This window comes from Podarcis gaigeae (assembly GCF_964106915.1).
Source record: "Podarcis gaigeae genome assembly, chromosome: 3".
NCBI lineage: Eukaryota > Metazoa > Chordata > Lepidosauria > Squamata > Lacertidae > Podarcis > Podarcis gaigeae.
The window spans coordinates 55,200,137-55,344,315 of NC_139680.1; positions in this window are offsets into that span (position 1 = coordinate 55,200,137).

The window sequence follows — 144,179 nt, forward strand, 5'->3', positions numbered from 1 at the left end:
CCGAGCTTCCCCCTCCCCCAGAACGGGACCCAGAGCTCTGGGAGCTTGCGGGGCTGGGGGAGGAGGAAGCCCTCCGCCAGCCTCCAAACCATGTCGGGATACAGCGGGTGGGCGCGCTACGCCTCTCCTGCTGTCTCCTGAGTTTGCGGGGCTGGCGACGGGAGGAGCAGGCTTCTCCCCCCGCCAGCCTTCTAACCAAGTCGGGGGACAGCGGGATGGCGGCGTTCCTTCGGAGGACGCCCCGTGCTCCGCGCTGGTGTTGGCCAGCCTTGCGCACCCAGGGGATCTCCCCCCAGGAGCGCAAGGCTTGCGGGCGGCGCAGAGCACGGGGCGCCCTTCGGAGGACGCCCCGTGCTCCGCGCTCGTGTTGGCAAGCCTTGCGCACGGGGGGGGGCGCGTGGGGCGCCCTGAAACAGAGGGTTCCCCATGCTGCGGACTGTAGCCTGCCGCCCGATGCGTGGGGCGCCCTGAAGCAGAGCGCCCCTCGCGCCAGGCAGACATGGGCCAGCCCCACAAGCTCGGGGGACAGCGGGGAGGCACAGCACCGCCATCCTACTGTTCCCCGACCTGGTTTTTTGGGGGGAAATAAAGGAAAAAAATTTTTCCTTTATTTCCCCCCCCCAAAAAAAGTAGGTGCGTCCTATGGGACGGAGCGTCCTAAAAATACGGTACTTACTATTTCATAATAAAGTAATTATAAAATACCGGTACTTTCTTTGTGTTTATTTGATGCCTATTAAAGAGAGTTACTTTATATATAGTCAATATAGGCACAGAGTTAATTTTTTAAACATTTTCTAATGGTGGTGTGCCTCGAGATTTTTTTCATGAAACAAGTGTGCCTTTGCCCAAAAAAGGTTGGGAAACACTGGTGTAAATGACATTGGCTTCTTATATTTAGGATTGCTCTGTTCCTCCCAGGTAAGTATGTCTAGGATTGTATGCTTATATGATTACTATTTTTTGCTTCCTTGCTTGCTTGTTTAGGCTTTCACTATCAAGGTGAGCTAGTAAAAGACATCAGCCACAAACAATGTAGCTCCTGAAATTGAAGCAATCTATGTTGGACTGGGTCACAATCCATATTTAAGCCTCTCATTTTGTGGAAAATTACAGCATAGTAACAACTCATTGAAATAAGTGTGCTTGTTCCTCTGACTCCGACTTACCAAAGTCGAGTACATGAAGAAATAGAGCACATCCAATCACTGTGAAAGACATTCTAGATTTTGGCTTCTTCTTTTGATACTGACCTTTGAAAGATACCACATAATTTTGTATGTCCTTATCTAATTATAGTGCTAGTCCTTTAATTATATTCAAAAGTTAGCAAAGTTGAAAGATTGTACTGTAATATCTATTTACCCAACTAAGGCAACTGAACTGGGAATTGCATGGTAAAAAGGGCAGCATGTCACAGAAATGGATTGGCCAGCTCTGACCTAGAAATCTCTAGAGTAAATCATTTTACTGTTGCCCAGAAAATTCCAGGAAGATGAAAAATGGAGGGCATATTGTGGAATCCATTTCCACGATATCAATAAATAGGAAGGGCTCTGGAGGTTCAATATGCTGTGGTTAGCTACTCATATCACTTTATTTAGAACCCAAACAAAATACATGCCTACTCCGCAAGAAAGTAATTACTTTGCTGCGCATTTTGTCGTTCCATCGAAAAGAAGAAATGATTGTTAGTTTAGGAATACTGAATAAAGTAGTCTGCCATTGGCCCTCTTCATTCTCTTCTGCCTTTCCTGTCTCAATAAACTCTGCCAGTTTTCTCCCTAATTTACCTCCTGATCACTTTCTGGACCAGGACACATCTACAGATAAATCGGTGCTGTGTGTGCAGTTCCCATATTGTCCCATTTAAAACATTCAGCACAGACTGGAGAAAGTGGATAAAGAGACTTTGCCGTGCAGGACTTCCATGAAGCTTAGAATTGTAGAGTTGGAAGAAACCCTAAGGGCCATATAGTCCAACCCCCTGCAGTGCAGGAATCTCAACTAAAGCATCCATGGCAGATGACCATCTGCTTAAAAACCTCAAAGAAGTGTCCATAACTTCCTGAGGGACTAGGGAGTCCGTTCTACTATTGAACAGCTTTTACTGTCATAAAATTCTTCCTGATATTTAGTCAGAATCTAAACGAAGCCATTGGTTTGGGTCCTGCCCTCCAGAGCAGGAGAAAACAAGCTTGCTCCATCTTCCATGAGACAGCCCTGTAGATATTTGAAGATGGCTATCACATCTCCTCTCAGTCTCCTCATTTCCAGGCTAAACATACCCAGATCCTTCCATCATTCCTCATAGGGGCTTGGGAGGGATTGTAGGCTTTGTACATGGGAAAATATATACCTACACAGGAAGGTGCCTTATGGCAGGTCAGAATATCTGTCTGCCCATCCAACACTGAGCTATGGTGCTGTGTGGTCATGTTAAATACCCATTAAAAACATAGTCTAGAATAGGAACCCTTGGTCCTCCAGATGTTGTTGGACTCCAACTCCAATTAGCATTGCCAATGGTGAAGGATGAGGGTTGTAGTCCAAAAACATCTGGAGGGCCCCTGCTCTAGAATATAAGTCCTCTGGGGAGGGCCCATGTGACTTCTCTGTTACCACATCACTGCCCCAGGATTGTCATCAAATGAATGCTTGCTTCTAATGCTAGATAGCACCCTAAACTTTATTATGCCTGGTTTACTCTGGAGTCACACATGTGGCAAGTGTTTACCACAAGGAAATGAGGATTTAACAATATTTATAAAACAATAAAACCCTTAACAACTTGGGAGCAGTTTACTTATAAGATCACCTTACCCTACACATTCCACTTGACCACTTTGATCAGCGGAACTGGTGCTCTTATAGGCACCCGTTCCACATTTATAAGTGCCTGCAGTTTAAAACTACCTGCCTGTTGAAATCAAATAGACACCTTCACAAGTCTACCCAGACAGGTCTACCCAGATGCTTAGAAAATTGAGGTAATTTTAATCTGCTTTAGCATTTTCGCTTTTGTATGTTTTAAACTGTGGCTGTAATTCTTTCTTGATCTTCTTGTTTTATATTTTTGCAAAATGCTTTGAGGATTTCTTTAACAATTAAGTGGTATATAAATTTTATGAAATCAATAAATAAAATATCAATAAATAAAATTTTAAAAATCCTCAGTATCCTGGCATGAAGCAGAGTGGAAAAACAATTACATTTGCTACATTACATAAAAGACTAAAATATGCTTTAATGTTACTAATTCTCACAGTGATACTAAGAAGTGTTGCATTACTTATTTGCAGATAAAGCAATTTCCTGTTGAGGATCTCAAAATACTACACAGGTGACCATTTACAATGTCTCAAATTATCCATGCTTAAAGCGCTGATAGTATACTGTGACCTTAATTGTTTCATAGATAAGTAAATGTGGTTTATGGCTTTATGGATTATGTCTTCAAGTGCTGTCAATAAAACTGAGAAAGTACAACACAAACAACCTGTAGCATAACTGGAAAGAGAACACAGGTACTCTGGCTTCCTGGGCCCATGTATAAGTTATAAGAGTATCACATCTCCTGAAAATGTTTTCATTGGTAAATAATCTATTTAGGTGTCACTTCTTGTGCCAGAGAAAATATTTTCAGGAACACAAAAAAGATATAAGAAGAAATGAAAACAGTTATTTAACTGCACTCCCCAGATTTAGACCTTCTCAAGTAACCGATACAGTGCAATGTTCTTCAGAATGAACAAAGCATTCACTACATGGCTAAGGAATTATAAATAAAACCCTTTCATGATGGACAATAAATTAGCATTGCATCTTTCTGGGAACACAAACACATTAGCCTCACAAGCGTAACAGTGCCAGGATACATGAACTCTCCATTGGTGGATGACCAAGGAATGTAATTGCACAACTGGATATCAACACATGCTTATGCCAGTCCTTGGCACCAAAAAAAGATGGAGACAAAACAATGTCTTTGGAGTGTACAACTGATGTAGCCTCTGCAGTCTAGTTTAGGAATCATTCACATTTTCAAAGCTGTGAGATAGTTATGGATGAAAAAAAAATGGGTCCCTGAAATGTCTAAGGTGGTTGTTGTTTTGAAGCATATTGTTGTTGCTGTTTAGTCGTTTAGTCGTGTCCGACTCTTTGTGACCCCATGGACCAGAGCACACGAGGCACTCCTGTCTTCCACTGCCTCCCGCAGTTTGGTCAAACTCATGCTGGTAGCTTCGAGAACACTATCCAACCATCTCGTCCTCTGTCGTCCCCTTCTCCTTGTGCCCTTCTCCTTGTGCCCTCCATCTTTCCCAACATCAGGGTCTTTTCCAGGGAGTCTTCTCTTCTCAGGAGGTGGCCAAAGTATTGGAGTCTCAGCTTCAGGATCTGTCCTTCCAGTGAGCACTCAGGGCTGATTTCCTTAAGAATGGATAGGTTTGATCTTCTTGCAGTCCATGGGACTCTCACGAGTTTCCTCCAGCACCATAGTCTTCCAATATTTCAGGACAAAACTAAGGTCAGCAACTCTCTAGTTACACAGAAAGTTCTGCAAAGCAGAGAATCATTCATCTGAAATTAGCTAACCCACAATGTATACACCTTGCCAAATATGTAAAAAAAAAAAAGACTAAGTCCATCCAATGTGAAACGAGGCTCTTGGGCCAAGGTCTTCATCATCTTCTTAAAGTCCTGTTGTTACACATTCTCAGTCTGCCATTGTCTGTTTGCCAGGCCAGAAAAATCACAGGCCAAAAGGAACGTTATAATCTGTGGTTGATCTTCTAGGAAGATAAAGATATATCTGGTGAAAAGTGCTCTGTTTCGAAGAGTTATTCATAACTTGGGGAAACTGCAGTATTTCAAAACTACACAAACTCTTTAAGAGCATCACTTAAGAAAATGACAAAAATAACATCCTACAAACAATCATGAAATTACAGCCGTGCATAATAGTGTTGATTACGCTGAACTTTCACAACAGGTTCTTTGAAAAATTGGCACGTTCCGAAGGTTGCGATGGACTCTTTCATCTACAACCCCACCTACTTTGCAAATGACAGTATACTCTTGGGAAGGTTCATCTAGATTTTGAAAGTATGGCAAGTGGGACACATCTACATTTCCTGGCTTCCCAGCAGAGAAGTTAAGAACAACAATTTATGATATTGCACCATGAGGGAATGGCTCAGTGTAGTCTCCTTTACCAGAACAGTGCTGTCAGAAGTGATCATCTTCTTGGCAAATAGAGACAGACAGGTAGACGCATGCACCAGCAGGAAGGCAGCCCATTTCATTTTCATGCAATGCGGCGAGAGTCAAAGCAACAAGAACAATGGATTATGCAGCCTAACCAATTTCTCAAGGCAGGACACCCTGTATCTAAATTACTCATTGAAGACATTTGGCCAACTTTTATGCTGTAGTAGCCAAAGGGACACAGGTGGCGCTGTGGGTTAAAGCCTCAGCGCCTAGGACTTGCCGATTGAAAGGTCGGTGGTTCGAATCCCTGCGGCAGGGTGCGCTCCCGCTGCTCGGTCCCAGCGCCTGCCAACCTAGCAGTTCGAAAGCACCTCCGGGTGCAAGTAGATAAATAGGGACCGCTTACCAGCGGGAAGGTAAACAGCGTTTCCGTGTGCAGCTCTGGCTCGCCAGATGCAGCTTTGTCACGCTGGCCACGTGACCCGGAAGTGTCTCCGGACAGCGCTGGCCCCTGGCCTCTTAAGTGAGATGGGCGCACAACCCCAGAGTCTGTCAAGACTGGCCCGTACGGGCAGGGGTACCTTTACCTTTACCTTTAGCCAAGGGCCAAACCAGAGGAGACATAAATCACTTGAATGCCTCAGGAGCATGGTAGGTGGAGAGGAAGAAGTTTAACTCTTCCTTTCCCTGATGCTGCTATTTATTGAGAGGCCCCCACACATCTTCCTTACTTAAGGCCACCTCAATAAATGTGCCCATGCGGGCCCCTCTTTAAATAGGGCATCATTTATTGAGGTGGCCTTAACTAAGGGAGATGTGAGGTGCCAGGAATATTGCAGCTGAAATGTTCCTGTTGCTTCAGCCATGAGCTCACTGGAATGATGCAAAAGCTCCCATCTCTCAGCCGCCTGCCCCATCTAAAAAGTGAGGTTTAAAATATTGGCTCATTTTACAGGGATGTTGTATGGATTACTGACATGAAGGACACATAGCTGTCAACTTTTCCCTTTTCTTGCGAGGAATCCTATTTGGAATAAAGGAATTTCCCTTAAAAAAAGGGAAACGTTGACAGCTTTGGAAGGAAATATGAAGCTCTTAATACATATGAAACCTAACCACAATGATTTCTTCTATATCTCTCTTTAAAGGTAAAGGTAAAGGGGTAAAGGGACCCCTGACAGTTAAGTCCAGTCACGGACAACTCTGGGGTTGCAGTGCTCATCTTGCTTTACAGGCCGAGGGAGATGGCGTTTGTCTGCTTCCGCAGACAGTTTTTCTGGGTCATGTGGCCAGCATAACCAAGCCGCTTCTGGCGAAGCCAGAGCAGCGCACGGAAACGCTGTTTACCTTCCCGCCAGAGCGGTACCTATTTATCTACTTGCACTGAGTGCTTTCAAACTGTTGGTTGGCAAGAGCAGGGACCAAACAACGGGAGCTCACCCTGTCACAGGGCCTCGAACCTTCCAATTGGCAAGTCCAAGCGGCACAGTGGTTTAAACCACAGCGCCACCCGCATCCCATATAGCTGTCTTTAGAGTTCACTTATTAAAGTTCATTGTAGCAATTTCTGAAAGTGGCAGGAAACACTGAACAATCATGTTGCCTTCTATTACTCTGGTGAATGCATTTAAGGCAGATGGAGGTCTGATTCAAATGTTACCTTTGTGGCATGGAAGCTATTTCAGTGCAATCCGGTCTCATGTGGCAGTGTTAGCACAAGCACCAGATAACATCAGTTGCTTCTCAAGTCACCATGCCTTTGTCTGAGGGGTTAAACTTTCTATCATATTCTTGTTCATGCACATCACTGGAGAAGGGTGAGACCAGCCCAGGTTAAAGTGACCTTCACACAACAGAGCAAAGATGCAGAACCTGTGGCCTCCTGGTGTTAGACTACAACTCCCATACTTCCAAACCCGTGCTGGCTAGGACTGATGGGTGTTGGAGTCCAACAACAACTGCAGGGCCACATGTTACCCATCCCTGCCCCAGAGGTACTGTTTACACAGGGTCTGGGTGCAACTCTGATCTGGCAAACTGGACTCCTGAACTCTGCCTGGATCAAGTAGCCCCTGTGGAAAACAATGGGAGAACTGGAGAACCATGTCATAAGAACATCAGAGGCCCACTGGATGAGGCCAATGGCCCAACTAGTCCACCATCCTGTTCTCAAAATGGCCAACCAGATGCCTACAGGAAGCTCAAAAGTACCTGGTGCAATAGGACTGTACTGAGCAGCTAATACTCAGGGGCATACTGCTAGTAGCCACAGATATTTCCATGAACGCCATTACATTGTTTTTTATGTGCCGGCAGGGCATGGCAGCAGAAACAAAGGCATCAAGAAATGTGAGAGAACATATGGGAAAGCTATATCTGGATGCATACCATGAGGACACTTTTCTGTAGCGATTTTAGAGCATGTGTGAAGGGGGTCATTTAGGTTAGTCCTAACCCTGCTGCCATGTCCTCCCCCAGCTATGCATTCAGCCAGCATAATCCATTCTGCCATATGCACATACTGTAAAAGAATTCTAATTCTAATTTAGAATTCAGAACATACTGAAAAAGAATCTGATCTCTCGTGGAGAAGCTCTACATGTGTAACATCAGTACATATGTATAGCCTCGTCTAATGCTAGCGGAATGCAGAGTCATGACCTTGGTGGGGGTAATAAGGCTAGCTCACATAGTCTCCCCCCCCCCCCCGCAAGCTTTTAACATCTGTGGGAGGGGGCTGCCTGTAGTTCCCTTACAGGACACACATTAAGGAATATCCTTTGTCATCTTACCAGGAGATCTGTGTTTATATCCAAAGGTGTACTTTAAACACTATTGATTAGCGCAATGCTGTGGTCCAATCTGGAAGAAGGTAAGATTATTAAACAAAAATAAAAACAAACAAAAACCCTCTGTAATGAATGAATGCTTAAGAAAGGTCCAGTAGATCAGAAGCAAGAATCTTTGGACCTTATACTCAAATCCAGAGAAGAAATACATTTCCATTTTACAAGCCAGGTAGGAGTCTTCACCTGAACTCTTCTGGGGTTCATTTGGTGATGATAAGCATAGCAGCTAACAGACATATCAGTGGTAACCGACTTACTCATCTATACCTATTTATCAGTATTTGAAAAAGAATCTGAATAGATTTGTCACCCCATCCATGTTCAAGTTTATTTTAATTACAAAGTTAGAAGCAAGCAGCCTGACCAGTTAGTGCTGAAACTTCCTGAATGTGTTTATACATGCATGCCATAATGTCAGCTTCAGTCTCTGTTTTTTGTATTGTCCAGAGAAAGGTATGACAGCTTTTTGTTAAATAAAGGGGTGGGGGGGGGAGGGAATTGTCCAGTTTCCACAGCAGTTCTAAGCAGATTTGCTTGGAAATAAGTTTCATCAAACACAATTTAGACTCCCAAATAAACACATTTTGGATTACAGGCTTCCAGGCAAAAATATCTTCAGGGGTTTGGGCTTTGTTTTTTAGTGTTTAGCTGACCCAGTTTTTAAAAATATACAGACAACAGAAACAACCTCAGTGAATGGGAAGAAGCATGCTGGTGTAAGAGTAACTGAGATATATCATTACATGCTGGTGAAAATGAGGACTGAAATTTCTACAGGGCAGAAAGAAGAAATTCTACAGGCCAAATACTTTGTTCAGCTAGCATTAATTTTTAAAAGACGTGAGAAGAGAGGACTGGTCCTGATGGGCAAATTTTAATGCATTTTATTGTACTTAGTTTGATGTACCTTTTGTTTGTAACTGTAAGCATAAAAAAACCTGTGCTAAATCCAGAGCTTTATTTTAGTAGGCCTGTTCACCCAGGTCAAAAACATAGGAGGAGCACTCATCTGAAATGTCTGCAGGCCAAAAAGACATAGTGCATAAAAGCATATCTTGAATTACCCCCATAGTTGGTGCCTTAACCTATCTGTATTCAGGAAGGGTGGGGAACTTGTGGCTCCAAAGTTCCATATATCTCATGCCTGTTCATACACATCTCTGGAGAAGGGTGAGACTAGGCCAGGTGTTAAAGTGACTTTCACAACACAGAGCAAAGATGAAGAACATGTTGTTGGACTTCAATTCCCATCAAACCTGACCATTGGCCCTGCTTCCTGGGCCTGATGGGAGTTGGAGACCCCAAAACTATCTAGAGATCATGTGCCTCACAACACACTATGGGTAGTCTCAATCTCTGTGTCCAGCACACCTTTGGCTACCCTTCTGAGTTTTTGTTTAGGTCTTGGACATTAGAAGATGGCATGCGTGACAGGACAGGACAGTTTTAATGCTCCAGGGGACTGTACAGTTTGTCTAAGCATAATAAAACTAGAAATAGCCAAGCTGAACCTTAGGCAGAGCCTGAAAGCCCTACCTGCACTTCCCCACAGTTCCACCTTAGCCTTGCCTCTGTAATAGGAAGGATGTAACATAGACACTATAAATGGACTCTGCCTGAGCTTTGCCTCATTCAGATTAAGGAGCGTGTCCAAACTTGATCAGACCAGCTCAGATACATCTCCTTTGTTCCCAAGCTGAAGCTTCCCTAGCTATGTCCAGTGGGCTAGATGAAAGAGATGGGATATCTGTAAAGCATGAGGTTTGGGGGGCAACTCTGAGTTGTGATTAATGTCTGGGACTGGAGATGAAAAAGTGGAGAATCACTCTTCAATATTTTCTCAGCTTTCCATTTAAAGGTCCCTTTTCATTAAGCATGTGCATTTTGAAGCAGACATGTAAACTTTGTCTTTGTCAGCTATTATGGGGAAGAAAAGCATGGCACCTCAAGGAAAACCAGCACCTCATTTGACTGGACCTACAGATGATAGGCTATCTTAGTAGGCACAGCTTACATGAGTATGTCTTAAAATGGCAACCACATGCGAAGTCGTTGTCTGTCCTTTCCACATACCAGCTAAGGCAGATTAAGTGAGGCTCACTAACTACAATAGCTTTGTGTTATCTCTGGGTACCATGCCTTTGAACATCAGTCACTGGAGAACAACAGCAGGAGAGAGCTATTGCACTCATGTCTTCCTGAAGTCTTCTGGTTGGGCCACAGTGGGAAATAGGATGCTGAGCTACAGTAGATAGGGCTTTGGCCTGGTCTAGCAGGGTTCTTCTTTTGCAGTCATGACTATAAGTCAGTAATAGAAAGGGTCCTTGTAAGCAAACACACACCTTTTTGTTTTTAAAGACAAAACACTGCATTTTCTTCCAAAGCAACATTTCTTTCCATTCAGTGTTAGCAAAAGGCAGCTCTAAAAAGGAGAGTGGTCTCTATGGTTTGCACACTAGCAAAGGAAGAAGAACTACAGTCCACGTTAAGCAAAAGATGTTTGCCAAAATGCTTGCATAAGCTTTGAGGTTAAAAGAGAGAAAGGCCACATGTTCACACTTGTCAAATAAACATTGCTGACTGGAAGTTTATTTTACATAAAATTCCTACCTCTTACTTTTCTAAACCTAGAAATAGTTCATTTACATTCTTGCATATGGTTAGTGGAACTTTGTGTTTCCTGCTCAGCAGTTCAGCTGCTTTCAGCCTTTGAGAAGAGCAATATCTGACTGGGAGAAGACTGTGGTTACTATTTTATATCTCTGTCATAACCAATTTATCATATAATAGCCAGTGGTTATTGTGTAAATTAAATGGCTGGGAATATTCCCAGTATCTCAGTTTATTCCCACATCCTGCTGTTGTTTGATCCCACTGCTGAAGATGAGGACAATGGCTAGGCAAAAAAGACCTTTCCCCTGATCCTTTTATGCTCACTCTTCACTCCCTAACCATACTTGCTCAACTGACTCAACCTGGTGTCCTCTGGATGTTCTGGACCAATGAGCCCCATATCAAATATTACATGGGGCTGATGCTGTAATCCAAAACAGCTGGAGAGCAGCAAGTTGGCAATTACCTAATTTCCCATAATTTATAATGTAATCATTATTATTATTACTTTTTAAAAAAATAGTTATTGCAATTGCTCACCATCTATTTTGCATTGAGTTGAAATAGGGAGAACCTCTATCTTTGAAAAGAATCACGATAACTACTGGTGATAGAAAAGAAAAGAAAAACTTCAGAAGACATATGATTATGATGGGGAACCCTTTGAAATATAATGCACACCAGATGGATCAAATCTTTGGGCTCCATAAACAATTTTATTTAGCAATGGCAAGCCTTAAAAAACAATAACCCCAGGGGAGGGGTGTTTGCTTAGCTCTATCTAAGCAGGAATTTGTGTCCAGGACCTGAACTAAAATGTACTTAAACTGGCATCAGAACTCAATTTAAAATGTAATTATTTGACTCCCTAGTCAGAGGGGAAAGGAGTTGAAAGCAATTAAACACAGGTCCTACTGACCAGCTCTGCTCTGGGCCAGCCAAAGACAACCTTGTAGTGGCCAGAAGCAACATGGATCAGTTGAAGTTCATTACCTGAAATGGGCCAATTTGGCATCTATTTCTATGCTCACACCCAACACTGTCTGTTGTGCTGTGACCCAAGATCAGTTGGATTTGGGTCATGGGCGGTGCTCTTATTGGATGCTTGAAAACACCCCAAGAAGTTCTGAAAATACAGATTTTGAAGCTCATACTATTCCGCCCAGCTGAAGCAAATCTCTGGACTGTAACAAGACTTGACTACGCAGTGCCAACAAATGCAAATCTATGGCTACTCCCGTATATTGAAAATTACAGCTCTGTAAACTATCACTGTAACACAGGCTTAGACTGGATGATCTGAGTGCAACAATAATAATGCTGAAAGCACATGGTGCCTCTTGAAGGCTCCAGCCCTCCTAATGCCAGTGCTTCCCCAGTGGCGCCATGAATCAGTCCCCGCTAGTGAAATGATCTGTACATCAATACATCTCTTCTTTTGTCGGGGGGAAAGAAGGTAAAAATATAGATCGTTCTTGTTCCAAAGGCTTTCACTCTTAATCTTCAGAAGAGCTGATTCCTGTGAGAACATTCTTGCCACATTTATTCATAGTATTGGATTTTATTAGACGCTCAGACTTATATGTAATACAGTTACACTTTCAAGGGAGGTGAATTTAAGGGTTTGGATGCGAATCTTGGGACAGCTTCTAAATTACATTTAAGCTGTTTTTGCTCCAGCCTTCATGTTTGTCTGGCTCTTCATATTTGTCAGATGTAGAAAGATACTGTGCGGTTCAATTGCTTACTATGGAACCTCATCTAACAAAGTGAGCTGCAGTGCCCAGAGATTACATAGAAATGCAAAAGGTTCAGGATGCCCCTAATCAAACATATTTGTAACTTAGGAAGGCTCCTTTCTACTTATTTACATTCTAGATCTGGGGTGGGGAACCTGTGGCCCTCCGGATGTTGTTGGATCGCAACTCCCATCAGCCCTACTCAGTGTTCAGGGATGGTGGGAAGTGAAATTCAGCAATATCTGGAGTCACAGCTTTCCCATTCCTTCCCACATAATGCCATAGACAGACAGACAGACAGACAGACAGACAGACAGACAGACAGACAGACAAATATCTGATTACACACATTTGCACATGCAAGCACAAATCTATCTGTACTGAAGCCTATGAATATTGTTGATGGACTTCAGAATGGCTTACTCTGTGCAGCTTTTAGCATTTAAAACGGTTGAGTTCTCCTCTGAACTGAAGGGTTGTCTCCAGTGCTGGTCCTACCTTGTTGCCTACAGCCCCAAATACTTAACACATATCAAAGTTCAAGTAACTAAAGATACATTTTGACTGAACATTATGGCTCTTGGAACCATTTATGCAAGCAACAGAGTGCCTGGTGTTCATCTTGCATCTGTCTCTTTCCCTGGAGAGTAGGGTGCCCACTTATACATCATCAACAACATAAAGAGATAACAGTTTTCCCTAAAGCAGGCATGGCCAAACTTGGCCCTCCAGCCATTTTGGGACTACAGTTCCCATCACCCCATCCACTGGTCCTCTTAGCTAGGGGTGATGGGAGTTGTAGTCCCAAAAAAGCGTTCAAATGCTAATTTATAGCTACACATTGCATTGCAAATTCAGAAATAATTGTTGAAATTTAAATAAGATCATTGTGATGGGGGATGGGTGGCCAGGTGCCTTGTGTGGCTGGTCCATCTGCGAGGTATTAAATGCTGATTTGTAAAATTGGGGAGGAGGCAGCACTTATCTTTCTCCAGCTTGCAACAATTATAAGGTCACAAGTCTGCTACTCAGATGACACCCTCACCACCACCCCCAGAGCCACTGTGGGGGACCAGCTGGCATTTTCCATGTACCTGATGACAACTGATGATGTGAGGTGATGTCAAAAGTCCACAGGTCTCATGAATGGAGATGAAGGCAAGTCCGGCACCTGTTTATAAATCCTTTCCCTGCCCTTCCTGCCTTTGATCAGAAACAACCTAAGTCATTTTGGTGCCTGAGGCAAAATAGTGACCTGATCTCCACACCACCACAGTTGTAAAACATCTTTGAATAATTTTCCACTTCCTGCCCTTTAATGAAGGGTCCAAAACATGTTGGATCAACTGACATCTCTTTACTACCCCATTGCTTCTAGAAAGATCCTACTTCCAGTTCCTTTAATGCAGTCTTTGCCAACCTGCACATGCTGGCTGGGGCTGATGGCCCAGGAACAACCGGAGGGCAAGAGGTTGGCAAAGCCTGCTTTAATGGCACATCCATTTTTCTCATCTGTGGAAGACTGCTGCACCCACTACCACTGTCTCTGTTCTGTGGTTTCCACTACCAGGATATGGAATAGCTTGTTGGCCTGTGAAGTCTTCTGCAGAAAGCTTTGAAAAAGAAAAGAAAAGAAAAGAAAAGAAAAGAGAAGAGGGAAGTGTTCTGTTGCTCTGAGCATCTGGTAAATTGAAGGTCTGTAACTTTGTAATGTATTATATAATAAATGTGTGTTTTATTAAATGTGCATGCCCAGGCAAACTTTGCCATTTGTGCTTTTTTATGGCTACGCACTTCGTACCCCTGCACAATTACTGACTCGCTGCTGTTACATTTATGACCATTTTTGTTTAAAAAGGGCTTCTTGTGGTTGTTTAATAGCTGTACAAGTGGCTCTCTGTTCTGAGTGTTTCTGACTCAGTTTTGATGCCGGTAGGGTAGGTGGGAATGGTTTACTTGATGGCCCCTGCCCATGTGGCTGTGGCTTTCATGAATGCTCCTGGATGGTGAGGTTCCTACAAGTTACACAAGTCGGTTGGGGGGTGCTGTTTGGGAGGGGGTGCATGTGAGCCATGCTGTTGGGGGGGGTGTGTGTGAGCCTGGCCCAAAGTCCTTCTCTTGCAGCCTCCACTCCACTATGTTTCACATCACATTCATTACAAATGCCAATAAGTGAGGGTGGTTCTTCTTCCAACCTAAGTGCACTTAAATAGACAAAGGATGGAGGAGGAGGACTGATGAGGACACTGTTAATAAACACTTGTCTAAATGTTCTTTTCCCTGTGTGAATAAAAATAAGAATTAATCACATAAATAGGAGTTCCATTTTGCTTAAGCACAGGATAACTTTGTGCAGCAGGACTTGATTTTCTTATTGAGCCACTTAATGTAAAAAAAAAATGATGTTAAACTGGAACATTTCTAATCTGATCGCAGCCTAATTGTAGTAATATCAGGGGTTCATCATTGCTTTAATTAGCTAATGCCTTCGCAGTGGTTAAGCGCAGCTGTTTTGAAGAATACCATTTTATTAAATTCCCAAAGAGTTATTATTTGAACCACAGCTAAGACACTTTCATTAATTACGGAGCAAGGGCATGAAAGGCAAGAATTCTGCTCTGCCCATTATTACGGCAGGAAGAGGCAAAGCAGCAGCACTCGTGAGCCTGCTTTTCCTGCATCTTCGTAATGTTTTGAAACAGCTTGGCTTTGACTTCCAGCCAGATCCTGCAGTCATGTGAACCCTGTTGGCATCTCCCTTGGCACAAGCAAGATGAAGCATGAGATCACAGATTTCACTTGCCATAACTTGCATGGTCAAGTGCAATCACCAGGAGTTTTTCCCATGGGTGCAAAAGTCATCACGTATCTAGGTCAGACTAAGGTGATGGGTTGGGGGGCCAGGGCTGCTTCCAAAATACAATCCCCATTCCCCCCAAAAGGATGCATAAAATAAGGTACACTCACGTGGCATCTTGAAGTTTTACAAGTGTATTGTAGGGTTAGGTTTCGTATAGTGCAAAAATTAATCTGAGCATGTGCATTTCTGCAACTAAGCAAAACGCACACAAATTTTGTAAACCTTGATATACAAATAGAAAGTACTCTTGCATATGTGCAGTTTAACTTTTTAAACTCACTTACCTCATTTGATTTGTTCACTTCCTGCCTTGGGCCTAACATACCTCTCTCATAACTCTCAGCCTAACATACCTCACATGATTTTTGTAAAGATAAAGAAGATATAAATGGTTGCAAAGGAGAACTTAGTGTTTGCGTTATAGATATCAAACTGTGGTTCCTTTAACCAGAGTTATACAACACTGTAGTTTAAAGGGTCATGTGTTTTTTTCTGAGCCTGCTGCAAATTAGTACAATGGTACCTTGGGTTACAGACGCTTCAGGTTACATACGCTTCAGGTTACAGACTCCGCTAACCCAGAAATAGTATCTCGGGTTAAGAACTTTGCTTCAGGATAAGAACAGAAATTGTGTGGCAGCAGCGCGGCTGCAGCTGGAGGCCCCATTGGCTAAAGTGGTGCTTCAGGTTAAGAACAGTTTCAGGTCAAGAACGGACCTCCAGAACGAATTAAGTACTTAACCCGAGGTACCACTGTACAGCTCTAATCTGTACCTGATTAGCAGCAGGAAAGAAAGTGACACTAAAGGACAGCAGCTCTTTTGGACCCCAGGGATTCCTATAGCCTGGTAACCTCACTTATCAATCACAACTCTGACTTCATTATTGGCTGAAACTATGAAAGTGGGGAGCGGCCAGTCTGGGTCATCTGAGAGAAATTGCTCCTTCTAGGAGGGCTAGATGCTTCCTTATTTTAAAAATGAAAGCTCCAAGTCTATTCTCCCTGGTACGTATGGGCCCTGATGCACAATTATAACCCAGACTTGCCGAATCAGTCAAATAATCTTATATATTTGTGGCTTTTCAGCCTCATAGGCCTGGGAAGGACAGGCAGCTCTCAATCGTCACCACTCTCTTCCTCTCCCTTTTTAGTTGGTGTTCTCCATTTTAACTTGAGTTCTTTTAAGTCAACAAATAGCAAAAGAGAGAAATTGCAACAAGAGGGTGAAAAGAAAGGCACATAAGCTAGGCAAGAACTGCAAAGTGATCAGGGCTGTGTGGATTTTATCATAAGTCAATACGGCCATGTCACACAACCCTACATAAGGGCTGGACTATGGGTAGAGAAGAGGCACTCGGTGCTTGGCCCGTATGGCATTCGTACTCAAAATTCTCAAAACAAAAAAAATTCCTTCCAGTAGCACCTTAAAGACCAACTAAGTCAGTTCTTGGTATGAGCTTTCGTGTGCATGCACACTTCTTCAGATACACCTGCATGCACACGAAAGCTCATACCAAGAACTGACTTAGTTGGTCTTTAAGGTGTACTGGAAGGAATTTTATTTGTTTTGACTATGGCAGACCAACACGGCTACCTATCTGTAACTCAAAATTCTCAGTCTGTGCTGATATTTCAGTGGATCAAAAAAAGACTGCCAAGGCTTACAGTAGTGTGAACTAATACATTGGCATGCCACCCATTGAAAAATTGGAAGTCATGCCACCAGTTCCTAAGCAGATGCCCACAATCCACTATGCACGGTTTGGCATACCTTCAAGGTCATGTGAATCATCTGCCCTCTAACTCATTGTGGCTAGTATAGGCAGGCCCAGCGCCTTTATGCTTCAGAAGGCACTGAATTGGGAAACGCCAATAGCAAGCATCCCTAAGGCCTATACCTACACAGAATGCTCTCAGTTAGGATGCGTGAATGCTTCCAGCTCTTTATAATTCTCTTCTCCCCTCTGCTTTTAGCATACCCCACATTTAAAGCCAAGCATAGGTACCCAGCATATTTAAACCATGAATGATACACCTAACATGCAATGCAGGCTAAAAACCACTCTCTTCAAATACCACAAAAAACCAGGAAAGGACATGCAGTGCATTTGAAAAATACCTGGAAGTGTTGTAGCTTTGGTAGGAACAGGCTTTTAATGATTTAAAATATTGTTTTACCACTGGCATAGCAATGCTTCCAAGGAAGACCCCCCCCCCAAATGTCCATGATAAAATACAAGACTCAAAATAACATATAATCAAAGATGCACAGATTTAAATTAGCAATACATTAGAATAATCTTTTTTAACCTTTTGCTCACTTTTACCATGTTGCAATGGTGTGGAACCTTTGTTCTGGTACTGAAAACCAATCAAAGGTACCCTGTTCCTTAATTCTAAGCATCTGTCTTTTGCAGTAGGACCTGGTGGGTCGATGTTGGTGTTCAGGTTGACAAGTCTGAAGTCCAACAGTACTTCTGTTGTAGAGCATCAGCATTAAGGAAATGGATAGGGGATAAGTGGAGACATTGTTTCTAAAGACCCCAGTTGATCCTGAAAGCATCTTCTAGTCCTCTTCCGGCTATTTTAGACATTCATAGCTCTTTCACATTGAAACTAAGGAGATACAAGTTCTTTTAACATAGGCTGTATCAAGCCCTTGGCTTTTACCCAAAGCACATGCGCAGCTCATCTCAACACCTTCCCACTCTGTGCTTTAGGAACAGGATATGAAACTGCTTCTTAGACAGAGGATGCATATTTCTGAGGTCATGTTTCAGCTGAGCATCTGCATAACATCTCATCATCAAGCCCTTTATTTCATCTCTTTGCTTACCGTTTCTAAAATTATATTATTTTGGCTGGCATTCAGGTGGATTCCCCCCCTCCTCATTAGAAAACTAACAAATGACAGACAAAAAATACCTAGGGTGGTTAAACTTACATTTTTTCCCCTTGTGAAACTGTCTACAAAGATAAACTGAGGATCTTGGATGAATGCCTGCTGTCAAAGAAGGCACTGACGCACATCTCGTTTGCTGCAAGGAGGGCTTTACAGTATTTCAGAATTGTTGCTTCTGCAGCATGTTTACACCCACATCCCAGGTTACTTTCACCAGTGAGAAAAGTCCTTCGATGGGCCTCCTTTCCTGGAGTACCTGCTGCCACACTGCTGGCCTTGGCAAGCTTAAATCCAGGACTTATATTCCCCTGAGGAGGAAGGAGGCTTAGTAAACCATGGATGCAAGGCTCCTTTGACCCTGGTCAGTGAGATGACAGCCTGAAGATAACCTCTGGCTGGGGGGGGGGCATGAAGGCCAGGCCTCCTTTCTCTATGTAGAGGTCCTATTGAGGTCTAGCTATTCCAGCTTGCTCCCTGTGTATCCACTGACCCAAATGCTCTTCTTCTTCTTCCTCCTCCTCCCCCACCCTCCATTTATATTATCCAGATTTCCACACCCTTCCTTCTGCCTGAGGCCCTGCAGCTGGGCTCCTTCCCTTCCACCATACAGATGTCTGAGAGTACCACACCCTGCTCCATCTCCCCCAGGTGTAGCCTTCAGGCAATGACAACATATGATGGCCTCAAGAGCCATTGCCTGGTTGGTGCGTGGTGGTGTGGATCAGGGCATACTTAAAAGGCAAGGCGTCAGCAAAGGATTGGCAAGCACTGGCAGCCTATCACATTTATGGACACTTAATTTTGGGCCAATGTAAACAAATCTGGGGTATCTGACAGCTTTGTTTCAGATTTCTTAATTTTCCTGCATTCTAAAAGGACTAGGCCAGTCTTTCTCAATCTGGTTGGGCCTGATGGGAATCGTAGTCTAAACCATTGGGGAAGGCTGAATGAGACTCTTGTGTTTGCTTTCATTTAAAAATTAAATTCAGCACAAATATAAATGACTTGCTTTACCTAGGGTGTTTAACCAGCACAAAAATGGCCACAGTTGAACAAACGCAGCCAGGTTAAAGTGAATCTCTTGAACATGTCTGTAAATCACTTTAGATCTCTCCTCTGTTTCTTTTTGCCATGGGAATGATACTACACAGAGTAACTGCCATCAAAATGGCTTAAAATAATAAGGATAAAGTATTCTGTTCCGAAATGTCAAGTTAGTTCTACTCTGTGTTGTTCTGTCAGCTGATGATGAAACTGTGGCTCCAAAAATAGGCAGTGTAAACCAAAGACATGACGTTCTTTCCATATTTGCCAAATAAGGGCACTTTCTTTTCTTTCTTTTTTTACGTTAAGTGAAAAAGAGATGGGGCAAAAACCACGAATAAGCTAGTTTCAGTTGACGGCTAGAGAAGTCTCAGTTTGATGGACAACTTGGGAAGTCTTACGGCTTGCAGAATTAAGACCCACTGGGAAATTGAATGGGAATTGTTTGATTTATTGATTGATTTACAGAATTTTAGGGTTCACTTTATTAAAATTTCCAAAGCAGCTTACACCACATAAATACTAATAGCAAAAAATCTGTTAGTAGCAAATGGGATGGTGAGTTGCCACCATTCACCTGATATGTGGTTAGTCACCAGATTATAATAATTCTCAGTGGCTTGATATCAATGACCATCAAAGGTGAACAAATAAGTTTTTGAGAGACTAAAAAATCTAACAGTTGGCAGCTACTTTATTTCAGATGTGTGATGGCTCCACAAGCTAGGCATCACAACAGGAAAGGCTTTCCTGGTCACAGCCAGACGTAGTTCTGCAGGCTGCAGCACAACCAGCAAGCCCTCAATTATTATAGAAAAATGGAACACAAACCAAATGTTTTGAACATTCTTTGAAAAATGTAAAATCTTTTCCATTCACTTCTCCTGCTTTACACTCAATGGGCAATAGTGACTGGCTCTATTGGCTGAATTCAGGCATTATACCAAACAGCAGCTTGTACTAACCACAATTAAGAAACCATACCATGGGTTGAGATTCCAAACGTAAAACAGGCAAAACATAATATAGAGATGCTGGTCTGCTTCCATTTTCCAACTGCTCTTCTACTTAGCTTCTTAGGTTCATTCCTAGATCTGTGGTGCAGCAGCCTGTGGTGGCAGAGAAACAGCTGGAACAGGTTTGTGAACTCAAGGCTGTTGCTATACTCTTGCTAGATAAAATCTGAAAAGTGGAATGAACCAAGAGGTGGTGAGAAACTGGTGGTTGATGCATATCCCTGATATGCCAGGGCATCCTGTTTACTGTTTGCCATGTTTACTGTTTCACCACTTTTCTACCATCTCAAAAGGATCATTCATCCAGCATGTGTCTGTAGCACCTGTAAGTCTTACACGTGTAAAAAAAGCCACCAGAAATAAAGCAATTCAAATTCAGCTATGAGTTATTGGGTACACAGATATAAACCAATTCTGACCTAGCCACTGTGATCCATGCGACGGTCACCTCCAGACTGGATTATTGTAACTCGCTCTACGTGGGGCTGCCCTTGAGACTGACCCAGAAACTCCAGCGGGTGCAGAATGCCGCGGCGAGACTCCTTATGGGGTCTTCACTGCGAGATCACATTCACCCAGTACTATACCAGCTGCACTGGCTCCCGGTGGAGTACAGGATCAGGTTTAAGGTGCTGGTTTTAACCTTTAAAGCCCTATACGGCCTAGGACCCTCGTACCTACAGGACCGCCTCTCCTGGTATGCCCCACAGAGAAACCTACGGTCTGCAAATAATAACATCCTCAAGGTCCCAAGCCTCAGAGAAGTTAGGCTGGCCTCAACTAGAGCCAGGGCCTTCTCGGCTGCGGCTCCAATCTGGTGGAACGCTCTGTCACAAGAGACTAGGGCCCTGCGGGACCTGACATCTTTCCGCAGGGCCTGCAAGACAGAGTTGTTCCACCAGGCCTTTGGTCAGGGCGCAGCCTGACTCCCTCCTCTGGCAACCTGCATAGAATATTGCTTAATTGGTTGCCATTAATTTGATTTTAATTAATTTTTATAATGAATATTTTGAATGTGTGATTATTTGATTGTTTGATTATTTTATTATTGTTAGCCGCCCTGAGCCCGGCTTCGGCTGGGGAGGGCGGGATATAAATAAAATTTATTATTATTATTATTATTATTATTATTATTATTATTATTATTATTATTATTAAAAAATCCACCCCAAGTAATATTGAATTACCGTATATGTAATATAATTATTGGATTGCATGCAGTATAAGCACATATCACAGCTTCTAACCAGAGAAATTGGAAGGATCTGCCAATTTCAATTCCTTCTGTTTCTCATTTTTCCAATTTAAATTCAGTTCTCCAAATTTTGCAGCGATTTGTATCATCATCATCGTTATAAAATGCTTGTGAAAATTTATCAGCATTTTAGTGAAAATTTCTCCAAATAAACACATTTTTGCAAGACACTTTCCAAAACGTAATGCATTTTATATGTTATTTTCAGTAATAACTTCCTTTTTATGCAGACTTTCTCCTATCATGTGCAGATTTGTAAGCAGGGTTTGGGTAGACAACAGCCACAAAATTCAGGTAAGTGCGAATATTCTTCATTGGAAGTCTTAAAACGTTCACGAATAAATTTTTTATAACTAAATAACAACCAAAGTACTCACTCAATATTGAAGAAAATATTTTGTCTCTTAGCAAGCTCATTTGGGGATGAAGTAATTCCCTGGAGAACAGGATTCAGAATGCAAACCTGCTTCCCTTTTTGAAAAAGCAACCCTTCGTGCCTTTCAATCATTTTGTCAGGTTTGTCTCAACCTTTCTATTAAAATCCTTGGCAGAATATCATGCTTATAAAATTTTAGGCATGTTAGGTTAGTTTTGGAAGAAAATTAGGCTGGGTAAAAATAAAGCTTGAATTGGAAAGCTAGTTTTCCAGCCTAAACTGTGGAGAGAAAATGAATGGGAAAGTCTTCCAAGGTAAACAGCGAATATCTGGCTGTGAAAATCTTGTTTATTTTCAGACCAGTACCTCTGGTGCCGTCATGATTGACTTTCCAGTCATAAACCCCAAACCTCTTTTCAATGCATTTTTGGTATATTTAACTACTGGATACTTTGATGCCCTTCAGTAAGTGAAATACTTCAGTTCTGTCCATTTACAATGCTTTCCTATATGGGCCCTACTCAGAGTTCAGTGGGTAAGCGTGTCTACGATTTCATCCTTAATGGTTTTGGACTGATAGGCAATGAAAACAAATCCTTCAATGAACACTCAGGAAAATGACCATTAGAAGAGTCCTGAAAGACCAAGCCAAAGCCCATCTAGTTAAGCATCCTGTTCTCACAGTCGCCATCCAGATGCCCATGGGAAGCCTGCAAGTATTCTTCTCACTTGTGATAGCCAGCAATTGGAACTCAGAAGTATACTATGTCAGCGGGTGGCACTGTGGTCTAAACCACCGAGCCTCTTGGACTTGCTGATCAGAAGGTCAGCGGTGTGAGCTCCTATTGCTCTGTTCCAGCTCCTGCCAACCTAGCAGTTCAAAAGCACACCAGTGCAAGTAAATAAATAAGTACCGCTGTGGAGGGGAGGTAAACACCATTTCCATGAGCTCTGGCTTCCGTTGCACCAGAAGCGGTTTAGTCATGCTGGACACATGACCAGGAAAGCTGTCTGTGGACACAAACGCTGGCTCCCTCGGCCTGGAAGCAAGATGAGTGCCGCAACCCCAGAGTCACCTTTGACTGGACTTAACCGTCCAGGGGTCCTTTACCTATTCAGAAGCATACTACGTCCCACAGTTGTCACAGAACATAGCCATAGTGGCTATTATTAGTAATTTGATTGTCTTCTGTGAATTTGTTTGAGCCTCTTCTAAAGTCATCCAAGGCTATCACCACCTCGAATTCATGGTTTTACTGTATACTTTCTGTTTAACTCTACTTCTTTTGGATCTATCCTACATTTTTCAGCATTCAACTTCATTGGATGTCCCCAGGTTCTATTGCTGTGTGTGTCTGTGTGAGAGAGAGAGAGAGAGAAAGAAAGGAAGAGGGGGAGAGAGAGAGGGAGGGAAGGAGAGAGGTTTCTCCCTATCCATTTTCTCTTCCATTACTCATCTTTTCTTACAAAGGCTGTATGCTTATGAATGCTAGTTGCTGGAAAAGGCAGAAGGGGAAAGTTCTGTTGCACTCAAGCCCTGCCTACAGCCTTCCCATTAAGCATGAGGCCGGCCACAGAGAGAACAGGCTGTTGGACCAGGTGAGCCACTAACCTGATCCAGCAGGCTTCTTCTCAGGTCCTTAAAAAGCCACAAATGTTGTCACTATTTTTCATAGGGGAGTCGCCCCAACCCTTGATCCCTTTAGTTGCCTTTTCCTGAACCCTTTCCTGCTCTACAGTCTCCTTTTTGAGGTCATGTGCCCAGAATTGCAAGTGTAGAGTCACATTGTAGATTTGTGTGTTAACAACTTTGCGATACTGGCAGTTTTCTTTTCAATCATTTTCCTAATGTTTCTTAGCATGGAATTTGCTAGTACAGTATGCAATATCTTGCACTGATTTTTTTAAAAAGTGGGTAGGAATCTGCCACGCAGGGGGTGAGGATGGCCTTGCCGTTAGTTGTCTGTCAGTGGCAATATATTGAGTCTATTTCTTAGCAAATGGAGGAATTTCTTAGCAAATAGAGGAATAAAAGCTAAAGGGAAGTGGACAGGGTTAAATGACTTCATGGCATGAAGGATAATGTTCCTAGGAAAATGTGGTTCTTGAGGTTTATCCACAGACAGTGCTGGGCTGTCTGCATATATAGAAGGCATATTGGGCAGCTTGCCCTTCCTTTAACTTCCTGTTTGAAAGTTCCTAGTGTTTTTATTCAGGGCTAAATTAAATTTGGTTATGAGTATTCTAGCCATCATTAACCAATGATGTTTCACTTCCCAGCACCTACTGGCGAAATGTCTCCCTGAGTCTCTCTCTCCCTCTTTACCCCTGCAAAACAAAGGTTTCAAAAGCAAATCCTCTCCCTACCAGTATATCACCATCCACATTTGTTGTGCAAAATATTGGAAGGCATTTTAGATGTGATATATTTTTACCTCCACAGTTAGGCAGCTCACTTTGGATTTGGTGATGTGGCATTCTCCACTTACTGGTTTTGGAGGACTTGCTGACAAGGCACTTCCATCCAAACCACACTGCAATCAGTTGGCTTCTTTTGCCCCCTCCCCCCCCGATTTCAGTGGGCTTTGGATTAAACAGGATGTGCATTTAACCCCAGAGATTGCTAAAATGTGCAGCAATTTTCATATCTTCCATTGTAAGATTGTAAGCTGCCTACAAATACAAGATATGGAGGGGAGGGCAAAGGAGGCCTGAGACATATTAAAGGTCAATAATTATGGTGTAAGCTTTTATGGACTGCAGTTTAATTCATTATGGACAATAAAAGGTGTGTGGAGGGACTTCTTCCAATGCTTTTTCTCCACAATATGCATAATTTTATATATCTCTACCATTTCCATGTTCAGACCCACAGACCTCCCCCTTAAATAAATTCACACATGACTCAAATTTTAGTTTTGTTTTTTGGCAGAATTTAGGCCACAACTTTATTGATTACGGAGAGTGATATGCATAGGCTCTGGTTTGACTAGCTCCCTACACCCTTTCAGGCAGCGCTGACCCAGGGCACCAGCATAGGTCAGCCAAAGGTAAACACCTGGGAAGGTGAAAAGCCAGGGACAGACTATGTTCACCACCCAGATGCCCCCCTGGACTCAGGCACGGGCAGAAACCAGTTGAGTACCTGGATTCCTTTAACGGAATACCCTTCACATAGGGATGGCGAGACCGCTCTCCCATCCCATCACCTAAACCAGTGCCTATCCACAACCTTACAAGTTGTGACGATTTGCTACACAGCAGGCGAAACCCAAATGGCAACAGCCAATCAGCCAAGTGGGGAAATTCCTGCCGTGCCCGTCCCAATGACCGATGACACAGACGGCATAGCAAGGTCAATAGCACAAAGCCCTAAAAGCCCTAAAAGTAGGGAGAGGTGGGTGGGTGTTCCAAATGCACAAGCCAAAAGAGGAAGCTCTGGGTCACATGCATGGGTATATATAGGTCCCTCAATCCATTTAGACTGCGCCCCATTGGCCAAATTGAACCCAAATTGAGGGACCTACCAATCAGGTGTTGTGGCTAACCAATCAACCCACCCACAACACAGGGAGTCAGTCTCCAGGTCTCACTGCAACATGTGCCCTCTTTTAGGGAGGACACAATTTCCCCATACCTACCTTTTACCTAAACTAAACTTCCCCCCACCTACTGCTACTGAATTCCAAAGGCGAACCAGCAACTCCCTGCCAGCACGATGCCCTACACACTTTATAATGGAAGCCTCAGCCTTGATATTGTCCAAAATAGAGGTCTCTCTGGGGTGAAAGAGGACACCTTATTTTTCTAGCTTGCATAAACAAAAACAAACCTGGAAGTGCTAAGTTCATTCCTCAGGCAGATTCTGGTACCTATTCACGTCCCTTTTTGTATATTCCAAGAGAGAAATGGGTGTATTTCATAAAAGTACCGCAGTCTTTTAAAATATGTAATAAATGCTTTTGTATTAGCAGTATGTGTTGGCAGAGTTCTTGAAAAAAAAACCTATTTTAAAGCATAAAGGCTTTGGCATTAAGGAATACAGTGTTGAGAATATTATGGTTTTGGCCTGGAAGATTTTTTTATGTCATTGGCTTCTCTCATCTTCTATTCACAAGCCAAGAGTGTTCAAGGAAGTATACTTGTTTACATTAATATATGTTTTTAATTATCTCTGGTAGTCGGTAAAAAATGTCATGTTCCCACATAAATTCATTACAGATACTTCACTAGTACATGTTAAAACAGGACACGGAAGTTGCCATTATTGCTCAGCACTGTGGGTCTTGGTTCAGCACATTTCTTTCTAATTTATTGCCATCCGTCTTCACGGTATATAAATTATGAAATGGACTCCCTTGAGAGGTTGTGGACTCTCCTTCCTCGGAGGTTTTTAAGCAGAGGTTGGATGGTCACCTTGATTCAAAATGGTGCCCAATTATTGCCATAGACCCACTCCTCAATTTCAGGAACCATCATGCCCAAGTATATAGTAGTCTCATTCTGATTTGTTTGCTGGGAGGTTATACCACAATAAGCATTCTTCCTGATTTGCTACTGTGGTATTTGTATGTCCATTCATTAAGCAGTTGTTCATCCCACACTTTTCAGTGCATTTCCCTATCACTTTCCTAACTGCAAATGTGTCAGGTTTGGTGTTTTGTTTTGTTTTGTTTTTAAGTGTGTTTGTTGTGCCAGCCCTACAGAGTGTTTTCATCCACTTTGATTGCGGAAATTTCTTTGTTCAGTATGCGCTTGAATTGCTTCTGCAATATATTGTCAGCCTGGAGACAACCTTTGCCGCGTTTATGCTTTCCTAGTTTCTTCCTTTGAAGCTTCCCATATTATTATAGCTTCACCGTCAGCTTGCCATCTGAACATAACAACCCATTTTTGGCAACTACTAATCATTGTCCCTCCCTGGACATGTCCCAGCTTGCATAGTTGTGTTCAGAGTTTGATTCATATGTGCTTTGGTTTCTGGATCTGTCTTGAATCTACGTCATATTTTTTCCTTACCAAGCAAACTCTGCCACTTGCATACATCAAATTCTACACCAAACAATGCACATGAGGCCAGGGCTGTGCAGAACTTGTCTGAGGCCCAAGGCGGGAGTCTTGTTAGAATAAAGTTATGAACCCTCCCCATTGTGCTAAGTTAGCAGCAGGAGGGGACTGGAATCATCAGAGCTGTCTCTTTGCCAAGTAATCTTGGCTAAGTTGACCTCTGGCCAGTTCTGGGATACCCATCATCAGGAACCAGCAGGAAACCAGAAAGTTGCATTTTAAGACCAATGCAGGATCCATTGGATTCTGAGCCAGACTCACTGCTGTTGTGAAATGGCATCAGAGCCTAATCACTGTGCTCAGACTAGAGCTGTCTTTACAGATCATCCTGCCCACCCCTTCCATAGCAGCTACCAATAGAGGCAGGACATTGAATGTCACAGTGACCACTGTGGAAAGCCCCAGTGGCAGAGTGGAAGTTTGATTACACCCTAAATCAAACTGAGAATAGACCTATTGAAATCAGTGAACTTGTGTTAGTCATATCCATTATTTTCAGTGGGCTTTCTCTCAGTACAACTTAGATCATGGGTAGGCAAATTAAGGCCTGGGGGCCAGATCCAGCCCAATTGCCTTCTAAATCCAGCCCACGGACGGTCTGGGAATCAGTGTGTTTTTATATGAGTAGAATGTGTCCTTTTATTTAAAATGTATCTCTAGGTTATTTGTGGGGCCTGCCTGGTGTTTTTACATGACTAGAATGTGTGCTTTATTTAAAATGCATCTCTGGGTTATTTGTGGGGCATAGGAATTTGTTCATTAAACCCCCCCCCCCCAAAAAAAAATATAGTCCGGCCCCCTGGGACTAGGTCTGAGGGACAGTGGACCGGCCTCCTGCTGAAAAAGTTTGCTGACTCCTGACTTAGATGGTGACGACACTTTTGCATATATGTAACTAGCTCTGTAATCCTATAGTGTTATGATTGTTTCACACCATCCAGTCTTCTTCACACCATCAGTTTGTGAAATAATTCATAACTGTGCTGTGTCACCCGGCAAGGTGTCCGCAGACAGTCTTAATGTCTGCCTTTGGAAGTGTAGCTTACCCTTCGCAGAACTATAATTCCCAGCATCCATAATGAACTACAGCTCCCAGTTTGGGACAGGCATAGTGTGTGTGTGTGTGTGTGTGTGTCCCTAGTTCCAAATAGGATCATCTTATTTTATCTTGCCCTTGATGGCCCTACGAAACTTGAGCGAAGATGTGGTTAATAAATTGGCCACAATTTCCATTGTACAAAAGAAAAATAAGTCTCCATGTGTATTTCCTATCATTTTTTTTTTTTTTTTACTGCAATACTATCTCATAGACGCGTACTGGAAAAGCAGAATGTCACTGCCAACCTTCCTCTGCTCATGAACCAAGTTTCTTCTTTCTTTTCCTTCCTGCTATTTTGTATATATTTACTGTTATACATACAATACATACAATAGTATTAAAGTAAAAAGAGAAAAGAAATTTAGTTTCTGTCTGGGTATGCCACAAAGAGAGGACCATACACTGTGTCGTATTTTGTTGTTGCTGCTGGAGTCTGTCTGTTTCTTTCCGTGATTTCACGTGCTAATGTGAATCGCCTGGATGTCATTAGTCATTGAAGAAGGCAAAAAGAATTAGAGCTGCCGGAAAAGTAGAAAGAACAAGTTCTTTTTGTTGGCTGATGTTAAAGACTTCTTGGCTGAATTTCTTATACTGAAATTTCCCACCTGTCATTTCTTTCTAAAAGACTTCTTGGTTTCAAAACTTTCTTAGACACTATAGCATTACATGCCCCATTAATGGCAAATGAACAATTCAGACAGGACACAGCATGCGTTTAACAAGTATGGTATTAATTCAGGGAGCCAGGAGCAATAAAGGGAATAAAATATACTTGTGAATCTTATTTTTTTTACATGAAATTTATAGGAGAATACAATGTTTGGAGTCAAGTACTAAAAAAAGTGGTAAAGAGTTCTATACATAAATCTATAGAGTGATAATTAAAGTATATATACTTTTAAGCTCTCCCCCACCCTGCCGCCAATAACATTTCAGTTCACAGAGCATGTCTCATTGCAATCCATGAAGCTAACGCTACAGAGATAAATGTTTTGTATTTTATCAGCAGGTTAGATACTCAACTTTTGTTCAAATAACAAGAACAGTGGATTTAATATGCAGCACATGGGGCTGAAGATTTGTCAGGATTAAGGGATTTTCACTCAATCAGATTTTGAACATTGTTAATGAATAGGTAAAAACAAAACAGAATCACGGGAAGCTAAATTTAAATCCATCAGTAAAAGCAACTTGCATTTTGGGTTGAAAAGCTCCTTTTGGGGAAAGAGAGTAAAGGTCCTTTCCCTTGAAATGTCAGTTAACGTTATTGGCACAGAACAGTTTTCGTAAATGTTGTAATTGGGTGCATTGGGATTTGAGTGTTTTGAACAGGAAGTGTAATGCAGGTAAAAGATACAGTATTTCTTGCAATTTGCTTTGAGAAAAGATCTGATCACAACTTGAATGCCTGTTAGGCTGGTCTGTAAAAATAAAAAGTGCCTTTAACAAAATACCCATGGCCAGATGAGTTACATATCCCATGATCCACTGCAAAGTCATGAAGAACATTTCTCTTTTCAGAGTGTCAGATGCAGAATATTGTTTTACTTGAAAATTCCAAAAGTCGTAATTGACACCACCAGTGTTAAAGCACATTTCAAAGCAATTACTACCCAAGACATCACTATCAACTCATACAGAGACACAACTGCCTCTTATTCTTTAAAATATAGTGGCACAAACATATAGGAAGCCTTGGAGGCTGGTTCATAAGGGAGAATAGCTTCCTTACAACAAGCCTGGTGTGTGGCCCTGAATGTCAATTTCGGAGGGGGGGGGGCAATACTAGAATTACTGGAATTTGCATGCCATTGGCTTTGGCTCCCTCTACAGTTGCTCTCCCTGTCTTCTGCCCTACCAGTCCCAATAGGCAGTAAGTCTCCACTGGTAGGAAGTATATGGAGGAGTTAGGGATTAAGCTGTATTAAGCTGTCCAGAGTTTATAGTGTAGATAATTATTCCCAACTATGCTTGATTTCCACAGTAACATTACGTGAAGACCAGAAGCCCCTTCCTCCTAACATCAAGGCAGCTTAAACAGCATTCTCTTCTAGACTAAACAAGTTCTGTCCCAGGTATACACACAGATACAACCTCAGGCTCATTGAGGTCAGGTATGGTAGAGTGGCACCAGCAGCCACAGTCCTAATTTTACATACACACAGTTACTTCTCTACATGTATTATGGATGGGAAAGAAATTTTTAAAAAGATGAATTGGGGGGGGGAGAGAGATGAATGAGAAACTATATAATTTGTCTTTCTAATACAAGAACCAAAGCACAGCTATCCTTTGAAATCAACATTTCTCTGCTTCTTGTGATGCACGTCTTCAAACATTGTTTACAAAAATGCATATAAAGAAAAGTGTGTATAAAAATGCAGATGAGAATAACATACAAAATGCATCATATTAGGGAGAAATGCTTGCAAAGATTAGTCAAACATGCAAAGTGTATTAGTCAAACATGCAAACAAAAATGTGTTGATTAGGAGAACGTTGCACTAACTTGCTGCCAAATTTTCATAGAGATTTTTATAAAAATACAAATTGCTGAAGAAATATGGGGGAATGAATTTAAGATTGGAAAAATGAGGAACTGAGAGTAACCAAAATGGACAGATGAATCCATCCTTAACACATGTACAGCGTCAGTACAAAGTTGCTGGCATCCAACAATCAGCCTCACTGTCAGAGTTAGAGAAGCAGCTGGTTTTTTCTTCTATCTGATTGCTTTAAAGGATATTCTTTCTTGCTCTTCCAGTGTAGAAATGAAATGCCTAAAGCTGCAGCATACTTATGATGCACACAGGAAAATAGGTCAGCTTAGGGCTGGGGACAACTCTGGCTGCACCTTTATAAGCTGTTCGTTTTTTGTAAGAGCAGAGCATCATGCTCTGAATAAATGATCTCTCGCTCTCACCACATCCCTGCTCCTTGTGCGAGAATATCCCTAGACCACAAGAGAGCTGGTGGGAATGCTGGTAAGCCACCTTCATTTTACTGCAGTGAATGAAATATAATGTACACATACATGGAAATGTTCATCAGGATGTGAAAATAAGATTCCCATCTTCTCAATAACTTGTTTAATCCATCATGTGTATGTTGCATATACATTGAGATCATCTGAGGGTGCATACCAGTAGCCATGAACGTAGTTTTATTATTTTGTGCACTCTTAGATCCTTGAATCATTCTTTCATTCATTGAAATATATAGAGCGTCAAATAGTGGGCCGGGTACAGTGAAAGTTTGTTTTATTTTATTCTTATACCACCTTTCAAGAATAAAATTCTTCCTGAGGCAGTTCACATGAAATACCACAATAAAATACAATAAAATGTCAATAAAACAAATCCTACATTATTAAAAGTAGCAACCCAGCATCAAAAAGAATTCAGCATAGCACAGTCACCAAGGCCAGACTACACAATGAGATTCCCAGCCACAGTTAGTTTCTGAAGTACGAATATGATTTTTCCTTACAGCAGGCCTGGGGAAGAAGAAGAAGAAGAAGAAGAAGAAGAAGAAGAAGAAGAAGAGGAGGAGGAGGAGGAGGAGGAGGAGGAGGAGGGGGAGTTTGGATTTGATATCTCGCCTTTCACTCCCTTTAAGGAGTCTCAAAGCGGCTAACATTCTCCTTTCCCCTCCTCCCCCACAACAAACACTCTGTGAGGTGAGTGGGGCAGAGAGACTTCAAAGAAGTGTGACTGGCCCAAGGTCACCCAGCAGCTGCATATGGAGTAGCGGAGACACGAACCCGGTTCCCCAGATTACGAGACTACCGCTCTTAACCACTACACCACACTGGGGAATATTTGACCCTCCAGATGTTGCTGAACTACAGCTCCCATCAGTCCCCAAAAGCATGGCCTTTCCCCGGGGATGATGGGAGTTGTCATTCAGTAACATCTGGATGGCCAAAGGTTCCCCACACCTGTCCTAGAGCATCTGAGGTTACATTCCTAGTCTGCTCTCTCTGTGTGTTCTTGATCAGATTTTCCACAGAAACATCAAACCTGGATTAAATGGCAGGGGGCACAAGTTAGCATCTTGATATCAATGATGTGATGCAGATCCTGTGAAAAGCCTGAATGTGTGAGGAGGCACAACCCCACAATAAACACTGTTCTGTATCCAACCTTACGTGTTGGATACACGTGGGACGTGCGCCAAAACATTGCTCTTCTTCAGGGTGCCAGCTAACCATGACCATTCCCAGGATATTCTCCAGAGTAGCATGCAAAACAAAAACACAAAAAAGTAGTTGACTTGCTGACCAATAAATATAGGATTTCAGGTAATTAAGAAGAAAACCCAGATTCTGCCAGGCTCTGGCAATGACTCACCATATGTTGTCAAAGCTCATCCTATCAATAACCTGTTACGTTCTGCACTGCAGGGGGGGGGTGTCATAAGGTCCAAGCTATTTTTCCGCCTGAACCACAACAGTAAAGTCACCACCCCATGCCAAGGTTCATCATGCTGAAGGCTGGCCAAGTTATTTTGGCAATGAGGCCGAAAATTCCAACAAACATTTCTCTCCCTGGGAGCAGAAATTTGCTGCCCTTTCCTAACAGTCCAAAGCATCTCCCTGAGGCATCTGTCTCACTCTGCTTATTGGCAGCAGAGCATGGGCTTCGCATGTAGAGATTCAATCCTTGGATTCTCTCTGTGACCCCAGGTGAGACACAGCAAGTCACATTAGACAGCATTAGGCTAGTAGGATCAATGGTCCTGTAATGGTTCTAGGGGTTGCTCGTGCGTAAGTTGTCGCCACAGCTGGCTGGGTTACCTGGGTGAACCCTTTCTGTCCAGACAGCCACCCATCCGTGGCTGTCTCAATCGCTGACAGAATCCGTCAGTGGGCCTTTCTTGAACTTCTTCCAGCAAAGAAGTTCTTTGACGCCTAGTCTCCTCCTACTCTCCCTGCGCGGAAGTCTTCTGTGCAGGGAGGGTGTGGGCAGCGAAGGACCCGTGCTCTCCCCGCTGGTCTCCGGCGAGGAGTCCTGGAGCCCCCTCGCCGATTCCCCCATCTGTCCCCCTTCTCCACTGGTGCTACGCTGATTTCCTTCCCCAGCAGATGGGCTGCCTCTCTCCCTACTGGGACCCTCTCCGGCATCCCTCTGGAGCCTTCCCTCCGCCTCTGGCTCCGATGGCAGTTCCCTGACAGGTCCCATAGCAGATAATGGTTCAGTATGCATATATGGTTCTACCTCTGCCTGATTGTGACTGTTGTTCTTCCAACCCTTAGACATGCCTAGGGAGACAATGTTGCTGAAGCCCAAAGCTGGGAACTTTGAAAGCAGCTATTTCACCACATGTGTATTACATAAAATGACCAAATGCATATTACAAAACGATGCAGGACAAGCCAGGGCTTGGGGATTGTGTGTGGCCCCCCCAGATGTCATTCTACAATTTGCATCCTCTCTGGCCGCTGGCCATGCTGGCTGGGGAAGATGAGGGTAGGAGTCCAACAACATCTGGAAGCCACAGGTTCTCCATCCATGGTGGGCCATTTTAGGCTCTAAGACGTCCAAAAAGGAAACAAACATATTCCACCCTTCAGACAAATATTTACCATTCATTGTTATGAATCTCAAACTCGCATATTTGTTGTTGCTCTTGTTATTTCCTGTTATTGTTTCTTGTGCTTTTAAAGGGGTTCTGTTTGTTGAGTTCTGTTGAACGCTGTTGCATAGCTACTAAATTTTAAGATGCTTTGAACTGACTGCCCTTTTATCTGTTATCAGATTAAATCTCCAAGTTTAATGAGAGGCAAGATTTATGAGCAGGTAATCCTTTCCCGAACAGCAAGCAAGTTTCCCAATGCATTAAGAATTAGATCAAAGTGCACTCATTACTACAGACTTCTCAGTGCAACTGCACAAGAACCAACTGATTTCAAGGCATGTGTTAGCTTTATTGGGAGTTTACCTCTAAAAAATGGGCTGGTGTTCTTCAAGTAGACGTTAACATTTCTTGACATCCTTCTGCTTTTGCTGAAACATTGTATCCATGGCCTCCTAATCTTCCAGCCTTCTAATCTTCTCTACGTGATCAGTGACCCATTATATGCTGTCAAATCCCATCTTCTCAATAACCTGTTTAATCATCATGTGTATGTTGGATACACATTGAGATCATCTGAGGGTACACTTTTTGGTTTCCATCATGAACCAGAAGAGCAGCATACAAATGTCACAAAAAAACAAAGGACGTGGAAGCTGTGGGGCTGTGCATGCCAGCTCTGCCCAAAATGTTCTGTACATGTCCCAGCACTGCATGCTCCATCAATATCATGATATTAATCAGGAAAGTCCGAAAGGGGCTTCTAAGTGCATTTAGCAGAACGTGGTGAGGTGTCCTCATGACTGGGGACCCTGATAATGCAGGAGTGGATGGGAACACTGGTGGAGGAAGCAAAACTGCCATTCCCTGTTAAGGCCTAACACCTGCAGAGGCCTTCAGTTTTCTCTGGCCAGAGAGCGTATCCGCAGGGTTCAATAGAAAAGGCTAAACATGTTTAACCGAGTTAGCATTTCAGTTAGCTAAACATTTTAGCGCATATCTTTAATTATATGGTACTGTGCTATGAAACAATATAATTGTCTCCAGAAGTGTGTGGCAACTTTTAAGAATAATTAAATGCTTAAGTCATAGAGAGTGAGAGTTATAATTTCAGTGGCATCAGCTTCAGATTGCAACCAAAGCGTGGCTTAAATGTGATTTAAGGACAAACTCTAATAACTAAAATAACTTGTTTTGGGAGATTTGCAAGCAAGCATGTCCCCAGTTCTGGGTGGCATTACTTCCTTCCCACCCACCACACAAATACGCACACTACGCAAGTGTGCAGAAAATGTCTTCCTGGGAATAAATTTACAGAGGGGTCATGGTTTTGATCTGTTGCAGCAAACACAACACATGGCATCTTATGGCATCTTGTGGCCTGAAGGCTACAATTTGCTCATGTAATGAACCATAAGTCTTCATTGTTCATCTTCTCTGCTGTTCTACCTCCAGTACACTTCCTTTGAAGTAGCTTTTGCGATGCAGAATCCCCTTAGAAACACTCCCCTTCCCTTTCCACCCAGAACAGAGAGAGTTCACCATTCTGGCACTCCAACCTGTTTTCAGATTCTCTTCTGAAGAGGGCCAATATTTAGAGGACACTTTTGTTTCTCTCCTTGGCACACTGAAGGTGGGGTGAGGAAAGGAATGCTATTCTCTGAAAAAGTTCAAGTGGGTCTTCTCTTCCCCAGAAGGGAAGAAATGTAAAAAAAGGAAAGCAAACTACAATTGAATTACCACCCAGTGGGTGGCAAAACAAGCACAAGCTCTCTGGTTTGGGATTCCTTCACACTTCCCTGCTCCGAAAGTAGCACAAGCAGAGACAGGGAAGGCAACAAGTTATAGCTGAGCATTTATTCCCATTCTGATTCATGCTCCAGTTTGACTTCTTAGGCTTGTATATTGCCTGCTAAGGAGCTGAAAAAGCTTAGGTCAATTCGTTTGTGTGTGTGTGTGTGTGTGTGTGTGTGTTTTCAGGAGTTGACCCACTTATCTGTACACTGGGTGGTGATGGAAAACGTGAGAGTCAGAAATAGACAGATCTCCTATGCAGACAGATCTATGTGCTGAACTAAATTGGTTCTGGAGTCCATAAATCCGATTGGTCCAATTCCTTACATGTTATATCCCCCCCCCCAAATATGAAAAGTGCTGGGACACAAAAAGGGGGATGTGTAAATGACCCTTTGATACTGCCTTTGATTTTCCATAAACTCATCACTGTTCATCACAGCTGACCATTTCGGCTGCTGATTCAATGCATTAGTATTACAGCATTGTGAGCCTGACCAGCATGAGGACATGTTGCTAATTCCTAGTTTTTATGTTTTGCAATTCTCCTTGAGGAACATCAACACGCCAAGGCAGGACATGCTGTATTGCAATCAAAGCATGTGGAGACAATGAGTCCAGTGCACCAGCAACTGTGGGTGGCCAGACAACTTGTTTATGAGCTTCTTAAAAAGGCAATAGATTTCTGAAGAACCAGGCATGGTAGCCATCAAACCATTGACTGGTTCAATGCTATGGAACGCTCTTCCAGTAGAGATTCAGCAAGTATCTTTGCTATTAATTTTCAGGCATCTCTTGAAGATTTTTTGTTTGTTGGTGCTTGAAGGCCTGTGCAGTTGTTTACAACTTTTACTGAGAAACAATACAGTGGTACCTCGCAAGACGAAATTAATTCGTTCTGCGAGTTTCTTCGTCTTGCGGATTTTCCGTCTTGCGAAGCACGGATGCACCCTGGTACTGTATTATGAACATTATTACTTCTTTTATAATGGGATAGCGGGCAAAGCACAAAGCGGGTCACTCCCCAGCAGGAGGAGTTTCCCCAGCCTGGAGGATCTGTTGCCGGGAAGAGGCAAAGACACCCCCTCCCACCTCCCCATGAAAACAGCCCCCCTTCCTCTATCGCCAAGCCTTGCCGCGTCTTCGCTCCACCAAACCGCGTCCCACATCAAAGCCCCAGCCCGCTCCTCTCCCTCTCTCTCCACGAGGTGCCAAAGGAAGTTCGAGCCCAGGAACCGAGGGCAGACGCACGAAGCACCCGGCGCGGACTCTCCCTTGCTCCCCACATTACCTTGTGCCATGCTGCCGGGTTCCCCACAGTCTCGGCAGCTGCTCCCGGCTTCTTCCCAACCCCGCAAAGGCGCCTTCGCGGCGGCCCAAGGGCAGTGGATGCCTCCTCCTCCTTGGTCCCCCTCCTCCTGCCTTTGCGCAGTTAGGGCAAAATGGAGCAGCCACGTGGGTAGGGGGAGAGAGAGAGGCAGAGGCAGAGGCGGCGCAGAGACCCAGCCAGATCCGCTGGATCCCAGCCCATCTGCCTTCTCTGTGCCCTCTCCAGAAGAGGATCCCTCTGCGTCGTTCTGCTAGATCCCGCTTCTGTTGCGCCCAAGTCCGTTATTTGTTCTTTGGCTCCTTCTGCAGTCTTTCTTTCATGTGCTTTTACGCACACGCTCTGTCTCCGGAGTCTCTCTCTCTCTCTCATATCGGGTTACTCTGCTCGGAACTCAGGACTAATTGTTGTGCTCGCAATCGCGCTTGGAAGAGATTTGCTCCCACTCTTTTCTTGCCTTGCGTTCATTCGCGGAGCGAGACGCTCTCCTTCCCCAAGGCTGAAACTGGAAAAGGTAGGTTGCTCCCTTGCTCGCTCCCTGCCAGCCCAGTTCCCGCTTCAAACTTGGTACAGTATTAACGGTTTTAAGAAAAAGGAAACAAACTCGCAAGACGTTTCGTCATGCGAAGCAAGCCCATAGGGAAATTCGTCTTGCGAAGCAACTCAAAAAACGAAAAACTCTTTCATCTTGCGAGTTTTCCGTCTTCCGAGGCATTCGTCTTGCGAGGTACCACTGTATTTGTTAGTCAGCAATTACTGAGTGCAGACGTTTGCAATTTTTATTGAGTAGTCAGCTATTTTAATGATGGTTCTGCATTGCTTTTAAAAGTTTTTATGTTGTGGTATGCCACCCCAGTGTTTAGTGAGAGGGTGGTATAGTAACGTGTTTATAAATAAGTCTAACTGCCTCTTTTGTGCTTGCTTGCTTTTTTTCTAAATGTGTTCTATGTGTTTCCCTTTAAAAATGCACAAAAATGTAACTGGATGAACTCAATGCTTTCCCCATGAGGAACTGAGAGAGATCAGACTTCAATTAGCAAATAAAGCAAATTATTTTAAGCAACTTGTCTCCAGTGTTCTCCATCACCATAAGGAAACTAAGCCCTGTATTATTCCTCCTGAATCATCTCACCAGTCAGGGCAGTGGGGAGCATACAACATGACTATGTGCATTGGTGCGCATGGTGACTCTTAATCAGAATAACTAGATCCTCAAATGTTGCTTATAACAATGCCCTTCTAGAATAAGAACAGTATGCATAACAGACATCCATCAAATTTCCTCATATTCATACATTTAGTCAACCTGCTGGTGTTTGGCTTTGGATGAAAATATGGCAGAGAGAACAAAATGAGCAGTGAGGCTATTTCAATTCCCACTGCCCCAACAACGCTGACACAGATTCTGAAGCTATGTGAGTCGCTAGTGCATATCCAGGCTTAAGTATGCCTAAGGACCTTTTCTGATTTATATTGAACTGCTGGTAGGAAAGTCATATCTCAAATAAATTTTGAAAAAAAGAAGAAGCTCTTATTCCCCTTCACCCTCATTTTGAAATTCAGATCTAAAAGCCACTTTTGAGAATCACGGCGAGCAAGACTAAATGTTATGTCTTGCAGATAAGAATTATGGCACTCATTTTATATACTAACTTGACAAATTAGATAACTTTTGCCCTGTTCAAGGTTATGAAAGCTTTACATTCAGTATCAGCCATTCTTGGGAATGCAAAAGGAATTTAAAAGTAGGGATAATGAAAGATCTATTTTGTAAGCAGACTGAATTGGAAAACTATGTTTTAATATTGCCCCCTCACACATTCCTACCGCTTTACATTTGAGTCCTTTCAACCAGGCTTTATGCCTCAATACAGATCACTTCCTGGTGCAACTGGACTTCTCTGCGACCCATCCCCTCTGCAGGGTGGTGGGACCAATTCGGATGGTCCACCCCCGCCACTTAATGGATCCAAATGGTTTCCAGAAAGTGGTAGGGAATGCTTTATCCCATGTTGACGGCCTTTCAGCTGATTCCCTGGTGGCCCGCTGGAATGTGGAGTTAACCAGGGCTATTGACTGTTTGGCTCCGAAGCACCCTCTCCAGTTGCATGGAGTCCGGACAGCCCCGTGGTTTTCCATGGATCTGAGGGCAATGAAACAATCATTGAGACGGCTAGAGCACCAGTGGCGGATAACTCATTCCGAATCTGGCCGGACACAGGTTAGAGCTCAACATTGAGCCTACCAAGTGGCGATAGCGACGGCGAAGAAGAATTTCTTCACCGCCTCTATTGCATCTGCAGAAAACAGCAGCAGGAGACTTTTTCAGGTGGTTCACAATTTAGCGGAACCACCTGCAACAACGGGGCCCAGTACGGGCCACATGTTCTCCTGCAATGATTTTGCAAAGTTTTTTGCAGATAAAATTGCTCAGATTCGGGAAGAAGTAGACTCCACCATGGGAGCAGGGCCGGGGTGGGAGAGTGCTAGAGTCCTGTCTAGTCAAGTTGCGTGGGATCAATTCCAATCTGTTACCTCCGAGGATGTGGACAGGCTGCTTGGACGAGTGAAGCCAACCACCTGTCTCCTGGATCCTTGCGCATCCTGGCTTATAAAAGCTAGCCGGGAAGGACTGGGCAATGGGCTTCGTGGGGTGGTGAATGCTTCCCTCCGTGAGGGAGCCTTCCCAGACCTGCTGAAAGAGGCAGTTATTAAACCGCTTCTTAAAAAAACATCTTTAGATGCGGCCACGATGGCCAACTATCGCCCAGTATCAAATCTTCCATTCTTGGGCAAGGTGATTGAACGAGTGGTTGCTGAACAACTCCAGGCACGCCTGGAAGAAGCGGACCATTTGGATCCCTTCCAGTCGGGATTCAGGCCTCATCATGGGACTGAAACTGCCTTGGTCGCACTGGTTGATGATCTCCGGTGGGCTAGGGACAAAGGTGAGTGCTGTTTCCTAGTTCTGCTGGATCTCTCAGTGGCTTTTGATACCATCGACCATAACATCCTTCTGGACCGTCTTGAGGGGATGGGAGCTGGGGGCACTGTCATACAGTGGTTCCGCTCCTTCCTCCTGGGCCGTGTTCAGAAAGTGGTGGTGGGGGATGAGTGTTCAGACCCCTGGGCTCTCACTTGTGGGGTGCCTTAGGGTTCTGTCCTCTCCCCCATGCTTTTCAACATTTACATGCAGCTGCTGGGAGAGATCATCAGGAGGTTCGGGCTGGGTGTTCATCAGTATGCAGATGATACCCAGCTCTACCTCTCTTTTAAATCAGAACCAGTGAAGGCGGTGAAGGTCCTGTGTGAGTGTCTGGAGGCAGTTGGAGGATGGATGGTGGCTAACAGATTGAGGTTGAATCCTGACAAGACAGAAGTACTGTTTTTGGGGGACAGGAGTCGGGCAGGTGTGGAGGATTCCCTGGTCCTGAATGGGGTAACTGTGCCCCTAAAGGACCAGGTGCGCAGCCTGGGAGTCATTTTGGACTCACAGCTGTCCATGGAGGAACAGGTCAAATCTGTGTCCAGGGCAGCTGTTTACCAGCTCCATCTGGTACGTAGGCTGAGACCCTATCTGCCTGCAGACTGTCTCGCCAGAGTGGTGCATGCTCTGGTTATCTCCCGCTTGGACTACTGCAATGCGCTCTACGTGGGGCTACCTTTGAAGGTGACTTGGAAACTACAATTAATCCAGAATGCGGCAGCTAGACTGGTGACTGGGGGCGGCCGCCGAGACCATATAACACCGATCTTGAAAGACCTACATTGGCTCCCAGTACGTTTCCGAGCACAATTCAAAGTGTTGGTGCTGACCTTTAAAGCCCTAAATGGCCTCGGTCCAGTATACCTGAAGGAGCGTCTCCACCCCCATCATTCTGCCCGGACGCTGAGGTCCAGCGCCGAGGGCCTTCTGGTGGTTCCCTCATTGCGAGAAGCAAAGCTACAGGGAACCAGGCAGAGGGCCTTCTCGGTGTGGCGCCCGCCCTGTGGAACGCCCTTCCAGCAGCTGTCAAAGCGATAAACAACTACCTGACATTCAGAAGACATATTAAGGTAGCCCTGTTCAGGGAAGTTTTTAAAGTGTGATATTTTAGTGTATTTTTGGTTTCTATGGAAGCCACCCAGAGTGGCTGGGGAGGCCCAGCCAGATGGGCAGGGTATAAATAAATTATTATTATTATTATTATTATTATTATTATTATTATTATTATTATTTGTAAACACCAGAAAATCCAGAGGCCTGTTTTTTTTTTCATAGATGAAAGAGCTTCAAGTAGTTTACATCCACTTCTAGAGCCCACATTCATTATAATAATAAAGCCATGCAGCCAAATGAGAAGACACGAGAAATCCTGTGGTCTGAAGTATGCAACTTGTCAGCAACCTAGATTATGGATCCTATGGACCTTGTTTAAAGCTATAATCCTAATTTACACTAGGACACTCACCTGGAGGCCATTTCTCCAGGAAACTGTCATCCTATCCTATTTAGGGTTTTCTGCATTTGGCCTCCTGAGACAGCAGCCTTTCCACTTTATTAAAAACCCAGAATGTCCTTAAAGCACTCAGTATACTCTTCTGTACAGATTAAAATCCTCAGAAGGGTGGAGTACCTTCTATATTTAGCAAAACAAGTACCTACAAATGACTGATACTGGCAAATATAGACCCTTGTCAACTGTCATTGAGCAAATGCCAATGGAGAATGTGTATATAATTTTCTGTGTGGGTTTAACAGCTGTGCATATTGGTATGTATACTACAAGCCTCTGCATGGCTATTCTGGGGATAGCCAATGACAGATTACACTTTTACGATGCAGAAGAGCCAAGAATAAACATAAACTGAAGAACTAGGTCATATTTAAGCTTACCAAGTCAACAATTATTTTCTGTAAGAGAGAGAACAGCGAAAATCTACTATATCAAATCTTATTTTTAAAAATGCATGCAGTTAACCAAATGGTCTCCTCACAAACATGGGAGGGTGTATCTGTCAATTTCAGTTTCTCTCTGATTCTCATTATTCCAGTCTTAAATTCAGTTCTCTATATTTCCACACCAGTTTTTTAAAAGTCCTTGTGAAAATTCACCAGCATTTTAGTGCAAATTTCTCCTTATGTGCACATTTTTGTATGCAACATCCCCTTATATAAATCTTCTTTGCATGTCATTTTCAGTAATATATGCATTTTTATGCACACTTTACCCCAGCATATACATTTGTATACACATTACGTGGCTGGAGAAATGCATTGCAAAATTTGGAGACGTGAAAATTTCAAAGGACGGCTGGGCCTGGGTTCACGTATTGTTGCCAAATGCACAAATTAGGCAAGTCCCCCTTTAAATGCAAACTGGATTGAATTTCTGTCTCAACTTTATTCTCAAGTGCCCCTTCTACCACTGAAAACAGTATGTGGTAGGTTCCATATTTGGTGCATGGCCAGGGTGTGTGGATACAGCTCAGACCTATTTTGGGCTGCCCTTGGATAAGTTGCCTTCAGTGTCTAAGGGCAATTCATTTCAGGTTGGGGTGGGGGAGTCAATAGAGGCCAAACTGGCCACTTAGTTGTAGGAAACCTTTTCTACTTCAGATAATAAAACCCTGCCTTCAGGCAGTAGAAGATCCTTTTCCTTCAGTTGAAGGTCCCTATGATGAAAAGCTAAATTCAGTACAGTAGTACCTTGGGTTAAGTACTTAATTCGTTCCGGAGGTCCGTTCTTAACCTGAAACTGTTCTTAACCTGAAGCACCACTTTAGCTAATGGGGCCTCCTGCTGCCGCCGCGCCGCCAGAGCATGATTTCTGTTCTCAGCCTGAAGCAAAGTTTTTAACCCGAGGTAATATTTCTGGGTTAGCGGAGTCTGTAACCTGAAGCGTATGTAACCTGAAGTGTATGTAACCCGAGGTACCACTGTATGTCCATAGTCACACAACAAGTAAAGGTTGGCTCATAAGAAATAATCCAAAATCCATTTTAAGATTGTATCTGGCAGTTCACCTAAAATTAATTCCCACCTCTATTTATCTTTATTCCTGCATTCAGTCTACCAGGGAACCTGTGTCTTTCACCTAATGATAGAGGCCAACCTGGGTCACAACTGGTTTTGTATTTCCTGAAATGGAGATTTGGCTATTGCTATATTTTATCTTCCCTGTGGACCTTGGTGCAACCTGATACCTTCATAGCACCTCATTCAACTGTCATCTCCTTCTCCACTCAGCCTTAACATTCTTACAAGATTCAGACTGGGGGCATTACCAACAGTAATCTCTCTCTCTCTGATTACCATCTAACCTGAGTTCTGGATAACTTGAATGCTTGTACATTATTTTTAATTTTTTGGGTGCCTTAAATGAATTACCTTAATATTGTGCTTAATGAGTCATCCATCACCGAACAATAGGATAACAAAAGCTGTTTGTCAAAGTGTTTCCTTTACTTTCACATAACAGCAAGTTGTATGTGTGGAGCTGGAATCACCATGTTTACATCCACTGCTGCCAATAAGATGCCATAACTTTTCAGTTAAAGGAAAGGATTTTCTTTCCCAGCAGGTTCACATAATTCAAAGGACTCATTTTGTCGTATTGTTGTTTGTCAGATATTTTCTTAGGAGTCACACAGGGTCAAGCTCTTATATAATGCTCCCCCCACCATCCCATACTTTCTCAAAATAATGCTAGTTGATTCTTGGTAAATTAAGCAAGATAATGCAGATGGCTTATGCTAAATGTGCCGGTATTTAGCATATTGATTGAGTTTGGTTTTCTAGTGAAAAGTTTTACATTTCTTCTCTGACAGCTTCAGTGGCTAAATGGGCTTTTAACTATAGCGAAAATGTGACTTTGTGCATTAAGGAACCTACTTTTCTTTTCTTGGTTTTCCCCCCGCAACTGAAACTGTATTGCCAGAGGAATGGAGCAAATAAAGAAATTGATCACAGTAATGGATTTCGGCAAGAGCTCTCCTGAGTCTCATTTCCCTTGGCTTCTCTACTGCCATTTTTTTTGAAATGCTATTGTGGTTTGATTTCCTTACTAAATAAGAGATTTTCTTGATGGAAAGTTGCCTTTATGCAACAATACGGTTCATCACAAATGTATTTTGATGCTGTAAATTGAGAAAAGGGTTCTTTTGGATTAAAAATTCAGCAGTTGTGGTGGATAAAAAAAAAATTGTGGCTGGGGTTTCTCGAAGGTTAGGAAGAAACTATTGTTTTTTTTCAGAAAGTTGAGCACTGTTACTGTCCATGATGCACCCACATTGTTGTTTCAGGTCAGAGACTTTGACCAGACATAGAATTTAGTACATGTAGCAATTCTCAATTCTATTTTACTGATATGCAAAACAAAAAACAAAACCAGAACCTGCTATGGTAAGCTCCTTTTAAATCCCTCCCAAAAGCACTGACTGAAAGGAAAAGGATAGCCTTTGTGTGGTCATTGGAAGCTAGAGATGTCTGTCATGCCGCCACCCCTCCTACGCCTCAGACTCTTTCCTCCTGGTGTTTTATATTTGTGAGTGGTTTCAAAATATGTATCAAAGTGGCCAGAAAAAAAAGTAAAAACACCCTTCTGGGGTGGTTCTGAAGCAATAAGATTTTTCCTTCCTTGGTTTGAACTGCTTCAGAGTGACCTAAGTCAGTTTGGTTTGTGCTTCATTTGAACTGAATGCACAACCGTATACTTTCTGCTCTCTTAAAATCTATTGTCTATCTCCAGCAAAACTATTTCACCTTGCTTCCCCTGAAATATAAATAGCTGCCTAACATTGCAAACAACTAGAACCTCAGTGTGTATTTGTTTGTCACTTTTGGATTTGTAAAACATCCAGGAAGACATATGTGGCTTTATTCTGAGCTGCATGGCATGTTAAGCTGGGAAAGGGTGAAATAATGCATGAAGTGGAAAATCTGTGGTTGGATCCCCCAGTATATTTTTCTTTCCTTAGAAGCAGCGCTCGGGGCCACAGAAGAGTCCTCAGGTATCCCTTTCCTCATGACCCCTCTTCCAAGCTACTATTAATCATGAAGGAGGAGGGGGGAATACACGGCCTTAGTGCCTATCTTTAATCCATTCAATTGAAAAATTAATTCTTCTTACCACTATGGCCAGAATCTGACCTGGGTCCCTTACAGCTCTTGTTGGGTGAAGATTAGCAAACTGGGATATCTGATCATAGGTTAGGGTTAGGTAGGATTGAGTGTTAGCTGCTGTTGTTGTTTATTCTGGGAAGTAAACAAGATCTACTATGACTATTTGCCATTGGTGTTAAAAATTAATTATGGTTTGATGGAGGAACTAAAGAACTAGCCCTTCCCACAATTCTGCACTTCCCCCACTGTTTAGAGCTGCAGAGTTAAGAGCTGAGGACCACATAACACCAGTCCTGAAAGACCTGCATTGGCTCCCAGTACATTTCTGGGCACAATTCAAAGTGTTGGTGCTGACCTTTAAAGCCCTAAATGGCCTTGGCCCAGTATACCTGAAGGAGCATCTCCACCCCCATTGTTCAGTCCAGACACTGAGGACCAGTGCTGAGGGCCTTCTGGTGGTTTCCTTACTGCAAGAAATGAAGTTACAGGGAATCATGCAGAGGGTCTTCTTGGTAGTGGCGTCTGCTCTGTGGAATGCTCTCCCATCAAAGAGATAAACAACTATCTGGAAACCCAGCCAGATGAGCGGTGTATAAATAATTTATTATTGTTATTGTTATTGTTATCTTTTCCATTGTGGAAAACCTCCACTTTTCCTCAGTGTCAGCTGGAAGGGAGTGTGGAACAGGAGTAACCATTTCTCCTGGCTCCATATCAGCAAGTCAGTCACTGTTGCTGCTAAAACTAATTGATGGTAGGGGTGGACAGAAACCAGGTTTTCTTCAAAGATTTGCTGAATAGGTAAAAGGCCAATGAACTTGTATGTCCTGTTCCAAAATCAGCCTTAAGAATGCTAGGGGGAGGTGTGGGCGATGGAGTCATGATGCGTAGTGAGAATTGTTTGTGCTTAAGTACTAACATGAAGAACAAACCTATCCATTCTTAAGGAAATCAGCCCTGAGTGCTCACTGGAAGGACGGATGCTGAAGCTGAGGCTCCAATACTTTGGCCACCTCAAGAGAAGAGAATACTCCCTGGAAAAGACCCTGAAGTTGGGAAAGATGGAGGGCACAAGAGGAAGGGGACGACAGAGGATGAGATGGTTAGGCAGTGTTCTCGAAGCTACCAGCATGAGTCTGACCAAACTGCAGGAGGCAGTGGAAGACAGGATGGCCTGGCGTGCTCTGGTCCATGGGGTCACGAAGAGTCGGACACGACTAAACGACTAAACAACAACAAGTACTAACACATAGTTGACAGAACAGAGGCATTCAAAGGGAAGAGGTTATTGTCTATAGTGTTTGCTTGCAAAGTAACAAGGTTTAATGCTTGGGATACTTTCATGTCCAAGATACATTACAAAAAAAGGGGGGAGGGATGGCAAATTGTTAACAATCCTGTGAGAAAATTCTCCCAGCAGTTCACAGGACAAATGCGCTTGAGTGACAGGAAAGCAAAACAGAACCCCACACAGGAAGTCAAGGGATCTATGTATGGCCTTGGGGATGTAAGAAGCACAGCGTGCTCTGGTCAAGAGGATGCCCGCGTGTAAACAGGAAGTTTTTGCAGGCACGGCTAAGCCCTTCAATGTGCTCTACGATGCACTGAAACAAGTAATGGGCTGCTGGTGGTGATGATCACTTGCACAAACACACTAATAGGATATAGTTTTGACCTGTTTTGGTACAGGTGATATAACTAGAGCTTAATTTTGGATACCAACATGGCCCAGCAGTATACGGGTGCAGATGTGGAAGTGGTAACGCAGTCCTCAAGACTACATGGGGTTTTTTTCTGACTTGGTTTCTTGTCAAACTGGTTTTTTTGTTTGTTTTGTTTGTCTTGTTTTGTTTCTGCAGCAATTCAAGCAGTGTGGAGAGAAAGCTGAAACTAGTTCTCTGGCCAAAATGTACGCCACATCTTCTCTCAACCATTTGCCATAAATTAATAAGAAAAGGAGGTGCATTATCAAGGGGAGGGCGGTAAAATTCTTGTGGGTCAAGTGCAGCTGGGCTTTTACTGTGCTGACTTTAATAGAAACAGACCAGAAATGGACTGATGGGTGATCCCATGTCCATTTCGAATAGTAATACTAGCTTGCCTGATGTAACCATCAGCAAGAAAATTATGTGAAACATTTCTGAACACTTGAAGTGTGCTCACTATCGCGTGGGCAGGCAGAGACCGTCTCCCGTGTGGAATAAAGACACACCATATTGTGCTATGGGATTAAAATTGGCCACAACTTAAAATTGGCCACATCCCTCCCAGTCCCCAGCCAGGGATCTGGGGAACATCAGGGTTATCCAGATTGAGCGGGGATTGGACTGGCTCTGGAGAACGTCTGTTCAAGCAGAGAGCCCCCCCTCCCCAATTCACTGCAACCCGGGGGAGACCAATGACAGCCTCTCGGCGTATGGCCAATGACTCCCCTCAGAACAACCCCTTTAACGGGGAACCCTGGGATTGCCGCCACAGGGGTGACATGGGTCACCACTTAATGCCCCCCCCCCATTTTAGGGAAGAAAGACTAAAGAATTCCACTGAAGGCCTGAAACCACCAAAGTTGTGACATTTTGCTACAGGGAAGGCAAAACCTGCCAATTCAGGAAAATTCCTTTCCGGCCCTTTAACAGCGACCAATACGTAGCAGCGCCAGTATACCTGTGAAGAAGAAGTTAACCTGCAAAAGAAAGCTTAACTGAGGGAGGGTGGGATGGGAGAAGCTCTGGAGCTGACTGTGATCCCCCAGGTAAGTCCCGCCCCTACCTGTCCAACTCCCCTGGCCACACCTCCCCCATTGGGATTGGTTGACTGTCTGAGGTTGGAGATGGGATTGGTTGACTGTCCGAGGTTGGGCGGGAACCTCCAGGTATCTAGCCTGGGGGGGGGGCAATGCCAGGCAATACTGCTAGGAGCAGTGTAGGATCAGGAGTGCTGCACGCATCTGCGCAAAGTACGCCCCCCGTTTGATGTGGGGAGCAGTCATTCTTTGGCGACCACTCATAGCCGAGTAAGATTGTCTTCCATCAACACGGTTTTAACCATGAGTCTATAAGTGACTGTGGAGGCCAATTCTGGACCCACATGTCCTTCCATAGTGGGGACATTGGTTCCCGGGTGGGAGTTGATCACGGTGTGGATTTGCCAAGCGTGCCTTCCTCTTAGCACGTTTCTCCCTATTACGGCTCCATCACTTCCATTTATCTGATATTGCTCAACAAATTACCACTTCTTCAGCCTTCTAGGGGGACAGTGGACATGATTTTCACTGCTCAACAGTTTCAGGAAAAATGCAGAGAGTAAAACCAACCCCTGTATATGGTGTTTATCATGGAGCGTATTAGTTGGTGGACGCAGGCCTCGGCGCTCGTCATAGCTCTGGTAAGGAGCACATCACAGCAATCTTTAGTACGGACACTATTACTGGTTGCTGGATACAGAGAACAGGGAAGCTCAGCAGCTTTCACAGAACTTTTTGATGCAGCCTTCTCTACCCCTGGTCACAAGATCAGTAAAAAGTGGTAATTTGTTGAGCAATATCAGATAAATGGAAGTGATGGAGCCGTAATAAGCTCATATAATAGCAGCAGGACTTCAGGTTTTTCAGTGATGCTGGCAGCCAAAATTTAGTGAATTGGACATGAAATTCCTAGGTTTGATGTTTGCTGGAAAAAGCCATGCCTGTGAAATTGTAGGTTTTTAATTGGATGTTATGAAAGTTCATGCCACACTGAGTTGTTTTCAACCTGTTGGTAAGTACTTATCAGGCAACCCTTTAATCTGTGCAGGGCAGCTAGAGGTCAGCTCACCCTTCTTACAACAGTATTAAAGGGAAAGTATTTCAAGGGGAAAGGGAGCTGTAACTTGCCGGACACTTTCAAGCCGAAGCATCTTTTTAAGCGCTGTTGCTCAGCATGTTGGGGGGGAAAATCTGTTTTTTAAAATTGTGTGATGTGGCACAGGACATCTCATTCCAGACATCTGCGCTGATTTATTAGCTGGCATTCATTTTACTGACATTTTGCTGTAACAGCCAGAGAGCACTTAAATGCTTGAATTTAATGAAGCCTAATTTCTTTCTGATGGCTGATGATGCACAAGCGTCATTCAAAGGATTCAACCCTACCCACATTTTCTTGGGAGGCGGACTCGACAAGGTTTATTTTTGAGGATGCCTGCCAGACAAGACACAAGAGAAGGGCAAGAAGAATTAAATAATACAAAGCAAAAATGGGAAAGGAAGGGGGCTTCACTAAAAACACTTGTACACATAATAGTTCCCTGATTTCAGTTGGAACTAATTATCATTTAGACTTGAACAGCACAATCCTATTATGCATATTCAGTCAAAAGGCATAGAGACTTCGAAGTTGCCTTTTTCTTTTTATATAAAATAGCTTGCTAGCTTTGTTTGTTTGTTTGAAATGAGAAGTATTCCAAATTAAGAAAGCATCCAGCATCTCGTGAAGTAATAGATAGATACACTATTGTCTCTCTTTTGGCACAGGCATCATTGATACCGTTCACTGTTGTTCTAGGTGAGTCCTTGCTAAGTCCTGGTCAAGAGCCTCTGCTGTCTAGGATAAAGTGATGTGGATCTGGCCAGACTAGATCCTGGTTCATATTAGTATTTCTAAGATAAAGAGACAGAGATATCTTAGTGCTGTCTGGTTTTACATTTGTCATTTAATAAGAGAGCTTCAAACTCCTGCACTGCCTTAAATGTAGTATGGTTTCATGGTTACCCCCTCAAAGCATCACTGAAACACTTGATGCTCATCCTGGAACATCTGTGACAATAAAATTTACCACATTGTCTACTCTATAACATGTCTCAAACACTTCCTCCCTGCTTGTGTTTTATAGAAATCCAACCGTCTTCTTTACTACTCTAAGTAAAGTGCTCATAAAACACTCTATAGTCCTCTTAATGTGATCCTGGGTTGCTTTGTCCTCTGCTATTGATGTTGGACGTGTGTGTGTGTGTGTGTGTGTGTGAGAGAGAGAGAGAGAGAGAGAGAGAGAGAGAGAGAGAGAGAGAGAGAGAGATGAAGTGAATTTCATGCAATTACCTTACAGGAAAAGAACTGTGCATTTTTATTAGAACAAAATTAAAATCGGACATAGTGTTTAGTTCTTAGAAGTAACAGCTATCCCAAACCCAAAGAATCTGGGCTGTAATAAATAATGACAGCTTATTTCATTCCTGGCTGCCCATTAAAGCAATCTTTACTAATTTTGATAAATAACAGTAATCCGCTACAGTTGACTAATGAGTAGCTATTTATTTACCATTAAGATATGCTGCCTAATGCACTTTCTTGTACCTTCAAGTCAGTTTGAGCTATTCCCATTTTTAAAAAACTGACATTGGGGAGGGGATGACAACTTTGAAATACTGATTCTAAGGGGAGCTTATCAAATAACCAGGTCCTTTTCTTTTTTTTAACATGGTTCTTCCACTTTTCTACTGTATGGCATCTCTACCACTCAAATATCCGCAGGTTTCTTTGTCAAACATATCTAGATTGCAATAGGCATGCTGACACTTAAAACTGTGTGTTGCTTTGCAGCAGGGATGTGTGTCTTTTTAGTGAAAATATGATTTCACCTGTATGGACTTCTACCCAGATATGTTAAGAAGTGAAAACAGCGACCTAATTCATCTGCAAGGAAAAGAAAATCAAAATCTTCAGAATTTTTAAAATTATTGTTTTGTGTCCCATTTGTCTTTCCTCTCCAGTCTTAAAGCACTTTTTGTACAGCATGAGTCGGTGCCCAGAATTTGACTGTGTATGTTTTTGAAGAAAAGCTTGGATTCCTCAGAACAATTGGGAGCTTATCCTCCACAAATGGATTTAAACCATTTCCACTGGATTTCACACCAGCAACCTTTCAGTTTCAGTGACAATGGAGAATGGAGAACTTGAAGAACAGACACACCTCATTAGTTCATCCAGACAGGGAGAGCTGTGTTTTCCTTCACTAAAATTCTTTTTATAGGACTTTCACTTACACTTCGTACAACTATTTAACCGGATAGTTGTGTGTGTGTTTTCCCCACACAGTTTTCATATTTTGTCCCTTGGCTCCAAAGCAATCAAGCAAAATCATGGATATATATTTAAAAAGATGGTCACAGTCAAGCCAAAGCTAAGCATTTGTAGCTTGTGCCACATTAATACTATCTTCAGGTAATGCTGGACACCTTAAAATATTTCATTTTATTATGCAACATATAACATTGATGTTATTACTACTCCAGCTTTTGAAACCAGATGCATCTCTTTATGGAATCCCATGCCCTGCTTCTCACGTAGAATATTCTATTTCCTAACCATGCACATACAAGACCTCTGCATGTCGATTTCTTGTGTTTGGAATCTTGCCCACGAACTGTACTGTGTGCACAGCTTTTCCTGAAATTCGGAAATGATTTACAAGGATGGGGATAAAAAGGAAGGAACCTGTGCTTTTATGTATGTAATTTTCTCAGAAAATGAAAGAACATTGTAACTACATAAAATAGCAGCTCATTCAAAATTATAACAATTGCTATGAACAACACTTCAGTTTCCTCCCATTGTAACACCAACTTCCTGAGTGTGTGTATGTCCTTCTAATCATAATAACTTGGCACATGACTGTTATGGCCACTGACAAAAATTGATCTATTCCTTGGGGTTGGGTTGTTTTTTTTGTGTACCGTGGGTACCATTCCCATTCCCCTCCCCCACACAAATGCATACACATAGGATGCATGTAGTGGATATCCTGGTTTGGGCCACAGGCTGAGAATCCCCTGCAGATCTGTTTCCCATAAGTAGCAGCATCTATTGTTATGAGCACAATGAGCCCATGAGAATCATGTGAACTGTATTTGGTGAGCAATTGTAGATATGGCAGCTGTGACGTTTGCTGCAGGGAAAACCTGTCACATCTTGCTCCTTCCTGTGGGAACTTTACTTCCTAAAGTTTATAAATACTTTCAGGTGTGACATAGGATGGTCTTAATTTTAGCAAGAAAAGGAAAGCCATTAAACAGGAAAGACATTGACACACAAATGCCGTCTGCGATTCACGAGTATTCCATACTCAGGAAAAAAACACTGAAGATTTCAGCTGCTCTTCTTTTGAACTGTGCAGTTCATTAAAAGCAGGTAAACCATCCATTTAATATACATTTTAATGGAATGTATATGAAACCAGATTTAGGTCAAACTTTAGGAAGAATGTCCTAAGAAACAATGGGCTATATTCAACTAAAGCCTTTTCAGTGTTGACCCACTTAAATTAATAACATTAGTCATATATATTAAATTCAATAGGTCTACTCTGAGAAGGACTAGCATTGAATACCACCTTATGAACTGTCCAAGTATGGAACAGACTTGCCTAAAAGGTGCTGGACTACCTTTGAGGTATTTTAAGCAGAAACCAGGTGGCCGTTTAACAGGGATGCCATAAGAATGATTTCCCTGTGTTGGCAAGGAGTTGGACTGCATACCTTTGACATCCCTTCTTAGCTCTATGGGTAATATCCAACTAGGCCAAACCCAGGGTAGACCCATTAAAGCTATCTGAGTTAGGTAAATACACTGGTTTCAAATATCGTACCAGCATTGGATATCACCCGATGATCTTATGATCTTCCAAGAGCAATGGAAAAAGAGATAAAGAAAGATCTAGAAATATGGTCAAACCTGAAGCTTTCCTTGTTAGGTCGAATTGCAGTGATTAAAATGAATGTATTGCCTAGAATGTTATTTTTGTTTCAGACATTACAAATTGTGGATAAACTAGACTGTTTCAAGAAGTGGCAGAAAGATATATCCAAATTTGTCTGGCAGGGCAAAAAGCCCAGAATAAATTTTAAGATACTTACTGACTCTAAAGAACGAGTGGGGTTTGCCCTGCCGGACTTGAAACTGTACTATGAAGCGGCAGCTTTCTGCTAGTTGAAAGACTGGCTACTTCTTGAAAATGCAGACATTCTAGATTTGGAAGGATTTGATAATAGGTTCGGTTGGCATGCATATATTTGGTATGACAAGGTCAAAGCGCACAAGGGTTTTAAAAATCATATTGTCAGGAAAGCACTGTTTAATGTTTGGATTCGGTATAAGGACTTATTGGAAAATAAAACTCCCAGGTGGCTCTCACCAATGGAGGCTAAGGAGGTGAAGAAACTTAATATGAAAACTAATTGGCCAAAATATTGGGAAATTTTAGAACAAGAAAGTGGTGAACTTAAATTACAAAGTTTTGAGAAAATAAAGTCCAAGGTACGAGATTGGCTCCATTATTTTCAAATAATGGAGGTTTATAAACAAGACAGGAAAATTGGTTTCCAGGTGGAAAAATCGAAATTAGAAACAGAATGGTTAGAACCCAATACTAAGAATTTATCAAGGATGTATAACTTGCTGCTGAAGTGGAGCACAATAGATGAGACAGTGAAATCAGCCATGATTAGATGGGCACAGGACATAGGTCATGACATTATGTTTGCTGACTGGGAGCAGTTATGGACCACAGATATTAAATTCACGGCATGTAATGCCTTAAGAGAAAACATTATGAAAATGATTTATAGGTGGTACATGACCCCAGTCAAGCTTGCGAAGATTTATCATCTGCCCAATAATAAATGTTGGAAATGTAAAGAGACTGAAGGCACCTTCTTCCACCTTTGGTGGACCTGCCCAAAGATTAAGGCCTTCTGGGAAATGATTTATAATGAGATTAAGAAAGTACTTAGATGCACCTTTCATAAAAAACCAGAGGCTTTTCTCTTGGGTATGGTCGGCCAATTGGTGCCGAGGAAGGACAAGAATTTATTTTTGTATGCTACTACGGCAGCAAGGATTCTTCTAGCAAAGTATTGGAAGACACAAGAGCTACCCACGCTGGAGGAGTGGCAGGCGAAAGTGATTGACTTCATGGGACTGGCAGAAATGACCGGCAGAATCCGCGACCAAGAGAAAGACTGTGGAGGAAGATTGGAAGAAGTTTAAAATATATCTTAAGAACTGTTATAAAATTTAAGAGTGCTAAAATGTTAAGGGAAAGGAAGAGGTATAATTGCAGCGAAATTTTTTTTTTTATGATTTAGGGTGAAATTGAAAAGGAGAACAAATTTAAAATTTAATTGATTAAAAGGGTTGCTGAATAATTGTAAAATAAGGATGCAAAAAGGGGAAGGTATGGGGAAGTCCGAGAAAAGAGGCTTATGAAAATGAGGTTACGAAAATATGATTTTATGTGTTTGTTTGTCTGTTGTTGTTGTTTTGTCTTTTAAAGATGGAAAATTTAATAAAAAAATTATAAAAAAAAGGAAAAAGAGAGGACTAAGTTCCTTCTCAAGCCTAATAGCCTCAGGTAGGCTCATACATGCACACCCATTGCTTAAATGCAGATGTTTCTGCATATGAGCTCACAATATGACTCTCACAATTGTCTTCTGTGCTCTGCAAAGTAGACTTTACATCTCATCCACGTTATCAGCCTTTGCCTTCACCTACAAGCATACCATCACCTTGAGTCTGGGCTTTTTCTGTATGCAGAAGGGGGAACAGAGAAAAGATTAAAACAAAAAGCAAAAAAAACAAAACCCTTGTGTTGAAAATGTAAGTGTCCACTGAATTGTCATAGAGCTGTACCAAGCAGAGCAGCAAAAACTGATCTGACAAGATCAAATTTTGTATCGACTGTCTTGTGAGATTTTTTTTTTTAAAAAAAAACATCGGAAATGTGCACAACTATTGTTATGCTTCTGTCTGCTTCTCACTTGAGACAGGAAGCGGGAATGTCACTATAAAAATAGACCTTCTTGAGCTATGTTGAGTATGCCTCAGCCTGCTTTCTCATTACTTCCTCCTCAGTTTCTCTGCCAGAAAGTAGGAGCGGTAAATGAAGCTAACTGGAAGTGATGCTTACATTTTGCACTACCATCGCATAATTGCCTCTGTCCAGAGACAGGATAACCAAACATGTGTGGCTGAAGTTGCCACCGCGTGAAACTTGGGGCTGTGAGGTAAAAGATACAGCAGTGCATAAGAGGCTGAGCTCAAATTTCACTTCAGCCTATTTACATGCCTAATGGGGCAGAAAAACGAGACTGGATTTCTCGAGGTTTGAGTATGTTTTAAACAGCCATAAGGAGCCTTGGTTTTGATGAGAGTGGTGGCACTTCGGTGGGGTTCCCATATGTCCGGAATTTTCCAGACATAGCGGGTATTCAGCCCTCATAAACAGCGTCTGGGTGGAAATCACTGACATGTTCAGTACTCAAGCTCTAGTCAAAGCTCCTTTAAATTTAAGTGAGGGTATCTCCCTCATCTGTTACAGCCCTAATTATCCTTTGTCATATTTATTTTGAACATCTCAAATGTGTTGGATAAATAGTAAGTGGTACTAAGTTTTGCTCATTCTGTACATGTAATATTTTGCTCAAGGAACATTTAACATTTAACATGTTGCTCAAGGGACTACTACTGCAGCTTAAAGCATGATTCCAAATACTGGTGCACTAAATTTTGGCAAGGGAAATAATACGACATTTTAAAAGCCACCCAAAGAACTGGCTGTATCATTCATTACAGCACACCTGGCCTATAGTGTGCTGAATCACAAGTTCTCACACTTCAGCATTCTGCCCCAAAATGGTGAAGCTCCTGTGAAGACACATTCTTGTGGTTAATGCTTCACATCTGTGCAGATAAAACAGATCGAGTGGCTTCATATTTCAGTTATTGCTTCAGGACACAGTTTTAAACATAAGAACGTAGAAAGGTGGCTTCTAATATAAAAGGGTTTTGTGTCCCAGTTTTTTGGCTTTTGTGTCCCAGTTTTTTCGTAAAGTAGAAATCGGTGATAAAGCCTTTCCTGAACTACACCAGTTCAGACTGCAGATAAAGGCTGGAATGTATGGATGCATCTCTCCCCATGCAAAAGATCCTTTGCATGTAGAAATCTAGCATGTCAAGAAGAATTCTCTCAGACTTACTTATTTTCTTCGTGCACACAGTATTTTTGGACCAGGAATAGATAGATAGATGATTGATAGAGATAGATGTTGATAGATAGATAGATAGATAGATAGATAGATAGATAGATGATAGATAGATAGATAGATAGATAGATAGATAGATAGATAGATAGATGATAGATAGATGATAGATAGATAGATGATAGATAGATAGATAGATAGATAGATAGATAGATAGATAGATTAGTTGATAGATAGATAGATAGATAGATAGATAGATAGATGATAGATAGATGATAGATAGATAGATGATAGATAGATGATAGATAGATGATAGATAGATAGATAGATAGATGATAGATAGATAGATAGATAGATAGATAGATAGATATAGATAGATATAGATAGATAGATAGATTAGATAGATAGATAGATGATAGATAGATAGATAGATAGATAGATAGATAGATGATAGATGATAGATAGATGATGATAGATGATAGATAGATAGATAGATAGATAGATGATAGATAGATAGATAGATAGATAGATAGATAGATAGATAGATAGATGATAGATATAGATAGATAGATGATAGATAGATAGATAGATAGATAGATAGATAGATAGATAGATAGATAGATGATAGATAGATGATAGATGATAGATAGATAGATAGATAGATAGATAGATAGATGATAGATAGATAGAGATAGATAGATAGATAGATAGATATAGATAGATGATGATAGATAGATAGATAGATAGATAGATAGATAGATAGATAGATATAGATAGATGATAGATAGATAGATGATAGAGATAGATAGAGAGTCTGATTGCCAACCCTTCCCAGCTAGGCAACACAATGGAGACAAAAAGACAACATGGAAGTATGGGGGACAAAATGGAGATCAGCATGCAACAGTAGCACAATTCCCTTAATTTTGATTAGTTCACTTTATTACTGCCACTCATTACTGCCGCTTAAAATCTTTCTCAGCAGTCTTTCTGGCTGCTGAGATTTTGCCAGGCTTTGCTCACACAATTGTGAGCATAACAACGCCACACTCCTAAGGACTAGGAACTTGCATTTCGTGCAAAAAATAAATGAAGGCTGCAATCCCGTACACACTTATGTGGCAGTAAACCTAGTTAGACTTATCTCTGAGCAGGCATGCATAGGATTACAGTTCAAAACTGAAATTCTCAGGGAGCTTAAAACAGGTGGCGCTTTATCATTACTTGTGAGAACTCACGGCATCTACAGCCCTGTTTATAGTAATTGTTTCATGCCCAGAGAGCCAAAGAACAGGCCCAGATGTCTTAATAGAACCAATTTGTATTCCTTTTATTCACAGCGCCTGAGGGGGGCTAAAAAACTAACTGTCTAAAATGAAATCTCTTGGCAGGCAGACTTTATGCGGCATTTATTTTGTGCAGCTTTCATGCTCAGCTATGCGTAAGTAGTCACTGGAGTGACTTTGGAGGATTAAAGTCTTAAAAACCCATGGATTAGCATGTTCAAACATATCTTTCAGCTGTCAATAACTGGAAATTTTGAAAGCGTAGTTTTGTGAGTAGTAGATATATTGTGCTTTTTTCCATATTGTAAGAGACCCAAGAGAGAGTTTTGATTTGCATGTACTATCCAGCCATTACTCTCTTTAGAATCTTCACAATCTCAGCTCAGAGATTCTCCAACAGAGAAGCAGAGAGAGAGCAGGGCAACCTAAACACACAGCTAGCATTTTGAGATATCTAGGCTGCAGAGTGAAGATCTGAGCCCTTTATACCAGTGGATCTTTAGTCAGACAGGAGGAGAATTTTCGAAAATGAACACATATATAATATAGGGATAATATCAGCCATTTGTTATAACTATCACAGAATTGGAGAATTGGAAGGGATCCCAAGGGTTATCTCGTCCCACCCCCTGCAATCCAGGAATCACAGCTAAAGCATCTCTGACAGATGGCCATTACACCTCTGCTTTGAAACCTCCAATGAAGGAGAGTCCTTCCAAAGGAAGTCCATACCTTGCTCTTTTATTACATAACTGAGAAGTCATATCTGTCCTCTTTGTGTTACAGTGGTACCTCTGGTTACCAACTTCATTCGTTCCAGACGTCCATTCTTAAGCTGAAACCATTCTTATCCTGAGGTGGGCTTTCGCTCATGGGGCCTCCAGTGCGTGATTTCCGTTTGCATCCTAGGGCAAAGTTCGCAACCAGGAGCAAAGTTCGCAACCAGGAGCATCTACTTCCGGGTTAACGGAGCTCGTAACCTGAAGCGTTTGTAACCAGAAGCGTTTGTAACCAGAGGTACCACTGTACTAGTAAAAGGCAGTTGACATGAGTTTTTTTCTGCCTGGACTTTCCCAGTATTTTCAGAATTGTGTTTTAGAGTTTGGTTCAGCTTGTGGTTGCTGCTTTTAAACCATGAGTGTGCATTACACAATGTAACTGCTTCAAATACAATATGTAGCACTGCATTTAAGGTGTTACTCTGCAGCTTTGATTGCATCACTTTCTGCAACTTGCGATGTGACTTTTAAACTATTTGTGGTTTCAACCACCTCTACTTATAGATAACCATTATACCTTACTCAATCCTGTTGGATCTTTCAGCGTCACGTTCAGTTCACTGATTATTAGGCCATGATACTCATTTGAGAACAGTATCCACAGAATAAGTACAGTGGTACCTCAGGTTACATATGCTTCAGGTTACAGACTCCGCTAACCCAGAAATAGTACCTTAGGTTAAGGACTTTACTTCAGGATGCGGCAGCGGGAAACCCCATTAGCTAAAGTGGTACTTCAGGTTAAGAACAGTTTCAGGTTAAGAACGGACCTCTGGAACGAATTAAGTACTTAACCCGAGGTACCACTGTACTGCAAAAGCATCAGAGCTCAGTTCCACACACATACCCCCAAATGATCCTTTGGAACCTTGTTATTTGAATTGACTGATGGGCAAGTCACTAAAGTTATGCTAGAAATGTGTGGCGAAATGCTGGTACACCTTAATCTTTGATTGTCTGGTCATTAGTAGCAAGGTGCGTGCAGTGCAAACCTGTGCATGTTTACTCAGAAATAAATCCTGTTATATTCCATCTCTATAATTCTATGACTCTATTTTCTAGTCCCATCATTCCCAACCAGCATAGCGAAAGGTCAGGGATGATGGGAGTCCCATAACATCTGAGGGGCCACAATTTCCTCTGCTTTAGAGATATCAGCGATGAAGAATGCCCTTGCTTCCAAGCCTTTTTCAGAATTCTTCTAATAATTGTTTCCAGAAGCACTGTGTGCTTCTATCCTGTTATCCATTAGCACACATTCTTAAGGGGGGGACCCGCATTCCTAAACACCATAAAGTCACACTTCTCTCTCCCACCAAGAAAGATTTGGGCTTCTTAGACATCATCTCCCCTGGCATAAAATTTACCCATGGCAGGTACATTTAATATTCAACCAACAGTATCCTGAAAGCCAGAGAAGGGGGGGGGGGCTAATGAGTTGAAATGAAATCTTTTGGTGGGCAGTTTTTGACAGTATGTGGTCCTTGATGCAATTTTCTTCTTCAGTCAATTCTACCAAGTCTCCATACTCTGTAAACAACAGAGCCAAAGTTAAATGACTCAGGTGAACACAATAAGAAACCGTAGTATTTACTCACTTAAAATAATCATAATCATCTGCCCTTTTTTTGAAAAAAGCAGTTCAGCTGAGGCAACCTGGGTGAAAGCCAAATACTTCCCAATCTAGGATCATCTGGACAACAGGAGGAAAGGAATTAGAAACTTGCACAAATAGCCAGATGTGGGTGGTGCTACTCTGAGTAGCAAGTGGGGACATCACTAGGAACAGCTTTTGGTCTCTTATAAACACCATCCAGATTGGCTCCCCAGTTGCCCAGTGTTGAGCTTGTTATTTGATGACTTTGGTTCCTGATTGTGTAAAAATGCCAATTTGGTTCTCCTGCCTGCATGAAGATCTTCTTTGGAGGCCCTTCTTCCTAGCTATCTGAGGTGAGGTGTGTGGCAAGAAGAGACAGGTGCGCAAAAAATAATAATTACCACTTTGAAAAGGAATGGACTTTGTTTGGTTAGGAAAGTGACAGGAAAATGGACAGAAAAGTGTGAAATGGGTGAATGGTTATATAAATCTCCTGTAAGCAAATCAGGATGAATGTTCACTGTGTAACATCCCCACAAACAAATTAGAACAAATGCTCCATCAAGACCAGATATAATCTTACCTCAGCATAAGCTTTGCACGAGTAAATCAGGATGAATGCTCAATAAACAGGTTATCTGGAGAAGCCTTTAGAATTGCCCATTTATAACTGTGTGATGGATGCATTTTTGGGGAAGGGAACCTTTTCAGCAAAGGGCTTTTGGTCATATATGTGATGACTACACATTTCCAATAATTTAGAAGCTGTAAAGGTTTCATAGCTTTTCCTGTAGACATTATTAATTAGCCGACTGCCAGAATCTGCCAGAATAATCAAGGATTCCAGGAGTTAGCCATCATACCTAAACATTATTTGTGTAAATCCATGGAAGTGATGCCCTACGTGAAATGCAACAGAGAGAGAGCAGCAGACTTTTAATTCTAGTAGGACAAAGTATAGTCTCCGAGTGTCCTGTGCAGCTTATCTGAACCAACAAAATGCTGGGGGAGGAGAGGGGAAAACCCTGCCTCTCAGAGCTTCTCTGCAGATGGCCACGCTTAGCATGGACGACCTTGCGCTCCCTATCATCAGTTGCTGCAAAACTGCCAAAAAGGAAACAAATTGGTCCGGCCTTATCTGTATACCAAGGACCTTGAAACCTTTCAGCATTGTATTGTTTGAACTGGCAAGCACAGCGATAACACCTTGAAGCTACTGTCCTTTCCCCAAGGGTACGCGCGCAGAGCAGCAGTGCCACAAAATTACAAACAGTTCGGTTCAGTTCCTACAAGTAACACAAACATGTACTGTATAACTAGCAACAGATTAGGCATTTCTCTCTCTCCCCGGAGGGAACCCTATGTCAGGGAATGAAAGTAATAGTGAGTTATGCCCACACCAAACCCACAAGCGGCGGGAAATTTCAGGGGTGCCAGTGCACCCCTCGAGTGCAGTTTCCTCTGAAGGAAGGTCTCTGTGGTGTCTTTGTGATATATGATTTTATATGCAGGATAAGCATAACATGAGAAGGGCTCACAGCACTAACACTCCAACAGATCTTGATCCTCCATTAGGTTTTGGGGTGGGTTCTCTGAGAGAACAAAATCAGGCCTCTGTGCAGGGTAAGCCTGGCTTTTCTTCTTTCACACTCATCCATAGCCAGGGGAGAGGAAGGGGGACTTGAGCCCTGATTTCTCAATGGCTCTCCTTCAAGAATTGCCTGTTCATTGAGAGATATCTCCTTCACAAAGGAAGGTCCCTGAGATTGTGCCAAGGGCATCAAGGTAACCTTTAGCAGTTGTGTTTGTTACATTGGCTCTCTCCTGACCAAACCTCATAAATCCTTGGTTGAGCATCCAAGACAAATAATCTGTCTGGGTCAATGCTCTCTCATTAACTGGATTCAGGCTTTTAACCTCACTCAGATCTTGTTTTCTTCTAAGCTGGTGCCACCTGTTCTATCTATCTAGCTTGCAAAGCTTGAAGCCTTGCCTGCCTTCTGCTTCTTATCTCTGTTATTTTTCTTTCTTCCTCTGTTCACAAGACACAAATTAGGGAAATGGCTGGAGATGCACAGCTTTGCAATATGCAGAGATGCCATTCAAGTGATATCCAACAAAACCTGGCATGTCTCAGACTTAATTTAGTTACCCTTTCCCATGCGGGAGGGCAGGGGCTTTTCCCACACACCTTAAAAAGCAAGAGTAGCAAAAAAGAATTTCAGAGAGGCTATGACCTTTATTGGAAAGCTAGAGGAACAATCTGAAAGTGCTGAGAATTGGGGTGGGGGTAGGGAGAGGGCTACACAGTTGTCATTGGTTCTGTTTAAATGATGCTTACTTTGGCATGTCACTTCCAGCCTTGAGGATGGATCCCTCTTGGCCACCTGTTGCTCACTATACAGAGTCAGACCCTTCCATGCCAGGAGGAAAGCAGGGCTGGCAAGAACCCATTCAGAGTCTTTGAATGGTTACCTAAGGCAAGAATTTTAATCTTTAACAAAGACCTGGTCAGAATCTGGATTTCCTAAGGAGGTATTTCATCCCATACTGTGCAAGAATTAGGTGGATGCTGACAGCTGTCTTGTGAGCTTCTTCTGCTTGAATGTATACGGTTGTGTCCTGGTGTGCATAGGTACCAAGGCGGGTACCAGGTGTGAGGGGGACCCTGGCAACAGGCATTCAGTGGACCTACCCAGTGTTGCCCCCACTCCACTGGTAGTGGCAGCTGCACTACAATCTGCAGCAAGCACCTGCGAGCCACTTGCCATTTTGAAATTCCCACAATGCCCTGATGCAGCCTCACTCCAGGGCATTATGGGCAGGGCTTTTCTTCAGGGGGAACTCACAGGAACTCAGTTCCAGCACATCTCAGGTGGGCACCATTGCCCTTATAAGAGAATGAGGGAGGTGGTTGTGGTGAGTTCCAGCACCTCTAGAAAAATAGCACTGGTTATGGGGGTGCCAAAATAGTGGTTGCCGTGCCTCCATACCAGAGATGCCACAGCAAAGGCAGGTGGGAGAGCCCTCTGCAGTGCCAGACAGTGCTGATGGAAAATGAGCCAACTGGATGCCTCTCTTGTTTTTCATGCAGAAAAGCAACAAGAACAGAAAAAGCAGGAAATGTTCGTGGGTTTAAAAGTTTTGAAAGACTAGTGCTGGGGGTCTTTTTCTAAAGTAGATTTGGGACTCTATCTGCCTGTCTTCATATCACCCACAAAACACAAAGAGAGAATATCTGGGCTTCAGAGTGAGAAATAGCAGCTAGGAGTCCAGGACTGAAGTGTTCTTCTGCATTATTCATACAAGGACTCTCTGAGTAGCTTTTGGTAATTCATTGTCTCAGCCTCAGCTTTCCCAGTCTGACAAATGGGAGTAACAAGGAACCAACATCTCAGTGAAATCATTGTTAACCTTAAGGCTAAGTTAGGTTGCAAACCTAAAGTCCAGCACATTCCTCTGCTGTAATTTACTTTCAGAGAAATCTCTTAATATATTCTTGGACTCCTGCTGCTTTGTTCCTGTGTTAAATATTTTAAAGGGTTTCAGTGTGGCCAAAGGGTATGGGTCTGTTGACTTAAATAGGAGTTGTTTGCACAAATCTTCAGTCTGAATTTGTGCCTCAAGTTGATTTATTGCATACAGTTTGCCTAAGGCCATAAAACATTTCCCCCCTGATAAACTAGCTGTCTGTAGAGAAATACAGGCATAGGCTCATTACTGCTGGAGAGATTAACAGTCACTTGTCATTTCCTATCTTCTTTTACTATGTTATTTTGGCTTTGAAATGATAGGGATATTTACTGCAGGAAAAGAAAGAAGGCAAGGGAGAAGATTGAGTATGATTTTTTAAAACATCTATGGCTACAGTTCTCAAAACCGCAGTAATATTTAGCATGAATCAAGAGATGTACGGATGGCAAGATGCACTTAAGATCCAGTAACCAGATGGTGCAGAACAGTGCTTGTAAATTAGAGCCAGGCACCTGCTTGAAATCTCCCCTCCTCCCCGGTGAGCTCACTGAGACTGTAATCTAGTTCTTCTTGGCATCCGTCTGTCTTGAGAGACAATGGAGTGCACCTCCAGGGGTGAAGTCAAACTGCTGTGTTAGCAGCACCCAAGTGACCTCTCTGTGGTGCAAGCCAGGGCAGTGTATACAGAGGCCTTGGGCTGCCCAGATAACAAGACCCGCCTCTTGGCATCACTGATGTGGTCCAAAGAAAAGCAGAGGAAGACATCTGGCACCAACTTGACTACAGGAGTTGCTGGAAGGAGGTATGCAAGGTGCCATCCAAATGTCTTAGGGACTCCACTCTAGATTTGTGTAGGGTTTGCTCCTTAGCCTTTTCTTCCCCCAAAGATATTCTGCAGCACAGGAGCCAATTCCTGGGGGCCGTAGGGACTTCAGCTCTCTCAATAAAATATTTGAGGGGGCCGGGCCCCTACAGAGTTGATGGGCATTCCCATTCAATGATGTGTGTGCACTGTATCATGTGATCAGTTATGTGAGGCAGGGCTTACCTGGGCCCCCACAATATTTTATTCAAGTTTGCACACTTGCCCTGCAGAGTTTTCCTTTTCCTAGATGGTCTACTTTCCCAGGCTGACAAGCCCCATTTGCTCCATCTACAGCACATGCCGAAACTGCCTTCTTGACTGTTGGACCCACTATTGATATTGTTCACTCAATCTGCCAGAGCCTGTATTTGCATGCAGGGGAAGTCCCTAACTCACTGAGCATTTGAGAACCATCGGCTACCCTCGTCTGACTTATCTGGCAAGTCAAAGCTAAATTTGTGAAGATTCTGGGGGGAGCTTATTTTTTTCCATTACCTGCTCATGTTTTTATAAAGTGAGTCAGATAATCATATCCTTGGAAGAGGCTGTGAAGCAACCACTTGAAAATGCTTCAAATTGCATCCGTTAGGCTGCAGATGTAGCAGATGTCCCGCTGAGAGAAATTGTGGCATTCTTTCCTGTGACTCCACAGCAAGAATGAAACCTCTCTTTATGCTAGTAAATAACAACATTCTCTGGCCATTTGTCTAAAGCCAATCATGTGTGAAATGAGGCTAAATGTTAAAAGTTACTGGCAACAAAAGATTTTTGGACTCAAACATCTGCACAATGCATTGCAGTGTTTTCTAGGTGGCTGATGGTAGAGTGGTGGCTTCCAATAAAACCAAAGAGCAGAGAGAGAGATAATATTCAGAGAAGAATTTTTTTTCTAAAAAAAGCACTAGTCCCAGACAGCCATTGCATATTTATATTCTTTTAATGTTCAATAGCCACAAATTGGCATGGGTTTAGTTATAGGAAATGAAGTGTCTCCTTACGGTAGAGTTGCTCAGATAATATAATCAATAAATACACAAGTATTTTTGCAAATAAAGTGCTTGCTTTTGGCTTGCTGTGATTCGTGTGGTCATATTATCTGTTACTCATTAACATTTGGACTACCGCTGGGAATTTGTGAAGTTATTAATGAGTCCCAGATCCACCACAAGTTTAAGACTGCATGTGTATTCTTTAAAGTCAAACCAGACATGTTCTTTTATTTAGGCAACCCTTTGCTTCTTGCCCTGGAACAATCAAAATACATTTATGAAAGCCTGCTAATAAAGTGGGCACAATCGACTGGGGACATTACATGAAAAAATGAGTGCTTTTAATTGAGTCTTGTTTAGGGCACATCAGGTATGCCCAATATCATTAAAGGGCAGGAGAAAATAAGAAGAATATGAATAACTTAAGTGTTGTTTTGGAGGAGCAATCCATAAAGCAAATAAAAATATATGCTAAATAATGAATTCCAATATATCAGCCACTTGCATGAATTCAGATACCTGAAGTCTGATTTTATGATTATCTGGTCCAATTTCTATCTAGCTTCAGAAACATAGGAAGCTACCTTATACCGAGTCCAACTGTTGGCCCATCCAACTCAATATTTTAGCCCTGACTAAGTTGCCTGGCAATAGATTTCTGACATGTCTGGAAAATCTCTAGGTTTTAGACTAGGAATATGACAGAGGCCAAACCTGGGATAATCTGCAAGCAAAGCAGATGTTCTATGACTGAGATATTCCTCTTCCATTTGGAGTTTGACACCAAAATGAGTTTGGTCACCCTGGTTGATGACCTTTAGTTGGAGAGGAACAGAGGAAGTACCACCACATTCAGTCTCCTTGAATTCTTGGTGATTACATTTTTTAGGTGCCAGTGAAAAGCATATCTATTTATTGCTTTGGGTTGCCTTGACCAACAAATTTAATAAATAATAATAATTTAAATCCAGGTCTTTGGTAGGAAGGGGTCATAAGAAGGTGTACTAGGTGGAGGTGTATTGACGAAGAAATTCATTATTATATGCTGTGAACTTAATTTTTGTTGTTACTGTTATTTAATGGTTCTTACTGTATGTTCTGGTTTTATTGAAACCCACCCTGAGATCACCGTGTGATGAAGGATGGAATATAAATTCAACAAACAAATAAATATTGTTCAGTCAGTAGTTCATTGTATTGGATTCAAGTAAATAATTGTGCAGGTAGAATGAGGTCCACTAGTACAAGGGGACTTTCCTTCTCCCCCCCCAACCCTGTTCATGCCCCAAATTTGCTCTGGATGGCTAAGGAAAAGCCCAGAACAGATTGGAGGAGGTAGAAGGAGAGGGGGAGAACATTCCATTGTGCATGGAGAAAACCTTGTGCTGAAGAAATATTCCACTTAGCGTTTTTTTGAATGCAAACCTGATCTGTCTAAATGAAGAGTAGAATATTGTGATATTGATGCCTGCAGAAAGCAACATTTAGCTCTATCGCCCATCACCTGATGAGTGGTATGGTTGATGTCTCAGGTACTTTAAAGCACGACACAAGGCTCACTCTTTGCAAGTACTATGTGGTGCTTTGAACTCCCAACTTCAGGACTTAAAAGCACATTCCTACCTATCAAATTTCTCCTGCAAGGCTAGGATCTGAAAAAGCTCTGGTCCACGGAGCCAAAAAGCTTCTCCACCCTTCTCTAGCACCTTACCTTCCATGGCCCAAGTGCCTAATTTATGAGCCTAGCAACACAATTAACTTTGAGGATGCCACCTAGGCTGCAGGATCTGTCTGCCTGAACACTCTTTGTATTCCTGGCACTGTGAAGCTGAGGAACGTGTCTCATGAATGAACATACTGCCTGACTAAGCATCTGTGTCCATTCCTTGGTTGCTCCTCTGGAACTTGACCTGTATCTGGCTTTGATGAGGCACCTGCTTTTGGTCCTCTTGATTGTCATTTGGTGTCTTGAAACTTGACATCTGCCTGTTTGACACCAGGCAACTACTTTGGTCAGAATTGAACTAATGATGTGGAACCCAGTCACTGTACCTTGCTCTTTGCTGAAGCATGTCATATATAAATAGAAGGAATGAATGGAATTGTGAAGTCTTAGCAGGAGTACATCATCACCGGTACCCTTGTTCTGCTGCTAGAACCTGACCTGCACTGCCATTGATGCGAAAATAGTCATTGGTGCTCCTGCATTAGTAGTGGCTCCCCTTGGACATTTCCATGGGAGAACAATGCTGGGCAATCAGAAAGAGGGGAGCACACCGTTATGCGGTCTCTCCTATTGGTCTTTTCAGTCTCTACAAGCTATGGTTAGGGAAGGGTTGGCATTTCTTTTAAAGTAGGACAGAGCCAATTCTTACATCACCAGTGTGTTTATAAGCATTCTTTATTCATTTTGCAGCAGAGAAAGCAATGTGCAGATTTATAATCTTCCAGCAGCTGAGAACTGTCAGAAGAATTCATATTCAAAGCACCTAAGGGAAAATCCAGACAGAATCTATCAACAAATTCCCAAAGACATTGGACTCTTTGAAAGAATAATCAACATACTCTTTTGCTATCCTGCTTAGTCAGAGCTACTCTGAAACCTTAAGTTTAAATTCAGGGTTGTTTGGGTCTATGCTATGGGTTGTATAACTCTAAATCTCTGCAGGCCTCAGAGTGCAAGGCGTGGGGACTCTGAGAGCTAGTGTTTATTCCTACTTTGAAAGCTTACTGAATGTTTACAACATTCTAAAAGTTTATGTAGCATTTCCCTTAGTTTTCAAAGCACTTCACATTCATTATCTCAGTAATCCTTATAGCAACATCTCAATATAGTAGGGCAGAACTGGTATACAGTCTTTCAAAATTAATTTGAGTGTATTTCCCTGCTCCCCTCCTCGTTCCACTCAAAAAGCAGCAAGCCATTTAATCTCCACATCCTAACTCTCCAGCCAAATGGGAGAAAGATGAGGCAATGTCCCTTGCCCCAAACTCGCAGGGCATCCTGAATGACACAGGGGTGGGTTCAGCTGGTAGGAATGCCAGTTCACCTCCACTTTGAATAGAGCAAAGGAGGAAAAGGATTCATACATAACCTGCTGAGCAGAACTGGTCCCTCTGCCATCAAATAGACAGATGCTCTTTCCATCAGTCTCCTGCCTTTGTACAGTGTGGAAAGAGGAAGGAGAAACATAGTGTGATGATGGCAGCTCTGTGGGTTAAGCTGGCAATGAGGGAATGGCTCTTTTCCTATTCAAGGCAAGCTCTTGACTGGGTTACAAGCACAAAGCTTGCACAGGTGGCAAGAGGGACTTCCTACATTAGATCAGAAAGGGCAGGCAGCCCCAACAGAGCCATGGAATTCAGCTAAGCATGGAAGAAGTACCATCTCCACACTGAGAACCACTCATATTAAATGACGCAGGTGGCACACAAGTTCCATGCTCTCCAAAGGATTTGAATGATCCTGGGAGTGTGACCTCCCTTGAGTCACAAAAACACACGAAGGAGGAAGTGGTCAGCTTCCCACACTCTCTGAAAGGACAGCCTATTTTAGACTATACACAAAGCAAAGCAAGGTCTTTGGGATGTGGTGGACAACCCACAGAGGCAAACGCAGCCTAGAATCCAGGAACTGTCTAGCTAGGTTTTTGACGATCTATTCCATAACTTAAGTGTGAAAACAATATGAGGTTACATTATTTTACGGAGGGTCTGTTTTCTTATGTAGAGCAGTGACCTCTACAAGAGCAAACAGGATCTTTCTGTTTTGTTCCTGGTGGGAATTGCATCAACAAAGGAAATATTGTTGACTTCTCTGAAAAATACAGCCTGGAAATGCAGTTCCAGAACAATTATGGGAAGCTGTTCTAAAGCGTGTCCTCTTTAGCATGCAGAGAGGGAAATGCTTGTCTTTTAATTTGAAGTTCAAAGATGGGACATTGTGAAGTTCCTGAAACTGGCTTCTACTTGAGATATACCTATGGAACTCGAAAGAAGACAATTTGTTTGGAGGAACTGATATTCGCCATTTGTTTTAAATAGCCATGTCAATGATAAAAAGGAAACTGTTCTGTGAGGAACCTCTAGGAATCTGGCAGATAAATCTCTTCTGAAAAGTTGTTAAACATGAAGCAATGAAGCCTGCAGAGACAGACTCCAGAAATCACTCTGTCACTGCCATACTACATATCAGACTTAAAATTTGCATTGGGTTTCTGCATTTCCCATGGGGCCTTACTCATTTAGCAGATCACTGTCATGGAATCTGTGTGAAGCATGAAAATATTCATTCCTGTCAATAACAGTTCACTATATTAAAATAAGATCTCACAGTCTCCCCATAAATACCTTAACAAAACAAGCGCGATAACATGATCAGTCTACAGAAGTTCAATGAAAGATTTTTGCAAAGTGCAAAGGATTTGAAGTAACATGTAATCACCTGAATTCATTCCATGTTAGATTCAAGGTAAAACTGAATAATTTGCAACTGTCCCTCAAAATCTGTTCTGGATTAAATTCTTTTTTAAAAAAACAAAAAAACCCAAACATGTATTCAAAAGTCATAATACAATTTGGTCCACTGCCATAATACCACAGAATGATCACTCCAATGCACTTCTGGAATCATGCCTTATGCCTTTGTTCCTGGCTTCTGGTTATAAAGCTGAAAAAATATGTTTGGTTAAAAGGTTTGTTCCTGGTTTACCACAACAGAAAAAACAAAGCATGTCTGGCATGGAAACCAATGCTTCCATCTTTTGAAGAAAGAGTGGGAACCATTAATGTTGCTTTCTACAAGACTGATTTGTTGGCTTTTTGCATTTGGTTTTCTCTTCTAACATCCGTGTCTGGCAGCCATGCACCTGGCCTGTACCTAAAACACCTGTGTCCATTGCCATTAGTTGTAACGTGACATTTGGGAATCAGAAATGCATGACTCAAGCTGGAACCCTAAACACGCTTACCTGGGAGTAATCCCCACTGAACCCAGTAAGATTTGTTTCTAAGCAGTTACACAGAAACAAACTATAAGTGTCTAAAGAGTTCTTAAATTCTAAAAACACTGTAGCATGGGGGGCTAAGATTGTGGGTGATGGAAAAGAAAGTGTATCAGTGAATAGCAGCTAGATTTGGTCCCAGATAGTCAGTGCTGAACTGACAGCCCTAAAATGAGAGATGCGGGAGGTGTGATCCTCCTTGATCTCTTGATGGCTTTTGATAGCATTTCCATAGTATTCTTCTGGAGCTTCTTCATGGATGGTCCTGCTCCTGCCTTCTAAACATCTATTTCATACAAGGTTGAAATGTACACACTGACAAGTCAACAGGGTGGGAACTTGTCCCTTCAGGAATAGGTTCCTAGCTTCAGCACACTCTTGAATCTGGCTTTTTGCCTGAGTCAACATGTGTTGTTGGCTGTGAAAAGAAGCTCTTTTGAATACCTGTGGTTTGTGTGCCACTGGCTACCATTCTTGGTGAAGGTAGATCTTACCACAGTTATGCATGCATGGGTAACTTCCAGGTTAGACTTCAGTAACACATTCTACATTGCATTATCCTTGGAAAGTGTCTGGAAACTTTAGATGGTAGAAAATACAGCCTGAATTTCAGTGGTCATCCACTGGAAGCACAGTCTAGCCTTTCTTTGGTCTCTGCTGACTGACTCAGATGACTGTCATGTTCCTCTGGGTCTGTGAGCACTTAAAATCCTTTGGAATGAGAGATTAGAATCTGGGCTCTACCAAGCAGAGATATAAAAGCCTCCAATAGAGTTATTACTACCCTAGTCTATTCACAAATCCTCTATTCACAAATCCAGCTCCTTGTCAGTAGAAGTTTGTTTACAAACATATTTATTATTTATTATTTATTATTTATTATTTATTATTTATTATTTATTATTTATTATTTATTATTTATTATTTATTATTTATTATTTATTATTTATTATTTATTATTTATTAATTTAATAAAAATAAATAAATTTGCTTTTCTGATAACATTCCCCATCAACAAAGCATAAACAAAGAAACAAAGAAAAACAAATAAATATTTTTTTTTTTTAAACAGCCAACGAAAAACGACTGGCATATTAAACTGTTAGAATATGCAGAGTTAGCAGAAATGACCGCTAGAATAAGAAACCAAAATGATGAAAGATGTAACGAGGACTAGATACTATTTATAGAATATATAGAAAATTATTACAGTGGTACCTCGGGTTAAGAACTTAACCCGAGGTACTATTTCTGGGTTAGCGGAGTTTGTAACCTGAAGCGTATGTAACCCGAGGTACCACTGTATAAGCAAACAATTTACCTAGCAGGATAGTAACATTTTCAGCAGAGTAAGAAACAAATAAAGTATATAAAAGTGGTTGCAATAGATGGGGTGAACTAAAAAGACACAAGGAAGAGAGGGGTTGAAAGGAACCATGGAAAGAGAGGATAGGAAGTCAAGGAATGTTTTCAGATTTTTTGTTGATTCTCTCAAATCTTTGAAAGGAAACATTTTTCTTTGTTGTATTGTTTTTGTTTATGCTTTGTTGATAATAAATTTCTATTTAAAGGACTACAGTTATCCCAGAAGTTCTTTCTCCCCTGGATTACACAACCTGTTCTTATCTGCAATCCATTTGAATGCTGATTTAAGGTTTATTCGCTGATACATTAAGGCAGCATTTCTACATTCCTACTGGGCAACAGCAGAGATGGAATGAGTCATGTTTACTTTGACAAGTTGTGAGAGAAGGATAGGAATCTCGAAGATCTTAGGGTTGGCTTTTTAGATAATATTTTGACAATTGCAAATGCTTCTTTCAAGGAATAGCTTAGTGAACTCCCAAGTTCTTGAAGCATCATTGGGGGCCATTTTTTGGAATAAATGTCAGCCAAGGGTTATCTAGGTTAACAACTGTGTAAATGATGAAGATTAAAAAGAAAGCAAACAGCACTTCAGTGAATACACATTACAGTCAAACCTCGGAAGTTGAACAGAATCTGTTCCGGAAGTCTGTTCGACTTCCCAAACGTTCGGTAACCAAAGCGTGGCTTTGGAAGTCGTGGAAGCCCCATCGGATGTTTGACATCCAAAAATAGTTCACAAACCGGAACACTCACTTCTGAGTTTGCAGCGTTTGAGAACTAAGCTGTTCAAAAACCAATGTATGACTGTATTGCAGTTTGGGTTGACTTAATGATAAGCTATGAACCCACAGAAGTAACACAAACAACAACAATTACAATAACAGCAGCAGCAATCTTGACCACATGGTCATGTCTGCATAGAATGCTTTTGGTTGCCTTCACGCAGCCCTTACAGCCAACTGCACCCATGCAAGCATGACCTTGCCATCACCTCACCCTTTTGGTGCATGGCAGTGACGCCCCTGCTGAGGAGTTATTGCTGTGGCTCATGTTCACAAGTTGATTGTATGCATACTCCGTCATCTGAAGTACTAAGGAGTATTTCTAAAGCAGTCAGGGGTGTTTGTGAGTGCCCTTTCTTTCTTTCTGTGAATCATCTCATCAGTGAACTGCACTCTGTAGCCTTTCCAGGTGCCCAAAGAAAGTCCATGACGGAACTCACGCCATGAAGCTTTTTTCAGGTAAGGAAGTGCAGGCAGTCAAGGAAGCTACAGAGTACTGGAGAAATGTTTACTAGAAAGAAAAACATAGTGCCACAAGTTGAATTTAGGTATCTAGTGATTTTGGACACAGTGTGACCAGTTAGGAGCCTGGACAATTCATATATATATATGCACTTCCATAATTACTCTGAAATGATATTTTTTCACAACCAAGTAGCCATGAATCATAGCCAGCCTCAAACTCAGGAAAGCTGCTACCAGCTGACACCTTTCTTGAAATCCTGGCAGCAAGAGTTCCTAGTGAAACACAATCTGCAATAAAACTGATGTAGATATATGCATACCTCTCTTAATGAACTCAGGTGGCTTTCCAACCATGTCACGTAAATTAAATCAGCAGTGAAATGTTTTCAAGTAGCTTGAGGCTTTTTGTCAGTGGTGCTGCAAGTATTTCTGAATAACTCAGGGCAAAGCAATGAAACTGTGAAACAAAAAGTGAGATATGCTTAAGAAATAAATGAATGCATGTAAAGAATAAAATAATCCAATAGTAGTTTTCTAACTAGTGCACTCCTCAAGCTTGGGTGTTAATTGCTGTAGCAAGTGGGGCCTAAAACTAAACTATGATAGGAAAAGAGCATAGTCTTCCCTAAGTAAACATTAGACTGCTACTCTATATCCCTCACCTAGAAGAGAGTCCCATTGAGCTCAATTGTGTTTGCTCCTGGGGAGATAGTTATAGGATTGTGATGTTAACGAGCATAATGTTCTCTCTGAAAGACCAGAAAACTGAGATGAACATTACTTAATATGCAGATGAAACACAGGCTGTTGTCTAGGACCTCTGGCTATCTCACTAATGGGTGGAGAGTTCACAGTTCCACAGAGATATACCTAATGTGAAGCTGACCCAAGACAGTCAGCAAAAGCAGCAGTTCTGATATTAGTGACTTTTAGGTGGTGATTGTGAAAGCAGCCCTAACTTAGTCTATTGCAATTGCATATTTTTAGAATCAAAAATCTCTTTGATGGTTTTAAACATTCTTTCCATAGCAGTTTCTACTGCACTTGACATTCTTTCCATTCTCGACCCTGACACATCATGGCCTTAGGATTTCCTTCCACCAGTGTTACGATGTTGAATAAATGGATCAGATATTCTTGGTCTTTCATTCAAGAATGGACTATGTCTTCGAAGAAAAACACATGGGATGTGTTTACAGTTGCTACCATTGCAGATTTGCTGTCCTTAAGCATCTCCTTAAAGTGCACTATATTGTAGTTTTCCCTGCTACATTTATTTTCTTTTAATCTGAAGGATTCCTTTATCCATAAAACTCCAAACATCAAGCGTGGGAATAAATATATTCCCCCCATTTGTGCATATTAAATTAGACCTCATTCTTCCCTTTCACTGCTTTTAAGATTTTGAATATTACGCCCTCCTCCTTCTTCTTCATTCATCCAACTCCCTGATATTTGTCTCACATTTAAGATTGCAAAATATTGGTTGTTGGAACAAAGACATAGTGTTCTGCTGCCTCTGTTTTATGCAATGGGTACTCCATGAACCCTCTGTTAGGTGAACAAGTGAGTGTTAATATGCTATCATATTTTGAAGGAAAATTAAATCCCTTGGTATTCTTTATTTTCCATTGATCATTCTTATCACACCATCTCCTGTATATATTACATCATTGGCTTTAGACTTCAGGATTTTGACCATACAGGGAAGGAGTCAGGTATACTTTCCAATAAGCCAAAGTTTTGCATAGATCACATTGGCATCTATACAGAAGTCCTTGCAAAGCAGCCCCAACATAAGATGAGTAGGAAAGGAGGGATAGGAAGTTCAGAAGTGCTTGGCCTGCTAGCGAGTTTGTGGATCTCTAAATAAGGATCTCTATCACATGTGAAACCAGGGATGATGGGTCAAGGAATTATTCCATGTGTGGGATGTGGCCTCTGTACTAGATCTGAGACATTATGTAGTTTCAAATACTCAGCTTTGTGATTTCATAGCAACATCAGGTGAGGTGGTAGAAAAGATGAATAGCTGTCTAGTTTCAGTGGATGAGCACCAATAAAATGAAGATTAATACAGAGGCACCATCAGTAGATGGTTCCCAGGTCTGGGAAACCAAGGTTCAGTTTGGTCTCATCTTTGATAGAATTCTGTCCTCAAAATGATTTTTCACTCATTCTTTCTGGCAACAGGAAAAAAACCAGTACATCTTTATATGTAGAAAAAAAATGTTTAATTCTGCTGGACTGTTTTTCATCACTGGAGTATGAACAGATGGTGTTAAGTTTTAGCCGCCCCCAAATGCTTTTCTTTGCACTCAAGTTTCTGAGAAGTGGTTTGTTTAAAAATTTTAGGGGCTTGCTTCTAAGTGACAATGGGTGCCTGTTAAAACCAGCCTAGATATTTAGTTTCAGATTAAGGATGTATTTAAACATTCAGCTGTATATAGCATGTTTTATTGGTGGGCAATAGCTTATAGTTTCATCAGCTTCCAGTCTGCACAGCTTCCCTTTTCTTTTTCTTCTCTTGCTTGTGTTGTTTTTGATTAACAAATGGACTGTAGAGTCATGGCTGACTGCTTGCTTGCATGCATAAGGGACAGGAAACGTAAAAATGATGATTGAGGAGCTGGATCCATTGAAGAAAATGGGACCGAGGTTTCATTCGCTGGCAGTGGGTTGCTTACTGTAATGTGCAGTACTAACCATAATTGAAAGGAAGCTGCTTTGACATTCATGGGACTTATTTAAAGGTAAGCATGGATAAGGCTGCCCTGTAAAATCTTAGCCTTGGAAATGTATACTTCAAGGCCTACATCTATGCACACTTTCTGCGAACTGAAAAGTTAAACACGCCTTTCTTCTACGTACTTGCACTGGCTCCTTGTTGGTGCTCTGCAGGTCCCTGGTTGTACTGTGCCCACTGTCTCCTTCTGGGAGGGGCCATACCTTTGGCCCCCTTCAAGGAGGTGGAGCAAACATCCTATGAATGAAGTTTGCAGCGTTTGGGTTTTTTAAGGCTACAGAAAGGGCAAGCAAAAGGTGATATGATAGAAGTGTATGCATGGCATGGAGAAAGTGGGTGGAGAAAGGATTATCTCCCTCTCTTCTAACCCTGGAACTTATGGACACCGCATGAAGGTGAGTGTTGGAAGATTCAGGACAGATAAAAGAAGGCACTTCTTCACACAGCAGATAGTTAAACTATGCAACTCACTCCCACAGGAGGCTGCGATGCCCATCAACCTGGATGGGTTTAAAAGAAGATGATGATGAAACGTTGGCAGCATTAAGATAAATTCAACAGTGTAAAGAAGTTTTGATGGATGTAATAATGGAATTCTGTTCCATTATCGGGCCTGTATATCTGAAGGAGAGTCTCCACCCCCATCGTTCAGCCCAGACACTGAGATCCAGTGCTGAGGGCCTTCTGGCGGTTACCTCACTGTGAGAAGCGAAGTTACAGGGAACCAGGCAGAGGGCCTTCTCGGTAGTGGCACCTGCCCTGTGGAATGCCCTCCCATCAGATGTCAAAGAAATAAGTAACTATCCTACTTTTAAAAGACATCTGAAGGCCACCCTGCTTAGGGAAGTTTTTAATATTTAATGTTATATTGTTTTTAATATTCGACTGGGAGCCACCCAAAGTGGCTGGGGAAACTCAGCCAGATGGGTGGGGTACAAATAATAAATTATATTATTATTATTAGATTGAATGGTTTAGTTTTTGTAAAATATGCAGGGATTTATGATATGCAAAATGAGCCATGGAAAGAGAAGTCAATGATATTTTAAGGATATTTAAATGAGTATTTTAAATGGTAAAACAGAAAATTTAATTAAAATTATATTTATATTAAAAAATAAAATATGATGATGATGATGATGATGATGATACAAATGGAGAGTAAGGCAATCAATGTCTACTAGCCATGTTGGTTACGCTCTACCTCCATTGTCAAAGGCAGTATGCTTCTGAATACCAGATGCTGGAAGTCACAGGAAGAGAGAGCATTGTTGTACTCAGGTCTTGCTTGCAGGATTGCCACAGGCATTTGGTTGTTCACTCTGAAAACAGGATGCTGGGCTAGATGGGCCTTTGGTCTGAGTCAACAAGGCTCTTCTGACACTCTTAAACTTTGCATTATGTTGAGCAATGTTGCAGAAGCGCATCTGGTGAAGATGGTTGATTGCAACGTAGCACACAAACCAACCATGCCACGCCATTCCAGATCAGTATTCAGCAGGTTTAAAGCATCTGTGCAGCCTAAATTCTAATAGTGTCAGAATTTGTAGAATACTCTTTTTAAAAACAAAAAACCTCAGCTTCATCATCAGAAAAAGAAAGATATTTTTCTTGCTGTTGTTTTGATTGTCCACCAAAATGAAAGCATTGTTTGTCAGACTCTTGCATTGGAGAGATGTCTGCAGTCTTGTTTGTTTTTATTTTGATCTCTCTCCTCCCGCAGCCTTACCTGCTAATCTAAGCATCTTTTCAGATGTCAATGTTAGGCCACCATAATTACTGTAAATTCAGACGTGGACAAAGACAAACTGGCCTTTATTCTGAAATACAAATTTGCTTACTAAGTCACCAGGACTACATTTCAAAATCACTTTCCTGAGAACTTCTTTAATCGCAAGCCAGAGAATAAACAATACCAATAGGGAAGATTTGTCTCTGTGCTTAACGTAAGAGCATGCCAGCCAAATGATTCGACAAATGTGAATCAGTGCTAAGACTACAAAATCCTCCAGCTCTGCTTAATTTTCATAAAACCATACTTCTCCAGGAAACTCTGAAATGAAGTAAGGAATCAGGGGCTCATGATCTGATGTTTCCAAAGCCGTCATTAAAATTATATGGCTCCGGAATTCAAATCAACATGACTATGGCAGTCCTCTTCTGTGAGAACTCTGGTTACATATACTGCCATCATCTGAATCTTAGTCAAGTAACAAAAGACTCCCCCACTTCTGCCACACTCAGTTGTATCCTGTTTTTCACCTGCTACAGGTAGATACACGCAAAAATCAAGCAAGCATTTTCAAACAATTCTTTTCGCCAAGAACATTATTAAGGTCTGCAATAAACTTTCAGTCCATTGTGTACATTTTACTGCCACAACTAAAAAGCCAGGCCATAAAATGTGACAGCGTGCAGAATGCTTTATTGATTACACTTCCAATAGTTTGTTCAGCCTTCTTTACTTACTCCTTGGATCGCTACCATCCATTTTATGGCCCCTTTGCAATTCTGTTACTATCTTTGGGGAAGATTTCAAGCAAACTAACAGTTGAAAAGGGAATATTTTGCAATGCAGTTCACTTGCTGGAATCCTCTACTTTTGTCTTTTGTTAAAGGCTGGCCAAGAACACTTACACAGAGATGATGTGAGAGAAAGAGAAGTATGCAGAGAATCACGTTTGTTCTTTGCCGGTGCCTGGGGCACACATGCCGGGCAGCACCAGGGGGTAGGGCATGGAGGTTGAACAAAGCCCGCTGTGCCAGCCCAGCCCTCACCACTGATGCCACTAGGTGGGCATGGCACACATAGGGTTCACAGGACCATACTGGTCACTTTAATCTTCTCCAAACTGGGTCACCATTGACATACCAATCTAAGATGTTATAGGTCCCTCCTAGTCACTGCCACCAGTGGTTTCCTCCAACAGTTCTGAGTCCAATAGAACCCCAATCTCCATACTTTGTTTTTCATAGGGAGTGCAACTCTTTCTAGGACTTGTTGCAAATCTCCATCTGGGTCAGACGCTTTCTCCACAAACAGCACCTCCATGTTTGTCTAGAAAATGTTTCAACTCATTCACCCTCATTCACATCAAAACCACCCCCAGACATCAGTTCAAGAATTCCATGGCCTTCCTAGAATAAGCACATACAAACAAGAGGTAAAGCTGTGTGTTATCCACATAGTGGAAACACTTCAGCCCCAATCTCCAGATGGTGATTCTCCTCAGTGGTTTCATGAGTGGAATAACATGGGGGGCAGGGGGCATAGAATGAAGACATTTCTGTGTCCCTAAAATGGTTGTGTGCTCTCTCACCTAGAAAAGTTCTTCCAATTTCTGTTCCAGTTGGTGAGCTGAGCTTTGTTGATCTTGAGACAAGAGGGTGAAATATGTGCAAAGGTTGTTTTGGTTCCTGGGCTGGGTGGTATGTTCCTGGCTCGGGTGAGGCACAGAAATGGGGAGAGGAGTGGAGAGTGTTTCAGCTTAGAAGTTTGAGTCTGTTTAGTTGCACATTTAAGTGCCTAGCTTGTTTAATCTGCTGTGTTCTTGAAGCCTTTGACCCACCTATAAATGTTGTGATGCAGACTGTTTTGGAAAGAGCATTTCTTTGTAACCCACCCCATGGGATATGTTGGGATCAAAATCTGAATGAATGAATGAATGAATGAATGAATGAAAACGTACCACAGGAAGGTCCCACGCTATAGCACGGTATTGTCCATTATGGTGAGATAAGGAGATGTAGGTTGTCTAAATATTTCCCGGAGTTAAACTTTTGTGAAATGAATTAGCACAAAAGCACATGAGACTCAACAAGATCTGATAAAGCCCATGTGACTTTCTAGGCACATAATCTGATTACTCGTTTAAGCACTTGCACAGTTCATTAGAAACCCAGTAGGAAACCACATCACTGCCGGTCCTGGACTGACTAAACATACAGTACTTGACGCATGGGCTCTTAGACACTAGTCTACCTTCTTCTTTAAAGCACCTCTTCCCTTTTCAATAAAGCTACTGAATAAGTATTTGTGTGTGTGTATGTGAATAATAAAATCCAAAATTATCTTAAGATGTTTATTCATCTGTTTCCACTTGGGAAGTTGCTATTATTACTACCTTGAACACATGTTTACGCTGATCTAGGGTTGCTTTTTTAAACAACCACTTCTTGAGAACAAATTGCACTGCAGTCCTGGCCTTAGTATGACGGGGAGGGAGCTGAATGGGTTTTCCAGTGTACAAAGCTGTGGCAATATTCGATAGGACTGCCAATCTGAAAGAACCAAAATTTGCAGGGCTGTGCATAAGAATGACAGTGAAATACACACACAGAGAGAGAGAGAGAGAGAGAAGGATGTTGTGAAGGAAACAATCGCTCAGTGCTAGATTTCTTTCTTTTGTTCCAGGCCATTCAGAATATTTTGTTTTGGAACTGAAGAAGCTTCCAGACTCTCACAATTGATTCAACCACATATGGGCAAATTCAGGTTGCACCATTCAAATTCCTTTAGCATTCTTGCGCTACAAATCTGTCCCGCGCTCCCCACAAAAAAATGGACTTTGTGTGATAAGGAGAATTCACTGGAACGTCTACGATAACATTACTTGATGCCATGTCATCCAACCACCTTGCAAGCAATCAGAATGTTCAATGAATAACCAACATCATCTACCCTCCCCACAAACTTTGTGCAAACAATTCAGGATGATTGCTGAACGTTCAGGTTATCTGGAGGCAATGTGAGTCAAGGGAAAGTAGCCAAACTGGGTGTTTAGCACAGTAATCCAATATATGCCTACTCAAAAGCAAGCCCCATTACTCATTCAATGAGTAAGGGGGCAAGATTGCCACCAAAGCATTCGTTATTTACTACATGTATATGTCACCTCCCAAACACTCAAGGAGTTTTAGCATCAGCTCTGGCTCCACCCACCACTGGCTTGTGGCAACAACAACAACAAACAGTGTCCACCCCTTTGTGTGCATTATCAGCTACAAAGCTGTTTCCAACACATTGGTATTTCATGTAGCTGCAACAGAATTGCTATGTGTGACTATCACACATGACACTCTCAGTGGTGTAGCGTGGGGGGTGCAGGGGGGGCCGGCCACACCGGGCGCAACATCTGGGGGTTAGGGTTAGGGGGCGCAAAGCCACGGGTTAGGGGGTGCAAATTACTTGCCTTGCCCTGGGTGCTGACAACCCACGCTACGCCACTGGGCACTCTTTACATGTCTTCCTCATCTCTCAGTGCCTTTTCTGTATCTGAAACATGTGATGCAAGACACAAAGTAAGGTATCACTATACTCAGGGTATAAACTTGCTTGCTGGGATCACGGGGTTAAGCAGCAGCTAACCTTTTACATCCCATCGGAAGGAAGAGCCTGCCTTCTTGAGGGACATCCTCAGTCTCCCCTTCTGGAACTGGAGGAAAACTGAAGGGCATGGCTTTTCATAAGCACCGGATCCCTTATATGAGAAATGCTTTTGATTCCTGCTCACCCGCGTCAGGGTACATCAGATGGTTTTGATAAAACGTGCAAGAGATTAAACTGTTCCTGAAAATGATAAAGAGTTTATAACAGACGGTGTAATTATATTTATAGAAACAACAAAATGCACAAACAGTGTGCAGCATTTGGTCCTAAAAAAAGGAGGCTGGGTTTTGTTAAGAACAGAAGTTTTTTGTTCTCCCAAATCCTTTCTAACCCCAAAGGAAGCTCTCCTCGATTTGCTTTTCGAATGGAAAACATGCAGGGCTCTGAAGGCTGTGCTGCCAGACAAGTTTGCTTAGGAGCATTTCAAATGTTGATGTTTATCACAACAAACATGGAACATGTGCTGCAGGGAGTCTATCCAGGCATGCAATTGCCATGTGCTTTTAAAACCCCACAGGATCCCAAATGTGCATTCTTTCTTTCTTTCTCTCTCTCTCTCTTTCTTCTTCTTTTTACTGCTCTTTAAAGGCTTGAGAGAAACAGATGTCTATAAAGGTGACAACCATTGTTGATCTAAGAGTGTTTCACCAAATCCATATGCTGCAGGGTTCAGACACCTCCGTTTGAGCTATGCTACGTGATCTCCAATTAACTTCTGAACCCATCTGGCCTCTTCTTGACCATGCTGGGGCAGAAAATAAAACAGGCTTCGGTTCACACTTGTAGGGAAGAATTCCTACACGGAGCCCCAGCTGGCTGGCAAATGTCAACATATTCTCAATGGAAGGATGTTTTTTCCCCTCATTGAATGATGTTTTCATTTGCATTGTCAAGCTAATTAAGCCCCAAAGCACAACCCTGGCATTTGCTTAATCCTAGTCTCTTTCTCTTCCCTGTGGGTCAAGGATAACCAATGGGGTGACCTCCAGATGTTGATGGACTACAATCCCCAGCCAGCATAGGTAATGGCCAAGGATGATGGGAGCTGTAATCCAGCATATCTAGAGGGCATCACTGTGGCTACTCCTGCATTAGTTGTTTGCTAGACGTCTGCTGCTTCTCAAAGGAGACCAGCTCTAATGGGGCCTGAGCTTCTGTGTCCAGCCCTACTGTTAAAGTGAAATAGATTGCTTCTGGCTAAAAGCGAAAATGCATCACAAAAAAGTGACTTGAGAAGACATTGATTTGCATAAAATGTGCAGGTCTGATTTATATGTAGATTTGCCCATCCTTTGTAGCTGCAGCCATGCATCAGTAGCCTTAACTACACTTCCTTCTTAATATACTCATATTGGTACGTTGTCTATAGTTTATTATTGGTTATTCATGATTTAGAATATTTCAGTTCTTGTAATTTTGTAAAAATTGATAGCAGTTCCATGATTAAAAAAACTAAAAAACTAAAAGGATCCAATCGAAGAGAACACACATACTGCAGCCAGAACTGCATGCAGATCTTCCTTTAAGAAAGCGGAAACCTCACAAATTAGCTTTTTATGGTGTGGGAAAGGGTGATGGTGGTGGTGAACTAATTCAAGTCATTCTACCATTCCCGGAGGGCTGACTGATATCCCTTTAAACAAAGCTGAAATCCTGTGTGCAGCTCTTGAGAAGAAATTTTGTGCGTACAGCCCCCATTTTATACATGTAGTGTCTAGCTATGAATGTAGAAAGGTACACAGCTCCTTGCTAGAATGGGTCAAATGAATGCTACCCAACATACATATAGGTTACTTCACTCAGATGTAATCAGTTTTTCTGCACACCAATTGTGGTCCAAGCTTGGATTAAATGCTTTAAGCAATGTCACATTTCAAACAAACAAAGGTGCACATCACCAGCTTAGGAAGGAAATAAAAGGAAAAAATAGTGTGGCTAGAAAAGGAGGTTGTGGGTGGGGTGGGGGTGAATTATATTTTATGAAATTTAGCAAAAATTAAACTAATATTTTGCAAGTTGGGGAAATAGGAAGTCTGTAAAACAGTAGTCTATGCAGGAAAGAAAAAGTCAGAAGGATTGTGGAGAAAAGGGGAGTCATTGTTGGAATGCTGTCACTGCATAAACCAACAGACCTACAGGAGTGCATCGTAAGATTCTGAGTTCTCCTTCCGTGCTGAAACTTCTGCAAGGATTCCAATCCCATAAGAACTGAAAGTCTGGGCATAAATGTTGGTAATTCTTGGAAAACTGAAATGACAAGCCGGGTTCTTTGGCAAAGGATCTAAGTAGGAAGACAGCTGAAGGCTCTGCAGTCAACACAGCACTTGCAGGCTTCCTTTTTATCTGTTCCATATTGCCCACTGATGGGAACCTTGGCTTTGTTTTGATGAAAAGCAGATGCTAGAGGCAGATGTTTGGAGCTCAAAGGAATGAAGCGCACACTTATGAAAGGCTTCCCTTTTAGGCAACCCCAGCAACAAGCAGAAGGACTGCCCGCCTCCAGTTCCAAACTCTGAAAGTGGCTTTCAGTATTTCTCTGCACTGTGCATGGTCAAACCACGGAACTAACCACCACAAGGTGAGGTGATGGCTGCCAACTTAGGTAGCTTTAAAAGAGGATTAGATAAGTTGAGGGAGGATAAGGCCGCCATAGCTAGTTTCTAACTCCACTGGTGAAAGCAGTATGCCTCCGAATGCCAGTTCACAAGTGGGGAAAGTTGCTCTCAGTCCTAGTTGGCCACAGTGAGAACAGGATGTTGGACTAGCTTAGCCTTTGGCCTGATTCAGTAGGGCTCCTCTTCTATTCCTATGTTCCTCAGGCCAAAAAGGTAAGTTAAAAGGTCTGAAGCAACGAGAGAGGAAGATAGAAATACTCCACCTCCCACCCTGTTCCTCCTTCACCTACCACTGCTTGGTGCAGAGCCAAAGTCCTACTTGCTTTGTAGGTGGTGCTGGAGGAAGGTGGGCAAAGAACCTTCCGCACCTAGAGCCAGTATAGTCAATGTGGTGCCTTCCAGATGTTGTTGGACTACAACTCCCATCATCCCCACTCATTCGCCATGCTAGGTTGAGTGAACAACATCTGAAGAGCATCACACTGGCTACTTAGAGAAGCAAATATATGATCTCTGGGTTGATAGCTGGCAATCTACTTGGGCTGTATCCAAGAAATTATCCTGAGACCGCAAGGATGTCCACTTGTACAATGAGACTTTGTCTCCCTCTTCTTTCCCTGCATGCCTCCTGCACACACACACACAACCAAATTCAATTCCAGCTGAGAAGAAGAACAGATGAGATTGTGTATAGGTGGCAATTCCCTAGAGATATACCTAGCTGCCTCTTCTTTTAAAATCCTTAAGGAATCTTGACATTTTAAAACTTCTTCTTTCTGCAGCTTTCAGTCAATGCTTAGTGTGTTTGTGGTTGCATGTGTTAAATTCATTAATCCTCCCCCGAATAATGAAGTTCTGGGAAAGGGAAATGGAGATGGTTGTTAGCATTCCTCAGGAAGCTATGCACTTTTATTTGCACATTAGTCCAAATCACAGCAACAGAAGCTGCTGAAGAAACTTGTGCTACTTAACAATAATACAGGGGCGAAAACTATGGTATGTCATTGTATATATTTGTTCTGTAAACAAATACTGTGCCAGTGGCCTTGCCTTATGGTCCTCAGGAAAGCGGAGCAGTGAGGTCTTCACCAAGCTGTAACAGCATTTGCTGAAAAATTACATACAGAAGTTTGTGTGCCAAGTATAAAGTTGATCTGATGGTTTCTCTAAGACTTATATGTTACTGTGGATGAATACAGTCAACTGGATGTGAAGTCTCACACTAATAATAAATAATAAATTTTATTTATATCCTGCCCTCCCCAGCCGAAGCCGGGCTCTGGGCGGCTAACAACAATAAAACAGTACAAAAGTACAGCACAAACAACACTCTAAAATCATTCATTATACAATTAATTAAATTAAATTCAAGCCACTGGCCACCATTGGGCCAGAGCTCTGCGAAGATTGCCAAGGGAGGGAGTCAGGCTGTGCCTTGGCCAAAAGCCTGGTGGAACAGCTCTGTCTTGCAGGCCCTGTGGCAAATTACCATTTAGTGCCTGCTTCTCTGCATTCACTCCAGTTGTCGGCTTCCCATGAGGCATCTTGTTGCCTGCTCTGAGAATAGAATGCTGGTCTCGGCTTGATCTGATTTTCTTACTCATTGTATGCAACAAACTGAGAATAAAGGTGAAGGTTGAATTGAAAGGCAATTTTCGTTTGTGTCACAGAGAAGCATAGGGAAGTATTTCACTTCTGCCAACTCTAAATAGGGGTAGAGAACCTTTTTCAGGCCACATTCCTTTGTGAGCAATATTCTGGGGGCCCCATGCTAAGCTGGCCAGCACCAGGGGCAAAAGCGGGCAGACTAAGGTCTGTCTCTTACTTTTGTCCAGAAGGGAACATTCCAGCCATACAAAGGCTGGAGAATTCTTCACATACACTCACCTCACCATCCTCCATCCAGGCATGCAAGAGGCAATTGTCACAGTTAAGGACTCAAGGAGCGGGTGGAGCAGGACCAGTAATGGATATGACTAGGCGCAAAAAACTTGTAATGGTCAGCACCAGCCATATTTGAAAGAGGGAACTCCATCCATTCAGTCCCATGAATTAAGCACAGCTACTTATTTACTAGATAGGTATGATGTTCTCTTTCTCAGCCCTGTTTAAGAGTACTTCTGGCTTGCCTGGCTTATTAGCATGGAGAAGGAGGCCCTCAAAAAGAGCATTCTTTGGAGCAGAAAAATGCATAACATTATTTGAAGTGGGGGGGGGGCACCAATCAGTGGTTCTATCTTCTACAGTAAAACAGTATGATGTGTATTTCAATGTTTTTTTTTAATTTTAATGTTCTGGTAATTCTAATGCAGTATAAGTTAAGACATGAATTGTTAGACATTTCCCTTTTGTAATTCTTTTAAAATTACTATTACATACATTAATACATTATATTTGATCTGACAGACATTTCCCTTTTGTATAAAGTAGTGTGGGGAACTTCAGGCCCAGTGGAAGAATGTGGGACCCAAACTCTCTTATCTCAACTTCAGAACTCACCCTAGACCTCCACCACTCCTCTCCTCAGGCTATATCTTTTTCCTGCCCTGCCATCTGGAGTGTTTTGGCTTTGCTGGAATGTGTCCTTGAACTCTGATAATGCTTCTTGTTTGCTTAGCTGGAGGATATAATATCTCTGTGTGCATGCAGAAACTAGCCGACTGTACAAAGGTAAAATTTGCATCCATTGCTCTATCCACTTTTGCCTCTAGCTCCTCCACCACTGGCATGTAGCCCAGAAAGCAAGATGAGCACCACAACCCCTTAGTCGCCTTTGACAGGACTTAATCGTCCAGGGGTCCTTTACCTTACCTTACCTTACCTTACCTTACCTTTTACCTACCCAGAATGGAATGTGGTCCTCTGGCTGAAAAAGCTTTCCATACCCCTGATATGAAGCCAACTATTTCCTTCCAGAAGAGCAAACTAAGGAGAAGAGTCAACTTAAGTATTACCAGTTCCCAATCAGGTTGCAGGTTTTCAGTTGCCAAAGTGGCACAACTGTACAATCTGGCTTTGCACGTGGAAACTTGCTTGAGTGCCCCTCTCCCGCAATGTTCAAAGCTTTGCATGTTGCAAAGGTTGTGTCAAGAACAGCTTCTCGGTTCTGCTTTGCATGGAATGCAAGTTTACCCAAGGACATTTCCCAGTCTTCCCTATAAAAGGAAGCTGAAAGAGGCTGCAAGCAGGCAGGTCAACAGTTCCCGCTTAGAGCTGCTTGCTAAGCCTTCTGGTTCCTTTACCTTGCTCTGTTCTGTCTTGCTCTTAATCCTGGCTGGCCTGTGTGCCTGTTCCCTGTGTGTTTGCTCTTGGGTTTCCTGCTGACTCAGGTATGGCACCACATCCTGAGGGAAGTCTGGATGGAGCCACATTTCATATTGGGTTGCCTTCAAACAAATGATTCCATACTGACAAGTGAACTTTGGACATGGCCAATCCACACCATGAGGCAATTTGATAAGGTTGTATTAGGCAGTGGGCTTTGGGGTGTTGGCAGATTGGTACCCCCAGGTCCTCACTTGCTTTGTTCTACTGAAGGCCCAGGCAGGCCCACAGAAGCCTCATATGGGTGGCTGCCTCACTCTGAGAAAGGGTCAAGAGGAACCTTCTTCAGAATGAGGCACTTTGGGTGAAGTGGCTTGGAGGCATCCTGCAGTGGCACCCAGAAGATTTGCTTGTCAGGTAAAAAACAACAACAAAGTTATGTCAAAGTAAATGGGCAGCAGCGGGAACAGGGCAGGAAGGGAGGAAGGGCAGCAATGACAACAGAAGCAGCTGCTGGGCAGAGTGGAGGAGAAGAAAGCAGGGACAGTGAGAGAGACAATAAGGAGGGAGTGTTTCTCCTCACTCCTGCTTCATGAAGCGTAGACCTTTGCGCCACTGCTGACTTTGAATGTGAAGAAGTGAGCTTTTCATGCTACCATTGACAAAGAGGAAGTATGTGCATTTATCCATCTCTAGTCCAGTGCAGTAAATAAGCACAGATCAAGTCTCTTGCCACAATTTGCCAGTGGCTATACCAGCTTAGAATCTGGAAAGTCCTTTGTCAATTCAGCTCTTGACAATACTTCATGGGTATGTCATATTTCAGAATGGCATTCATTTGAAATAAGTCATACTGAATTGTGAAAAAGATATTTTCAGCTAGATGAGGCAAGACCACATTTCCAGCTTAAGTTTTTGTTTCATAATGGAAAATCATAAGTGCTGGGAAATGATTTTTCCCAGAAAAAGTCCTGCAATTAGTATTTTCCCTAAAGGAATTTGACTTGCACACATGATGAAGAGCACATGAGAGCTTCTCCACTTTGTTCTTTATGACATGAAAAGAAAAACGATGCAAGTTGCTTTTGAAAATCATAGTTAATATGTGAAATCAATATTTTACGCAGAGACACAATTTCCCAATAGGGGAACGAGAACAGATGCTTCTTCCTTTTCCAGATGCAACTTTGGCATAGCTTTGAAGAGAAGCCAGGGCAGATGGACCACTGAAGATGATAGCAGAGTACAACAAAGGCCGCTTTTGGGGTAATGGTAACTCAAATGGTGTGGGGTTTGGCCACATGCTCAGTTTCTTTCACTGCATCGCATGGGCAAAAGTTTGCAATATGATACTGAGTTTAACGTAATCAAAAGTGCCGTTTGGGGGGCTTCTCCACACTTACCTCTTGCTCTTCTCTTTCCAGGCACAGGTCCTCAATTAAAAGCTCTGTGGCCAATCATGGTCCCCACCCCCCGGAGCTTTCCCCACGAAAACCTACTCTTTAGCACTCAATTGGAGCAAATGTCAATAGGAGCCATTGGCTCCAACTCAGGGTTAAGAATGAGTTTTCAAGGGGGAAGTTTGAGAGCAAAACAAAGGGCACTCAGACACAGAGCTCTAAAGCATGGGCTATGCTGGAAAGAGCAGAAGAAAAGCAAGTGACAAGAAGTCTACATTCTTCCAACTGATCTTTCGACAGCCTGGCAAACTTTATTTCGGTTCACAATGTCTCACTCAGATAAAATAATACTTAAATATATATTGTCTGACAAAAGACAAATTTAAATACAAATTCTCATATAGAATTGTTTTACTAAAAAAATCACAGATTAATGCTGATTCATCCATATAAATGGAAACAGTTTAGCTTTGTGCCCCAAAAGAAGACACATCAAAAGATATGAATGTGAGCCATCTCATGGTTTTAATGGACTACAGGCAGATTATCTCTATGCTCACATGTCCCTCTCAGTTAAACATTAAGCCTGAGTAAGGAAGCTGTGAAACCTCTCACTTTTCTGTGATTATTTTTGTGTTTTAATACAAATAAAGATACTGTTTCCGTTTGCGTATCAGGGCTCTCATGCCAGCCCACCACCACCAAATAAATCAGTATGGCTCCCCACATTTTGTCTACTGAAATGTAATTATTTCCTCCCCTACTCCTGTTTATTCCCAGCCCTTCAAGTTATTAGGATTTGGATGAGTGCTTGGGTGAGTCTTCAAGCCTCTCTTGCAAACATCACATCTCCCCAGGTGTCCCAAGAGCCCAGCCGGCTTTATCCCAGAGATTAATTTTTGCCAACTAATTGTGTTTATAACAATAGCTGGGGCAGAGCGTGGGAAACCGAGAGAGAAGTGCTTTTCACTGCCTGTGTTCTGATGCAGGATATCAGCACAGAAAGCTGTCGTATGATAGAAGGTTAGGGGCTGATAGCAATAATAATGGCAGAATATGGGCTTGAGCAAAGTCACCTAGCTGAGCTAATGTTCCCTTTCTTCAGGAAAGCTCAGAAGGATGGCTGCCTGCGCTGGCTTTAGAAGTGTGCCTTGGACAAGAACACTCTGAACTAGCTTGGGGAGAGAGGGGAAGAGGGGGGCCCAGGAGCCATGTGAAGAAGAATAGGGGAAAGTGTTCTCTTTTAGAAGCTTTTTTCTTCCTGCCAACTTTCTGAGGGTTTTTATTCTGCTCAGTTTGACACAAAAAGAGAAAAGGCCAGAGTTAAGGCACAAATGGACTTGTGTAACGGTGGTGAAAATTCAAGCAGGGCAAATAATAATAAAAAGTTAACTCCTTTCTCTCTTCAGTTGGGCAACCACCATAAGTACCTCTAGACTGCTGTGGCTTTCGTGTGGGATTCAGGCACATACCTGCACATTCAAGTTGCACAATTATAGCTGATAGAAAGCTGCTGTGCAACAAATCACTTTCCCCCAAAGTTCAGACTTTTCACATTAAGGAAAGTGGCCAGGAAATGCACTGGAATGTGTAGGATGACCATTGCTTTTTCACAACATCACCTAACCTCCCTGTAAACAAATCAGAGGGAGTCATCATTCAGTGGCCCTGTTGTCTCACCTCCCTGCAACAAGGTCAGGATTGAATACTCAGTGAAGAGGCCATCTGGAAGTGGCCCATGCCTGCCTTCCTGTTAAGGGAAAAAGGCAACACACAGGGGAAAAAACATAGGAGGGGCAGAATGAATTCCCAAGGCAGAAGCTTTGTCCCACGTTTTAGATTTCTGAAAGAGAAATAGTAGTATATTTCATATTAATGCTACCATCCTAAACATGTAACTCAATGATTCTCCATTCCACTTTTAAGTTCACACCCTACCGGGATCATGTCTCACCAAACCCAAGAACTTCCAAGCTATCAGGACTACTTTGCAAATCCCACCAAAAGCAACAGAACCTAAGTTAGTCATCATGACTAGCCTGTTCTATAGCTTCAAGAAGACTCATAGCTACCTGGAAGCAAATCACGCCTTGCCCAGTAGGACATATGCACTAGCAGTGCTTCCAGGATTTCAGCCATAGTAAGGAGCACAACCAACTCTGGGTGAGTCACAGGGAGCCCAGGACCAGCACAATAGGACAGTATCCAGTTTCTGTCATAAATCCTCTTTTAATTGTGCAATTGGGTCTTCTCCAAATGTGGAAGTAAGGAGGCAAGCCAAATCCCCTTTATGCCAGGCTGGTTTGGGTTAGCTTGACTGATTGAAGGCATCCCTCCACCTGCTTCTGCAGACTCAACTTGCCACCAGCCAGCACAGACATCCATTTCCCACCTATCGAATGTGTGGGCAGGCAAAAGGCCCATCAGTCCAAGAAATAGCCCCAAAATGGGGGGTTGCAGGAGTGCAGGTGAGGCTGAACTGCCCTGGAATCCACTGGTTCCTGAGCTGCTCTCACAGCTGCTGGTGACCAGCATTGGGTCTGATCTGGGGCCAATTGCTTCATTAGCCAGTACCTGGCACAAGGATCTCTCTGCCTTGCCCCCATCTTCTGGTACCACGAGTAGCTTGGCTGCAGAGATGGTGGTAGCTTCTCTGTTCTGTGGTGGAAGCAGATTTAGGTTGCACCTTCTGAAGTTAACTTTCAAGTAAGGAAGTTTAGGATTGCTGCATTATTTTAATTTCTCCTTTATGACTTTGTTATGATTTGCATGTGAAAGTTCCCTCAGGTAAACACAGGGATCCCACAAGGAAAAAGATTTGGAAGGCAGTTTGAGGGGTGGTGTTTCCCCCCCACACACACCCCTGGTGCTGCTTAGGAGAAAATGCTTCTAATAATATGACACTTCATAATCTAATCCCACAAAAGCTGATGCCTTTATAAATTGTGTCTTTAACTTGCCCCATGATTCTGTTGGTTCCCTGCTATCAGTTGATTCTAGAAATGTTCTCCTTTAAGATTCGCTATGCACCACAGACACAACAAATTGCAAATTACATTCTTCTAATTGCACAAGCAACTTTTACAAAACCACTTCTGTACATGCTACTTTTTAGTATCCTACCCAAAAGCATAAATAAGGAAACACAGATGGCAAATGACAAAAAAATGAAGAAAGGCATATGATTTTTTTTCATTATTAAGGCTTAGATTTATGAAGCAATCAAAACAGTAGTTTTGATTGCTTCATAAATCTAACGCAACAGTAACCTTAAAGTTTTCAGCGGGACTATGCTGCAGTAAATAGGCTGAAGGCGTGCTTATGCACCAGTGGCTGCAATTCTCAAATTAATTGCATTTTTCACCTAATTAAATAAATGGGGAGGCATCCATTAGCAAACAATGCATGTCCATGCTGGAGGGGCATTTTCGTTGCAGGCTTCACCTCAATTTATGAACCTTCATGAGTATTCCTGTGAGCAGCATTTATATACACCCAGAGCCGCCCCAGAAGAGAGGTTGAAGGTTGGGGAAAGAGACCGCCTTTGTAATGCTGCCCCTTGTACATTCATTGCTCCCTTGTGAATGCCTTAAATGTGCCTTAATCATTTATAGTTCAGTAAAATAATCCATTAATCTGTTTCATCTGAATCCAAGAAGAAAACATCAGGCTGGATCTAACAGAATCCTTCTGCAAGTGGAAGACATGTCCACTAGTGTAATGAAACCTCCCTTTTCTCCTCTTCTCCTTGTGTGCTCTTGGACATCCTGATCTTGAGGGTTAGGGGACTCTGAAGATTACATTTGGGGGTGCAGGGGAGGGGAAGGGGAAGTTTCAAGGTCTGCTCACATAACATTGGATAGAGCCCAGTGGTTCTGAAAGGAAAAGAACATCTTGTTTTGGTTTAGACGACGGACATATTTGTGACAGCAGGAACCATTTTAGAAACGTTGTCCACTTCTGTGTAAGAAAGGGAAAGAGCTGTTATAAGGCAGTACTTGTCAATAGTATTTGTAACTGCTTGTAATTGAAAATGATCACTTGTTTTCAAATTGCTCTCTGATTCACCTAGAAGGTGACATTTTAGTCAAAAAAGAGGTTTCTTCCGTCGTGTAATCTAACGGATTATTTTATCAGATGTTGCGGTCCTACAAATCATTTAATCTGATGGAAAATGGTGGCTTCAAATGCCAAACTGAATGCAGTAAACTGGAGCCGTCTCGTGTCCTTGTCAGGAAAAGGCAGGGTTTAAATATATAGTATATAGTAATAAGAATAAGAATAATATGAAGCTGCTCAGTCATCCTCTGCTCCCTCTCCAATGGGAGGCGACAAGAGCTGAAGAAGAAATTCTGGAACCTGCTGGGTCTCCAGCTCAGCACTCTTCTCTTCACCTTCCTGTTTTCCTCCATTTAAAAAGGCAGAGGGTGGAAAGGGAATCAAAAAGTCAACCCTTACCTTTCGTGACTCCTTTTGAAGGATGACAGAACCTGGCAGAGATACAGATCTGTTCTGTCAGGATGTTATTATTATTCTGTGTGACCAATAAAATAGGTACGATGTGAGCAATCCATAGGGGCTCTGTCAGCGAGCCTGGATTTTCTGAGTCAACCTCAAGTTACCAAAGATCCCTCTGGAAGCACATCCAAAATCCTACATTGGATCATGGTGCCATGTCAAGAGTTCCAGTGGAGGCAGGGCCTAAGCTGATGAAGAGATTTCAGCAACTGGAGACAAGATCTGAGGAATCGCCATAGCTCAGGACTGGAGCACATGTAGAGAGTTGCAGGCTCAATCCCTGGCCTCTCCAGGAAGGGCTGTCTGGGAACTGCAGCCAGTAATACTGAGCTAGATGGCACTTCCTGTGCTCTAAGATTCACAGCAATATGCAAAGGGATGTTACTTAATATACAAGAGACTAAACTGCAACAAAAGGGGGTGAATAAGGGAAATGGCATATAAGGAAAAAATTGCAGTTACTTTTTATATTTAATAATAACCAGAGATATGTGGGGTTCCTAATGAATGTGGTCTGAACGTCAGAAAGAACCTTCTACCATTAGAGTCAGGACAATTGACCTGTCATTGACTCTGACATTACTGGGCACGTGTAACACCTAAACTTGCTGCCAATGGCAGAGGGGAAATATCTTCAACAAACAAGCTGATTCACGTGCTTTCTAGCATGTCCTTCAAACCCACAGATCACTAATGACTTGGGAGTGTCTTCCAGTTGCATGGAACTATGGCGAGGGATGTGATAGCCAATTATTTCTCTTCCTGAAATTCATCAGTAACTTTTTTCACTTCCATGACTGAACAGTTCCCAATAGTTCCCACACTTCTGCCATTGTTCTTCAGTTATTCAAACACAGCAAGCTATTGTTGAACAAAGAGCATTTCCTCCAGGCAGCTTTATGAGAGGCAGACCAAACAGTGTAGCCAGCACAAAGATTTCATCAGCCATCAGAAGTACCAGGCTTAATAGGGATAAAGGTGCAAATCAAATACATTTTTGAAAAGTGGACTGATTAAACCACCCTTTGGACTCCTCAATGGAAAGAACACATAATTGTTACTTTAAAGTCAATACCTCTCAAATCCATCTCCCAGAAATGACTCAGTCATAAAAATATGAAATATCATAAGGGAAAGACATTCCCCTTTAAAAAAAAAATCATGTTAATGTTTATCTGTCTTCAGCCACAGAGATCATGGTTCCTCACTGCAGGGTAGAATTCCATCCTTTCATTCACCATGACGACCAGACGATGCAAAAGCCTTTCCTCCCACAGGACAAAACCATTTACAGGTAAGTTATGCAGGAGAGGCTTAAGAAGCAGAGAGCTGTACACAAGCCACTTTTCAAAGAAATGATGAAAGTGGTTCTTGGGATGACATGACGCAGTAGGTGCTGTTTATGACTTTTCTTTGATTTGGCGCCAAATGTAGGCTTATGGCTGAATATTATTATTACAGTCATACCTTTTATTGCAATGCAGAAACTCAGCCAACTCCGATCACTTATTCTAAAGCAGCTGTTCTCGAGCTATCGCATCCCAAGCTCCTAAGGTTAAGAGGGGGAGGGTTTTTAATTTTATTTTCCTTTATTCCCTCTCCAAATGCAGCAAAGGCCTGTCAACTTGGCTAGGGGAGCTAGCGGGGCTGTGCAAGTCTTTGGCACATGAAAAGCTTGCATATACAAGTTGCTGTAGGGTGTGTGTATGACAGTTGTATGACACAGTTGTATGACACAAGAGAAGCACCCACCTAAGCTGGGCTCACATGCATATGTCTCATTTAACACTTGACGTATGACAGCTATTATTTACAGTGCAATCCTATGTATTTCTACTCAGAAGTAAGTTCTACTAAGTTGAATGAGTGTTATTCCCTGTTCCTTAAAGATAGGCTGATGGTTTTTGTTGGCCATGTCTCCAATAACAAATTCTGGATCAATAAATCCTGAAGCTTCAAATGTGGATGCTAGAACTAGTATTTTTTTATTGGATGACAAGACATGTGGGGTTGAAGTCATACTCAGAGTAGACCCACTGGAATAAATGGATGTGATTTTACTGGATTGACTTTGGCTATGACTTATTTGTATAATACTCACTTCTTTGGGCACTATGGGCAATATTTGCCCTTGCATTTGCCAAAATAAGGGCATGTCTGTTAAAGGAAGGAATTTAACAGGCTGATAATGTAGTGTTGACTGGTATGGAGATTGTGCATGCATTATATACTTTATTTTGAATCTGTTTACATTGTTCTGCTCTGTGCTGCTATGGGTTGATTATATTTCATGCTGGCTTTTGGATGTGAGAAACCTATTCATTCAAAGACGGTATCATGATTCTTAAGTATGCTTAAGCATGCAGAAAAATAGTAGAGAAAGGCATCAAATAGATGCTTGCACTTTGCTTAGCAACAAGAGGGCTTGCCTCACCCATTTGAAATGATGTAAGAGTCTTGTAACATTGGAAGGGTATGTATCACATTTATTGTAGCCTCCTTCTTGTATGCATGTTCCTTGCTGGTGAAAACTCGTGCCACAATAAATGAGCTTGCCTCTAAGGGCCAAACAAGACTTAATGTCAATCATATCATTAGTATTTGTGCTATATTTGCAGCCACTGGAAACTTCACTCCTGGGGAGAAATGGAAGCCATGTGTGTATTGTGATGGGGGTGATTTCAGTTAGGACAATGCTGTGGCCCTGATCCAGTTCATCCTCCACCATGAATGCTAGATAGGGATGATAGGAGCTATGGTCCAAAAACAACTGGAGACCCAAGTTTGAGAAACCCTGAAATAAATAAAGACACAAAGACATTCAAGCCTGCTTAGTGTCCTATTTCATGTCCCTTTCCCCAAGTGTTGTTTCTAGAGAAATGAGTGTTTGGACAAGGTTCCTCTCAGGTGATATATAACAAGTTTTCCAAGCACAGGCTATTACTATGTCTTTGTAGTCATCAGATTGGCAAATTGGTGCAGGAAGAGCAGGCATCCATGTGCCTGTGCACAGATGGAACGTGATACAAATAAACAATAAATTCTGTTTTGTTTTCAATGTCTGAATTAAGTTTGGTACCTTTGATATTTGGCAACACATGTATTTTCAAAGTGTCTTACCCAAATCCCAGCCAGCCATCTGATGCCATTGTTAAAAGAATTATTTAATCCTCCATCTCTAAAGGTAAGTCATGTCCAGTTCACAGTTCACATACAAGTTATGGGAATGAAAGCAGAAGGATTAAAGTGTCATATTCCCATGCTGCGGAGACATTTCTGCCCCTAAGGAAAGCCGTGGGCCCCAGAGGTCATCTGGTGCTAAATCTGCAAATTAATGCTCTGAGACAGTTGATGACTGAGCTGGAGGTCAGTGCAAATCCACTGGCAAAGTATCTGAATTAGAGTCAAACTTTTTGCCAAATTATTTAGGCTACCTGAAGTAGCTCTTCTCAGATCTGCCCCAATGATATCTTGAGCTCCTGATTAATGAGGCCAGAAGCAAGGGAGGCAGCAGAACAAATTGTACAGGGTGATGTCATCGAATGGCTCCCCTGAGAAGGGAGGACAAGTGATTATTCTACAGCTGCAGTTGCCCTTATCATGCCAAAAAGGAGTGAACAATATCGACAGAAGGTCAATTAACATCCTTGAGCAGCATAGCTTCAAGAAACCGTGTGGTTGTGAAACTACTTTCCAAACATATGCACTTGCCTTATCAGTGGCCCCAGTTAGACAACATGCAGCCAGCCTCATCTTTTCCTGTTGGCAGCCCTTCTGTGCAGAAGATTCAGAACTGAGCAGAGGCAGCTTCTTCTAAAAGAAGACAGCATGTTGGATTTCAAGCTGCTGTGAGGACTGAACTTTTGCCATGCCTTTAACAGCAGCTTGGTGCACAGACAGGAGCAAATGGCGTTGTTTATTCCCACACTGTGATTTCAGAAAATCAAGCTGCTGTTAAAGATGGGGGCAGTGTGTGTGTGGCCAAACTAGAACAAAGGGAGATGGCAATGTGAATCCACTTGAATTACACTTCTTCAAGATATTCAGTGCTTTCACTTGTGGACTGCATTGGAACAGGCACTACTTCTGTTAATTGGCTTGCCAATGTCAGGTTTATGTGTTGTATCAATAACTTTGTGTGTGTGTGTAGCCGCTATTAGTGATGTGATGATCACTGTCTGTACTTTACTGCATTCCATTTCCTTCTGACTTCACCATTTAAAATTTCCTCATCACGTATCTATATACCTGTAACCCAGACTTACCCATCTAATGAAATGGACTATAGTCTGTGAAAGCTTATGCCATAATATTTGCTAACCTTGAAGGTGCTACAAGACTCCTTTGGTTGCAAGGGACCAGCACAGCTACATATCCCCCTCTGGGGGAACATAGCAAAACTTTAATTCCTTTTCTATTTTTATTTTCAGTCTGTGTGATTAGAACATTCTTAGATGTTTCTTCCCATGATATTTAAAATCCATGCCTTGGGGAATAGTCAGTTTTCTGTCAATTTTACATACAGATGGGCCTGATAGATATCTGTCAACTGGCACATATTTAGGAATGGGCAGATCTGTCAATTATGCTTTCTTTCAGTTTCTTATTTTTCCCCATTTTAAGTTCAGTTCTCCACATTAGTTTGCAATTTCAAAAAGTCCTTATCTGCATTTTAGTGTGAATTCCTCACAATATACACATTTTAATGCTATTTTGGCGTTAAATATACAATTTTTGGCAAATGATTTTTGCCTAATACAATGTATTTTTCTACATCATTTTCACTCACCTTATTACACCTTTAACCTTTGCTAAGAATCTTAAAAGGCAGGAGAGTCAAAATCTATGTCTCATCAAGTAGTACTAGAGTTTTAACTTGGTGAAGTTTGTTTTCTATAAAGTGCTAGAAGAAATGTACAGACCAAACCTAGCCTATGGTGGATTTATTCCATGAAGGAGGGGAAACAATTGAAGAACATTACAGTGTAGACCCAAATAATATCTCTTTGCAAACAATGTTACTTGCAGTTAAGTGCAGTCAAGAAGCGATATACATGCAGAAGCAGACATTCATCAAGGGGACCATATTAGGCAAATCTATTAAACAAGAACAGAGTCATGCCTTGTTTTGACATGAAATTGCTCTTTGCCTACTGTTTTATGCAAGAGTGAAAGTGAGCTCTTAGACTGATTAATGGGATGAGATCTTTCAGTTCTGCAGAATATGAAAGGAAGGGTGGCATCCTACCGCAGAATTAACGTCCATCTGTGATGCTTACGAAATCTGATGAACAGAGCAGCAAAAGAAACATTTGATGTGAAGGATCTGTTGCAGGGCTGTGCTGTTTTCAGACTTAAGCAGGGAAGGGAAGAATCAACATGTTAACTATTCCCCTAAACAAAACACTTCCGCATAAGAAACTAGCTTATCAATCAAAAGGCTTGCTGAGAGACATCTCCCTGGCATACTAGTTTTGTTTGTGAAGGAAGTATATAATATAAGGAAGCAATCCGGCATTCAATCCCTACACCAGCAGTTGTGATGGCACAACCTGGCAATTGCTAAGTCATAAGGAAGTCCTGATTCTCTGTTTTGTCTCATACTGTTTCAGCCAGAAGTATTTTCATGCCCAAGCTTGGTTACCTTTTAAGCAAGCTGCAATCACTGTATTAACAACGAAGCAGTACAGTTTGGATTGCCAATTATCCTTCAACCAGCTGTACTTGGCACATGCCCCCACGTAGAGACTTGGAAGGCAAACTGCCCCCCTTGTAAATTACAATGCCCTACTTGTAATGCATGCATTGTACACCAAAAGTAAACACGTTTTATGAAGACGCCGTATACGGATTATAAAACGATACCCGAAAGCCGACCCAAATGACAAGCAGCGCATTTAGCCAAAGAGAAAATAAAACAGAAAAGGAGACAGAGGGAAAAAAAAGAGGCTGCCTGTCATAAAGGAAGCCCCAGTCCACCATTTGCAATACTCTTAAGAAGAAATGAAGAATGCAGAAAGCAGAGCCATGGCTATGAGGGGACTAGCCGGGTTTTTTGCCTGGGTGAAGCCTCCAGAGGGGCACCATTGAGGCTCCCAGCCTATGTGTGTGTGTACACAAAAGTACTTGGGGGGGTGCCAAACTGGATCTTTGACCTGGGTGAAATAAAGCCTCCTTTTGCCCCCACAGAAAGGCATGCTGTGTCAAAGAAGCATTGGCCATTTCCCCTTTGGAAAACGTGATGCCAGCATGTATTCAAACCTGAAAACGCTTGACCTAGGAACATGTTTCTAACACAATTCAACCTTTCAGTTTTCACATCATATGAAATATCTGCTGCACTTGCTATGTTGCAAGGATCCAAGCACCATTTTTGTTTGTTATCATTACGCATCTTACATGATGCAACCCTGGCACAAACCATGATACTGCTCCCATGCTTACATGGTGTGGCACCTGGGATCATAGCAACAGCGGCAGACTTTGGGTCTTAAAATTTCAGCAGCATCCTGTGCAACGGTAAAAATCAGTGCCTCCCCCCACCTCTAGTCTTCTGTTCTTTGTCATTGTTGCAGCACCCCCTGCGGCACTCTTGGCTCAAGGCCCTGTGTGGGCAAACCAGTCGTGCTCCCCTAATCTATCTCTGTTAGCAGCTGTAACTCAGGCTCCATATTGTTGAAGGCCTTTTCAGCACTGAGAAATAGCAGTGCTGTCTCCTTTTTGTTCAATGAGACACAATTGATTATATGTATTCTCATCTATATATTATCCTTCATTTTCTACTGCCAGATAAAGCCAGTTTGGTCTACGTTTATGTATTGATTCATTGTAGAATATAATCTTTTTGCCAATATCCCTGTGAAAATCCTATGATCTATATTTAAGAGATAGGTAGATCAATAAGAAGATACATTAGACATATATTTCCTCTCTTTTGGAATTACCACAATATTTGCCTCTTCACAGGAGTCCAATGTTGTTTTCTTTTCCCATATTTCACTGATGGTTTTCCTTAACATTTTAACTAGTTGTGATGCAAATGTTTTAAAATATAAAGCCATAAATTCATGAGGTCCTGATGCCTTATTTTCTTTCCATGCTACTCGTTTGTCTAAATTTTCCTGATCACATGGTATTGTAAGATTCCCTTTAAAAATGTATTGATTTTCTCTGAATTATCTGTTTGCTATAGTTTAGAATATTATTCTAAAGAATACTGCTTCAATATATTAATTTATCCTCATCTGACTTCCATATGTCAAGGGGGAGCACCATAAATTCTTTGAACTGCCCTGAGACCTCTGGGTATAGGGTGGTATATAAATTCTAATAATAATAATAATAATAATAAGCATTATTATTTTAAAAAATCTCTAAATGTAAGTACAGTGGTACCTCGGGTTAGGTACTTAATTCGTTCCGGAGGTCCGTTATTAACCTGAAACTGTTCTTAACCTGAAGCACCACTTTAGCTAATGGGGCCTCCTGCGGTTGCCGCGCCGCCGGAGTCCGATTTTTGTTCTTATCCTGAAGCAAAGTTATTAACCTGAAGCACTATTTCTGGCTTAGTGGAGTGTGTAACCTGAAGCGTATGTAACCGAAGTACCACTGTAGTTCAAGGAGAAAAACAACATGTCATTAAATTCTAAACAGAATCTGGAACAAGGTGTATAGGAAGAAAGGGGTCCCCCCCATATTGTACTCTCCCCCAAATCTCTGCTGAAGCTGTTATTTGCCCTGGAAGGGAAAATTCTGGCATCCATGCAGGCAGCTCAAAGTTGTTCATCTGAATGGTTCCATGCAGTTGGGAATCACTTACAGTGCAATCCTGCCTTCAGATTTAGTCTTCTCAGGTGTAAGTTGCATTGGGCTTTATGGAACTTAGTCCCAGGTAAGCAGGAATGGAATTGCAACCTTACTCTCTTCTAAGTGTGTTTCGGACTGTAGCCTCACTTTGGTACTTGAATGAATTTTCAGAATGTGTCTTTTAAGCTTAAAATATTCCAGGCAATTCTTGAAAGCTTTTTTTTCTCTCCAAGGGCTTTGATGTGGCAAAGTCAGACTGTATTTGTGTCTTAAACTGTTTCTTTCCTCTGAAGTGTAGTTTGTGAACTGAATGGTGCTTTGCCAAACATGATCTGACTTGGTGACTGCATCAAAGGTGCCAGCTTCCCAAACTATACTGTCTTTGTCCTTTTCAGCTCTTTGAAGAAGGAGAAAATGGAGCGGGACATACTAATTTTCTTAATCTGTCACTTACAGCTGAAATATCAAATGCCTAGCAAAGGTATCATAAGTTAACATTGAAGAGCTGTGATTTTGTGCCTGATGTCTTCCATTAAACTTTATTACAAGTGAATGAGGCATATATTGAGAGTCAGTTGTATTTTAAAGCAAGTGCAGATATTTGCTTCATTGATTGTAAAGACTGTATAGCATTTTCATTGCTCAGCCAGAGATATTTTCATGCTGGTAAACAAAAAGAAATATATTCGTCAGTAGGGAAAAATATGTCATCTGCATCTCCACCTTTGACTTCTCCCCCACCCACAAAATGAGTCCAAGTGCCTAGTTATGACTGTTGGCAACATCTTAGTGCAAATAAGAAATAAATTCACTTGTGATATAGACAATGATGGATCCAGTGTCTCATGTGAAAGGCATGCCTTCCGAGGGGACAATGGAACTCTTGACATAGCAGTTATAAGCATCTTGCTTCCTTAATTGGTTTTCTTTTGTGATCTGATGGCATTTGAGAGGATGCAGAAGAACTTGAGATGGAATGCGTAGGGAACTAAGGAAGTACTTTCTGCACTGCCACATTAAATGAAACGAAACAGGCTGCGATAGTCAATTGACACTATTGTTATTACTATTAGTAATAACAACTAATTTACTAATTAATTAATTTACTAATTTAAACAACTAATTTGTTTATTTTGAATATGCTGGTTCTTTTAGTTTCCCCTACTACACCTCAGAAATTGAGATAATGATAAGTCCTCATGCAATTTCCGGTCTAATTTTGCTAACTTGTATATTTGTTGAAAAACATGAGGTTGACTGGCTTCTTCTATATGCCCTAGTCCTAGAGGCCACTGAACTGCGGCAGTAGCTCAGAGAATCACTCAAAAAAACTATCACAAATGGAAATTTCATGCACAAAACACAAACCAGATTGTGCTACACAACGCATGGGCAGAAATAAGGGAGGTTCTGGTAAAGGTAAAGGTACCCCTGACCATTAGGTCCAGTCAACAACTCTGGGGTTGCGCGCTCATCTCGCTTTATTGGCCGAGGGAGCCGGCATACAGTTTTTGGGTCATGTGGCCAGCATGACTAAGCCACTTCTGGTGAACCAGAGCAGCGCACGGAAACACCGTTTACCTTCCCACCAGAGCGGTACCTATTTATCTACTTGCACTTTGCCGTGCTTTCAAACTGCTTAGGTTGGCAGGAGCAGGGACTGAACAACAGGGGCTCACCCCATCACAGGGATTTGAACTGCCGACCTTCTACTGACCCCTTAAAGTGCATCTTAACAGCTGTTAATGATGCAGAGAACTGGGAACACTCTGCAAACTTTTCTATCCTGTCCTAGTGAGAAGGGGTCTTTGAAGGCAAGCAGTGCTTCCCTACTGTTTACCCAGGCATTTGATGGCTGAAAGAGACTGTTTCTGGCAACAGGGAAATTATTAGTGTGGCTGTTTAAAAAAATGTTTTTAGATCTTCTTATTGTTTTTAATGTTTTTAATATGTTTTTATTTTGTTTTAAAATGTATTGTTTTATTGCTTGGTTGTTTGCTACCCTGTGCTCCTTTTGGAGGAAGAGAAGCATGTTTAAAACTACCACCATAAGCCACTATTTTGCTTCCCCCCCCCCCCAACAACTACTAAGCTCTGTATTCCTTCTATGGGTATATTTCATTACTTTAAATTAAAAATCAATCAATCAATATGAGTGAATGACCGAATACATTTGCAAACTGATTCAGAAGATTGGAGCGGGGCGGGGGGGAGAAACTGAGAGGAAAATCACAGGTTTGTCCATTCCTAACATGACATAGATGCATAGAACCATCTCTTGATTTTCTCAAAATTCTTCCAACTCCCCTCAAAGCTGACACATTTCATCTAATGAACACTTTCCAAACCCACCTTCAATTTCACTCTAGGGCACGGCAGCCGAGCTGTGGAGAATCTAAACTATACTAGATCAGCTTTCACCAACCCTGCATCCTCCATGGTGGGGCTGATAGGAGTTGTGGTCCAAAACAGGTTGGCAAAGGCCATCCCTCTCTAGGATTTAGTGCTATTGTTTCCAAACAGATTTTTATTATTATTTTTCCTTTGCCGTTTCTCCTGTTGATAGCATTGTATCTGAATTTAACTGCCAATAAGTGTCACTTCTAAATCAGCTGTAAATGCATTTACGGGAATGTTGTGCCAGTATCTGAAATTTAACACCAGGGAAAATGCCAGACAGTGCATTATTTGTGAATTCACATGAGGACTGTGGTAGGAAGCAATTCAGACAAGCAATACATAACAGACCAAAGTGCTGCTTTATGTGCAGTTGGAAACGCAACCACTGTGAATAACAGGAGTAGAGCTTGATGTGAACAGATGTTTGTGTAAATGGACAAAAAATTGTGCTTCCACAAATAATGATATTTTTTTAGGAGGCAAGCACTTTTTCATAGTAACAGCTGTACAGTTAAAAATGATACTTTGATTTTTTTTAAAAAAAAAAAACCTGAGGAAAATTCCCAGTATGCCACATTGGCATGTTCCAAGAATCCTGGACAGCATATGATGCATCAGGCCCAGTTCCAAAAATTGACTCATATTTCATACAGCCTGTCAGAAAATCATAACCACTCTAGATGGTTAAGTTGTGGATATCAATGATCAACTGAAGCTACCAGTCCCATATTGAGATTTTAAGAATGGCTTTCAAATACATATTTTTGGTTAGGGTTTTCATTTGTTCATACTGTCCATTAACAAGGTGCTAAAAAGGGACTAGGCAGTAGGATAAAATGTAATATTCTTGTAAACCCCAAGTCACCGACCACAGCTGAGCCCAAAATATCTCAGCACAGTGTGGGAGTAAAAAAGACTGAGGGAGTACAAAGTGGGTAGGTTCACTGTGTTGTGTGAACTAGGCCATTGTCACAGGAATGGCCTCCCTGCAGTGGAAAACTCACAGGAAGTTGTCTTCTACCTGATAGGAACATTGGTTCTAATAGCTCAGTACCACCCACTCTGACTCCCTGAGGGTGCCAGGGGTTGATACTGAGCCCCTCTGCATGCAAAGTGGATGTTCTAGAACTGAGCTATGGACCCTTCCCAACAACAGCTCTCCGTGTTCCCGTTGGTTCTAGTAGAGAGCTGGAAACTGACATCATGATGGCTCCGATCTGCTTAGCAAGCCCTTGCCAATGTTGTGATGACTGATAGTCAGTTGAAACATGAAGGTTCCTGTTAGTCTTTAAAGTGCTGTTAAGACTCTTTGACGTTTTTTGTTTCCATTACTTTCTGGTCTGGAGGGTAGTGGCCAAATCTTCTATGCAAAATGTGGAGGAGCCGCCTTCTGACCTTGTCATCTTAGTCTTCAGTCTTCTCCCAAATGGTTTTCCTAAATTTCCCTCTGGTCATGGAAATAAGATGTGGCAAATGAGAAGAAGAGATTAAAGTAAAGCTTAGATCATTGTGTTTGGGACTGATTTTGCTCCATTTCTGACTACTATATCAGCATACACGTCAACTGTCCCAGGAAAACCAGGAGTCTGGGTGACATGATTGTGCACTATGATCTTGCCCCCAAAAGCACTTTGTGGGACAAAATCTCACATGGCACCCCAAAAAACACATGTTGGGGTGTTGTGCTCTCAAGCAAAAACACCAGAGTTACATGACTTGTACGGAAGTACAACCCTGGAGAATGGTATCCCAGTTTTTACCTTGACATGTTGCAAGGTATGCAACTGGACTTCTCCGCGACCCTTCGCCTCTGCAGGGAGGTGGAACCGATTCAGATGGTCCACCCCCACAACTTAATGGATCCAAATGGTTTCCAGAGAGTGGTAGAGGATACCTTATCCAATGTTGATGGCCTTTCAGCTGATTCCCTGGTGGCCCACTGGAATGTGGAGTTAACCAGGGCTATTGACTGTTTGGCTTCAAAGTGCCCTCTCCAATTGCATGGAGCGCGGACATCCCCGTGGTTTTCCATGGATCTGAGGACAATGAAACAATCACTGAGATGGCTAGAATACCAGTGGTGGATAACTCATTCTCAAGCTGACCGGACACAGGTTAAAGCTCAATGTCGAGCCTACCAAGTGGCAATAGCGACAGCAAAGAAGACTTTCTTCCGCCTCTATTGCATCTGCAGAAAACAACAGCAGGAGACTCTTTTGGGTTGTTCACAATTTAGCAGAGCCACCTGCTCCATCGGGGCCCAGTACGGACCACATGATCTCCTGCAATGATTTTGCAAAGGTTTTTTGCAGATAAAGTTGGTCAGATTCAGGAAGAGGTAGACTCCACCATGGGAGCAGGGCAGGGGTGGGAGAGTGCTAGAGTCCTGTCTAGTCAAGTTGAATGGGATCAATTCCAATCTGTTACCTCTGAGGATATGGACAGGCTGCTTGGATGAGTGAAACCAACCACCTGTCTCCTTGATCCTTGCCCATCCTGGCTTATAAAAACTAGCTGGGAAGGGCTGGACAATGTGCTTCGTGGGGTGATGAATGCTTATCTCTGTGAGGGAGCCTTCCCAGACCTGCTGAAAGAGGCGGTCATTAAACCGCTTCTTAAAAAAAAATCTTTAGACCCGGCCAATATGGCCAACTATTGCCCAGTCTCAAATCTTCCATTCTTGGGCAAGGTGATTGAGCAAGTGGTTGCTGAACAACTCCAGGCACGCCTGGAAGAAGCGGACCATTTAGATCCCTTCCAGTCGGGATTCAGGCCTCACCATATGACTGAAACTGCCTTGGTCGCACTGGTTGATGATCTCCGGTGGGCTAGGGACAAAGGTGAGTGCTGTTTCCTAGTTCTGTTGGATCTCTCAGTGGCTTTTGATACCATCGACCATAACATCCTTCTGGACCATCTAGAGGGGCTGGGAGCTGGGGGCACTGTTATACAATCAAAGGGCAAGAAGGAGAACTAAAACATTCTGTATAGTTTGTCCATTCTCTTAGGAAGATACTATGCAATGAGCTCAGAGAGAAATACAGGTCAGTGGGAGGCTGAGATAGTAAGGGGGCCAGTGATGCATTGCCACAGAAGAGGATTTGCATCACCAAAAAACACACACACCAAATTTGCATAAAATGTGCACATAGTGACATATATTTATAGGTGCAAATTTAGACATAGTTATTATAATTTAAATAGAAGTACGATACATCTAATCATGAAGATACCAGGTGACTTATGTGTGCTTGCTCAGCCTAGTGAGCAGATGCAACGGATTGTTGACGGACACCTTCCAGGCTCTCCCTATTCATGGTTCTTTATCTTTAAACCAGACCTGGAATGGACAGTCTTGAAATAGGGGACATCTTCAGAAATGAGGATTGTCTTCTGAGAGCCCTTCAAAACAGAGGGCTGTCTTCTGTAAAGAGGCCACTCTTTACAGTGGTGAAAATGACGGATAAGCACAGGTGGAGGGCACCTTTCAAGCATCTTGCTCAAGAGGTACCAACAACCTAGAATTGGCCTGAAGGAATAAATGGTGCTGGCCAGGGATGATTTTCCCCAGCTCTGTAAAAGATGGAGCTAAGTCTATCTTACTGGATAAGATTAATCTGCAAATGTTGGGCAGCTGTTCAAGCCAGCCTAGAATTCCAATGTCAAATTTTAAAAAAGAAGATCAGCTTAAACATATTCTGTGTTGTTGTTTTTTAAAAATTGTAATGCTGTGCCCCTAAAGCCCTTCTGGTCCTTATGTTTCAGTGTGGGCGGGGGGACGTTCCACTTGAAATCTTGAATTCTTTGGGGAAAACACTTGAGAACAAGAGAAACAGAGAAAATCTAGTGAAGCGACAAGAGCATCTGTAGTGTTTTGGCTCTTTGCGAAGGTTGCTAATCTGATCTCTTCAAAGACAACATTCTCCCCTTTGTTTTCTTTTTAAAGATCTTACTCTGTTTAAAATTCATCCTGCTAAATCATGGCTATTTGTTCCCACTTACCTTCTCAAGGGCATGTTTTTCCTAAGCAATTTTAAAACAAATATTATTTTCTTCACCAGCGCCTAAAAGTTGCATTTGTCATCTCTGTGCAAAAGGCAATAGATGCTGGTCGATCATCTATAATACAAATCTAGGAAGGAATTTAGCACTGCAATAATAAAAGAATAATAAGCTGAAGGGGAACTGACCAGAATGCAGCCAATTCCCTGTAACTTTCTTATTTACTTTGCTGTCACTGCATGGTTGTTACTTTAATTGTCTGATTTCCACAGAAAAGCCTCCAAGTGACTTACAGCAATAAAATTCAGAGTTCATACAAATGCAGCATTTAAAATCAATAATAACAGACTAAATATGAGCATCCTCAAATAATAATTATTAAACAAAACTGCTCTCTTTGCAACACAAGAATGAACAACAAAAAGCCCAACTAATTGAATGGTATTAACACTGAAATGTCTGGCAGAATAAAAATACCTGCTCCAGACAACCAACAGATGTTAGTGGTCACACTAGGATATATTTAAAGCACTATGATACCACTTAACAGTCATGGCTTCCCCCAAAGAATTCTGGGAGTTGTGATGGCCTAGGTGAGCCTCTCTGGGGAGAGAATTACACAAATGCCACCCAAAGAGTCCATTCTCTTGTTATCACCCTCCATGTGGGGAAAAGTGCCACATGAGGTGATAGGATTCTGACCCAAGGAAGGCTTTGTAGGCTAAAAACAGCACATTGAATTGGGCTCTAGGTTTGGGGAGCAAATCCAGCTGCAACAGTGAAGCCCAGGTACAAGCAATCTCTAGCCTCAAAATGCTTTGTAAACCAAGTCATTGAGGGCCACTGAGGGTTCTGCCACCTCATTTGAGCCAACATACTTGAGGGCCTGAACCACCTAGGAAAACACCACTGGGTGACATATAGAGAAAGTCATGGAGGCAGGGAAAATTGGAAGAGCATTTTGACGAGCATGACATTGTGTAGTTGCTGCACAAAGCTGGGGAAGGCTCATAGCTCAGTGATAAAGCACCTGCTTTTCATGCACAAGGTCCCAGGTTCAGTCCCTAGGCCATCTCCATGTAGAAAATGCTGGTGAGCTGCTGCCAGCCAGTGGAGACAATACTGAGATAGATAGAGCAGTGGTTGCACTCAGTATAAGGCCTGCCACATGCACGAGCACCATGATGTCCTCAATAATCTGCATGTGAATGCACCACCAGACTTCTTTAAGGTTTCACATGGGTCAAAACCACCACATAGGGCTCGGAAACTACCTGGTAACTAGAGCAAATGTTTTAAAATTGTAGGAATCCAATCAGGCTGCCTAGCGCTCATCAGTAATCAGGCAGCAGCATTCTCTACCCACTGACATTTCTGAATCAGTATGAGCAATGCCACATAGAGCACATTAGGGTAATCTAATTTGGTAATGCTGGCAGCTCTGCTTGGCAGGGTGGCTGTCATCAGCCATAATTGTACCTACGTTTCGTCTTCTTGGTAATTAATTATGAAGTCAGAAAAGGCACATTTTAGAATATGAATCAAAGCACAATTTCAATTATTATTATTATTTTTTGCACAGTCCATTTAATGCACAGGGGAACAGGAAACCTCACCCCCCTTTTCATTGCTATTCATTCATTATTATTTTTGCAGTTCTGTATTTTGTGTCTTTGGTTTCTGATGGGATCTATGCCCCGTCCACATTTAATCTGTATTATGCTGTTCCTGCAGCCAAACAGGGGAAGAAAATGTGTCCGAACCTAACCAGAAACAATGCATCTCTTTACTGCCCTTTGATATGTAATTCTTCATCTTGAGCAAGCACAGTTGGAAGAAACCTTCCCATTGTTAGTGCCCTGCTGAGAGTTCTTAAAAAGCAAAATAGTGAGTGGGGTACAATAAGATGCCTAAACACCCAGGAGAATTAGAGCCATTCTTAAATTTCCACTTGTAGACCATATTTTATTATCTTTCCCTGTATTGAGCAAGCCATTCCTAATTAGTTGGGGGCAGCAAAGAGGTAGCGCAACAAGAGAGCAGGGGAAAGGAGTGTTTGAGAGTCCACACTGTGCCTTTGAAATGCATGTCTCTTCATGCTAACACAATACATATTGCTCAGAATACAGACTAAATTATCCCATTCTCTGAAGTCACGATTGCAAAATCTCCTTGTGAATTCCATCCTTGAATGCCACTGTGTAACATTTCTTGCAGGGCCATTTGCTAAAAAGCAGCTACTGGGGCTGTCTTTAAAGTAGCAATTACTTCAACGAAGTGTGTGGTGGGGACAGAGCTCTTAATTGCTCTAAGGATATAAACGAGCAGCCGCCTCCCACCGTGAAGTTGCTTAATTAGAGACCTTGAAACTTTCTGGAAGGAAGCAGCCAGCAAAGGGGCACCTGCTGCTCTCCCCCCAGCTGTGCCAAATATCCTGGGTTGCCTTGTCTTTTAGCAAAGTAATTCCCTTATCAGCTGAAGCATTACTTTGTTTTGAGTTCCTCTCTTTTAGATAGGAGCAATCAGAAAAACAGGAGTCTTGTGCAGCTGCTCAAGTGCGGGAGTGGGTGACGTGGGTGCGTGTGTGTTTTTAAAAAGTGCTCCAGATAGCGTCTTCAGAAGCTAGATTTAAAGCCAGGGAAGATAAATTACCACATTCAGCTGCGAGACCTTGGCCAACTGCTTTACATATCAGAGTATCTCCTCTGCTAACGATCTGTGCAGCTGCTGAACCTCCAAAAGTGTGCTGATACAAAATAATTGCTTGGCTGCATAGGAGAGGCACCAAAAGGCAGAGTGTTTGATTTCCGCTTTTGGCGTAGAAGCATGCACACTCCTGGGAGCATATTCTTTAATGTCCGATCCAGGAAAACAGGTACCCTTCATGTTGCCAGAGCTCTAAGCACACAACAGGACTTTCCTGGCCTTCCCGCCACATGGGAACCTCACCTCTGCCCAACAGAAGCCCGCTCCTGAGGGTTGAGGAATGAGTCCCGTGGGATGGAGAATGGGGACCTGCAAAAGCATGGGGGAAATCAGGCAAAGTTTGGACCTGCCTGGAGCAAGCTGAAGCAGTGGCGTAGCGTGGGCTGTCAGCACCCGGGGCAAGGCAAGTAATTTGCGCCCCCTAACCTGTGGATTTGCGCCCCCTAACCCTAACCCCCAGATGTTGTGCCCGGTGCGGCCGGGCCCCCCTGCACCCCCCACACTATGCCACTGAGCGGAAGTACCTTTTTTTCAATTGCATAGGCAAGTTCGGTTCTGAGCCAGGGTGTTTTAAAAGCACTTTAAAATAAGCTGGTATGGAATGTTGCTGGATTCTCCACATCTTCTGCCGCGAGGAAATTAATGGAAAAGTTGCAGATCATCTTGTTTTAAAACTATATCCCTTTCATATGGTGCCAGAACAACGGGAGATGCTTAGTTTATGAGTCCTGAGGGTTCCTGCCCCACCCTTACCTTCATACCCACATGCAAACTCTATTCCAATGAGCCATGACTCCGCTGGGCTTTTGGGAAACAGACACCCAGTAGCTGCCAAATAGGACTGGAAATATATTATGCTGAAGTAAGAGATAAAGAGATAAAGAGTTAGGTGAAAAGACGATCTGGACATGCTCCTCTATTCAACCTGTTAAGGCTTGTGCTACTCCTGTGGTTTCACATGGGAAAATATCTAAAACAGTTATAGTTATAGTAAATACTTTTGTGTGTGTGTGTGACTAACCTAGCATACCAAATGTTGACAAAGATCTTATCTTCTATGGGAACACAGAAACCAGTTTTTTGGGAATGCAGAAACTAATTTTCAAGGGTTATAATTGGATGATGTCTCTAAATCTACACAAGTGATGTCAGTTTGCTCCTGTGGCTGTATGATTCCAGCAGTCTTCGCCAACCTGAGGGGGTTGCCAACCTTATGGGTGGAACCACGATGCTAGCTTCATGGCTCGTGAGTCACTGTTCCTTACTGGGAGCCACTATGTGAAGCCATGGCCAAAGGCAATCTAAGTGACAGCAATTGTAGTTAATGATGTGTGGAAACAGAATGGAAAGGATCCATGAGTGTGCAAGGTTGCCAAAAGAAGATTGGCCTAGTTGTCAATTGGACGCACCACAGAGAACTCACACGGTGTAACAACTTGAGTCCAAAGGTGATCTTGAACTGAGGGATGTCAGACTAGGCCTGAATGAATGTGGGAAAGGTGGCTCCATCTCCATGAAGCCACCAACGCCAATACATCAGTTAATACTCTGCTGGGCTAGGTAACCCTTGGGGTCCCTTCTAGCTCTACAATTCTATGATCCTTTATGAAAGTGTCTGGGTGCACACACTGTTGTGCACCAGTTTCAGACTACCTACAGGCATCTGTTTGGCTACTGCAAATAACAGGATGCTAGACTGCTAGTAGCCAAAGGCTCTTCTAGGGTCTGATTAAGTCCTTTAGAGTTCCGAAGATTATGAAAAGTTTATCATGTGCATAATTCGTAATAAAAACAGTACAATAAAAATAAAATGTTATTTTTCAAAATGGCACAAAACGTAAAGGTTTGTTGGAATAGACATACATGCATATAATGTGCAACGCATTACTAGATCTGTTTTCCTGTTTAACTGGGGATAAGGAATAAAAGGAGAACAGAAAAGTGTGGAATATAGTGTAAGAAAGTCTTGAGAAAGGTCTAATTCTACTCATGATAACTACTTCAATTCTTTTTTTAAAAAAATCAAATGTCAAATTCCTTCTGGAATTTCTCTCTCTCTCTCTCTCTCTCTCTCTCTCTCTGGGGTTCCTGCTTTGCTGATGCCCCAAGTGTTAAGTTGTGGGTGAACATATCAGACGACACAGCGATTCTTCAAACAGCTCTTGTTTATTCACAGGCCAGAACAGAACTGAACTGAAGGCTTCAGCCAGCCTGCTTATATAGAGCTCCACTACGACGCAACAGTAACCATTTTCTGTAACTATCCAATCACTGAACGTCACTTTCAATGCCTTATTTGCATATGTGGACCTGAGCAAAAACTATCTACAGTATCCCCCTGCTGGCCCAGGGTGAGAACTTCAGTACATAACACCAAGCACTAGGTTAGTCTGCCTATTGGATAATCTAGCACTGGGCTCATCTTATACCCTTCTTTGATTGCACAGGCAGTATAAAACCCAACCTCATGGGTGTAGCCGGGGGAGAGGCAGGGAGCAGCAGCTCCCCCCCCCAAAAAAAATCATCAAAAATCAATAAAAATACATAGCTAACTGAGGTTCTGCCCTCCCCCCCCCCAGCAAAAGGCCTGCCTCCCCAATAAAAATCCTGGCTACGCCCATGGTCAACATGGTGTAAAATAAAATAAAATAAAATAAAATAAAAGCTCAAAAGCTTTCAGCGTTTGAAATATGGCAACCATGCCATATAAAATAGGCCCATGCAACACACCATTTTTAGACACACACATTGATGCTCAAGTGAAACAGCTAGGTGGTTGAAGGAACATAGGAAGAACAGACAATATTAAAACAGGATTGTCTAGTGTCTAATTGCTATGTTTAGAAAATTAACTTTCCTTTCCTTTAAAGCAGGATTGTCTAGTGACTTAATTGCTATGTTTAGAAAATTAACTTTCCTTTCCTTTAAAGCAGGATTGTCTAGTGACTTAATTGCTATGTTTAGAAAATTAACTTTCCTTTTCATAGATGATATTCTTAGAGGCTGCCACAAATGAAGGTCAGGGTGGAGACCTCACTGGTGTGATGAAACGCCGGACAGCATGCTGCAGATGGGAAAGAAGCTCACATTATCAGGATCTCTCTGCTGACACACCCATGATAATACATGCAAGACAATGTAATTTCTGCAACCAGCTAAAACAAACCTGTGAATTTGCTGGCAGTTCCTCCCACTCAAACCAGATCATACATTTCCGAGTAACTACGTTTTGAAAGTCTTATCTGATTGCACTGCTTGGGTGAGGGTGTATCTATGACTCAGAAACTTTATCTACGTGTTGATGTGACTCTAGCTGTGCTAAAAGCAATGAGCTAATTTAGCGCAGCCAAACAAGTCATTGCTTAATTAAGATTTATGCCCGGGCTTCAACTACATTACTAAAATGATTTACAATGAAATATTTTAAAAACCATAACGAAATACCTTAAAATAAACTTTAAAAGGCAGAGCCTGGTGGAAGTAGGTGGAAGAATGCCGCCGCCCAATACACCACCACCCCAACCTGACATAAAAGGAACCTGGATTGCAGATTCATTCCAAAAGCAGACATTTGTGGAATCTACACAAATATAAAAACTGTTCTGAAAATGCTTTTTTTTTTTAAAAAAAAAGCATTTTTAAAAATACATTGAATTTTCCATAAGGCTCTTCATCACCATCAAGTGTCACATTGTATATTGCACTTAAAACACTCTTAAAACATTTTATTTACAGCTGTATAGCTGAGTCCCTCGACAATTTAACCAGCAGAAAAAGATTTTTTTAAAAAAAATCCCTAAGCCCCGGACAAGAACAAGCTGAGTCCCTTAAAGCCCACCTCCTTCAACCACATACACATAATCACAGTCACTAAGAAATGAGCCCGCTAAAACATCCACGGGATACCTGAAGGAGCGTCTCCACCCCCATTGTTCAGCCCAGCTCCAAGGGCCTTCTGGCAGTTCCCTCATTGCGAGAAGTGAGGTTACAGGGAACCAGGCAGAGGGCCTTCTCGGTAGTGGCGCCCATCCTGTGAAATGCCTTCCCATCAGATGTCAAACAGATAAACAACTATTTGACTTTTAGACGACATCTGAAGGCAACTCTTTACCGGGAAGTTTTTAATGTTTGATATTTTATCACTTTTTTAATATTCTGTTGGGAGCCATCCAAAGTGACTAGGGAAACCCAGTCAGATGGGCGGAATATAAATCATCATCATCATCATCATCATCATCAAATGCCCGGGGAAGGAGGAAATTCTTTGACTGTCACTGAAAATATGTCAGTGTAGATGCTGGGCAAGTCTCGTTAGAGACAGCATTCATGATGGGTAGACCACCACTAAAAAGACCCTTTCCTTTGTTTCCACCCTCCAAGCTTCTGTCAGATGGGGTACTTGGAGTAGGGGCCTCAACAGTGATCCAACAGTGATGAATCATTGATCAGTTTTCTATCTCCAGGTGAGGCTAGAAAAGAACCCTACCTAAAATCCTGGAGAGCTGTTGTCAGTCAGTGCAGAAAACATGGTATTAGATGGACCAGTAGTGTGACACAGTACAAGGCAGCTTCTTATATCAGGCTCATGTAGCAGAGGAGATCTGGACCTGAGAGAACAGGGTCCGAAACACTGTTCTGTCCTAAAACCACTGTGCTGAATTGCCTTGAGGAAGTCATTGGCTCTCATCCCTAGGTTCTCCATGTGCAACATGGTGACCTTTAAGAAATGATAACCCGGCATCCGCACAGGCATGTCACATGGATTCCTAATTTACTGTGTTTCCTCCAAGGAGCTCAAGGTGGCATACATAGTTCTCCTCCCCAACAACAACCCTGTAAGGTAGGTTAGGCTGAGAGTAAGTGATTGGCCCAAGGCCACTGAACTTCATGGCTGAGAAGGGGACGTGAGCCACGGTCTCCCAGGTCCTAGCCCGATACCCTAACCACTACACCACTATTAAACAATGCAATGTTTTATGGGCAGTCACAGATCAAACAGTAGCATGCTTTTGAATGCCAATTATCTTGTAGTCAAACTTACTACAAAAGCCTTTTCTTTTTAGCTGGGGAAAAATCCAGTTCTTTCTGATTGGATTAGTTTTTAATGCCGGAAAAGGCTTTCTTTCATGAATAGCAGATTGTAAGGTAATTCTTCGATGCCCATAATATCTCTGGTTTTCCCTTGCCTTGTAGAAGAAATCTGCTTCAGATTTTATTGCTGAAACAAATGTCCGTTTGTGCCGCTTTTTGAAAAATTGCATTCCTTTCCTTTCTTTCTTTTTCAAAGTGAGGAGGACGTAGAACACACCTGCAGCACCTTATTAAAGTGCTGGTCCTTTTGAGTGAAATGTGGAAAATACTGAATTCCACTGAAACAATGCCTTTCCTTTATAACCCAGACCCCTGCCCAATGTGGCAATAATATATTACAAACTGTGATCTGGAAATGAAGTGTCAGACTGCTGCAGCGCTTGCCGTCACTGTCGGGGGCTGGAAAGCAATGGAATCACACACATGTGGACCGCAGGCTGCCTCCTTGGCCCAGCACAGCCGATGACCAACTCTCAATAAAATGCTGGCTGCTGGACATCTCTTGGCCAGATAATTGGAAGCAGAAGGACTCATGCCTTTGGTGCCTTCCTTTCAGTCCCAAAAGTCTGCTCTGTTACAGTTTGTTCAATCTTGGCTACAAGACCTGCACACTTACTTGGGAGACTGCCCACGGAAATCAATGTGTCTTCTTTCTGACTAAACACCCATACATTTGGGCTTATTTATCTCGCCTAGTTGAAGAGGAATGGACAAGACTGGAATTCTGTCCTGACAAGACAGAAGTACTGTTTTTTGGGGGACAGGAGGCGGGCAGGTGTGGAGGACTCCCTGGTCCTGAATGGGGTAACTATGCCCCTGAAAGACCAGGTGTGCAGCCTGGGAGTCATTTTGAACTCACAGCTGTCCATGGAGGCGCAGGTCAATTCGGTGTCCAGGGCAGCTGTTTACTAGCTCCATCTGGTACGCAGGCTGAGACCCTATCTGCCCGCGGACTGTCTCACCAAAGTGGTGCATGCTCTGGTTATCTCTCACTTGGACTACTGCAATGCGCTCTATGTGGGGCTACCTTTGAAGGTGACCTGGAAACTACAACTAATTCAGTATGCGGCAACTAGACTGGTGACTGGGAGCGGCCACCGAGACCACATAATACCAGTCTTGAAAGACCTACATTGGCTCCCGGTACATTTCCGAGCACAATTCAAAGTGTTGGTGCTAACCTTTAAAGCCCTAAACGGCCTCGGTCCAGTATATCTGAAGGAGCGTCTCCACCCCCATCGTTCTGCCTGGACACTGAGATCCAGCTCCGAGGGCCTTCTGGCAGTTCCCTTGCTACAAGAAGCCAAGTTACAGGGAACCAGGCAGAGGGCCTTCTCGGTAGTGGCACCCACCCTGTGGAACGCCCTCCCACCAAATGTCAAAGAGAGCAACAGCTACTAGACATTTAGAAGACATCTGAAGGCAGCCCTGTTTAGGGAAGCTTTTAATGTTTGGTGGACTACTCTATTTTAATATTTTGTTGGAAGACGCCCAGAGTGGCTGGGGAAACTCATCCAGATGGGCGGGGTATAAATAATAAATTATTATTATTAAGCCCTCACTCAAGGGCAGGCAACACAGCACCCTCCAGGTGCTGCCTAGCTACAACTCCCACATGTGGGGTATCATTCCTGTTGCAATAGAACAGGCACCTGCTCTCTGCACTTTTTGAAAAATACCTGAAGATGCTTTTGTTTTAACAGGCTTCCTCATCTGGATGAAATGATTTTCCCCTTGTTATGGTCTCAATTTGAAACAGGGTCTTGTGTGAAACGTATTTGTCACTTTTCTGTTTCAAAATGTTTTTAATTATCTCTTACGTAAATCTCCTTGAGATGGTGGAATAGAAGGCAATTCATAAATCAACAGTAATCATAATAATCAACATCTGCCATGTTGACTGAGGCTGATAGAAGTTGTGGTCCATATGGATGGCACTACATTTGCTACTCCTGACTTAAATATGTAGGGCGGAGGACTATTTATCACTATGAGCAGATAGTGCTAGGCAAGATCTTCCTGCATCCGCAGGAAGATGAGGGAGAGACACTTACTCTTTGCCAGGACTGACCACAGCCTGTGCATCTCCACCCAACATGTCTGGATCATACAAGATCATCCTTGGACTAAACTGTGGTAGCTTAAGGTGGTGCAAAGTGGAGCTGCCCTTGAGAGGTTTGGCTCCACTCTAGAACTGGGTACAGGCGAATCATGGAGGAAAGGAGGAGGAGGAGGAGGAGGAGGAGGAGGAGGAGGAGGAGGAGGAGAGAGAGAGAGAGAGAGAGAGATGGAAAGATGGAACTGTTGGGATGTGAGAAGAGTACAGGCAAATCTCCACTTATGTGGGAGTTACATTCTTGGCCCCAATGCATAAGTGAAATGTGCATAAGGGGGAGCCCGCTGCAGTACATAAAGCTTCCCAAGTGACAGCTGCTGAAAGGCATAGTGCAGCCACAGTGAGAGCTCCCACAAATCATTTTGGAGCCCTTTGAGTCTCTTTTCTGGACTTTTGGCTCACTGGTGTCCTCTTTGGGCTCCGGAGAGGGTCTCCTCATGAGCCACAATGACTTTCCAGCTCTCTCCTGCCATTTCAGGTTGGAATTTATTTATTCACCTCGCATATACGTGGTCATGTGCGAGTTGATGGCATGCAAGTGGGGATGCCTATACTCCATTTAAGCTGAAGGTTGACAAATCTCCTCCAATACTCACAAATAATCTGAAAGTGCTCCTGAAGGGTTCCAGCAAACATACCAAAGAATGATCAAAGTTGGCCAGCTTCTGGGAAGTGTCACTACACTATCAATGGCTCCCACTTGTCTTTTTTGTTTTCCAGCTACACTGCTGCTAGCCTCACTGGGGGCATTGCATGTCACTCGGTGAATTTATTTTTCATTCAAGGGAGAATGCCATCACAAACCCCATTTCTTCCCCTAGCGGCAACACTGCTACAGAACTTGCCACTGCCAACAAATGTGAGAGGGATCAGCTGAGTCACAGAGAAGTCATGGTGGGTTGTATCCAGCTGACATACAAGCAAGCTGAACAAACACTGCATCAGCTTTCCGATAAACCACATTTCTGATAGGCTTGTGGCTTGAGAGGAGGATTACACAAGGGTAAAGCATGATTAATAAAATATCAGAAAACTTTCCTCATTTCCACCACCACGCCCATGAAATTTTCAAGGTAATATTTCTTTTTTCACTACATTTTGATAGAATGTCCAGTCAATCATAAGCAAAAATTAAAGCAACTACAAAGTAAAAATATAATTATGAGTGAAACATTCAGTCACATGTTCCCATACTTCTGATGCATATCAAATCAGTAGGTATAAGGTACAAAACAACACTTTCGCATCATGAGCAGGTTTTTTAAAAATGTGCCCCTTTTTGAAAAGGCAGAAGTCAATACCTTTCCCACTGCATATAAATTCAATATTATTTTAATATCACTAGGCTTTTGCTAGCAGTAAGGAATATATATAAATGTTATGAAAATGATGACTAATCATTGTCATTACTATGAGCAGATACGGATTGCTAAACTTTTCTGGTTAAACATAAAATGGTGGGCATCGAGTTTGGCGCAACACAAAATGGCTGCTGCAGCTTATGAAAACAGAAAAGAAGTATTCCTGCGATAAGAGAAAGGAAAGGAGTAATGGAATACATGTCAAAATTTATGAGGGACTTTAAAGTAGCTGGCTTGTAATGTTTAGTTGTTATTGTTACTTTCAGTTTATTTTTTACTGGTTGTATTTTAATATTTTTTATACAATTGTATCCAGCATGCATGTATGTACATTCAGTATATACATCCATATAAATCTATATTTTTAAAAAAAAAAACATGCCCCCTCAATGAGCAAAAGCACCTACATCAACTGCTATTTCACTTCTTCAGAGAGAAGTTCTTTGCAAATTGCCTTTGTTCAGAATTGAAGAGTGTCTTATCTAGGCACCCCATTAAATGTGAGCTTCTTTAAGGGAATGTGTTCAGTGGCTGAGAGGCCAAGCCAGTGCAAACAGGAACTGCACAGAAGAGGAGACATTTTCTCCTACGCTGTGCATTTTTCAGGGGATATTTTCTGAGACCTTTCACGGGTGCCAAAGAAAGTACTGGTGCCCATGGGCACTGTGTTGATGACTCCTGTGTTGGTGTCTGTTAAGTTGTGGGCGAACATAGCAGACGACACAGCGATTTCTCCAAAGCAGCTCTTTATTTGTAAGCTAGAACAGAACTGAACTGAAGGGCTCAGTCAGCCTGCTTATATAGAGCTCCAGTACCTTGTTACTGTAACAACTTTCTAAAACTATCCAATCACTGAACGTCACTTTTGACCCTTCATTTGCATACAAACTATCCAATCACTGAACGTCACTTTCGATCCTTCATTTGCATAACTATCTACAGTATCCCCCTGCTGGCCCAGGGTCAGAACTTCAGTACATAACAGTGTCTACCTGTGCCAGTAAACGAAAAACTAGGTTGTAAACTATCCTTTTCCTAATTCCTAATTTCACCTTCCATTTAGCCTAGATTGGACTGTGCTCAGGACAACTTCCTGATGCTGCTGAGTAATCCATAGCTCAAGCCACCCCCCTCCCCTTTCCCCTCCACCTCATATCATAAGAGAGCTGGGACTGTGGTGATGAACAAGCCACTGGGTGCAGTGAGTTCTCACACCAAGGCCACCAAGGCCTGTCGTCACATATGCTTTGTGCACTTACAAAACCAACCACTCTGTCATGTTTCCAGAATGCTATGACGCTAACCACTCTTTCTGTAAACCACCCTTGGTGATCTGTGTTCACACCATTATAGTGTAATGCTGCACAATTTATTTCAGCCCTCCCATAATTATATTTCACTGTGAAAGAATTTTGCTCTCTCAAGGATTTCCCTTTAACTTGCTTCACAGAGTTTGCTTGCAAACGGCATACCTGCTGGAAATCATGTGTGCCAACTTGGAAATACTTTTCCTGAGCTTTTAAGCTGTAAAGAAAAATGACAATATTTCGGCGCAATCAAGCAAGAGAGGGGAAGGTTTGTGTTTGTTTCATGAGTTTCCAAGACACCAAAGGGGGTGGGGGAAGGATGTACCACAATATAAAGTTTTCAGATTTCTTTAGCATGAGGGAACAATTTCCAGCTGTCGGGAGATTCTTTATTAACTGATGGCTTTATATCACCTGATACTTCATCCTTGTGCTTTCATAAATCATCCCTCCAGTGCAACATGAAGGGGGGAGCCTCCTGGGGTCTCCCCAGATATCTTTTAAATGAAAAGGGTTGAGGTGTTTCTTAGGCAGCAGAGAGGGAGATATGAGCCAGAAGTTAGTCTTTACAAAGGGCCCAGTTGGGCTGCCAGACCGTCTGAGGAAAACAACACCCCGTCCTCAGCCATCTTGCTTTTTTTACATGCTGATTCCCCAACCCCTTGAGATTGTCAAGAGTGGCAAAGAAAGTGCGAATAACAATGAACAAATCTGTTTTGTATCAGTTCCAACCCCCTTGAATCGGAGGTTCTTGGATTAAACGTAATCCCATGCCAAACAGGCCCAGCTGGCATGGATATTATCATCTCTGCTGTTAAATATCCAAAGCCTTACTCGTGTCCTTGGATTAGAGATGGAAATTCCTCTGGAAAGCACTCTCTTCCCTTGGTATTTCCGTGGAAAATACCACTGGATTACCAGCTGTCCTGAAAAATGGGGCGGGGGGTGGAGAAAACTGTATTTTCCGTTTATTTCCTTTCAGACATTGGGGGCACTTTGGTCTTAACAGCAGCCTGCTGTTGACAGGGAAACCACTCATTCTGTAGCATTCCTGCAGCTAACTAATCGAGGGGAGAACCTGCTTGGGGCTCTTAGCCTACTTCCAAATCCACAGCATTAAATTCTTTAACTTGCATACCACAACACTACCCATGAAACAAGTTGGGTTTTGTGATTCCCCCCTTCCTTTAATGAAGGATTTGCAGGCTTCCCCCCACCGCCACCTTCTCTCCATGGCAGCAAGCCTGGACATTTTTGTCTCTGATCCATCATAAACACTTAGCTTTCCAGCTACCCACATTCCCGCTCTTTGAAAGCCAGTGGGTACATTTTGGCAAAAAGCCTACTTTAGCTCTCTTGCCAAAATGTAGGCACATAAAGCATTATCTATTGAGGTTAGTCTTATCCAACCAAAATCAAAGAACATCTATTGCTGTTTTTGCTATTTATGAAGTAGGGGAGACACAAGACCCTACCCCTTCTTCTGCCATGGCCTGTGTACCAGAGTGAAGATAAATGGCCCTTTTTGCCTCTCAAGGCAATTCCTCCTTCCTCTGCCTTGCTGTTCCCTGAATTGCATAATCTTACTTTTCTACTCAAATAGGCTTTTTGCAATTAATGCTTAAGGCTGCAACCCAAAACACACTTGCATGGGAGCAAACACCATTTGGGGGCGGGAGTAGGCATGTATTGTACTGTACTGTACTGTACTGTAAGGTATCAGATTTTCTATATGTCTCTGGCAAGGGGGTACAGAAGGCATGGTGACCCTCTCGCCTATGGACCAAAATTGGTCTGGTAGAGGTTTCAATTTGGCTGGTGAGACAATTCCTCACAAACCACACCCAACCGCTCCATGCCTGACATCATATGAGAAATCAGGTGTGGGGTGACCAACATGGTGACAAAGGTGCAAACTAAAAGCTTAAAGTGAGGTCTTTTGCCAGAATAAGAAGCATGCCCACCACCCATTAGCTGGGAGCACACCTTGCTCCAATAGCACAAAGTGGTTTGCATTGAAGCCTTCTGAAATGGAGCTTTTTTCTGTAGCTATTACAGAATAATAGCAACATCACTGTATGTTTTTATTTGGCTTCAGACGTGCCCTGCATGGCATCCATGGGCACATATGCACATAGAGTGCTCTGTTGGAGAGAGAGGTTTGGGAGAGAGATCCTTACTCTCTCGGAGCAAAGTTGAGCACAATGGTGATTGCTCCAAGCACACTAAAATGTGGTTAGATTTGCATCTGCCTTCATCCACTTGTAAACAAATGTTCCCCACAAAAATATATAGGCTAGAATAAATCACAGACACTTAGCTTTGTGAATAAGTGAATGTTTTACTTGCAGATTTTCCAGATGTAACAGTAAACAAGTCTCCACCCACTGGCAGCAAAACAAAGAAGGAAAGTTCCAAATGACTTAAAAAGAAAAGAAGTACTTGGTTTCCATACAAAAAAGATCCTACAATTTTGGGGTTAGCAAGGATGCAGGCTGTAAACTCTCCTTTTAGAGCAAATCAGTTCATTTGTAGGGAGCCATGGCCACATGGCTTCTTGCTTGTTCCAGGAAGAGCAAAGAGAATCAGGAGCAGAGGCTACTGCAGTCCTGCTAAACTACATCTGCTAAACTCAGGGCTTAGCTGAACTCTTTCATGCATGCAGGTGTCAGTAAGTAACTGCATATTACAACAAGGCCTTCCCTGTTGCCCACAGGATCCCCTTTGTTGCCTCTCCTCACTGTTGAAAAAAGCATTTGATTATAGCCAACAAACTAGACTGTGGCATGTTTCTCTCCAGTTTGCAAATGTGCCCACAGGCCCAAAGCAGGTTGGTGACCCCTCTTCTGCAGAAATTCAGCAACACAAAAACAGAAAAAGGTTTATGAAGAAAGAATCTGACATTGAAACAAATTCCTGGGAAAGAGAACAGGGCCAAAACAGAGAAAATACTGGTTTTTTAAAAACCCCAAACCAAACCTTTTTAGAAGTGCCTGCCAGAAAACTTTTTTTAAAGTAAACTGCATAAAACATCCACAGCAAATGTCTTGTTTCTCCAGTTAGAGTGGCAACCTAGCCCCATCTTCAGCATTGACCTTTTCGCACACCAGCTGTGAAATGTCACAAACACTTGCCAAATGCCTACCCAGGCTGATGTGTTATATATATTTATCCCTCTGGGAGAGCGCTGTTATGAGGACCCAGCTCTGACAACCAGCTAAGGGAGCAAGAATCTGAGGGTTGAGTAAAACAGGCAGAAACCATAAACAGAAGGGTGCTAGTGCAAACAAGAGCCGGGACTTCTTTTAAATCGGGCCTTGACCTGATTCACGAGGCCAGGGCGGAGATGATCTGATCAAGATACCCTGACCAATATTAACAGTACAGTCATACCTCGGGATGTGCTTCAAGTTAAGTATTTTTGGGTTGTGCTCCGTGGTGACCCGGAAGTAACGGAGCACGTTACTTCCGGGTTTCATTGCGCGCACATGCACAGACGATCAAAATGACATCACGTGCATGCGTGGAAGCGGCGAAACGCGACCCGCGCACGTGCAGGCGCAGGGTGTGTTCGCTTCAGGATGCGAATGGGGCTCCGGAACGGATCCTGTTCGAATCCCGAGGTACCACTGTATAGATTTTTAGATGAAGAGGATTCTCAGCTCTTTTTGGAATATGTTGATAATCTTCAATTCTGTATATAATAACCGCAACTGATGTATACATTTTATATGTATTTTTTTTAAAAAGGTAGAAAGAGGAATTCCAAGTTGTTGTATATCTGCTTTTTGCCACCTGACTTTCATTCATTTTCTGCCACATTCTATTGCTGCTGTGTACATAGAATGTCTTTCCTGCAGAATATGGCAGAAAAGGAATAAGTCAGACTCTATGTGTTGTATTACAGATGCTTACCTGCTAAGTGAACTGTTTAAACCATTACTTCAATAGCTGGATGTACACTGGTTTCATGTTGCCTTTTTTCTGGAACAGGAATAAATAAAGACCTTTGAACTGAGTATGAAGCAAGCTTTTTTTACCCTCTGGGCTGTCCCAGGCAACCTGTTTGTTGAACATTCAACTTGATTTGTCTGCAGAGAGGTTAGATGAATCACAGAATTGTAGAGTTGGAAGGGACCCCAAGCATCATCCTGCCCAACCCTCTGCAATGCAGGAATCTCAGCCACATCATACATGACAGATGACCATCCAACCTTTGCTTAAAAATCTCCAAGGCAGAAGAGTCCGCCACCTCGTGGGAGTCTGTTCCGCTGTCTATATAATGTTGGCTATTTAATGAACATTCATTCTGATTCGTTTGCGGGGAGGTCAGATGCTGCTGCATCTAAGCAAGTCTTATCCCACACTTTCCAGTGCATTTCCCCATTGTTTTCCTCACTGCATTGCAAAACATCGGATCTTTGGGGGAAGTGGGCTTGTTGTGTAAGACCCGTCAACCAATCACAGTTGTGGAACCTGAATTTGCCAGGCTGTGATTGAATCCCACCCTAAAATAACCACAGTTTGGAAGCGCCCCCGTTATGCTCATGATAGTTTCAGTCACATGCAGACATCTAGGTGCAGTGAATATGGCAGATGGACAAGACAATATGTGCATAGGCACCAAGGCTCCATGCAGTCTGGAGCCCCAACCCTGAACACCGGAAAAGGACATTTGTGTTCGCCAAATCTAAGAGTCCTAGCCAATTTATAAGCACAGAAGTCCCGAGGTGATTTGTGACATTACTGATGGGACTGTACTTGGAGTAGCAAAGAGGACAATTCCTTGTGAGTGCATACAGGGTCACTGAGTAGAGGGAAAGACCACACTGCTGAAGCTGAAATGATGCTGCTTGGAATCTGATTTTTTTTCTGTCCTCATATCGTCCTCTCCTTTATCCAAGTTGCTCATTTGCATTAACAAAACCAAACCCCATAGATACAATCAAAGATTATAGGGAAGAAAAATGCTATAGGGCAACTGGTGTTTGGAGGACTCCAGTTGCTTGTTCCATGTTGCTTGGAATTTGCATGTTGGAACAAATTAAATAGAAAATTAATTGGTCAGAAAATTTGTATGGAGATGAATGACTACAAGGAATCGAATAAATGACTCTGCTGACAGCAAGCAAACAAGCTTTATGTGGGGCAATTGCACTTAGTGGGCCACACATCATGCTATCAACTCTCTTAGCACAGGAACAATAGACTGCTTGTTTCACCAGCTAATCAACTTAGAAGCACACTCATGTTGACAATCAAGGCAATACATTTGCTTTTCTGATTCTGTTTGTTGTGAATTACCCAGTGCATACCATGATGTGCATGTTTCATTTGCAGCTTTTGATGTGGGGTGATTTTCTTAATTTCCAGTGACTGCTGCCAAACCCAGAGTTTCTGACATGCTCTCTTTTCCGTCCTCTTTCCTCTGTGCTCACATCCGTTCCTTGCAAAGTTGCAGTGGAAGACAAGCGATGCTGTGGGTCTCCCACACAGTGTGCAAGACAAGGGCAGGGACCTGTATGCAGAGTTGGGGACCTGCTCAATTTTTCCCCATGAAAATCACTTGGAGACTTGAAATTGTTTAACTTGGGAGGTGTTTAACACGCACTATTTCCTGCCTCTCCAAAAAAGGAGGGGGAGACAAAAAGACACCCCCACCCCCCACTTGACTAGGCTGTTGGTGTCTAAAAGAAAGGCAACAGAAACAACAGTGACTAATAAAAAATGGACTCTCCCTGAAGGAACCACTGCATAGTTTAGGGGTGCTCTCGGATCCAGTTCTCTCCCTGGAGGTGCAAGTGTCCTCCGTTGTTAGGAGTACTTTTTACCAACGTGAGCTGGTAAGACAGCTATGGCCATTCCTGGATTGGGATAGCTTGACCAAAGTTTTGTCCATGCATTGGTAACATCCTGGTTAGATTACTGCAATGCACTCTATGTGGAACTATCGAATGGTGCAGGTGGTGCGAAACCAGTGAGCCTCTTGGGCTTGCCGATCCGAAGGTTGGTGGTTCGAATCCCCGCAACGAGGTTAGCTCCCGTTGCTCTGTCCCAGCTCCTGCCAAACTAGCAGTTTGAAAGCATGCCAGTACAAGTGGATAAATAGGTACAGCTGTGGCGGGAAGGTAAATGGCATTTGTGCTCTAGTTGCCACATGACCCGGAAAGCTGTCTGTGGACAAACACCAGATCCCTCAGCCTGAAAGCGAGATGAGTGCCGCAACCTGCTAGTCACCTTTGACTGGATTTAACCGTCCAGGGATCCTTTACCTTTTTTACCCAATGACTGCAGCTGGGGCTTGTGGGATTTGCACTGGCTGCCAGTCTAATACTACAGAGCCATAATTTGAACAAACCACCCATTTAAAGTTACGGTACCTCCAGGCTTCAACATTTTGTGTACTAACGGATCGGACTAACCCTGTCCAGAACTGTGTCTCCAGATTGGCCAAAACGATGTCCCTCCTCCTCCTCCATCATCAGCCTCCTACCCTACCTCCCCCCCTTTTGTGTATAACCCGGACCAGGGCTTTTTCTGGGGGGACATGGGGGGACGCATACCCCTAAACATTTTATGAATCTAAGTCTGGCCTCATTGAGGGGCAGTATTTCAATATGAGTAGGAAAATGAGAGTACCCCTAAACATTTTTTTAGAAAAAGAAAGCACTGACCACGGGGGTGTCAAAGTCCCTGCTTGCTGATCCCTACAGAAAAGACTCAGTGCTCCACCACGTTATGGTAATAGCAGGTACCAGTTTCTACACTGTGTGTTTCCCATAATGCAAGAGCCATATTTTTTCCACATACGCACACAGTTTGGAGCCATGATTGGCCCTGTGTCCTAAGCATGTATATTATGCATACAAGCAGGACAGGGCTGAGTGCTGGGGAGTACGAATATTGTAAAATACTGAAATTGACATATTTGTTGCCACCTACTGGCCAAAATGCAGATTAGTTTAGCAAAATAGGATTGAGCATGGTACTGCAGTTCAGTTCGCCATCAGCCTCCTGGATGCATGTCAGGCTGGGAACGTGTGAACTCTGAAAAAAGCAATCAACTCTAGCTGGCATTTCTGCTGCAATTCTTTCTCCTGTCCCCTTTTTCCCTTAGAGTTCCAGGCACATCCTTAAAAGATGATACAGCACTACAGAATATCTGAGGAACCATAACAAGAGGGCCATGTGCATCCTCATCCACACAAGAATGCTCAAGATCCTTCCTCACAGAAAGGGAAGCGATACAGAAAGATTCACGATAACTCAGAATACTTCACTCGTTTTCTCCATCCCACCTTTCAGGACAAGAGGAGCAAAATAGAACATAAATACCAAGGCAAGGTTGTTGGCTCCTAATACAGTATAAGGAGGTCAGTAAAGAGCTGGAGATAATTGAGAACATTGTTTCTGCCCATCAAAATTTGGCAATCGCTTTACTGTTATTGTTTCTTGTTATTACAAAAGGAAGGTACCAGCACAGCGTAGATGAGGTGAAAGTTTTGCTTTGGATAATGTATCATAACTTTGGTGCTGAGATGGGAATGCGATCAAAGTTAAAAGAGATAAGAAGAAAACATTTCCTGGAAATGCAATTGTTTTGTATGGAATTCTTTAGAACACACTCACAGATCTAAAATGAAGACAGATTACGGGCAAGCTTTGCGCAATCATTATCATCGCTCTTAATAATTAAAACAAGAGATCTAAACACACGCACACTGTAATGCAAGACTTCACAAAACTATAAGTGAAATCATGCAGCTTCCTAGTTTTGGGGATGAGGTGGTGGAAGGTGCTTGACTGCAAATTGGAGAAGGGAGGCGTTAATGTGGGGAAATTGTGGCTGGAGCACTAAGCACTCCTTCTTCCTCCATACTGCCTCTCCACATGAAAACACACACAATCCCAAATCTGCTTTAGTTTACTACCTGAAACTGATTATCAGGGCCAAATATAGGCAAGTTTGTGCCCCTAAACGCTGCTATACTCATTTAAAGAATACTGTTTAATGCTAACTGGTGCACCACCAATTTTCTCCTAGGAACAACCTGGTGATTGAGCATTTATCCTGATTTGTATGCAGGGAGATTAGACAACACTGGGCTATTTAAAGATCCTTCACTCATTTGTTTGCAGGGAGGTTAGATGCTGTTGCATCAAAGCAAGCAGCATCCCACACTTTCCAAGCACACCTTCCCATCACTTTCCTTATCACAAAAAAGTTTGATCTTTGGGGAAAACGGGTTTGTTGCACAAGACCTTGCAGTCATCTGTAAATGCACGACCTCAATTTACTAGAAGGTGTTTGCGGCCCACTTGAAAATAGTAAGGGGCTTACTTTGAATTCAAGTTTTTGACCCCATTCATTTCCTTAACAATAAATGAACATAAGCTCTTGGGATGGTCTGGTATCTCTGCGGCCCAGAAAATGTAAGATTCTGTGGCCTTCTAAGAGCCTCCCAAGCCCCGATCATGAACCCATAGCAGATAATTTCAAGCACTCCCATTCCAGGGAATAGTTATCCAACCCCTGTGACATTTATAAACAAGACCTTCTCCCTGTTCTCTCATCCCTCCCTTGTTTCTTTTCCTGGAATGAATGATGCAACATTTTCAGGTCCTTCCACTTATATTTCCTGAACTACTATTTGAAGGTTGTGAAAAAGGATAAACCTATTTATGGGAGCAGGGGGAGAGACGTGCAAAGAAGCCATTATTTTCTGTTAGATGCTTACATCTAATAAAACCATCTCTTTATGGACAGTCACCATTGTGACAGTGCCTATAATGGATATATGTGGGGTTTTCTGTCTGGGTTTAGTATCTAGAAGTTGTTTTCCTCCTTTTATATATAGTTGTGGCTTGTCCTGCATATAACTCTAAGATATGTCCCTCAAGTATCATTACATGCCACCCCAATCTCCACAGTGGTATGAGATTCAAGGAGTCCAGGCACTTGCCCAGGGTTTGTGTTTTCTTTTGGAACTGAGGCACAGTGGAGATTGTGGTGTATTCATGATATATGGCTTATTTATACATATATACAACCTAAGCCTACGATGGAGGGGCTCACAGCATTACACTCCAACAAGTTTTTGTGACTTCCATGACAACAGTCTTAGATGCCAGCAGAAATCAGCCATGGCACTCTGTCCCTCTGCTCCAGCTTGCTGCCTTTTACAGACTGCAACCTTGCTGCCAAAAACACTAATCCTAAACTTTCCAGCTCGGCCTTTGTCTCCAAAATAACTCAGAGCCCATCCTATTGCCAAATGGCACAAACTTTGGCTTCTTAGTGGCCTTTCCTGTGATCCATTACCTTCCCTTTGTGGTTAATGTCTGATCTTCCAGGCAATCTCCTAAACATGGGAAGCTGAATCGAGCCATTAAGAGCCTGAATCCTAGTTTAACTCTCCAAGCAATGATTAAATTCTAACACTTACTAAATTAAAAAAACAAATAAATAGGGAAATCTGGCACTTAGAAACCCTGGCACCCAGAACTCATTAGCAATATTTATTCAAATTAACAAGTGAATGCAGAAACACAAAGAGTAGCACAGACAAAACCACAACAAGTTCAGAAAGTTCCCACTTCCTCCTGAGGTCTCCATGTGTTAATGTCAGGCTATGTCCTTTGGTCTTCCTCAGTCATTTCAAGGATGCAGTCTGCAAGTTGGTGACTCACACTTTGCTTCGGCCAAATGCAAAGTGTTGAGAGTGTTGCAGTATACCAACCCAGCAGGTGGCAGCAAACAGGTTCCTGCAGTTCATTTTGTAGTTCCTCTTAATCTCTGCAGCTTCAGCCAATGGGAACGGCAAACCAGGGTCCAAGTTCCCAGAAGCCACTCTGGTAGCTGTGAAAAGAGTAGGTGTGGAAAAGATCTAGGGGTCTTAATACACCACAAACTTGACATGAGTCAACAGTGTGATGCAGTAGCAAACAACAACAGCTAATGCAACCGAAGTATAGTGTCCTGATCAAGGGGTGTAATAGTACTACTCTGTTCTGTCTTGGCTAGACAACACCTGGAGTACTGTGTCCAGTTCTGGACACCACAGGATACTGACAGTGAGCAGAGAAGGGCAGTCAAGAGAATCATGGGTTTGGAAACCAAGCCTATGGGGAACAGTTGAGCCTGGAAAAGAGAAGTCTTGAGAGGTGATAAGATAGCCATCTTCAAATATCTGCAGGGCTGTCACACAGAAGATGGAGCAAGCTTGTTTTCTGCTGCCGTAGAGTGTAGATTTAATGGATTCAAATGATAAGAAAGGAGATTCTGACTAAACATCAGGAAGAACTCTCTAATGGTATAAGCTGTTCAACAGTGGAATGGACTGTCATGGAAGGTGGTGGGCTCTCCTTCATTGCTGGTTTTTAAACAGAGGTTTGGTGGCCATCTGTCAGGAATTTTTTTAAACTGTGATTCCTGCATTGCAGGAGGTTGAACTCAATGACCCAGTTGTCTTCACCAAGGCTTCACCAAGGGTTCCTTCCACCTCTAGAATTCTATGAGTCTATGGACTTCATATGTACCCATCCCTTTGAAGATCTGGGTTTTAATATTTCTCTGCATGCCCGTCTAGTGTTCTGTGTTTTTACTCAGCCATCTGTTTATTTAATTAAATACTTGTTTACGTTTAACATCCAATTTTTTAAAAAGATTAATATTTACTTGTTTAGAGCCAATCCTGGGAGGTCCATAGTAAATGATGTGGAGGTATACACTGGTTTTTGCGAGGCATTGTTAAATGCTACAGAATTAAAGATAATGACTTGAATAAGAGTTTGGGTTTTCCTGTTTAAGCTTAATTGGTACTCTCAAAGAATTAATTATACACTTCAGGCAAAACCCAGCAATTTTCTTTTGTAAATCATACTTGAATGGTTTTATCATGTGGGGTAATTGCAACCGGTGGGGTAATTGCAACTGCAGATTTTAAATTGTATAGGGCTGCAATAGATATGAGAACTATAGTGTGGGAAACTGAGAGCAACTTTCTCTGAACAAATTCCAGAGTCAGGAAAGTTTGCTGCATGGTCAAGTGCACTGGAGGGTCATGGGACGGCATTTCTCATTGTTCCTAATCCCTGGGCTGCTATTACTTTTATTCACAGCAGCAGCATGGGAACCAAGCAGGGACTATGGGAAAGGTACCATACACCAAACCTTCGACTGTATCCGCAGAATAAAGTTCATTGATAGGAGAGTTGAATCCAAAGTCTGGAATGGGCTCAGGAAAAATAACTTTCTGGTTGTTTGGAAGCTAAGTGATTTTACCTTAAGACAGGGGACATCACCTGTAACCACTACCCACTTCTTTCCCTAGTTCACGCTTTGCATATTTTTTTTGGGGGGGGGTGAAATATTAAAGATTAAAGTGCATTATATTTTGGGAATTTGGCACAAATGTAGATGTTGGGCAAAACTGGATACAAAAAATGTATTATTAGCAGTAATGTGCAAAAAAAATAAATGCTGACCTATTTTCCTGAGGACTAGAATAAAGTCTTAGAAAGGAATGTGCAATGCTGATGAGCTTTTTCAAAATGAGAAAGTAAAATTGACAAGATTTGTGCACCCTTTGTATACAGACAGCAAGCAGTATACTGTACACGGAAAGGCCATTACATAACCTGCGGTATATTTATATTATATATTATATATTATATATTATATATTATATATTATATATTTATTATATATTTATTATATATTATATATTATATATTATATTGTTGTATATTATTATATATAATAATGTTGTTGTTTGTCTAGGCATTTTGTTATGGCTAAATAACATTACAAAAGAAAGTGTTGTAAATAAAAATATGCCCTTTTCCCTTATGGGGTATCCAAGAGCCCATATAGAGTCCTTACATGGGTTCCCTATTGGTAGGAGAAAATAACAGAGGCCAACCAGAGAATATTGAGAAGCAAAGCAGCTAGTAAGCTTGATCTTTATTGATCTGTTGCAACAGGGTGCTCCCCTCACACGCAGGAGAGGAAGAGGACCCAGAACAATGGCCTGCAAGGCCTTATAAAGACTATTGAAATTGCCACCCTGTAGATAAAGACCACCCCCAGAAACATTATGCATTCATCACAGAAGGGGTGTAACCTAAGACCACCCCTCATATAAGGTGGTCTAAAACAGAACATTTGCATGTTGTTTTCTCCTGTCGCTTTGTTTATTTCCTGTCTGGCAGGTTACTTGATTGGATTTCTTGGGGAGCCTGGGCAGTCTTGTAATGATAAGGCTCACAGCCTTATTCAAACACAGATTAAGACAGGATTTGTGAAGGAAGAGACAATGGGGAAGCTTTTCCATTTTGACCATGCAGAGAAATATTTGCTCAGTTTAGGAATCAAAATGGTTCCAGGTTGGCTTTCCTGTGCTGATCTATGTACGTGTGGTTATGAACGTTGCCATATATCTAAGACCATAAAATTCCTGTCACAAAAGAAGTAATAGAAAACATATCCCTTGTTTTGGTCTTTTCTTCTTGCTTTTAATGTTATTACTACTAACTTGATTAAAAATAAGAACACCAGTAATATTTTTTAAAATGATTTTGTCTATATTTAATATTAGTATTTATTTATTAAGCATTTTTATTGCCCTTAAGCTGAAAAGAAAGTTTCCAGAAAGTGTTATAAAGATAACTAATGAGACAGTCTAAATGACATGACATGAAAGGAAACAAAATTGGGAGGGGAGGCAGCAAACTGAGGCACTAGTTCTTAATTACAAGATGACACCATCAGCCCAAAAGCAAATGGCTCTGTTCTAGTCACAGTCCTACCCTGCTGGTACAAACAACAAAGAGGGCAGAAGGTGAAGGTGGCAGTTTGACTTGCTGAACCAGCAACAGTTGGTTCCTTCCAATGCCTTCTTGAGAGAGAGGAGGCAGTGCCATTTCCCCAGAAGGCTAGTAGAAAGCGTTGCACTGGTTTAACACCTAATGCAAAAGAAACCACACTGTAATCAAGAAGGCCCCAGTGTCTGCCTTGTAAATACCTCCCAGTTAGCACCAAGGCAGCCAGGTATTTACAAGGCAGACACTGGGGCCTTCTGGGGCCTCAACACAGACTAAGGGGGATGCTTTATTCAACACTTCAAAGGGGAGCCGACAAAACCGTCACTGAAGTTTGTGTTCTTTGTTCACCTAATTAAAACAGACTGATAAATTCACCCTGCTAAGTCTACACAATTCAGGACGTTTGTTTCCAACGGTAGCCAAACAGATACCTCTGGGAAGCTCATGAGCAGGGCATGTGGCCCTGCTTTGTTGTTCCTCCCAAATATCTGGTGTCCGGGAGAATTCAATATAAGGATATAAGAACCTAAGAAGATCCCTGCTGGATCAGAACAGTGGCTCAACTACTGCAGCATTTTGTGCTCATAGTGGCCAAGCAGGTGCCTGCAGAAGCCCACAAACAGGAGATGGGTGAAACAGCAGTCTCCAGTCCTATGATTTCCAGCATTCAGAAGCATGTTGCCTCCAACAGTGGAGGTAGAATGTAGCTATGGTGACTAGCATAGCAGCAGCCTTGTCCTCCATGAAACTATTGAATTCTCTTTTCAAGCTATCCCAGTCGGTGGCCATCACTACATCTGATGGGAATGACTTCCACGGTGTAACTGGGCACTGTGTGAATAAGTTCTTCCTTTCATCTGCCCTGGATCTTTCAGTGCTCAGCTTCCATGGGTGGCCCCAGGTTCATGCCTTATGAGAAACAGAGAAAAACTTATTTCTGTATCCACTTTCTCCACATCCCTTAAGGTTTCTCCAGCTGTTAAAGATTTCACTGATACAGAGATGAAGAACCTATTGTGCAACTACATTTCCCATGCTACATTTTTATATATGCAGAGTGACTGGGGTACAAATTAATTATTATTATTATTATTAATAATCCCTGGCCATTGGCCATATTGGCTGGAGCTGATGGATGTTGGAGTCTAGCAACAGCTGGTTGGGCCACCAGTTCCCCACCTCTACACTAAAGGATAAAAAAAAAGGTAAAGGACCCCTGACAGTTAAGTCCAGTCCTGAACAATTCTGGGGTTGCGGCATTCATCTCACTTTACTGGCCGAGGGAGCCGGCGTTTGTCCGCAGACGGTTTTTCCAGGTCATGTGGCAAGCATGACTAAGCCGCTTCTGGCAAAAGCAGAGCTGTACATGGAAATGCTGTTTACCTTCCCACCAGAGCGGTACCTATTTATCTACTTGTACTTTGATGTGCTTTCGAATTGCTAGGTTGGCAGGAGCTGGGACCAAGCAATGGGAGTTCACCCCGTCGCGGGGATTCAAACCGCCGACCTTCCAATCGGCAAGCCCTAGCCTCAGTGGTTTAGACCACAGCGCCACCTGCGTCCCAGCACTAAAGTATTGTTGTTGTTGTTTAGTCATTTAGTCGTATCCAACTCTTCGTGACCCCATGGACCAGAGCATGCCAGGCACTCCTGTCTTCCACTGCCTCCCGCAGTTTGGTCAAACTCATGTTCGTAGCTTCGAGAACACTGTCCAACCATCTCGTCCTCTGTCGTCCCCTTCTCCTTGTGCCCTCCATCTTTCCCAACATCAGGGTCTTTTCTGGGGAGTCTTCTCTTCTCATGAGGTGGCGAAAGTATTGGAGCCTCAGCTTCAGGATCTGTCCTTCCAGTGAGCACTCAGGGCTGATTTCCTTAAAAATGGATAGGTTTGATCTTCTTGCAGTCCATGGGACTCTCAAGAGTCTCCTCCAGCACCATAATTCAAAAGCATCAATTCTTTGGCGATCAGCCTTCTTTATGGTCCATGGTTTTCCCAATAGTGATGTATGGAAGTGAGAGCTGGACCATAAAGCACTAAAGGATCGTTCTCAGCAATTGCTACTTTCTTCCCTACATATATCTTAAAGACGTGAATAGAGAAAACTTAGTAAGATAAGATGTGATATTATTGGTGGCATTTGCCACACTTCTGAAAAATCACGTGCAAATAATACTCATTTCTTGTGTTTAAGAAAGACTGTAATACACAGCTTAGTGATGGGCTGAGTTTTTTTTGGGGGGGGGGGTCAGCTGTATGTGGCAGGGACTGGTAGTGATGCTCAACAAAGAAACAGCGAGTGAAGCATCCACAGCAGCCACTGCTACTGTCATTTCTTGGGGGGGGGGAATAGGGTGGTCAAGAGTCCTATAGGGCTCATGCCTACCCCACATCAAATTGTGTGCTGGACTATTTATAATTATTATACAATCATATGTACGCATGAATAACTAAATAAAAAAACCTAACAACTACAAATTCATTAAAGAAAAATGGTAGGATACTTTTTAAAAAATTCAATTAACCATGACTACATCAGCAGTCTTTTTGTGTTAGTTGTTACAGAGGGAACTCAGCCCTCTTTGGTCAGTTTTAGGGGCTCCTCAAGTCTCTCTGCTTGCCCCCCCCCCCAATTCTGGGCTCCATGCTTGCTGAGGTACCAAAGATCCTAACTAGGTGGGGTACCCTGGTTGCAAATCCATTGTGTACAATCTTCTCTCTCTCTCTCTCTCAAAGTCACAAACTGTATTTTGGGTGTTTTACATTAGCATTGCCCGTTGGGAAGTTCTGTTTATATTATTTCTGTGGCTAAAACATTTGGACTAAATATGAAGGGAGAAAAGTCATGGAAGGAATTCTCCAAGAAGAGAAATGTGCTCCACACCCTTATTACAACATTATGTCTGTTGAGCCAAATATTTTCCTTTGACAAATGGCCTGATAATAGAACCTAATTAGGAAAAGGTGTGAAAGACCTGATGCAGCCAGGCTGCTTGAGGAAAGAAATTTTGGCAAGCAGACAGGCAGGAAGGAAGGGATGGAAGAAAATGGAAACAAGGAAGAAAAACAAAGAAACAGAATGGCTTTAATTTTGTCTATAAGTAGATGAGAGGAATATGGAATGTGTACCAGCTGAATAGACAACAGGACAGAAGTATCACCCTAATGTATATACATGCGTACACCCCAAGTAAGAACAGCGATAAATTTCTGCAACACAATCCTAAGAGGTCATAAGATCAGTATGAAGGACCAGGGTCCTATTCTGTTGATGTCTTGAGGCCACAGACTGTTAAGTGACCAAAGGCAAGAGAATGTCTTAAACTTTAAGGGCTAAACTACATTGAACTAGTCTTTACATCTAGCTTGCAGATTTTTTTAAAATTACAAATTACATCAGCTGTATGTTTGTGACAATTAATGGAATCAAGGTAGACTTGGAGAAGGGGTCCAACCCTATTCTCCCCAGCAGCAGTCATGAGGAAGATCTCTCCTCTGAAGATGCTATTTGCATTGTGGGTGGAGAATCTGCCACTGGCAGCTGTGAGGGATTCCCCCCCCCCCAGCAAATACCAGCTTTCCTCCGAATAGGAAGAAAGTGTTACCTTCCCCCTCCACACCTGCTCTGATCCCATTGGGCTGCAATCCTAAACACGCTTACTACAGACTAAGCCCCATCAGACATGGTGGAACCTATTTCTCAGTAAACATGATTAGGATTGAACTGTATCTTTAGGACTGCACTAGGCCCACTGTAATTTAGGGTTGGGGTGATAGAAAAGGGCTCCTGCACTTTTGATGTCTGTGTAGCAGAAGGAATTTCCCTCTGCTACACAACTATTAAAGGAACGGAGACTTCTGGCTATCCTAATAAGATCCAACTGCAGATGTATCTTCATTGCCCTAAATTAAAGCATGAATAATGATGGCCCCAACCATTTAAATTCTTCCTGCACATTTGTAAGTGTCTTCTCCCACTCTTGAATTATTCTGGTGTTTATTAAGGTTTCTTTCTTAAAATGTGGGTGAATATAACACAATCTCTACTATGAAACACTTTAGGTAAGTTGGAAAAAGTTCACCCTGCTGCTACCTACAATTTTCTTTGATTATGTGAGCAGACTAGTTATGTCATGGAGTAACTAATGCTATGGAGTAACTTAAATGAAGTTATAAACACATGTCTTCTGTCTCCACACAAAGAAGGCTGAAAATTCTATTTTGTTTAATTGATATAGTTTAGACTTCATTTACCTACCGAGTCTGCAAATTATCTGCAAATAGAAGATAAGGTAAAAGCAGGAGCCTCTTTGTCCAAGGTTTATAGCTTAAAGCAAAAATGATGTTTGGTTCTACCATTAAGAACAGAATTCAAGAGTGTGTCCTTGAAGCGAAACAACTTTCCACAAATGATATCCACTCGTATATCCAATATTTCCCTCCTTTGGCTGACTGGGAAAATATTATAGAACAGGGATGAATATAGGTCTGTGCCAAATGTCTGGTGGTTTAAGAGGGGCAAAAGCAGTCTTCTCCAAATTTATTTAAATGCACTGTTTTCCATTTTTGTTCATGGCTGACTGCAACCATTGCTGCTTCAACACTTCTTTAAATGCTTTTCATAAATATTTCTTTCTGCAGTGATCCAGCCAATCAAGACCCATATAGTGAGCATGATTATATCAGGACGCTACAAAGCCAATTAGATTTTACTGAATCATGACATCAACAGGAGCAAAGTCTGGGTGAGGACACTGAAGGAAGTAGTCACGTCACTCTGAATAGGCTTTCTTTGCCCTTAGCCAGCAGTATCGTGCAATATAATGAGTTGGAATGGTGGATAGTTTTGTTATCACTCCAGTGATGAGCACTGAGTAGGACAATGCCAGACACAGTAGGAGTCTGCTAGTTTAGAAGATGCATAATACGGTACCTCTGCTTTTATTTAGAATGGGAGAGAATCATATGAAACTGTCTTCCATATGTTTGGACATTCACACAGAGGACCTAATTCATACCAGAGATGGTTTGCATGATGGAGAGAAGAGGTCCTCAATGTGCGTGATCAAATTCTGTCTAAGAAGATCACAAAAATGATCTTGCTGGATCAAAGTCGAGAGGTCCGGAGGGTGGCAACATGAGAATGGGCCTTCTCTGCAGTGGCTCCCTGTCTGTGGAATGCTCTCCCCAGGGAAGTTTGCCTGGCGCCTTCATTATACACCTTTAGGCTCCAGGCAAAAATGTTCCTTTTTAACCAGGACTTTGGTTTATTTACATCCTATGCCCTTTTAAAATGTATTGGGGGGATATTGGGTTGTTGTTTTTATTTTTATTATGTATTTTGTGGTTTTTATATCTTGATTTTATTCTGTGCCCTGAAACTCTTGGGTATATAAATTCAGTAAATAATAATAAAGTCTAATCTCACCCACTGTTCTGTGACCAACATGGGAAAGTCAGATCCATAGGCAGTGTGCTTCTGAATACCAGTCTCTGGGGAGTGCAAGCCGGGAGACTGCTGTTTTCCTGAAGTCCTGCCTATGTGCCCTGCAGGCATCTGGTTGGCCACTGTATTAAACAAGATGCTGGACTAGATAGTCCTTTGGTCTAATCCAGCAGGGCTTCCATATGTTTGTGCCAACCATATGTTTGAGCCAGTGTGGTGTAGTGGTTAAGAGCGGTAGTCTCGTAATCCTGGGGAACCGGGTTCGCGTCTCCGCTCCTCCACATGCAGCTGCTGGGTGACCTTGGGCCAGTCACACTTCTTTGAAGTCTCTCAGCCCCACTCACCTCACAGAGTGTTTGTTGTGGGGGAGGAAGGGAAAGGAGAATGTTAGCCGCTTTGAGACTCCTTAAAGGGAGTGAAAGGCGGGATATCAAATCCAAACTCTTCTTCTTCTTCTTCTTCTTCTCTTCTTATATTCATATGGACACATACTAGCAAAGCATGAAGATGCTCACCTTCTCCTGTTGCTTGTACCCAGTACTTATTAACTGAAGTTACATACCTGCATCTGTAGAGGTAGAGTCTGTTGAGATTTTGTAGCTCAAAGACCATGAACTCCATGAATCTACCCCATTGTTTTAAAAAGCCATTTAAGCTAGTGGCTAGTTCACAAAAACCTTTAGCTTCAACTGCCTAAATCAATGTTTGTGCAGCCGCAACTTAAGCCAATCAATAGGACTGAGATTTATGCAATCAGAAATCAATGGAATGGAACTTCTTGGATACTGAATCAAGCATTTGGACCATTTGTTGAAGTTCTGTCTTAATGGCCTTGTTGTAGATTAGAGCTGTGGCTGAGCCATACAGGGTTAATTGAGGTCTATTGAAGGACATTTTCAAACAGTGCTAGTGGAATGAAGCAGAACATTTGTGCTCAAGGTTCTGATGTCTGGTGAGGTTTTCCTGTTTTCAAATAAAACAAAAGCCAGTAGTTAAAACCCACAGCTTTAGCACCTCAGAGAGCTGGGAGATTAATTTATCATTAGGTGTCCTCAAGCGAAAGCCAAATATGCTCAGTCCACATCTGCTCACCAAATGAAAATGTGGTGTGTTTCAATAGCACCTTGATCACAAGAATTTATCTTAAAATGAATCTGGATAAGATTTATTCATAAGTAGCTCATTTCCTGCTGACATTTAAGGATCTCCTTTTTAAAAGCACATGCAAAGGTTTAAAGTTAACTATTCCATCATTCCTTTCATAGCACAGGATCTGTGTTTCAGCTAATGACTGCAACTGGATAGACTTGCAGAAACCAAAGTGTCATATAGCAAATGGAATGTTCCATACCTATTTGCACATACAGATGTTGATGCAACGTAAGTATGTGCTTGTGTGTTTGCACACACATCTGCTATTTGCAAATATTTACATAAGAAAAAGATGTGATTTAATAACAGCTAACAGATGTACTGAACTTCTTTTATCTCAGGCTCCTCCACAGCCACTTGACAAATATTATTTGCAGTTCTCAAGACGTACAAAATCATATCCAAATTTCTGGCAAACTAAACATTTTGCAATCTGCTTTCATAAGAATCTCTATTTGGATTGGTTTTTGAATGCCCTATCTGCATCTGCACAATGTCCTTATACAAACCAACATATGTTCAAATGTTGACTTTCAGAACATGAGGCCTGTTATTTTCTCCCATGGGCAAATCACACCTGCAGGAGGGAGAAGAATTGAGTGGCAAATATTGCACCTCTCTTTATAGGAGCAGGACATGGTACATTCACCAACTCATGAGAACCACATTTCTAGGGACTGTCACTTGAGTCGATAACCAGTGATGTTCTCCACATCACAAGTTACAATACACAAATTGTAAGAGAAAAAATTTAGTGAAGGCTGGAAATATTTTTCCACAAGGCCCATTGAAATGAATAGGAACCGTAGAAGAGCACGGAGAAGATCTCAGTGGATTGTGCCAAAAACTTGGAGAAGGGATGCTTGGTTTGTTGTTGTTCTTATTTTTATGTATTTTGTGGTTTTTATGTTGCAATTTTGTGTTGTGAACCATCCTAAGACCTACAGATGAAGGGCAGCATACAAATGTAATAAACAATAGTAATAATAATTCTGGGCTGAACGAAGTCTAACTGCTAAGCCCCACATGCTTGCCTCAGATGTCCTTATTGTAGGAGCTGTTGCGTGGCTATTGCCAACTACTGGCAAAGGAAGCGTGGCAACGTCCTAGAGCCCTCACACCTCCTTCCCAAAGCTGGGCAAGTGCTTACTAGGTTTTGGGAAGGAGGTAGAAAGGTGCCCCCTTGGCCCCTGCACCCTGGGGGGGCAGTCATGCTGCCTTAAACCCACCTCTGCTTTCAGCACAATCCAATACGTATCTACACAAAAGTAAGTTCCAGGAAACTGTGTATGGAATTGAACCTGGATCTGTAGTTTAAGGAGTGCTCTACACAGGATGCTGCTCTACTCCACAAGCCCCACATCTACTCAGAAGCAAGTCCCATGGAGTTCAGTGGGACTTCCCCTCAGGTAGATGCACATAGTTTCAAAGAAGGACAACCATTAAAGAGAAAGCCTGAACTGGAGCACTGCTGTTCTGCAAGCTGACATTACTCAGGCTTGAGTTTTCTACTTGTTGAAATGTTACGAGCATCTGCATTAATAAAGAAACAAATAGCACCACCTACTGATGCAGCAACAGCATGTTCAGAATCCCAAGTAGGGCTGCAAAGACATGTTATGCAACAAAGGATCTGAAAATGTTTACATTCTATAAGCCTTCTAAAAATATTGCTAATAGTAACAGCAGTTCCCAGGACAGATCTTGAAGCCAAGCTCTGCGCAGACGATTAAACAAAGATAATAAAATAACAGATAATAAAACAAAGCAGGTAATGAAAGAGTGGGTGGAATAAGATTGGAATAGACACTGTGGAAAGGCCACTTCATTCGACTACCTGGTTAACAACTTGCGAAAGGCAATTATGGGCAAAGACTACCAAATCTGACACCTTACATAACATCACTATTTATTGGCTAATAAGGGGACACATTTGTACATGAAACATCATGGCTAAAAAACGACTTGCTCAACCTTTGGAACCAACAAGTTTAGTATGTCAGTAACAAGCACAAGGCCAGGAAAATCCGAGTCCCAAGACAACCTTTTCTCATGATGCCAAGGTACTGCAATATGTGTTTGTAATGCTGTAGGGACTCTGAGACATCAAAGGGCAAACACAGTGAGGTGAAGTGAGGATATAGTCGATAGGACTTGCTGCTATTCCTTTCCATTCCTGTGTTATTTTAAGGCTCCAGGAGAAAGGCAGTGAGCACAATTTTCCTTTAAGATACAGTTTACTAGTGACGAGGTTGAGCCTGCACTAAAGACAACTCAAGGCTTTTCCTATCCTGCTCTCCTTCTTCCATATTCACTTTGACAAGTACTAGCTCATTCCCAGAACAGACCACAATTTAACATAAACTTTAGCGTACTGAGGTCCACGGAATTCTGAGCTGTTTCCATGAAATCCTGCCTAGCCCCTTCCATAGCCTTTCTTCTACTTGCACTCAAATAGCAAAATCTATTTCCTGATGTGCAGCCTTCGTGAAAATGCTTCCACCTCTTCCTTTTACACGTCTTCCTCAAAATTAATTTGAAGCAAAGTCTTTCTTAAACCAACCAGCTGCAACTGGTATTCAGAAGCACCCTGCCTCCGACAGTGGTGAGAAGGAATATATCCATCATAATTAGCAGCCACCAATAACCTCAACCTCGTGAATTTGTCTCAGCCTCTTTCAAAGACATCTAAGTTTTTGGCCATCATTGCCTCTTGTGGGAACAAGTTCCACAGTTTAACTAAGTGCTGTGTATGAAGAAGTACTTCCTTTTGTTTGTCCTGAAACTTCCAATATTCAGCTGTGTTGGCTATCCAAAGATTTGAATACAGTGGTACCTTGGGTTAAGTACTTAATCCGTTCCGGACGTCCATTCTTAACCTGAAACTGTTCTTAATCTGAAGCACCACTTTAGCTAATGGGGCCTCCTGCTGCTGCTGCGCCGCCGGAGCACGATTTCTGTCCTCATCCTGAAGCAAAGTTCTTAACCCGAGGTACTATTTCTGGGTTAGCGGAGTCTGTAACCTGAAGCGTATGTAACCTGAAGCATATGTAACCCGAGGTTACATATATATCCAAGTTATGGTACTTTCAATGGAGGCTAAGCCTCTAGTCTGTCTGACCTGCTGCTGTTTACATGTAAATGTTTTATATTGGATCTTAGTTTACTGGCATTGTATGATTTGATTTATTTTTATTATGCTCAACCACCTTACAATTTCATTTGTAAAGAAAGGTGGTCTATACTTTTTGTTTACACATATATACACGTTTGCATTTGTACACACTGCTGAGAGGAGAGAATTTTAATGTTTAGGGCAAAAACGTGATACAGTCACCATATTGTGAATACTTTAAATTACTCAGTGTGATCATTCCACACAGCAAATTGTTCTAATGCAGTTGCTCACCAATGACTTAGGATGAGGCAGCAGCAGGATACATTTGCATTGGAGTGTGTATGGAGCACGCAGTAAGCTTATTGAGTCGCTGCAGGTGCATATCAACAGCAGTTTTTTAAGTGGCCTCACATGGTGGTAACATGGAAGACAGGCAAATGTGTTCTTTCAGGTAATCAAGGCTGTTTTGAATCAAAATCTATACAGTGGTACCTCTAGATACAAATGGGATCCATTCCAGAGCCCCATTCACATCTAGAAGCAAACGTAACTAGCAACGCACATGCGCGTTGCTTTTCGCTGCTTTTGCGCATGAAGAATTTTGCCCCTAGTGTCCCAACTCAGTTGTGTTAATCCAGATTCTGCCCAGCTGGACAGCAATGCAGAGGAGGTATGACCGCTTAACAGGCTTTCCAACTAACATATACAGAATGCTGCGGCTAGAAAAAAAGCCAGGAGTCTTGCTGAGCTTTTAGTTCAAAGGCATACATCCAAATTGAGGTGTCACTGGTGGGAGCAGGCAATAATTCTTGCTGGTTTCCCCTTTCCCCTACAGTCCTTTTGCCCCCCCCCCCCAAAAAAAATCTACTGTGGAGGGTTGGTGCAGTCTCCGGGGCAGTATGAGAGGCAGCTCAGGGAGAAGGGGAGATGGACAGCAACAACAAAAGCCGCCACCACACACACACACACACACACACACCCCGCTCCACTGGTTCCCAGCTCCTTCCATGAATGGAAGGCTAGTGGGGATCCAAGCCAAAGAATCTCTGGGATGTTTTTGCAACAAGAACAAACAAACAAACAAAAATCCAAGAAATTAGTGATGATTAGTCAGCTGTTCTAATTAAAACGACTCTGTTCTATTTTCATAGATTTGTAGTCATGGAAAATTCTTTCCTGTTGTTGCTGGAGTCATTTGTGTGCCATGAAAAAATAAATAGGAACTGTTTGCCTTGAACATTTTTGGATGATTTAAGACTAGGATTTAAGACTTCTTTTACACTGATAGCACATGGGATATATTTGATACATCTTCCTAGAGCCCCACTGCTGGGCTCAAGTCAGAGTAAATCATAATGGTGTTGTTTTTACGCCTTTCCTGCCAGGTTAAATACTTCTGCAGACAGATCCACATCCGCCTGTAGTGCAAATTGTAATATTGCCAAGTTCAGTCACTGGCATCTCTGTTCCAACGGATCTCAGGTGACAGAGCTGAGAAGGCCTCTGGCGGAAATCTGAGAGAGATGCTGTTGGTCAAAGTACACAGACAATACTGAGAAAAATGAACCAATGGTCTGTCTCTGGATTAAGGCAGTTTAATATCAGCAAGAAGGAGGCATAAATGGTTGTGAGTAGAGGTGTGATTTCCTCAGGCTTCTCAGCATTGTTGTGATTACTTGTTACGTTAGTGATATCATAGGAAACCAGTGGGACAGGTTCCCCAAAGGCCTTATTTTTGTTTGTTTATTTTGCAGACCATTGCAATCTTCTCTTGGGGTCCATTTGGCTGGCAGGCACACAGAACAGAGCCTTTTCAGTGCTGGCCCTGTAGCTGAAGAATTCGGTTCCACAGACTATCAGGTAGGTCTCATCGCTCAGTGTTTTTAAATGGGCTTTAAAAGCCTATCTTTTTAATATAGCTTTCAATGGTTGGTAGAAACAGTGCTATAGTTGTGTTGATATGGCATATGGCATGCTGAGTGATAACTGCATAAGCTTTTTAGTAGCATGGTGATTTATGAAACTGCATGTTTTAATTATACTTTATTGTATAATGTTCCGTTACACTATTGATTATGTTGTAACACTATTTTGTAAACTGCTTTGTGCAGATGTCTTTCTTGAAAAGTGGGTGATAAGCCTGTTTAATAAAATAAAGAATAAAGAAAGACATTCTGTAGACTCACAGTTGCCCTATGCTCATTCTGTTCCTTTATTCTGCCTATTATGGTAGCCAATCTGACTTTATTTTATCTTCATTACTCTTGAAGAGGCTCATCAAGCTAATTAGAAAATCCACTGTGACAAATGGATCTAAGAGAAGCACAATAATGTATTTGTACAGACCTTTTCCCTCTCTTTATATATAAACACAAATTACCCTACACACAGACACACACACACACACACACACACACACACTAGCACACCAGTGTAATGGCTATTTATTACAATATGTCAGCC